At 40.1% G+C, this 144,179-nt stretch overlaps 2 protein-coding genes across 3 annotated transcripts; one reads left to right on the top strand and one right to left on the bottom strand.

The window, feature by feature from the left end:
- The first annotated feature begins 18,962 nt into the window (after nt 1-18,962).
- Nucleotides 18,963-23,084, top strand: LOC109875174 (myosin light chain 1, cardiac muscle). Its single transcript, XM_020467399.2, has 6 exons — nt 18,963-19,142; nt 20,886-20,913; nt 21,742-21,891; nt 22,156-22,329; nt 22,588-22,665; nt 22,776-23,084. The coding sequence occupies exons 1-6, from the start codon at nt 19,041-19,043 to the stop codon at nt 22,802-22,804; spliced, it is 561 nt and encodes a 186-aa protein (XP_020322988.1). The 5' UTR covers nt 18,963-19,040; the 3' UTR covers nt 22,805-23,084.
- A 5,524-nt stretch (nt 23,085-28,608) lies between these two features.
- On the bottom strand, nt 28,609-97,674 carry LOC109875294 (corticotropin-releasing factor receptor 2-like). 2 transcript variants are annotated; one of them, XM_020467599.2, is made up of 13 exons: nt 97,460-97,674; nt 94,140-94,233; nt 89,190-89,309; nt 48,616-48,701; nt 46,492-46,598; nt 46,052-46,169; nt 45,800-45,953; nt 39,204-39,264; nt 36,419-36,491; nt 36,019-36,104; nt 33,257-33,392; nt 32,373-32,414; nt 28,609-31,757 (listed from the first exon to the last, which is right to left on the bottom strand). In XM_020467599.2, exons 1-13 carry the CDS (start codon nt 97,499-97,501, stop codon nt 31,617-31,619), a joined length of 1,260 nt encoding a protein of 419 aa, XP_020323188.1. In that variant the 5' UTR covers nt 97,502-97,674; the 3' UTR covers nt 28,609-31,616. The 2 variants fall into 2 exon arrangements, with proteins under 2 accessions (XP_020323188.1, XP_020323189.1); XM_020467600.2 differs by lacking the exons at nt 94,140-94,233; nt 97,460-97,674 and adding an exon at nt 89,416-89,599.
- Nucleotides 97,675-144,179: the final 46,505 nt, after the last annotated feature.

The following is a 144,179-nucleotide window of genomic DNA, read 5'->3' on the forward strand; positions in this document are numbered from 1 at the left end:
CAAATATGCATGATAAAGTATGCATTATTATCACATACTGATACGAGCAGAAAGAACTCAAGATATTTGAAATAACATATACAGTACATGTGTGCTACAGTAAGAACTTTGTGCATAACAGATAATGATAACAATTCATATGAAAATAATATAAGCATATCAATTAAATAAGGCTACTAATTATGCAAAATAGTGCAGAGTGAAATGGCAATGGACTTCATATTTATGGTTCAATCCTTTACAAGCAACCCCCCCGCCCCACCCCCAACACACACACACACACACACACACACACACACACACACACACACACACACACACACACACACACACACACACACACACACACACACACACACACACACACACACACACACACACACACACACACACACACACACACACACACGCACACACACACACACACACACACACACACACACAGACTCACTCAGACATTCAAACACAGACACAAACAGAAAGGCAGACACACACACACACTCCTGGTGACCATCAGGGGAATGGATTCATTTCATGGGGCAAAAACAAATCAACTTTGAAACAAAAGTATACACTTCACCACCATGGATGGCTATGGAAATAAAACAGATGACACCCGTACCATGTCAGATATGAAGTCCGAAATGTATTTGCCTCCCAATATTACACTTTATTTACATCACAGAAGAATGAAAGACAACAAAATCATGAAAAATGAAAAATATTAATAACGTTCCACTCATGAGGCCACTAGGTCATTTGACTGCAGGAAAGTATTGAATAGGTCAAGAGGAGTTAAAAGCACAACAACTATCTAATGAACTCAACTTGTCACTAGAATTTGATGCTTCAATACCAGATGACCCCAAGAAAAGCATTTTTACATCTACATTCAGTGATTAAAAGCAGCAGATAATCTAGCAAGCCAGACTGTAGTTTTTAATTTGCTGTGCAACACAAAGGGAAGACTGGAGAACAAGGTTCCAGCTAAACACTACACGTATTTCAGCACTCCCCTGAATTGGTCTCCAACAAGTTATTGTTTTCTTTGACAAAAATATAGTTTTTTTGGTTTGTAAGGCCTCTTTGGACAAATTAAAACCCAAAGTCATGAAATGCCAATGTGTGGTTGGGTTTTAGGGATGTGGTTGCGAGTGGAAAGAATTTAGACAAGGGCACACTCCATTGATTGAACTCAATTAGTTGATGGACCTAGCTAGTCTGGATACATTGGGTCAAAAGTTCAACTCTCTGTTGGACTGCAATGTCCAAACACAACCCATTACATTCACATGTATCTTATACCAACTCTCAACCAAAATCATTGAGTTGGCTGTATATTTGACAAATGTATGGTGGCTGGGAAGCACCCTTAAACCTAATCTAGATTATACCAAATGTTTTGCCAGTTTCTTTTTTGCAATATTGTGAGTAAAAGTTACAATAACTTTTTTGTTGGGACACCTTAGTGATGACAGTCATGAGTCAGCGGCCCCGAAAGTGTAAAATACAGACTCAATCTGGGAACACAGTTGGGTAGAATGGGAAGAATTCTATCATTGTAGATAGAATAAGAAATAGCATGGTGCATCTCCTCCTGAGCATCTTGCTTTGCTTAATCAGTTGTATAGATGTCATCTGCTTGGTGAGAGCACAACATTCACTCCTATGTAGGCTATGCCTTGTGATATGCCTGAAGTGAAGGGGAAATTATCAATGATGTGGAAACTCAGAGAGAAAGAGAGAGAGAGTGGGACCCAGGTTAATGCCCCTAGCTGCACAATGTGACACAAGGCACAGTTTATTAGCTTGACAGACAGACTTGTAGCCTTTTCACTTTAACTTCTCATCATCATTGAAGAGTCTATCTATATCTATATATATATATATATATAAATATAAATATATATATATATATATATATATCAAGAATATAGATATGTTTGATACATTTATCACTTTTGTTGTCTTGTGGAAGTGATTTTAAAATGTTGCGTTCCAACATTTTCACTTGATTCTTTAGTTTCTTCAAAATACGACCTCCACTATTGTTTTTTTTACCTTCTAAACATTACCTTCTGATCCAATCCTCAGGCTTGAATTTCACAAACTTAAGCATAATGCTTTTACTACAAAATCAACAACACGTAGATGACGTACATGTTTCCCAAACAATATATACTGAAAGAAAATTTAAACGCAACATGCAACCATTTCTACAATTTTATTGAGTTACAGATCATATAAGGAAATCAGTCAATTGAAAAAATATATATTAGGCTCAACCATGGGTGGGCCTGGCTCCCAAGTGAGTGGGCCTATGCACTCCCAGGCCCACCCATGGCTGCGCCCCTGTCTGGGGAGACATGCCCAGACAATCTGAATGAGTTTTTCCCCACAAAAGGGCTTTATTACATACAGAAATACTCCTCAGTTTCATCAGCTGTCCGGGTGGCTGGTCTCAGACGATCCCGCAGGTGAAGAAGCCAGATGTGGAGGTCCTGGGCTGGCATGGTTACACGTGGTCTGCGGTTGTGAGGCCGGTTGGATGTACAGCCAAATTCTCTAAAACTATGTTTTGAGGCAGCTTATGGTAGAGAAAATAACATTACAGTCTCTGGCAACTGCTCTGGTGGACATTCCTGTAGTCAGCATGTCAATTGCATGCAACTTGAAACATCTGTGGCATTACTCTACACATAAAACTGCACATTTTAAAGTGCCTTTCATTGTCCCCAGCATAAGGTGCACCTGTGTAATGATCATGCTGTTAAATCAGCTTCTTGATATACCACGCCTGTCACCTGTCAGGCAAAGGAGCAATGCTCACTAACAGCAATGTAAACCAATTTGTGCACAACATTTGAGAGAAATAAGCTTTTGGGACATTTCTGGGATCAACACTTTTCATGAAACATGGGACCAACCCTTTACATTTTGCATTTATATATTTGTTCAATATACATTATGTAGAAGTTATAGTGAAAGCTCATAGTCCTCCAGTTTGCTTGCATCCCTCATCCACTCTAACTCTGCGAAAGAAATATGAGGTAATCGATGGTAATAAACACTCCATTACAGTATAATACTTTGGCTTTGGCTTATCTCTCTAATTATGGTTGAATTATTGTTCCAGGACAACAAACAAGGTGAGGAAACACTCTCTCTGAGCGCAACAGAACAATAGTTTACTGCCGCCCTCCCCCATCTCAATCTAATATGACAGCAATTCTTATTGCCTTGACAGCTCAACACTCAGATCTCCCAACGGGAAACTGAGAAACAGGAAATAAGATCCAAGCCGGATAAGGAATCTCACAATCTTCTCCCAAGCTGGAAAAAACTATATGTGTTTCAAACAAACTGATTACTTCACAAAGTGATTCTGGCAGCCTATTCTGTTGATCTTAACGTATCAATAATTGATTTACACCCAACAACCATTTTCCTCACAGGCTTATAGAGGACAACTGTAGCCAATGATCCTTTCACTATAACTACACTTGACTAAATCCAAATACTGTATAAGCAGCAGTATTAATATGGCTAGGGAGAAGCATTAATATGTTAATTTGGGGTAACTAACCCCCCTAAGAACAATATCCAATTGCTGACACAAAAAAAGCAAAGTTTGGTCAAAATTAGGCATGTGGATGATAGAAGCAAACAAGCTATGAAGAGAAATAAGTGGCCTCAGATTACACTTTTTTTTTGTTATTTAATGAAATGTTGGTTTTAGAAAAAGGTTGTTTTTCCAAATTATCTTTGGGTTCCCCTAATGGTTAATGTAAAGCGTTTATAGATCTAACTTAGATTATATATATATATACAACTTTTTGTAAATGGCAAAATATTAGATCAACTTACCTCAGAATCGTTTTTTTTTTATTAACTTAAAAAATGTAGATGAGACAGATAACCTTTTTAGTTGAGCAAGAGTAGTGGTAGCTGTGTAGGTTCCTCAGATGTGGAAGGGGAGGACCATCTTCCTCATTGAATTTCAGCAAAATAGTGAAACAAAAAAAAGTTTGCCTTTTTAGAAAAAACTATACTAAATATATTCACTTCACCAAATAATGTATTTAAACACTGTTTTGCAATGGTGATCTACAGTAACCACAACAGCACTCTCTAGAGTAGCACCATGGCGTAGCCAGAGGACAGCTAGTTTCCGTCCTCCTCTGGGTACCTTGACTTCAATGCAAAACCTAGGAGCCTCATGGTTCTCAGCGCCTTCTATAGACTTACACAGTAATTATGACAACTTCCGGAGGACATCCTCTAACCTATCAGAGCTCTTGCAATATAAATTGACATGTTGTCGACAGAATCAGGTCTGTTCAACGCTGGTCCGAACAATCTGATTCCACGCTCCAAGACTGCTTCCATCACGTGGACTGGGGTATGTTCCGCACTGCATCCAACAACAACATTGATGAATACGCTAATTCGGTGAGGGAGTTCATTAGAAAGTGCATTGACGATGTCGTTCCCATAGCAACGATTAAAACATTCCCAAACTAGAAACTGTGGATTGATGGCAGCATTCGCGTGAAACTGAAAGCACAAACCACTGCTTTTATCCAGGTGACCGGAAACATGACCGAATACAAACAATGTAGCTATTCCCTCCGCAAGGCAATCAAACAAGCTAAGCGTCAGTATAGAGACAAAGTAGAGTCGCAATTCAACGGCTCAGACACAAGAGGTATGTGGCAGGGTTACAGTCAATCACAGATTACAAACAGAAAACCAGCCCCGTCACGGACCAGGATGTTTTGCTCCCAGGCAGACTAAATAACTTTTTTGCCCGCTTTGAGGACAATACAGTGCCACTGACACGGCTCGCAACTAAAACATGCGGACTCTCCTTCACTGCAGCCGATGTGAGTAAAACATTTAAACGTGTTAACCCTTTCAAGGCTGCAGGCCCGGATGGCATCCCCAGCCGCGTCCTCAGAGCATGCGCAGACCAGCTGGCTGGTGTGTTTACGGACATATTCAATCAATTCTTATCCCAGTCTGCTGTTCCCACATGCTTCAAGAGGGCCACCATTGTCCCTGTTCCCAATAAAGCTAAGGTAACTGGGCTAAACGACTAGCACTCACTTCCGTCATCATGAAGTGCTTTGAGAGACTAGTCAAGGACCATATCACCACCCTACCTGACACACTAGACCCACTCCAATTTGCTTACCGCCCAAATAGGTCCACAGATGATGCAATCTCAACCACACTGCACACTGCCCTAACCCATCTGGACAAGAGGAATACCTATGTGAGAATGCTGTTCATCGACTACAGCTCAGTATTTAACACCATAGTACCCTCCAAACTCGTCATCAAGCTCGAGACCCTGGGTCTCGACCCCGCCCTGTGCAACTGGGTACTGGACTTCCTGACGGCCGCCCCAAGGTGGTGAGGGTAGGTTACAACATCTCCATCCTGAAGACTGGGGCCCCACAAGGGTGCGTTCTGAGCCCTCTCCTGTACTCCCTGTTCACCCACGACTGTGTGGCCATGCACGCCTCCAACTCAACCATCAAGTTTGCGGACGACACTACAGTGGTAGGCTTGATTACCAACAACGACGAGACGGCGTACAGGGAGGAGGTGAGGGCCCTCGGAGTGTGGTGTCAGGAAAATAACCTCACACTCAACGTCAACAAAACTAAGGAGATGATTGTGGACTTCAGGAAACAGCAGAGGGATCACCCCCCTATCCACATCGATGGGACAGTAGTGGAGAGGGTAGTAAGTTTTAATTTTAAGTTCCTCGGTGTACACATCACAGACAAACTGAATTGGTCCACCCACACAGACAGCGTTGTGAAGAAGGCGCAGCAGCGCCTCTTCAACCTCAGCAGGCTGAAGAAATTCGGCCTCTCACTAAAAACACTCACAAACTTCTACAGATGCACAATCGAGAGCATCCTGTCGGGCTGTATCACCGCCTGGTACGGCAACTGCTCCGCCCACAACCGTAAGGCTCTCCAGAGGGTAGTGAGGTCTGCACAATGCATCACCGGGGGCAAACTACCTGCCCTCCAGGACACCTACACCACCCGATGTCACAGGAAGGCCATAAAGATCATCAAGGACAACAACCACCCGAGCCACTGCCTGTTCACCCCGCTATCATCCAGAAGGTGAGGTCAGTACAGGTGCATCAAAGCAGGGACCGAGAGACTGAAAAACAGCTTCTATCTCAAGGCCATCAGACTGTTAAACACCCACCACTAACATTGAGTGGCTGCTGCCAACACACTGACTCAACTCCAGCCACCGTAATAATGGGAATGGATGTAAAATATATTACTAGCCACTTTGAACAATGCTACTTAATATAATGTTTACATCCGCTACATTACTCATTTCATATGTATATGTATATACTGTACTCTATATCATCTACTGCATCTTTATGTAATACATGTATCACTAGCCACTTTAAACTATGCCACTTTGTTTACATACCCTACATTACTCATCTCATATGTATATACTGTACTCGATACCATCTACTGCATCTTGCCATCTTTATGTAATACATGTATCACTAGCCACTTTAAACAATGCCACTTTGTTTACATACCCTACATTACTCATCTCATATGTATATACTGTACTCGATACCATCTACTGCATCTTGCCATCTTTATGTAATACATGTATCACTAGCCACTTTAAACAATGCCACTTAATATAGTGTTTAAATACCCTACATTACTCATCTCATATGTATATACTGTACTCGATACCATCTACTGCATCTTGCCTATGCCGTTCTGTACCATCACTCATTCATATATCTTTATGTACATCATCTTTATCCCTTTACACTTGTGTGTATAAGGTAGTAGTTTTGGAATTGTTAGGTTAGATTACTCGTTGGTTATTACTGCATTGTCGGAACTAGAAGCACAAGCATTTCGCTACACTCGTATTAACATCTGCTAACCATGTGTATGTGACAAATACATTTGATTTGATTATGATTAGATTTTTTTGTCACGTCTACTCCTGCTCCACCTATCCGGGGTCAACGTTGCCGGTTTACTAACCACCGGTCCAGGCAACCAACATTACGCACACCTGGCATCAATCATTATGATTATGCGCACCTGTGCATCATCATGAGGCACACCTGGACTCCATTACCTCACTCATTACCTCCCCTTTATCTGGCACTCCCTTAGATTCATTGTAGCAACCTCAGGGAAAATATTGACTATGGTGAAGTAGCCTAAACCTATTGATTTTACATTGAGCTGGGTGAATGGAATATGAATTACAGTCAGCCAATATGCTATAATAGAAATATCGTGCTCCCTTTAATTATATTTTTTTCTGTTAATTTCATTTGGAGGCATAATGCTTATTGCTTACGGAACCAGCAAGCTGTCTACTAGAGAGTGAATATTTAAGTGGTATTCAGTAATGAGACATCAGGTCATTTATCATATCCTGCCCAACAGACATCGAGACAGATGTGTTAAAGCTTAGTCTCTCAGGCAACAGCTACATATGCACACACATGCAGGCGTGCACACACACACAAACACACACACATACTCCCAGTGACTGCCAGGTGAAAGAGGAAGCGCCGAACAACAAGATGGGGGAGTATACATTGTTGGATTACTTCAAGGAGCAAAAATGTATTTAGTTTCATAATGGAGCATTTTCTCAATTCCAACGGTCTACCTGCAACTAGCCATGGGAGGTTAAAAGACACCGGTCTTTTCAACCAAGTAAAGGTTGGGCGAAAATGATACAGCTAAACAGGAGCATTGTACGTCTATCAACAGCTATCACAAACCAATTAAATGAATTAGCTAATGATGATAGTCGTTAGATTTGATATTGGCTAAAGGACATGACGCAGCAGGCAGGAGGAAAAGGATGCAAAAATTGTGGTTTCTTTCCCAAAATAAGGATAGCGATGGCGCAGTGGTTAGGATATATAATAATGTGGGCAAAATAGGTCAAAAAGGACTTTAAAAATCAAAAGAAACTATGAAAAACCAAATGGCCCCAAAGAAATCAAAATCAAACTGAACTCAATCCAGGATATTTCCTGGTCTAGGAAACGGCATAATGTCAGACAAATGTACAGCCTACAAACACGTATACGCTCCCCATCAGAGCACAGAACACTGGTAAAGCCAGGTAGAAATAGGGCCTACCTTGTGCCACTAGCTGGGTAATATAACGCAGCAGGGGTGGAAATACTCCTGAGCGGAGTTCCCACTTCAGTTTTTCACCAAGAGGGGTGCCAATATAACTGGCCAATTATAACATTTAAGCTGAAGCCTATACAAACGTACAGAAGCAGACTTAATCATAGCATCACATAACATTTACAGGCTCTTCTCCATCATACCATTATACATTTTCAATATGAGAGATCTCATTAAACAAATGAATACATTAGAAAATGACAGAACACGTGTGAGAAATGGTGCTACATGAGCAGAGCTCCAAGAAGTGGCGGGAAGCACTCTTCATGCCTCTTCAACACCAGTGACTTTTTCGCAGCATGTTAGGATAACTTACACAGCAGGTTAGGAGAATTAACGTAGCAGGCTAGGAGACTGAGGATAAGATTAGGAAAAGGTTAGGGTTAGCAAAAATCCTCTGCTAACCTGCTACCAAAATCACTTTGTATCGAAGTGGCATGGAAAGAGTGTACCAACAAGAGGCCGGGAACAGAAACAAGACAGACACAAGGTAAGCACCTGAAATACATTTTCATATTGAAGGAAAATAACTTCACTCGAATTACATAGATAACTTGCTAGCAATAAGGGTAGGGTAGCATTTACAAGATACACATTTATTGAAAGGTTGTGGACATGGGGCAAGTCAAAGTTAGCCTAATTCAAGAGTGCACAAGGAGAGCGGGGCTTGCATTTGGGAGCGAGTATATTTGAGCAGCAGCAGGCCTAGTGTTGATTTAAATGTTAAATATTATTATTGTGTAGGTCTAAATCAGTGTTAATATTTTTTGTAAGGGGGACACTTTGAGTTAAGACATTCATTCAGATTGCCGCACAGATCTTTAAATCACATGTATAAAACACATATTAAGGGTTACCTCAGTAGTTGGATGAGCGAAAATTTCCCTTCGGCTCCTTGACTGAATTAATTATAGATTTATTGTCTGTTGTGAGACAATCCAGGTCTGTCTGTTTCTCTGTTTTTGTTTCACAATGTTCATTGTTGAGTCCCTTCTCCTTCCCTCGCACTTTTGGGGCGCCGTCAGTGCACACAGATGCCACATTTGACCAGTCAATATTATTACAAGCAAAAAATGTAACAAGGGCTTTCAAAATATCCTCTCCTCGTGTTTGTCCCTGAAGGGGAAGTAAACATAAAAGTTCCTCCCTGAACGACTCGTTTTGAGGGAAGCGGAGCCAAACACATAATTGGGCAATGTCACTTATTAATACATTTAATAAATGGATCTAAAAAAGGTATCACTATTCACTTTAAATAATGCCACTTTAATAATGTCTACATATCCTACATTACCCATCTCATATGTATATACTGTATTCTATACCATCTATTGCATCTTGCCTATGCCGCACGGCCCTCGCTCATCCATATATTTATATGTACATATTCTTATTCATCCCTTTACATTTGTGTGTATAAGGTAGTCGTTGTGAAGATTACTTGTTAGATATTACTGCACTGTCGGAACTAATGCACAAGCATTTCGCTACACTCGCATTAACATCCGCTAACCATGAGTATGTGACCAGTAAAATTGTATTTTATTTTATTTGATGTGCATAATTGGTTTATTAATAACTTTTCAAGTTCGTAACCGTCCTCAAACAATAGCATGGTATTATTTCAGTGTAATAGCTACTGTAAATTGGACAGTGCAGTTAGAATAACAAGAATTTAAGCTTTCTGCCAATATTAGATATTTTATGTCCTGCGCAATGTTCTTGTTACTTACAACCTCATGCTATTCGCATTAGCCTACGTTAGCTCAACCGTCCCGAGGGGGACCCAGCAATTCTGTAGAGGATAAGTGCTTTCGTCAAGCGCAATACTAAAACATGGTGCCACAGTAATCAGTTGCTTACCGATGTCCTCGGCGATATCTTCTATGCGTCTTGTTATGGTCGAGTCTGAGAGTTGCAGTCCCTTGATTTGCTTCAAAATAGCTTCCTTGTTTGTGAAATCAGCATGCAATATTTCGGCTGAGGCCAAAAAATATTCTTTGACCATCTCTGCGCCTGTAAAGGCCTTCTTGTTTCTTGTGAGTATCCAAGCAATCTCATATGTTGCCTCTGTAGTTTTCTCTGCAACAGTGCTAGATCTGTCCAACATATGTTGTTGTCCTTTGAGCTGTCCTTTGAGTTGCACTATTTTGTTGCTTTGTGGTTGCTTTGTGGTGTATATGTTTTTCAAGTGGCATGGTGTGACTGGAAATATTGCTCTTTATTTGCTTGTTCAAAACAATTGACTGCCTTCTGGCAAATAAGACAAAGTGAGCTAGTCCCATTATGCAGTACAAAAAAATACTTGTCTGTTCATTTCTCTTCTTGAATCGACCATATCCTTCTCTTAGCCACCGGAGCCACATTAGTCACATTAGCTACGCTAGCTAGCTGCATTTCCCTGCCCCAATCTTCCTGATTTTCCTGGTTCCTCGGTGGTTGTTCATTCGTAGTTGTCACGTTGTTCTCTAGCTCTTCCCCCTCATTTTCATTGTCAATAGAGGGGGCGGAACATCCTTTCATTGTGTGGACGGATCACAAGAATCTGGAATATCTCTGCACCGTCAAGGTTCTCAATTTCAGGCAAGCTAGGTGGGCCCTGCTTTTCACACGGTTTAACGTCTCCCTCTCCTACTGCCCGGGATCCAAGAATGTCACGCTTTCACACCTCTATAGACCCGCAGCTACACCCTCAGAACCCGAGACCATCCTTTCCATCTCGTGTTTGACGGCAGCACTCAGCTGGACCATGGCCTTTGTGCGACAACGCTTTTGGTGGCCTACCATGGTCCCTGACACCTCCGCTTTCGTCCCCACCTGCACGATCTGTGCACAGAATATAACTCATCGACAAGCTAAAGCTGGTCTCCTTCAACCACTTCCTGTCCTTCACCGTCCCTGGTCACACATATCCCTGGACTTCATCACTGGTCTTCGCCCGTCTGATGGCAACACCGTTGCCTTACAGTAGTGGACCGGTTATCCAAGGCCACCCATTTCATTCCTCTCCCCGAGCTACTCTCTGCCAAAGAGATGGCTCAGCTCATGTTGCAGCACGTTTTCCGGATCCATGGACTCCCGGTGGACATGGTCTCCGACCAGAGTTCTCAGTTCTTGTCCCGATTCTGGAAAGCGTTCTGCATGCTCATTGGCCAGCCTGTCCTCTGGGTTCCACCCCCAGTCTAATGGCCAGTCGGAGCGAGCCAATCAGGACCTGGAGACAACTCTTCGCTGCCTTGTCTCCGCCAACCCTACCACCTGGAGCCAGCAACTCGTGTGGGTTGAGTACGTCCACAACACCCTCCCCTGCTCTGCCACTGGTCTCTCTTCTTTTGAGCGTTCCCTCGGATATCAGCCCCCACTCTTCCCGGAGCAAGAGGAAGAGGTCGGACCTGGAAGAAAACTCGGTTGGCTCTTCTCAAGACCACCTCCAGGTATCGACAATAGGTGGACCACCACCGGACCCCAGCTCCCCGGTATCGTCTCGGGCAGAGGGTATGGCTGTCCACTCGGGATCTGCCCCTCCGAGTGGAGTCCCGAAAACTTTCCCCCCATTTTTTCGACCCTTTCCCCAACTCCAAGATTCTTAGCCCCTCTGCTGTTCGTCCTCTGTTGTACCCTCCGTATACATCTCACTTTTCATGTGTCTAGGATTAAACCTATGTCTCACAGCCCTTTGTCTCCTGTTTCCATAAGCCTGCCTGCCGTTCTGTACCTTACGAACTCTTCCCTGGATTACTGACCTCTGCCTGCCCTTGAACTGTCGTTTGCCTGCCCCCTGATTCGTAAATAAACATTTGTTATTTCGAACTGTCTGCATCTGGGTCTTATACTGAGGTCTGATATGTGCCCAATAAATGTGCATTAAAGTCGGGTGTCCAATCTTTTGATCAATGGGTAAAATAAAATGCTCATTCTGTAGATACTCCGCTAAATTTAGTTATTGGGAAAAAAATTGTACCATCATCTTTGAAATGCAGGAGAAAGAGCATAATGTAGTTTTCCTGCCCAGGTGCAATTTAGATATTGGCTAAACATGTGAAAGCAACAGCAAACTCTTCAAGAAAATTAGCATTCCACTGGTGGGAGTTTTGAGAGCTCAAGTAAAGAGCCGCGCCTATGGTGTGTCTTCGCCACAGTAATAATTCATTTTAAACAAATTCTAAATGCAAGATTCATGAGAAAATTCGACATTTCAAGCAACTGCTACATACCAAAATACCAGTAGGCCTATGCTACTAATTGATGCCCCATTGCATATGAGCTTGCAATGTAAATGTTCATATTCTTGATCACCAAACAATTTTTGGAGCTGCATATTTATATATTATGACAATCCGCTCTTCCTATATTTTGACATCTGTGCTGCACCTGATCCAATCTGCTAGCTCACCCGACCTGTGTTGATTGACAGTTTGCTGGTCCAATCAGAGTGCTGCATGTGCGTTTCACTAGCCAATCTGTTGCAGTTGTCTTTGCAAGGGAGATGCTGCAGCTACTGCCTCTGGGTGCATGGAGAGTAATCCAGGTAGACTCTCTGCCACAAAATGAGTGACAAAACATTATAAAACCTGGCCAGATCATTTCAAATCATCAGTCTCAAGTCAAGTTCAATTAGAGTCCCGAAGTCAAGTCTCAATCTTTAATTTTTTTATTTCTATCAAGTTGAGTATCAAGTCATGAAATTTGGGACTGGAGTCAGACTCGAATGCAAGTTATGTTACTCGTGTCCACAACTTTGTCTCGCTATTTAGTCAACAGTTAATGTTAGCCATTTGAACTGGCCCATAATAGTTGGATGTTCTTTGAATGAAATTTAAGAAAACAACTATTTTAAAGTTTAAAGTAGATAACAATTTGTTCAAGTGGGTGTGCATGGGTTCGATCGAACAGAGCTCTTGTAAAGTTTTCTTGAGATGCTGTACATTCTACAGGAATTATAGTGATGGGGTCATCAAAAACCATGATTTCATGCTTTCATTCATTCAACAGCTTTCATTCATATAAAATTGTACAGCTTGTTCCTTGTCTGTCACATAGTAAAGTAAGTAAATGGGTTGTTGTTGTTGACTCCATGTCACATATTTAACCTTTTAGCCAAAGGAGGGCACTGTGTCCCAGTCTATGCCTGGTGACAGTTTGACAGTGTGGCACTAGCCTCATAGTAACAGGTTCAAGTTTAGTGAAGGTTTTTCTATTCAGTGCTCCATGTTGTATGATTTGAAATACTCACAAATATCATACAATGTTTAACTAAGTGTTTCCTGTGAGTTTAAAATAGGCAAATGTTTTTATAAAGACTGTGTCTTTTTCATATGTTAAATCTAATCAATGAGTACTGATGTACGCTGAATAGCTGAATAGATAATACCTGAATATTTTACATACATGGACTTCAATGGTCAGAGAAGAACAGAGGAGATCAAAGAGACCATCAGATCTGAGTAGAGTTCCTGTAGAGAACATATTCCTGATAGCAACATACTCCCAAATGTCTGATCGCCATTGGGATGTGAACTGGAGACAATCATCAGCTCAGATGAAATGTGAGACACGTTTTCTGGAAGAAGATGAGGTACAAAACCGAATGGCTGAATGGATTCTGCAGGAACATGTTTTAGAAAGCCCTACGTGACTTACCTTTCAACCCTTACTGTGTTAAAGTAAGAGTAACCAGACAGCGTCTGTTACTGGTTTCCAGATCCAAAATGTGACCATAATCATTTCTTAATAAAAGTACATCAAAAAGTTTTTGTAAAAGTAAATCATTTTTTACTAAAGTTACAGTTGCATGATGAGCACAGTTGCTATTTTCAGATATTACAGCACACTGTTGAAAGACAATGCCTTTTAGGAAACTGTAAAGTGATCTTGTATGAGGTCATTCTGTCTCTCTATTCAGCCAATCGTTAGTGTTAGGCCATTGTGCTGGCCCATAATAGTTTGATGTTCTTTGAGTGACAAGATTGCTTTCAACCCTGCAGGTCTTCAGTAAATACAAATTGTATATCATATACATTCATCCATGCTCTGTTGTAACAGTAAATCAGTATAAATGGTATGTTCCATCATAACGGTCCTATAAGGGAGACCGAGGGCAATTGGTACATTGCAATTGGAACACCTTGAATTACTCCAATCAGAAACAAGTTATGAAACCCCATTGACAAATAAATGTACAACAAAGTTGAACAACTCCGAAAGTAATATATGTTAAGCTTGTTGGGTTCATCTAAAATGTGAAATAACTTTTTGTGTCATCCTCCTTTTTTAGAATGATGTGCTACTTGACTTTATTTGATTCAATTTCAGCATGGACAATACACAGCAGAGTAGGCTGTTTGTATGATCACTAAAAGACCCATTTGGAGGAATACATTTTCCAGAGGTAAATGTCAATCACATAAGAACATTCATTGTCATCAACATAAAGCTAATCCCCGACATGATGCAGCTGTACGTATGACGGTTACAAAAAGTTCACAAGGGATCGAACTTAACTATTGCCATTCAATAGCCACAGTATGATGACACAGTATGAAGCCTACACTTCGATTATAGATGCCACTGATAATGTACTCCAAACTATGCTTGTACAATCATTACTTAAAGTTGACTATCTGATTGCAGACTTGGTTCAACAGTATTCAATAATTAATGTCTACAAGATGCTACAACAAGGTAAATTGTCCTAAAAAGTTTGTGTCAGCGCAATTAACCATTGTGACTCTCAATATACAAAAATGTAAAAATGTAGTTTCATATTAGTAGAATGAGTTGAATCGCAGTTCAATGCAGCCATTTTTTATCTCAATATCAAATAATTTCTAGGAAACTATAAAGTACCTTACTGTGATTGTGTTCAATTAAAATGGTCAAAAAGAAACAAAAACAGCTTCTTAGCAATGTGCAATTTCTCAAGCAAGAAATTTGCTAGGACTGACTGGGAGTGGCCTGAGTGGGGAGGGGAAAACTGAAAACTAGCTATAATTGGCAGAGAGATTTGGAACTCTCTTTTGTATTGGTCAATTAAGTAATTTCCCACTCAAACTTCATCCAACCAAAACAGGCTGAAATTTCAGGCGGTCTTTTCAAACAGCTCTTACACTCTTAAACGTAAAGGGCATTATCATCCTTTACACAAAATTACAGTATTATTCCAACCTCATAGTGTGGAAATATATATAAAACACAGGAAATCACATGTTTGACAGCACTAGACCCTTAAATAGTTATTCAAGAAATGGGGACTTCTGGTGAAGGGAAGCTCTAACAATCCAGTCTCATGCGGGAGTCCTGGCCATTGAACTATTATGCAAAGGGATCCACACTAGTTATCGGGGACCTTGATAGGTGTTTCTCCTTCTAATCATCAGCTCTCTTCCTCCCTGAGAATAGTGCTATCCACGTCCTCCTGAACTTAGACAGAATTATAACCTGCCACGCGGCAGGGCAGAACCATAATTTGAGACATTGCCAGCTGAATTTCCTGGATAATTGTGCTCTATGGCTGTTATTCGACAGTGTACAGCTTATAAATTAATTAATTTTAGTTAGTACCCTTCTCTGTTTGTCCCTTCTGGATTAAGGGATGTTACTTTGTTTCATTGAATCCAAACAGTAAAGTTCAAACTAAGTGTGTCTATACTTACTTAGGACTTTAGTTTGCTAAGCAGCCTCTGCTACAGTACAGCTGCACTGAAGGTCGCTTCGCTTTGTTTGAGGGCCAAATAACAATTGACATTGTAAATCGTCTGGACCCTTTCCAAGGTACGTACCAGAGAGAACAACAGGCAGCACCAAAATAGCAAACTGGACAGATCATGCATGTTTTACGAGCTTCCCCATGGGGTGGTCATTCTGGGATGACTGCAATAGCCCTCTTCAATGTCAATCATCTGATATAATGTTCATGGTGTGGCAGTTAGAGCTATGAAGGGCTTGATCCATTTATACCCTGACTGACACACTGAGTTTCCATCTGTGCCTCTATGTAGGTTGACACTCATTGACTGGCCGGGGTTCTGTTCAAGTGCAAGTGCAAGCCAGCAATGAGTTGGATAGGCATTACAACATAATAATGGCAAGCTGCAGTACTGTCTGTTCGGAGAGTAATTTTACTGACATATTTATGCAATTATCAGTCATTTCATGGCTGGTAGAACATTTCACTTTGATTTGATAACTGATGCAAATGACATTGAGCAGGATGATTTCTGAATACAGGAGCTGATCAATTCAGTAACACTAACAGAGTTCATCAGTAGCCAGTGTATGATGTTTGATGCAATAATTACATTATATTCACAGTATTGTGGGTTATCACAGCCTGTGATAATGAAATCTGCACTGCTGGCCTTAAGCCTACCTTGCCTCTTTCACACAGGGCTCTGTAGAGTTATTACCTGATAAGCTTGTATTTTGCCTTTGATTGGTAGGCTCTCCAGGTAGAGTGAGATGTAGCCTTGAATAACCCCTGTATGGATTAACTTCATTCAGCCCAGATTGACACATTGAGAGTTTGGGACTATAAAGTTTTATCTGCAAAAAGATGATTCTGAGATGCTTGGCTTTAAAGGTCTGAATCCTCATTGGTTTGAATGGTGTCAGCAATTTTGAAATGGTATTCTTTTGAACTTAACAACATGAATTGGGGTATTTAGAGCACTTTATCGTTAGAGAACATTCAACAGAACAAGGCTATGTCAATAACTCAATTTTGACTAAAATGCCGATAGAACATTATAGTCCAAAGCTCTCAATGATCATATAACCCTGTTGTCAGAGTAAAGCTGTTAGCCACCTGTGTGACCATTTAGTTGAGGAAAAGGAAATCTCTTCCCTCATTTAGTATTTATATTCCCTTTAGCAGTATACTCACTCATCATTACAAACAGGAAATCTCTAGGCTCATTCAGTATTTACTTGCCAAATGTTGAAACAATTCAAAGACAATCTGGAAATAGGAAGCAATCGGAAGTTAAAAGTGGCACACTGGGAAGCTCAGGAGATGGCGTTGAACCAATCCAAACTTGGTCACATGCCTGTGTGATATTCTAGGAAACAAAAGTACATAAGGAAGAACAGTTCATTTAGATTATATCGGTCACACCATAAACTTTATTTAACGAATCAAACAAATTGTCAAATTTTCACATGACATGGGCATAGAATAATGTATCAGTCGCAGGGTCTTGAAATACAACCACAAAGCAGCTGCCAGAGTCCTTGTACAGTAGCATACAGACAAGAGGACACAAGCATTGTCAGAAACAAACAATGCAATGTGGACTAGTATAGACATTGGATGGGAGACCACTTTCTTCGGATTAAATAAAGATACCATGACTTGGCAGGTTCTTGATAGTTCATTGATCATATTAGATGCAGTCATTATTTGGAGGAGTGTGTGCTGTGTTTATGCTTTGTTTCTCTGACACTAATCTTATTTCCATATTCTTCTCTCCATTTTTCTATCCATAGTCAGCAGTATGCATCACTAAACACAGCATTTCAATATCCTCTTATAATGAAAGTTTCCTTCCTTGTCTTTTTGTGCAAGGCAAGCTGAGCAGTCAGTGTGAAACGAACCAATAATTCCATCAGATTGATCCTGCATGTTAACTGAAGGGGAAAATACACGGTGCTGTGGATTTCTCTGGGGCAAGCTGTTCAGAAAGATACAATGGCGTCTTGTCATGGATCAAGCAAGCCATTTTTTATTAGCAGGTCCATAAGCTAACATCTGAAAAGTCCAGTCCAAGAGCAATTAATATGCCTTTGGGTCTACTGCCAGCAGAGAGACTATTCAAATCTCTCTCCACACTGTCACTAATGCTCTGCAAATCCCTGCAGATAGGAACATCTGTCCCATAAATAAATAATAATCTCACAGACCCACCATGCTTGCCCACACACATGTCCTCCGGTCCTATCCGTGGCAGATAATACTAATTTATTAGCCATTATGCAATATTCAATCTGAGTGGAGAGTAATTGCAGGGTATTATCAATATTATTATGGCAGGATAATGTGAGTCGCATTCACCGTCTGCTTCTCAGATGATCACATACCCCCCCTCAACACCTTAGCTCAGTAGGCGGCAGGGTAGCCTAGTGGTTAGAGAGTTCAAACCTCAGAGCTGACAAGGTACAAATCTGTCGTTCTGCCCCTGAACAGGCAGATTAACCCACTGTTCCTAGGCCGTCATTGAAAATAAGAATTTGTTCTTAATTAACTGACTTGCCTAGTTAAATAAAGGTAAAATAAAAAAATAAAAATAACTGGTAGAACAAAGAGTTTCGGTTACAACACTATAATTTTCCCTTAAAGGGAAAGTTCAGGGTTTTGGCAATAAATCCCTTTATCTACTTCCCCAGAGTCAGATGAACTTGTGGATACCATTCTTATTTATTTGTGTTAGGTATGAAGGAAGTTAAAGGTAGTTTTGCGAACCATCTACAGGAACAGTTAGCATGCACACCTGAACACATATATGGACTAGATAGAAATAGCTGGATTCAAGGATGAGGACCCAGGCGGGGGATTTCGATCCAAATTAGTAGGCATCTTGATGATGTGCATCCGCAGCCTGTAGTCTGTCTTAAATAGAAGCACAAAGCATGGCCTTTTATAGTACACTCACTATTGTTGGCAGCTCTGCGGGCCAGGGAGGGGGTGAGGATGACACCTGGACAGACAGAATAAAGGGCCCCAGCCCCTACCCAAAGTGTTACCCTCTGCTGTGTTGTTCCTCCTGTGGCTCCTGTGCTTAGTTGTGCATCTCTGTTCTCACAATGGCGCCCAAGAAGAAGGAAGAGCCCAAAGAAGCACCCAAACCCAAGGCCCCAGAGCCTGAGCCCGTCAAGATCCCGGAGTTTAACCCTGCAGAAGTTGTGGTACAGAAAAACTCCTATTTTCACTTTGGTTTGCATGACGATGGGAATAAGGAAAATGTGATGAGCTTTGGATGTGAGTGTTGGATGGTGGTCTAGATGGTAGGGGAAACATTAACATAAAAATGTTTTTCAATTATTCGTTATCTTCAAATGTGTTTAAAATGATTAGGGATTTATTCAAGATTGAAAAAGGCTGTTTATTATATGTTTATTAAATGCAACAATTGATACTGGGCTATCAGACAGGACATCATTTTACTATCATATGGGTGAGGTTCCATTCTTTTCACATTCATAAAATTGATAAGAAAAATGTAATACCCTTAATCTCAACATCAAGCCATCTATCCACTTGAGGGCAAAACTGACCTTTCAAGGAGATGGCACTAAGAGTTCGGTCTTCCATCGATAGTCATCTGTGTTTTCCAAGAACATCAGAGACACCATGTGACATGAACAGTGCAGTGCATTCAAATAGGAATCCTACTGTTGAGCCGTTTCCACATTGATAAGACAAAACACCAGTAGCATGACAGATTGAAGAGCAACAATGATCATTTTATATGATATGCAAACACAGGCCTTGAGCTTTCTTTGTACTATTATTTACCATTGTAAGTCACATTGTTTTGTACATAAGCCAAAGTAGCTTGAACTTGATGGAGGTTTGAGCTGGTATATATTAGCTTACACAAGACAACGTTTGTTTCTTGCTATTTCTGCCTCTTCTATGTGGGTAAACATGTTCCATGGTTGAGGGAGAAGCTGTATTACAATGTAGTGAGGTTAAAGCCACACAATGTGATTTTAATTTATGTCCATGCATAGCAGACCACCCAAATCGAAAGGCTGACTGGCTTTGTGCAAAAAAGAAAGGGGGAAAAAGTGCAAAGATAAATACATATATATCTTACCAAGGCCATTTATTTAAACATGCAAAAATATGTAGCTCCACCGTTGGCTGGGATCTCTAAATATCCACAGATCTGACAGTAATTTATGACTATCTGAAACAAATCCAACACACACAATAGGAAAATCGCCAAGAAGGTTGCGATCCTCTTTACATGAAGGATATCAAATGAATATAAATTGGATTTTAATCCAGCTTTAGGTTAGACCTTTGAAGTTATTCAGACAACCAGAAATGTGGGATAAGCACCATTTCATTCTAGTGTCCTTCTCCTCCTTTTCTCCTCCATTTCACATTCACTTTACAGTCAGGATCATCCAGAGGGACTCAAGTGACTCAACCCTGACCTCCTTCATCAGCTGTGAAATGCTTACCCTTTTAATAGGGCACTTTCTCTCTATGCTGGTGAAGTGTCACTTAATCGTTTGCATGACACTTGTAACCTCCATCTTACACATCATCTTGCGTTAAGACAACAGACCTGGTGTAAAACGTAGACAGGAAAAGCAGTCGGTCAAAGGCATGTGCACAATCAAAACAGTCAGCAGGAGGCATGTGTGTGTCTGAAGGTCAGCCATAAATTGACACTGACCAAGCCCTGGCTTTAAATAACTAGAATAAGTGGAGTGTAACTGGAGCCTGGGGAATGTCTATATTGTTTGGACACCTACAGTGGGGGCGTCATAAAGGCGAGTGGGGTGATACAACTACTATCAAGGCTTTATGTGTTTGACCTCAGTTTTTCAAAGTCATTTTCAATTGTTGCTCACTTCCCTTCACATTCACATCCTGCACCAAATAGTGTTTCATGATTTTGCTTTTCCTTTCAGCTTGAATTCACCCCCGAGCAAATTGAAGGTAAGATTGAGATTATTGTTGTTAGAGTTTGTTTGACTGTATTTTCACAATATATCTAGTCTGGTACAGCGTGCAGTGTGACAGAAGTACATGAAAGTGTAATGTGACAGAAGTACATGAACGTGGCCAGTGGTGTAAAGTACTTAAGTACAAATACTTTAAGTACTACTTAAGTACATTTTTGGGGGTATCTGTACTTTACTATTTATATTTTTGACTACTTTTACTTTTACTTCACTATATTCCTTAAGAAAATATTGTACTTTTTACTCCATACAATTTCCTTGACACCCAAAAGTACTTGTTACATTTTGAATGCTTAGCAGGACAGGAAAAGAGTCCAATTCACGCAGTTATCAACCGAACATCCCTGGTCATCCCTACTGCCTCTGATCTGGCGGACTAACTAAACACATGGTGCCATCTGTTTTGCTTAATATAAGGAATTTGAAATGATTTATACTTTTACTTTTGATACTTAAGTATATTTTAAACCAATACTTTTAAACTTTTACTCAAGTAGAATTTTACTGGGTGACATTTACTTTTACTTGAGTCATTTTCTATTAAGGTATCTTTACTTTTATTGAAGTATGACAGTTGGATACTTTTCCCACCACTGAATGTGACAGAGGTACATGAAAGTGATAAAGTGTGATAAAATGTGTTGAGAGAAAGCAACAGTAAATCATTGTCTTTTGAAAATGTCCATCCTATACTCAAATTGAGATTTGCATGCTGTGAGACCAGCCTGCTTTTAGGGCCCTGACAGACAAGCGTAAAATAATGTAGAAACACCACGCCACTTTTGTGTTGCTCTCTCCACAGATTTCAAGGATGCTTTCCAGCTGTTCGACAGGACACCACTCAATGAGATGAAGATCACGTACGGACAGTGTGGTGATGTGATCAGGGCACTGGGACAGAACCCCACCAACGCAGAAATCATGTACGTCCTTGGAAAGCCCAAGCCTGAAGGTAAGTCCATGCAACATTCAATGATCAGTTTATTTTGGGGAGTTTCTAAAACCAATAAAAATATATATGTTGATCAGTTGGCTTTATCAATAAGCTTTTAAAATGTACCTATTATTAACTTTTTATATTTGAAATCTAATTTGGTTAATCATATATGGAATATGTATTATTTTAATACAAGTTAATGTTCTACATTTCTAGCTCCTGTATTGGTGGTAGTGTGGATGGTTTCAATGACATTTGATTTTGATGTTTCATATACAGAAATGGCGACAAAGATGCTGGACTTCGACAGCTTCCTGCCAATCCACCAACACATTTGCAAAGCCAAGGACCGCGGCACATATGAGGACTTTGTTGAGGGACTGAGGGTGTTCGACAAGCTGGGCGATGGCACAGTCATGGGCGCTGAGCTCAGGCACGTCCTGGCATCACTGGGTGAGTCCATGGCCGTAGACATCTTTAACATAGCATACAATAACACAGTCTAAAATAGTTTGACTTTGCCTGGTCCCATCCTATATGGGAAGTAGCCAACTCTTTATTGTCAGACCATTGACAACAGTAGAAGAGTTGGCTACATGACATACAGGATGGGACACAGCTAATGTCTTCTATAAAGATTTTAGGGCAGACTCAATTTAAATGCTATTTAACTGAAAAAGGGAATTGAACAGTATGTTTGATTGGTTATAGGTGAAAAGATGAAGGAGGATGAGGTTGAGCAGCTCATGACAAACCAGGAGGACGCCAACGGCTGTGTAAACTACGAAGGTAAAAAATTATACCCGCTTCTTGCTCTCTTTGACCAAACATTCCAAAACATACTTTTTAAATCAATCAATATTTCCGTACCTAATTCCCTTGTCTATTTTTCTTCACAGCTTTTGTAAAACACGTCATGGCATCTTAAAAAGGCTGCCACCGCCGAGACACCTGATAGTTGAAGACAGATGATTGTTCATATGTTTATGTAAAGTCCACACCATGTCTCTCATCTCATGTGTTCATCCATATGTGCCCAGTTGGATTGCTATTCCATCACGTGACAGGACCGTTCAACTAACTGTTCATTGTTTTTATCGTTCCCCTTCATGTTGACTCAAATAACAAATGTTATTGTATATCCCCACTGTTCATTTATGGATCAAAACTTGTAATTAAACAGAATGATTCGTTATTATGGTATTATGCAACTTTACCTATTGTAACTGATTTTCCTCTGTCATATTTCTCTTGCCATGTGACATGTCCTGTATTGGGGTCTATGGTCAATGCTCCCTCATGTAGCCTACAAACAAAAGAGTGTGCTATTGGTCTAACTAACATACTTTACCAAACAAAGAAACTGCCAAAAATATAACTTAAATGGAACAGGCAAACTCCATACTGAGGTCCTTCATCTTTATATATCAAAAATGGCAATTCTTCTTACTGCATCAAGGTAAGTTAATGAACAATCTTTAGCATGAGCTGAAGACATATACAAATGATGTTTTTACGGAGAAAGGAGATGGACTCCTTTTATGACATGTATGTTCTGTAAGGTACTATATGTCCTTCACACATGGTCAGTAGCCATTGTAGTATTTCTATCACATACATTCTCAGTCCAGGCACACACTATGTGTAATGAAGGATGTGGTCACGAAGTATCTTTTCTTCCACTGTCTCGTCTGTCTTTACTTTACTTAATAAGACAATTTCACTTGAAAGGAGTAACTCTGCTTAAAGTTATCGCAAATGTCTGAGGTGATTATTGTCAGTGTCCACATACTGTAGAACAAGGTCCCCTTTTTATGTCTCCATTTTTCTCTTCTGTGGTTTATCAAACCACACAACCTATTGTGGTACCTGAATGATGCCACTTGATTTGCCTGATTGCAGACAAAAGAGGGCAGACCTGCAACTGTCCCGAAAAACATGTTGCAGACCTAATCAAACATTGAATACAAAAGCGGAATTTATTATTATTTTTAAACAAAAAAATCATGCCATTTTATAAGAAGAATTTTGTTGCGTTTTTAAAGATCCCACACATTACTGTAGTGGGTAATGTATGCAGTAGGTTCATTGGCTTCTCAACTCCAACCAATAGATGGAGCCAGTGGTCTGAAAACCAGAGACCATTTAGTGGCTGTTTGGTTTGTTTGATTCATTGTTTTCAGCAGGATAATACCCAATAATCACATGGTATTACAAATCTGATTTAAGATGATTCGATACAGATCAGTAGGTATACATCAGTCACCAGTGTTGTCCTTTTTTCTTTTTAAATATTTCCATTTCAGTATATCGGCTTCATCGTGACTGCAACTTATTGACCTTTCATGTGGAACAAATTGTTTGCCAAATTGAATAACTGACTTCTATGAAGAATCGAGTGAACAGTGGTCTCATTGTCCTAATGTGCTGTAGCAGAAAGCAAATCATGTTGTTTTAGCCCCAGACCCTGTGGCTCAACCCCAGGGAGACCCCTACATGCTGCTTGCTGTACTAACTGACACTGAGGGTCAATAAGCCTGAATGACTTGATAAACAAATCTGCTCCCGTCAGTCGTTCTCTGGAGGCACACTGAAACAAATACTGCAATATAGCATGTCTCTCATGTGCATTGTTATTTTACTGTTGTTTTACTATCTTCATTTGTCTCTTAATTTTGTCTCTTAATTTTATTTAAGCACTTTGGAATGCATCCTCTGTAAGAAATGTGCTATGACAAACACCGCTATAGCAGGTATAGTGTACTACTGTACTTTTACAGCTATAACTACAATAGTACTGCTAAAATACTACCATCATCACAACCTCTTCTACTTTTACAATTGCCACTATCAAATCTCCTTCCACTACCACAGAACAATGATCATAAACTACTATAGTTTGAAGGCATGTGTGTTAATGCATGCATGTGGCTGTGCATGTCTACAGCAGTTTAGATGAATGGGGTCTGAGTGGTCACATTTATGTGGATGTTATTTGGAGCAGAAAATCCATGTGCAATCATGACATGCCAATCCCTTTAAATTGATCTATGAAATCGCAGGGAGGTTAACTTAATTTTCATTGGTAATTAGTTGTTTGATATGTACAGTACCAGTCAAAAGTTTGGACACACCTACTCTTTCATGGGTTTTTCTTTATTTTTTTAAATGTTCTACATGGAATGCATTTCAATTAACAGGTGTGCGTGCCTTGTTAAAAGTTCATTTGTGAAATGTCTTCCTTCTTAATGCGTTTGAGCCAATCAGTTGTGTTGTGACAAGGTAGGGGTGGTATACAGAAGATAGCCCTATTTGGTAAAAGACCAAGGCCATATTATGGTAAGAACAGCTCAAATAAGTAAAGACAAATGACCTTAAATGATATAAAGGTCAGTAAATCCAGAAATGATAGTTTCTTCAAGTGCAGTCACAAAAATAATCTATGATGAAACTGGCTTCCATGAGGAACACCACAGGAAAGGAAGACCCAGAGTTACCTCTGCTGTAGAGGACAAGTTCATTAGAGTTACCTCTGCTGCAGAGGACAAGTTCATTAGAGTTACCTCTGCTGTAGAGGACAAGTTCATTAGAGTTACCTCTGCTGCAGAGGACAAGTTCATTAGAGTTACCTCTGCTGCAGAGGACAAGTTCATTAGAGTTACATCTGCTGCAGAGGACAAGTTCATTAGAGTTACCTCTGCTGCAGAGGACAAGTTCATTAGAGTTACCTCTGCTGCAGAGGACAAGTTCATTAGAGTTACCTCTGCTGCAGAGGACAAGTTCATTAGAGTTACCTCTGCTGCAGAGGACAAGTTCATTAGAGTTACCTCTGCTGCAGAGGACAAGTTCATTAGAGTTAACTGGCTCCCATGAGGAACACCACAGGAAAGGAAGACCCAGAGTTACCTCTGCTGCAGAGGACAAGTTCATTAGAGTTACCTCTGCTGCAGAGGACAAGTTCATTAGAGTTAACTGGCTCCCATGAGGAACACCACAGGAAAGGAAGACCCAGAGTTACCTCTGCTGCAGAGGACAAGTTCATTAGAGTTACCTCTGCTGCAGAGGACAAGTTCATTAGAGTTAACTGGCTCCCATGAGGAACACCACAGGAAAGGAAGACCCAGAGTTACCTCTGCTGCAGAGGACAAGTACATTAGAGTTACCTCTGCTGCAGAGGACAAGTTCATTAGAGTTAACTGGCTCCCATGAGGAACACCACAGGAAAGGAAGACCCAGAGTTACCTCTGCTGCAGAGGACAAGTTCATTAGAGTTAACTGGCTCCCATGAGGAACACCACAGAAAAGGAAGACCCAGAGTTACCTCTGCTGCAGAGGACAAGTTCATTAGAGTTAACTGGCTCCCATGAGGAACACCACAGGAAAGGAAGACCCAGAGTTACCTCTGCTGCAGAGGACAAGTTCATTAGAGTTAACTGGCTCCCATGAGGAACACCACAGGAAAGGAAGACCCAGAGTTACCTCTGCTGCAGAGGACAAGTTCATTAGAGTTACCTCTGCTGCAGAGGACAAGTTCATTAGAGTTACCTCTGCTGCAGAGGACAAGTTCATTAGAGTTACCTCTGCTGCAGAGGACAAGTTCATTAGAGTTACCTCTGCTGCAGAGGACAAGTTCATTAGAGTTACCTCTGCTGCAGAGGACAAGTTCATTAGAGTTAACTGCACATCAGAAATTGCAGCCCAAGTAAATGCTTCACAGAGTTCAAGTAACAGACACATCTCAATATCAACTGTTCAGAGACTGTGTGAATCAGGCCTTCATGGTCAAATTGCTGCAAAGAAACCATTACTAAAGGACACCAATAATAAGAAGAGACTTGCTTGGGCCAAGAAACACGAGCAATGGACATTAAACTGGTGGAAATCTGTCCTTTGGTCTGATGAGTATGCCATCAAATCAAATTGTATTAGTCACATGCGCCGAATACAACAGGCGAATACAACATTGTACCTTACAGTAAAATGCTTACTTACAAGCCCCTAACCAACAATGCAGTTAATTTTTTTTTTTTAAGTAACAAGTAATTTAATAGCAGCAGTAAAATAACAATAGCGAGACTATATACAGGGGGGTACCGGTACAGAGTCAATGTGCGGTACCACCAGTTCATATAGGTCATATGTACATGTGGGTAGAGTTATTAAAGTGACTATGCATAGATGATAACAACAGAGAGTAGCAGCGGTGTAAAAGAGGGGAGGGGCAATGCAAATAGTCTGAGTAGCCATTTGATTAGATGTTCAGGAGTCTTATGATTTGGGGGTAGAAGCTGTTTAGAAGCCTCTTGGACCTGGACTTGGCGCTCCGGTACCGCTTGCCATGCGGTAGCCATCCAATCTGGTTTGCGCTCAGTGGGACTATAATTTGTTTTTCAACAGGACAATGACCCAAAACACACCTCCAGGCTTTGTAAGGGCTATTTGACCAAGGATAGTGATGGAGTGCTGCATCAGATGATCTGGCCTCCACTAACACCCAACCTCAACCCAATTGAGATGGTTTGGGATGAGTTGGAACACATATGTGGGAAGTCCTGATGGACTGATGGAAAAGCATTCCTCATGAATCTGGTTGAGGAATGCCAAGAGTGTACAAAGCTGTCATCAAGACAACGGGTGGCTACTTTGAAGAATCTCAAATGTAAATTATATTTTCATTTGTTTAACACTTTTTTGGGTACTACATGATTCCATATGCGTTATTTCATCGTTTTGATGTCTTCACTATTATTCTACAATGTAGAAAATAGTAAAAATAAAGCAAAACCCTTGAATGAGTAGGTGTGTCCAAACTTTTGACTGGTACTGTATATATATTTATACATTTATACATTGTAGCCGGAATTAACATGTTCGTTTTTGATGGAGACACGTAGTTGAGGCCCCTTTGCTCCACTGATTCAAGGAGGTCAAGGACACAGGTCATATTCGTGTAGTGCAGTTTGTGAGAGTTATGTCAGATTATGATGACTAAGTAAAGTATATATTTCATTAAAAAGATAGCTAGCTACTCTACATGCAGTTATGACATTTATCATTAGCTAAATTTACGACTGGTGAAATGCGACTGAAAATAGTCACAGTGCACTTGAGGGAAATATTACAAGTTGATGGAGGAGGACCCAGTAGCATCTGGCCCTATAGCCTTGGGGGCACATCAGATCCACAATCCACCTTTGATGCGCCTGTCAAGCAACAGGAGCAGTTATTTTCAAAACAAGTCTTTATTGGCTTGAATAAGAGATACAGCTAATTGTTGAGTGTTGAGGGGTCTGGGCATAGGCAGCCTATTCTGCTCCACTTCACTCAGTCCAACCACAGTCAGAATAATATAAAATCCAATCCACAATCATATTATATAACCTACCACTTCCTTAGGCCATTGTAAAATAATCCCAATGGGTCTAACATCTGCATGTAAGGCTAGCATGCCACACTGGCGGTAAAACCAGCATCCTTCATCATTCAAATATTTATTCTATTCAGTCATTTTAATGGCAGTCTGCGGTTAGAGATGGCAAGCCTTTATCAAACCTTTATTGGATCCAAAATATCCTAATCCAAATCAGGTATTGGTATAATGAAATAGAATGAATACAATGCACAACATGCAATCCCTTCTCCTCAGTGAATACTGTTTATTGAATAAGTATGAATATGTCTGGAAATTCTGGACAAGATTGCAGGTAGCAGACATTACAAACCAGAGAGAGTTGAATATAATATTTATTTCAAATCTGAAGGTTGATTTTACCACATGTACTTTTATAAATGCATATCGATCATACACCGTACAACATTTACTGTAGAAACACAGTTTTTCTTCTTTCTTCTGTTTTTCTAAAAGGCAACGTTGGTGTTTCAACATACAGCCAAAATGCATTCCTGTACATTAATAAGTTATTAAATCGAGAATACATCAGAGAATGGTGAAGCTGTACAAAATATGAAAAATAAACGATTTGGTCAGAGAAAGTGCACTGACAACAAGTAAACATATTCAGGTAAACGTGTCTGTTATCTTTGGTGAATTTGTCATTTTGAATGAACTATTCATTATATATTCATAAAATAATATAAAAATTGCAACAAAAAAATCTCAATTTCGCTTGGTGAGTTTTAACTTTCATAGGAGTATTGTAATATGTACTGTATGTGCAGAATTGTAATGAATTCAATAGACTAAAAACAATGGAAAGTACAATTTAAGCTGTACAAGAAGAGATTGTGAAATGATGAAGTAAAATGTTATTAAAATATTCATACCTTTCTATGATTGCTTTGGATGGTCCTAGGTATTCATGTAACCTGAATGCTCTGAATGTTCTTAATGAATTACTTTCACTCCAACAGTATAATAGAAAAAAACATATTTACGTCATAACATTTGTACAATTACTAATTACAATATACAACAAACTTTAAAAGAGTTTATGTACATTACAACGAAACATTTTGGTTATACATGTTTTATCGCACTCTTTGAAGATATATTCTTCTTTTTAGACCTTCTCAAACTAGAACCCCTAAATCTGAGTAAAACTTCTCCAAAATAAACATTCAACTTGGAGGCACCTCCCAAACATAAATAACAAAATGATGTTCAACCAACAGTGTTTAGTGGTTTAGGACCAGAAAATAGTAAAATATTGACCGTTATTTACGTATTTATATAGATCTCGGGACTGTTTGCTTGAATACTTTGATTCAAGAGATTTCTTGTGCATATGGACTCAGTCACAATTATGAAAATATACATTTTGTATGAAAATATCACAGAGAACTGCTACATAGACAACTGTTCCAGAAAATTAGACCTAGAGCAATCAAGGGATGTAAACTCTAATGGTCATGACAGGTCAATCATGTTCACAGCAATTATCAAACGATACCTTCCCCTACAAGCAATTTTAGACCATTTGTCAAGTAATTTTAATTAACTTTTGTACAACATAAATGTGGTTAGAGTACAATTTCAATTGCAAGAGAATGTGCAAAGCAATAATTACTTCTGATGTAGTCACAGCCATATCTAAGCCCTTTTCACAACAGCAAACCTCAACAGATGTGATATTGTAATTATTGGAGCGGTCTTCCTTACTACTCCAAAAGTAACAAAAATAATGAGAAAGATTGTTGCCATAATCATTATCTTCATGGCAACTAGTCAGGTAACAAGCATGTATTATTGATACCAAAGAAGTTTGCTTTTGAACCCAAATCAGAGAAATACCTCCACACCAGATTAGTGAGTTTGTCCCCAACATGCCATCTATTTACACAATTTCTACAATTCCAAATCCCAAGTTAATTCCATGGGTGCATGAGTTCTACTGTTCTATTTCCCAGAACTGCTTACTGAAGCTTTAATAACCAGGCTTGCTTAAGTGCCTGGAACTTGTATGACACTGCAATGGGCCTGGAGGGAGAGGTGGATAACACCCATGCAGGTCAGATGGTCGGTCGGTCACTACCGGGGCAGGTCTTGGCATGTTGACCTGAGCAGGGCAAAGCATTAAGGAAGCCAAATGGAACTCTAACTCATCAGGCTCTATCTCTCTCTGGCTCCTGGACACAACAGCTTAGCATTGACAATGACTAAGTGCAGCACATTGGGATTTGAAAGAGAGAAAATAATTCAATAATTGGAATACATTAAAAGGATTTAATGTACTGTTCCTTAAAGATGGATCTTGACTTGGGACAGCTGTGGCATTATGCGGACTGAAATAAGGGTCTGCGACACTAAAATAGTGTTTGTGTTAAGTTTTTGAAATAAGTGTCATATAAATGTATCTGAATCACAGTCCCATCTCCATTATTTGCATTAGATAATGGATATAATCTGAACTCGAACCCAGTGAAAGATAGCTTTGATTTATTTAGAGTAGCCTTTAGAGTAGGGTTTTTTATACAGAAGTGAGAAAAACACATAATTGACGTTATGCTGTTCAAAAGAGTTAGAGAGTGATTGGCAAGGAACAATCTGAAAATAAATTAGCCTTAAAACATTTATACAAATGAAAAGCTCTTAGGGTGACATTTTGACAACTCATAAAAGTAGTGCTGATGACAAACCAAAGAGTATCACTTCCTTATTTAACAGTATAATTACATCTCTCTAATCTCATCTCAAACTTGGTGTGCAACAGACACAGAATGCAATTGCATCCCGTGCCCGCACTGTTAAAGCACAATCCTGCTTAAATTATCTCTGCCCTCTCATAGATATCAAATAATGAAGGGTTATGGATATAAATACCACTAGTACAGTACAGTGCTGGGAGTGATTAGGGTCTCTTTTGACACTAACACTGATTTTGTTTTGCCTCATCAGCATCCAGCACGGGGCCTTGAAAGGTCAACCTTCCTGACCTATTAAAATATAACCTGATGTACTATAGTATGATAACAGCTCTTGATGCAATGGCAGTACAACTTAGACTCTGCAATTACTTCACAATGTTTATTTGGAGAGGCAACCTTGCCCATCTGTTTTGAATGGTCCTGACTTCTGTGTGACGTCCTAGGACGTCATGTTACGGTATTATAATCTGGAAATCCTGATGGTCTCTTTCTCAAAGTGCTCTGTCTCTGTCTTTATGCAGAGGGGAAAATAAATAAAGCAAATGGACAACATTTATGGAGAGATGCCTTAAGACAAGTGTCTTCCCTAGAAAAGGGACGTTTCCAAAGGCGATCTTTGAACTTGGCGATCTAGGTCAAACAGCTGTGGTCTGTTTTATACTGTGGAAGCTGATCCTGGTGGGTGACGTGGGGATGGACATGGCACGTGCCACACGCACTCTCAGGGCATGGTTGTCCTGCCAACGATGCCATCTTTTCCTGGTGGCTGAGCGCACCTGGAAGATTACAATGAAATACTGTATTAGTGGTGGGCAGCCAGTGTTTCTTTGTCCTTCCTACAGTATACTACATCTATCCCCACACAAAGCATCTAGGACACACAATATGTAGGACACAGGAAATCCCTTTAACTTAAATTGACATTTGAATAACCGCCAAGAAAAAATCTTTACAAAACAGTACAGAACAATAAATGTCAGATACATGAGGATTCACGTCAAATAGTTTCCAAGGTAGCCACTGTAGACTTCAAACAATTTGTATTTGTTTTGTGTGTATACCAATAACAGCTTCTTAAAGGAAGTGGAGAACAACAGTAGCAGCAGCAGCAGGAGAGAGTCACATTTTTCCCAATTAGAGAATGCCCCTTTTTATGGCACTTAATGACTTTCAACAATCATGCATCACTAAAGTAAGGGGGAAATAGGTCTAGAAAATAAAGAGCATCTACAGTAATGTATGTTCAAACATAGCCTGCAGGGTAAGGATGGCGTTCCATGATAGAGGTGAAATAAGGGTCTCAGGACTAGAAGTCTACTGCCTCTCAGACCTTTACATAGCGATCTGACACACGGCAATGCCCACACATGAAAAGATCATTGTTGACTCACTTCGCCATTTAGAAAGCAGTAGAATACTGAAACAAAGAACCCCTGGAAAGCAAGACAGGACACTGTTAGAATGTATAGTACAGAATGTATTAACAATCTGTTTTCATTGAGCTATCTTTATAAATGAACTAAAATAAGGATGCACAGTATTGGACAATATCAGCTATTGGTCAGATATTTTATAGTGTTTAATCTGAGTCCAGATAATCTGACTTCCACTCAAGATATGCTAGCAATAGGCATTTGTTTCAGAATTAAAATGTGATTAATGTAAACAAAATGCTGCTTTCTGAGAAGTGGAAGATTACATTTTCTTCCCAAATGAGTTAACTTTACAAAGTGCATAGAAATAACAACAAAGTAATTGAATGATTCACAAACTTGTTTACCTTTCCCATTTCAATTATACAGTATACAGAGCAATAATAGGAATATTAAATCAGGATTGAACAACCTCTCATAACATTTGTATAAGAATAGTCTAAAACTGTTATAAAATGGACCCTTATCCTATCCTATACACATCCCTTCACTCAGCACCATTAACAAAGTACCTTCTCCACACCCCCTCAGCCTTGCATTGTGGAGGGAAGATTTACACTGAAAATACCCACTGTGCACAACTCACGCCCACATACATGTCTCTACAAACATTCTCCTGACAGCTCAGAACACTTAAAGCAGCCAGGGACAGGTTCACAAAGCCTTACAATAGTAGCCTACAAATAGTCCTTCTTCCACAGGCTATAAAACCTATAACACCTTCAATTAACAGTATATTAAAGCTACAAAGATAATGACACAGATTTATAAAGGTTCAGGGTTTTTGTGTTCTTGGGAAAAGAGGGGCACAACTTGGAAAAGAACAGACTCCATGATCTTACCTGAAATGATTGTAGAAATGAATTGAAATAAATAAAAACTATTTGCGAGATGTCGTCCTCTCCGGGATTAACAAAAAATAGCATGTAGGTGATCCCCAGCAGAGGCAGTAACACTAACGTCGCTTTGACCGCTTTTCTGTGAAGGAAATAACAGAAAAACATCAGTTCTCCCATTTACTGTACAGTAGTTACAAAAGTAACTGGGGAAAGTGGTTGCTTGTTTCAATGTACGTCAATACACAAAATGCATTGAAAGACCCAAAAAAATTCCATTCTATCTATTTTTGTAGATTGCTTGCTTTTAATCATTACCACAATCTGTTTACAAAAGACCCCAAATAATGAATGTCAGAGATACACATTCTGAGTAAGTATGATTAGAACCCCATCCCACAAGACTACTGACATTGTTGACAATGTTGCCCAAGGCTTGCCTCCAGCAGGTTGAGGAGGGAATGGAGCTTATTTCTTAGGGTTTTGCGGTAGATATTACAGAACAAAAAGCACTTATCAAAATAAAGCTGAATTAAATTATGCAAGGATTGTTCTACCATTCTAGATGAAAGAACCGCATTGAGAAGAAATACATTTAAAAGTGAAAAGCCGTGGTGTCAACAACTTGATACCAGAACAAAAGTCGGACATTATAAGCCCATTTGAGTATCTGGTTGCAAATGGCGTTCTTCATTTTATCTAAATATGATGGGATTTCAGCTAATCTACCAAAGCAGTGAAGCAGTTGATGGCCCAGGTTACACCTCAAATAGCACATTACATATTGTATCTAAGGATATAAATCCACTGGGAACCCAATGACAGCAATGTCAGCATAGGAGTAAAATAAGCCAAACCCTTTTCTTTAGGACAGAGGTCTGCAGATGTTGCTGGGATTTGAGATTTCCCCCTTTGAGCTCTCAAATAATCCACCATGAAAAAGAGCTTAAATGTGACTTTGAGGACGATGCAAGTTAGTCTATGAATATGACATGCAAGGTTATTAGACACTGTGCAACATCAGCACTTCATTTCTATTGAAAATGTGTGTGTGTGTGTGTGTGTGTGTGTGTGTGTGTGTGTGTGTGTGTGTGTGTGTGTGTGTGTGTGTGTGTGTGTGTGTGTGTGTGTGTGTGTGTGTGTGTGTGGCCATATATTCATAGGAATGTTATGTAATGGTGCGTGCAAGTTAAGTACATATTGAAGGGATTCATCCATAATAAAGCAGATGACTGTTTCATCACTTTGTTGAGTAGAAGGGAGTTTAAATGCTCTGTCAATTTCTCCATAAAATGTGAATGTTGAGCACATTAGGATAAAGCTTATTTTACAGACCACCTATAGAGCAAACAAACAGTGAGTGGACATTCCAATGTTAACTATGAATTAGAGTAGCCATTGGTACACTATATATAGAAAATTATGTGGACACCACTTCACATTTGTGGATTTGGCTATTTCAGCCAAAGCGGCAGCTCTACCCATTAGCTCAGTGCTAATGTTGCCTGTAATCCATGGCTTCTGGTTGGGGTATGTATGTACAGTCACTGTGGGGACGACGTCCTCGATGCACTTATTGATAAATCCAGTGACTTATGTGGTGTATTCCTCAATGCCATAGGAAGAATCCCAGAACATATTCCAGTCTGTGCTAGCAAAACAGTCCTGTAGTTTAGCATCTGCTTCATCTGACCACTTTTTTATAGACCAAGTCACTGGCGCTTCCTGCTTTCATTTTCGCTTGTAAGCAGGAATCAGGAGGATAGAATCATGTTCAGATTTGCCAAATGGAGGGTGAGGGACAGATTTGTATGAGTCTATGTGTGTGGAGTAAAGGTGGTGTAGATTTCTTCCCTCTGGTTGCACATTTAACATGCTGATAGAAATGAGGTAAAACGGATTTAAGTTTCCCTGCATTAAAGTCCCCGGCCACTCTGGATGAACGTTTTCCTGTTTGCTTATGCCGGTATACAGCTCATTGAGTACGGTTTTAGTGCTAGCATTGGTCTGTGGTAGTCTGTAGACAGCTACGAAAATTACAGATGAAAACTCTAGGTAGATAGCGTGGTCTACAGCTTATCATGAGATACTCATGATAAGCTCATCGAGCAAAACCTTGAGAGTTAGATATCGTGAACCAGCTGTTGTTTACATATATGCAGAGGCCCCCGCCCAATGTCTTACCAGAGACTGCTGCTCTATCCTGCCGATAGAGTGTATAACTCGCCAGCTGTATGTTCTTAATATCGCTGTTCAGCCACAGCTCGGTGAAACATAAGATATTACCGTTTTTAATGTCCCGTTAGTAGGATCTCCGTGCTTTCAGTTCGTCCCATTGACATCCCTACTGCCTCTGAACTGGCGGACTCACTAAACATAAACACTTGTAAACTATGTTTGTGTGTTGTTGTGTAGCCCTGGCTATCCGTAAAAAAAAAAATTGTGCAGTCTGGTTTGCTAAATATAAGCAATTTGAAATAATTTATACTTTTGCTTTTGATACTTAAGTATGTTTTTGCAATTACATTTACTTTTAATACTTAAGTATATTTAAAACCAAATAGTTTTAGACTTTTACTCAAGTAGTATTTTACTGGTTGACTCACTTTTACTTGAGTCATTTTCTATTAGGGTATCTTTACTTTTACTTAAGTATGCAGAATCTCATCTAAATCTTTTATCAAAGATATGAAATGGGGGTCAAGTAAAGGTGGCATAATATGGCATGCGATATTCCAAATAACAACCCCACGGGAGAAGTGACTCACCTGTACTGTACGGTTTCTGATGTGGTAGAAGCTCTCAGCTTGGTCATGAGAATTCTTACTATGTTGAAGAGGAAAACGAAGTTTATCTAGCAGAGAATACAGATGGAAAACTTTAATTATGAGTTCATTATGTAGAGCATGATGTTTTAGTAATGAAAAAACAACAACTGAGGAACTGAAATGTGTTGTTGCATTAGAGCAGCTTATTTAAAAAATATATATATTTAATTTAACCTTTATTTAACTAGGCAAGTCAGTTAAGAACAAATTCATATTTACAAGGATGGCCTATCCCGGCCAAACCTGGGCCAATTGTGCGCCGCTCTATGGGACTCCCAATCACAGCCAGATGTGAGGCAGCCTGGATTTGAACCAGGGACTGCAGTGACTTGTTACTTACCAAAAGAACAAGGATGACCGGCCCTTGATAAATGTAGTCAATATACTTTCCAGGTTCTTTCCCAAACCAGCATCTGTTGACAAACATTAAATGAATGGCTTTGCTTTCAAAATGTAGCATATTAACCATTTGTATCAATCTACCCTGAGTGTACAAAACATTAGGAACACCTTCCTAATATTGAGTTGCACCCCCCTTTGTCCTCAGAACAGCCCCAATTCGTTGAGGCATTGCCTTGACAAGGTGTCAAAAGCATTCCACAAGGCTGCTGGCCCATGTTGACTCCAATGCCTCCCACAGTTGTGTCAAATTGGCTGGATGCCTTTTGGGTTGTGGACCATTCTTGATACACACGGGAAACTGTTGACCATGAAAAACCCAGCAGCGTTGAAGTTCTTGATACACTCAAATCGGTGTGCCTGGCACCTACTACAATACCCTGTTCAAAGACACATCTTTTGTCTTGTCCATTCACCCTCTGAATGGCACACATACACAATCCATGTCTCAATTGTCTCAAGGCTTAAATATGCTTATTTGACCTGTCTCCTCCCCTTCATATACACAATCTAGAGCCATAATCATTATGCTTAATTCTGCATATCTAAGCATAACTCTTGAGCTGTATGTATCATCAATTCAAAGACTGGTGCTAAAATCTGGGTAAAAGATTGAAAGGAATGTGAGTCTTATTCAGTACATATAGTAATTGCTTGCTTTTCTAAAGTCTACTAACCTTGCCAGCAGGCAAGCCGGCTATGATAGTTAGACAAGCTAGCTATCTAACTTGATTGATAACCTGAAATGGCTTCTTGGTAGCTAGTTATGAGGTTGGGAGATGGGGAACCTATCTAGGCTAGCTAAAGCCAACTTCATAAAATTGCTAGGTGGCTTGTAGTATTACAGAAACATTATTTTATATACTTATATATTAAAGCATTCTTCCTCTCTCTCACGCACATTTACTTTGTCACATGGAACTCTGACCTATCAGCTCGGCTTTAAATGTGGCTAGGTTACTCGTGGGCATGGTTTTGCACCAAGTTTGGCTTGGATAAAAATGACATGCCCATGTGCCCCCTATGGCCATGACGCCTCTGTTCCAGAGTACCCAAGTCAGAAAATGCTACTATGAATGAAAGTAAATTTGATCTGAATGAATTGGAGAGTGAATGTTGACTCTTAATTTTCCGAGAAGTACCTTTATAATAGCAGCATAGACCTCAAAGTCAAAACTATAAAACAGGACCTCTAACTAATGAACTGACGTCTGACTTTCTTGTATTAAAAAGGACAGAAATAATCATTTCAAATACACTTATCTATCAAATAACTTTAGATAATATGAATTATCCTCTTGTAAATGCTACAGCAAATGCCTCTGTGACACCTACAATACAGTAAATTGCTGAATCACCATGAATCAGTATTAGTAGTTTCCCCACCATACTTAAAGGATTTAAATAAATCTCATTAGGGTTAGGGGGCAGTATTCGGAAGTTTGGATGACTGAGGTGCCCAAAGTAAACTACCTGCTACTCAGGCCCAGAAGCTAGAATATGCACATGGTAGTGTGGGATAGAAAACACTCTAAAGTTTCTAAAACTGTTAAAATTATGTCTGTGAGTATAACAGAACTGATTTGGCAGGTGGAAACCCGAGGACACATTTTTTTCTGTTGACCTGTCAGCCAATTCAAAGGTTAAGCTATTGAAAACAAAGACTTCCGCCTCCCAAATTGCAGTTCCTATGGCTTCCACTAGTGTCAACAGTCTTTATACATGGTTTCAGGCTTGTATTCTGAAAAACCAACGAGGAATAGTTGTTTATCCTCAGGAAGTCCAAAGGCAAAACTAGTTTCATTGCGCGCGTGACTGAGGAAGCAAGCTGCGTTCTTTTCCTTTCCGATTGAAAATAGTTCACTCCATATGAAATATTACCGTTTATTTAGATATTAGACTACCTAATAATGAATTAGAAATTACGTTTGATTTGTTTGGAGGAAATAAAAAGACTATTTGGGATATAAAGAAGGAATTTATCGAACAAAACAACCATCCATTGTGTTCCTGGGACTCTTGTGATTGTGATCAGAGGAAGATCTTCAAAGGTAAGTGACTTATTTTGACGCTATTTGGGATTTTGTGACGCCTGTGATTGTTAGGATAATATGCTGTTGTGGGGCGCTGACCTCAGATAATTGAATGATGTGCTTTCGCCGTAAAGGCTTTTTGAAATCCGATGATGCGTTTAGATTGCCAAGATTCTAAGCTAAAGAATCATGTATGACACTTGTATTATCATGAATATTTAATATTGCGTTTATTTTTATATTTGGCGCTCTGCAATTTCACCGGATGTTGTCGAGGTGGGTCGCTAGCGGAACGCCTGCGCCAGAAAGGCGTGATTACTACACTGTACCACAAAGGATATAAGACATCATTCAAAAAGAGGAACCTTTTGGTCCAATTCTTTAAAAAAAAAATACTTTGTTAATAATTGTTTTGAGTTCCATCTGCCGTGAACTGTTTTTGCTAACAATAGTTTTGGCCATGGTGTGATTTTGAATAGTGTTACCAATACTGTTACCAAAAACCAGAAAGGCATAATTACTACACTGTACCACAAAGGATATAAGACATCATCATTCTGAAACGTGATACGTATAGGTTTCTATGCACTCCATCAAAGGTCATCAAATACAACAAAATGTCTACAACACAAACTACTTACTATAAAATGCTTGAGATTCCACTGTTGTTGTTAATTAGAAATGTGCACTTACTGTTCATTTTCATTGTAAAGCTTCCCAATGGCCCAAGCAACAATTATAGGACATGGAATGCCTGAAAGAAAGATATATTTTTTAAACTTATTGGCAATAAACATCACATCTAAAAGTATTGAAGACTACAACCTCTGAGTGATAGTGTTAATATCATTAGGGAGTAGGGACATGCTCTAAATTAGAATCAGGCTGCTGTGTTTAGCAGCTATTACAGAGATTAAATTAAGGGAATCCATTGAGTCCAGTTGGATCCGTCCAGTTCTACTTTGATCTGGCTTAAGAACTTCTTATCTTCTTGGTCTCTAGTGTTGGACAGATAAAGTTAAAGCTATTCCACTTTTTACATTCAGCGGTTAAAGAAAAAGAAAAAAGATCCCAGAAATGAATCTTAAATTGATCTCAGATCGATTGTCTGGGGCCAAGTTAACCGCCCCTTTCATGTAAGAATGTCATGGCCATCATGCTTTGAGGGATTGTGGATTATTTTGTTTATGTATTAAACTGTGAGTTCCAGACCCGTTCCAGACTCGTTGCTTAGGGGGTCCGGGTTCTTCCCTGGGATAATGTATATGTAGGACTGAGAAGCTCAGTTCTGGTGACTTTTTAAAAGGACATTCTACTCAAAATTCATGATTTAAAAAAAGTATGCTGACACCATCTAAAATATAATTTCCACCTCCAGAAATGGGCCCAATAACATATTGGTAAAATGTATGTACAAATTATTTGTAGACAATGCATGGTCTATATCATCAGATGTGTTATTAGCAATAAGCATTATGTCCTATAGCCCAACTGCTGCAGCATAGGGGCTATAAAATATACATAGGCTGAAGCATGGGGTGTGTCTCTCTGCATTTACCCCATTGGACACAACATCCTGATTGTTATTATTATTAATGCTAATTATTTTCATATAAATATGTATATATAAATCATTCTTAATTATTATTCACACAAACATTTGCATTTTTTCGTTTCTATTACAAAGTATGTCATTGTCCCTTTAAGACGTCATTTCCCCTTTAAGAGCTCTATTGTGCAGCTGTACCTGAACCATGCTTGAAACTCAGTTGTAAAACTGCGCAGACCAGCTGGCTGGTGTGTTTGACATATTCAATCAATCCTTATCCCAGTCTGCTGTTCCCACATGCTTCAAGATGGCCACCATTGTTCCTGTTCCCAAGAAAGCTAAGGTAACTGAGCTAAACGACTACCAGTAGCACTCACTTCCGTCATCATGAAGTGCTTTGAGAGACTAGTCAAGGACCATATCACCTCCACCCTACCTGACACCCTAGACCCACTCCAATTTGCTTACCGCCAAAATAGGTCCACAGACGATGCAATCTCAACCACACTGCACACTGCCCTAACCCATCTGGACAAGAGGAATACCTATGTGAGAATGCTGTTCATCGACTACAGCTCAGCATTTAACACCATAGTACCCTCCAAACTCGTCATCAAACTCGAGACCCTGGGTCTTGACCCCGCCCTGTGCAACTGGGTACTGGACTTCCTGACGGGCCACCCCCAGGTGGTGAGGGTAGGTAACATCTCCACCCCGCTGATCCTCAACACTGGGGCCCCACAAGGGTGCGTTCTGAGCCTTCTCTTGTACTCCCTGTTCACCCACAACTGCGTTGCCATACACGCCTCCAACTCAACCATCAAGTTTGCGGACGACACTACAGTGGTAGGCTTGATTACCAACAACGACGAGACGGCCTACAGGGAGGAGGTGAGGGCCCTCGGAGTGTGGTGTCAGGAAAATAACCTCACACTCAACGTCAACAAAACTAAGGAGATGATTGTGGACTTCAGGAAACAGCAGAGGGAGCACCCCCCTATCCACATCGATGGGACAGTAGTGGAGAGGGTAGTAAGTTTTAAGTTCCTCGGCGTACACATCACAGACAAACTGAATTGGTCCACCCACACAGACAGCATCGTGAAGGAGGCTGAAGAAATTCGGCTTGTCACCAAAAGCACTCACAAACTTCTACAGATGCACAATCGAGAGCATCCTGTCGGGCTGTATCACCGCCTGGTACGGCAACTGCTCCACTCACAACCGTAAGCCTCTCCAGAGGGTAGTGAGGTCTGCACAACGCATCACCGGGGGCAAACTACCTGCCCTCCAGGACACCTACACCACCCGATGTCACAGGAAGGCCATAAAGATCATCAAGAACAACAACCACCCACGCCACTATTATCCAGAAGGCGAGGTCAGTACAGGTGCATCAAAGCAGGGACTGAGAGACTGAAAAACAGCTTCTATCTCAAGGCCAACAGACTGTTAAACACCCACCACTAACATTGAGTGGCTGCTGCCAACACACTGACTCAACTCCAACCACTTTAATAATGGGAATTTATGGAAAATATATCACTAGCCACTTTAAACAATGCTACTTAATATAATGTTTACATAACCTACATTACTCATCTCATACAGTATGTATATGTATATACTGTACTCTATATCATCTACTGCATCTTTATGTAAAACATGTATCACTAGCCACTTTAAACTATGCCACTTTGTTTACATACCCTACATTACTCATCTCATATGTATATACTGTACTCGATACAATCTACTGCATCTTGCATATGTCGTTCTGTACCATCACTCATTCATATATCTTTATGTACATATTCTTTATCCCTTTACACTTGTGTGTATAAGGTAGTAATTTAGGAATTGTTAGGTTAGATTACTCGTTGGTTATTGCTGCATTGTCGGAACTAGAAGCACAAGCATTTCGCTACACTTGCATTAACATCTGCTAACCATGTGTATGTGACAAATACATTTGATTTTATTTGGATTTGATTTACTCTTGCATAGAACACGCAACAAAAAGATGACTAGGTACATAGGTCAACTATTCTACTATGGGGTTGTCTGATTCAGTTTTAATAACAACATTACATGACAAAAATAGTAGCACTGGAAAGTTACCTGAGTGATAAGGTATAGGCTTTGAATTAGGTTGCCAGCAGCTATAGTAGGCTAAACAGCTGTTTGAGTTTAGCACTGAGACGTTACCCATTTTAGACTATTGAATTCCCTTCATCTGAACATTAGTGTCAGCAACAATAATGCATGTCAGTTCAGGCACACAAGTATTTGAGAATATATTTAATATAACAGACATGCTTCTGTCTATGTTAGGCTATGTCATCTTACATTTACCAGACACACTTATGCAGAGCAATTTACAGGAGCAATTAGGGTTAAGTGCCTTGCTCAAGGGCACATCAACAGATGTTTCACCTAGACGTCTCAGGGATTCAAACCAGCGCTACTGGCCCAACGCTCTTAGTCGCTAGGCTACCTGCTGCCCTTCAAATATTGTCCCAAGGGTGTTGGTAGTCATAATTTAAGTAACCTCATTTATATTTCTCTAACTCCACTGAATGCCTCTGTTAATCCAAGCAATGTCATTTTGAATTCCCTAAAGTATGTGTGGAAGATGTGAACAAATTATTTTCTATCAACAATGACAAGCCACCTGGGTCTGACAACTTGAATGGAAAATTACTGAGGATGATAGCGGACTATATTGCCAGTGTTATTTGCCATCTCTTCAATCTAAGCCTACAGTAAAGTGTGTGCCCTCAGGCTTGGAGGGAAGCAAAAGTAATTCCGCTACCCAAGAATAGCAAAGCAACCTTTACTGGCTCAGACAGCCAACCAATCAGCCTGCTACCAACCCTTAGTACACTTTTGGAAAACATTGTGTTTGACCAGATACAATACTATTTCACAGTAAATTAATTAACAACTGACTTTCAGCATTCTTATAAGGAGGTGCACTAAACATGTACATCACTTCCACAAATGACTGATGATTGGTTGAAAGAAATGACAATAAGAAGCTTGTGGGAGCTGTTTTGTTAGACTGCAATGCATCTTTTGACATGATCAATAATAATCTGCTGCTGGAAAAACGTATGTGTTATGACTTTACATCCCCTGTTATATTGTGGATTGAGAGTTACCTGTCTAACAGAACATGGCAGGTGTTCTTTAAGGAAGCCTCCAACAGAATACAGGTAGAGTCAGGTATTCCCCAGGGCAGTTGTCTAGGCCCCTTGCTTTTTCAATCTTTACTAATGACCTGTCACTGGCACTGAATAAAGCCAGTGTGTCTATGTATACACATCAGCTATCACAGTAAGTGATAGCAGTTAGTTTTAGAATGTGTGGCAAGTAATAAGCTAGTGCCATTTTTTAAACTAAAAGCATTGCATTTGGAATAAACCATTCACTAATCCCTATACCCCAACAAAATGTTGTACTGAATAATGTGGAAATTGAGCAAGTTGAGGAGATTTATAACCCATGATTGTAAACTGTCATAGTCAAAACATATTGACGCAATGGTAGCTAAGATGGGGAGAAGTCTGTCCGTAATAAATTCTCCCATTTCACCCATTCCTCCACATACTGCACTGGCTTCCAGTCAAATCTCGCTTCCACTACAAGACCATGGTACATGCCTATGAAGCAGCAAGAGGAACTGCCCCTATCTACCTTCAGACTATGCTACACCCCAACCAGAGTACTACGTTCTGACACCTCTGGCCCTCCCACCCCCTAATTAATCGCTGTTTATTTTGTCATGTGCCTTAATGTGTCTGGACCCCAGGAAGAGTAGCTAATGGGGATCCACAATAAATACAAATACCTGTCATGCCCTGATCTGTTTCACCTGTCTTTGTGATTGTCTCCACCCATCTCCAGGTGTCACCCGTTTTCCCCATTAGTCCATGGGTATTTATTGCAGTATTCCCTGTTTGTCTGTTGCCAGTTTGTCTTGTCTTGTTCTTATCACTCTTTTGCTAGTCCTCCTGGGTTTTGACCCTTGCCTGCCTTGACTCTGAAACCGCCTGCCTGACCATACTGCCTGCGCTGACCTCAAGCCTGCCTGCCACTCTGTACCTCCTGGACTCTGACCTTGTTTATGATCTTTTGCCTGTCCACTGCCATTCTCTTGTCTGCCCCTTGGATTATAATAAATATCAGAGACTTGAACCATCTGCCTCCCGTGTCTGCATCTGGGTCTCGCCCTGTGCCCTTATAATACCTAGACAACTCATAGTTGTTCTAATCTAGAAAAAGAGAAGAAAGTCTATGTTAAATTAACCCACATGCCAGACATACTGATTAGAAATTATGATTCACAAGAGTAAGAACCAAGTCTTGTCACGGTAATGCCTGAAATGAGAGATCATAATTCAATGTTGCAAATATTGTAAGATTCCACTTCAAAGCTGAGACCTGCGCATGAAAACCACTTGATCATCAGTGGAACTGTGGCAGACTGAGTAAATTACTGAAGGGTTTTCTCAAGGACATCCCAATAAAACAAACATAAAACCTGATTACAATCTTAACTTTTAACATATATAGACAAATTATCCACTACTGTGCAAGGTTTTCACTTCTTACAGAATAAATGTGCATAGCAAAGACATAACTGTTCAGATAGACGGCTAGATCAATTGAAACATTTTGTTAAATGTAAATGTATAAAATTAATTCTGATTAACACATCCCACTGCTGAAACCAATGGAATGAAACAACACCTCCACTACACGTAGCTGAATTGAGTGAACAAACTTTAGTTAATTACATTTTGGGGCCAATATGAGATTTCTAATAACTATACTGGATGTATTTACTATACCCTGGCCTTTACCCTAGCCTACAATAAGTACAAAGAGCTATTTGGGATGATTCACTTAAATGTGAGCTATATACATATCCATTCAGATCAATGTTTTTATTCCAGTGCATATAAAGTCCTACACTACTGTACATGTTACATAAAGAAAAATGGCAAGATGGCTCAGCAGTGGGCTCAGCTCAGCCGAATGACTCAAGGCGACTCGTGTCATTTCAGGTGCCTCTCCATGGTGTGAGTCAGCTTCTAACATAAGTGCTAGTCTCTCCTGACTCCAATGTGCTTTCACTAACACTTGGTTGTCATTTATGTGGTGATGACTGGATGCATCTGCTGCCCGTCCCATCAAGTACTTGCTCAATCACAGGCCTGAAATGATGCACAACCAACTCTGATTTACCCACAATCCAATAGCATATGGTCTTTTCTTGAAAATACATGCTTTTGGTTTCATCTCACAAGGTGCTTTGAGAGAAATGGAATGGGGTTTTGTTTTGCTAATCAGCGATATTTAACTACATTGTCTACATACGTACACTCAAGCATTCTGTAGCGTTCACCCTTTGTGACGGAGGTGAATTAATAAAATCACTTGTCTGTTCTATGTAATATGTGGGGATGTATCTCTTACAGCTACAGTAAAATTATATTCCTATTTCTAGAAACAATTTGTTTTAACCAGACTGTCACATTGGCTCATGGAGGTGACAATATGATTTTTGAAAAGAGGGTAAACATAATAACTGCCATTTCATGTTTCATATTTAGACAGTGTTCATTCTGCCTTATGCAGTTTTATGATAGAAGCCAGTCACTTGTCATTGTCATTGTAAATTGGTACTCAAACACTTGCTGATGCTGAACATGATTAATTAGAATGCACTTACACCAGCCAATGAACAAGAAGACCCATTTCTTTAGCTTGTCTGTTGAATAAGTCATCACAATGGCTGTGTGAAGGTAGCATCCTTCAACAAACATCCAGAAAAAATTGGTCACCACAAAATAGTTATATATAGTCGTTATAAGACGACACCAAGGCTGTAGAAAGATAGGAAAACAATCATTGTTAGTTATTAGTGCAATAAAAAGCTTAACAGTCATGTGAATTGTAAATAATCATTTTTAACAACAGTTACCTCATTGCTCTCATGTATATTGTGATCAATCAACTGAAGTAGGAACCACATAACATTCCTCAAAATGAAGGTTGTTATCAAGTTCCAGTGGATTATGTTTCGAAGGCATCTTATGCTCCTAGAGAAGGAAATAAAGAAAACAATGTTTTAGTCTACATACCTAAAGTTACAAAATTCCAGTCAAAAACATAATCCTATAGTAGGCGACAAGTATACATTTAAACACATTTTATTCTTGGGTGCAATTTACTTGATCAAATTGTTTTTATATTAACAAGCATCAAAACACAGTGCATACTTTACATAGACACTTAAAAGACATTAAGTGAGTTAGCCTAATAGGAGGGCAGTCCTGCAGTTCACATACATTTCAGTCATTATTTTGTAAGAGGTCACATGTACTGCAGATACATTTAGAAGGGTACTATTTCTGTACTTGCCTTAAGCATAAGAAGAGAATGAAGGCTATGACAAGGGCTCCCACAGAAATACAGTGGCCGAGGTAGTTGATGATCAGAGCAATCTTATAGTGCATTGGGTATTTCCTCTGTGGGGAGAATATCACAAGATCTACTTCAAAATCTCGATAGACACAAAATGTTAAACTAAATATAAAGGGGTTATATACACATTGACAGAGACATACATTTGCAATGCACAATTCACCTTCAAAAGATATCCGTAATACATACAAATGGAAATGTGAAACCTTCTGATGATAAATTACATACTTTAGCTGACTGGATTAGTAAGAATAAATAAACTGTTATTATATAGTAAATGTGCCATAAATATACCCTAATCAGATAAGTAAGATAATTATGCCACAACAAATTGTGCACTATATGTGAAAATCTTTCCGTATTTGTGACATCAGTAAAGCAGCAAACATAAATATCATCATTTTGAATGTCCTAAAGTATGCATGAAAATAATCCGCTAATCATGTTACACAATCATTCCAAATGTCACGCCCTGGCCTTAGTTATCTTTGTTTTCTTTATTATTTTGGTTAGGTCAGGGTGTGACATGGGGGATTTATGTGTTTTGTCTGGTCAGGGTTTTTTGTATGTTTATGGGGCTGTTTCCTTTCTAGGTAGTTTGTATGTCTATGGTTGCCTAGATTGGTTCTCAAATAGAGGCAGCTGTCTATCGTTGTCTCTGATTGGGAACCATATTTAGGCAGCCGTATTCTGTGGGTACTTTGTGGGTGGTTGTCTTCTGTCTTTGTGTCATTGCACCAGATATTTATTGTTTTGTATTTTGTAGTGTTCTCGTGTCTGGTCTTTATTAAACATGTTGAACTCTAACCACGCTGCAGTTTGGTCCTCCTCTCCTTCAACGGAAGAAAACCAAAGATATCATTTTATATGTTGTTATCTAGGACATATTGTACATCATCGTGTCTAACAGGTTGATCTGATTAAACTATATACACAAAAGTATGTGGACACCCCTTCAAATGAGTGGATTTGGTTATTTCAGCCACACCCGTTGTTGACAGGAATATAAAATTGAGTATACAGCCATGCATTGTCCATATACAAACATTGGCAGTAGAATGTCTTTACTGGAGAGCTCAGTGACATTCAATGTGGCACCGTCATAGAATGGCACCTTTCCAACAAGTCAGTTCATCAAATTTCTGCCCTGCTAGAGCTGCTTCTGTAAGAAACGTCAGCACAAGAACTGTTAGTCAGGAGCTTCATGAAATGGGTTTCCATGGCTAAACAGCCGCACACAAGCCTGAGATCACCATGCTCAATGCCAAGCATCAGCAGGAGTGGCGTGGCCAACATTGGACTCCGGAGCAGTGAAAACGCATTCTCTGGAGTGATGAATCACACATCACCATCTGGCAGTCCGACGGACGAATCTGGGTTTGGCGGATGCCAGGAGAACGCTTCATGCCCTAATGCATAGTACCAACTGTAAAGTTTGGTGTAGGAAGAATAATGGTCTGGGGCTGTTTTTCATGGTTCGGGCTAGGCCCCTTAGTTCCAGTGAAGAGAAATCTTAACACTACAGCATTCAATGACATTCTAGACAATTCTGTGCTTCCAACTTTGTGGCAAACGTTTGGGAAGGTCCTTTCCTGTATCAGCATGACAATTTCCCCGTGCACAAAGCGAGGTCTTTACAGAAATGATTTGTTGAGATCAGTGTGGAAGAACTTGACTGGCCAGCACAGAGCCCTGACCTCAACTCCATGGAACACCTTTGGGATGAATTGGCGAGCCAGGCCTAAGTGCCCTACATCAGTGCTCGACCGCACAATGCTCTTGTGGCTGAATGGAAGCAAGTTCCCGCAGCAATGTTCCAATATCTAGTGGAAAGCCTTCTCAGAAGAGTGGAGGCTGTCAAGGCTGCAAAGGGGGGACCAACTCTATATTAACGCCCATGGTTTTGGAATGAGATGTTCGATGAGCAGGTATTCACATACTTTTGGTTATGTGATGTGTGTGGTTCTGGTTGTTAACGTTGTCTCTAACAGGTTACTTGCAATGAGCATAATAAAGGAGAAGGCATAGGGTTTGATCTGTATAACCAATAGTTAAACCAACCTTCTCCTCCAAAATGGGTTCACAACTGGAGTAGTTGCTCTTCAGAGCCCACGTTCCATTATCCATGCATTCTCTGTAAGCACTCCCTGCAAAAAGAGGAGTGAGAGGATTGTAAATGTATGGTCACATTACTTATGGGCTATAATTCAAGTACAGGTACATTCAATAGAGTAAACAGAAATATACAGATGTAGGATCTTAATTTGAACTATACTGTCACAGCAAAATAATTCTTCAGCAACAGGATTTGAACGTTTAGTCCATAATATTGCTTGATCCGTGGTTAGGATCAAGCAATATTCAGCTGGCTAAAAGTAGTCTACATGAAAAGTGCAATACTGTTAATATAACTGTGTGTTAGTGTGGATTTTCAGTGAATTTATGTAAATCACAAAGCTCATCTGCATTTCCTGTGATGCAGGAAAATTCTCAGTAACAAAAGAGTGTTCAAATTAAGATGTGTACTCATAGCTGGTTGCTCCTATTGGCCAAAAATCAAATGTATGAATTGCCATCAATGTTGAGTTCAATATTACACAATACATATGATTGTGCTATATTTAAGATAAGTAGATAATAGTAAAACAACAATCATTCATTTGTAGTAACAGTTATGAAGTAAGTCGATAATATACTGAACAAATATATAAACGCAACATGTAACAATGTCTAAGATTTTACTGAGTTACAGTTCATAGAAAGAAATCAGTCAATTGAAATAAATGAAGAGGACCAATATGGAAATAAGACCCAAACTTTACTGTGTGTTATCCTCAATTATTATATTCATGTGCATGTATGGATTTTTCAAGTTTTATGTGTGCTTGTCTTTCTATATGGTCAAATGAATAAACAAAAAAAAATGATTAGGCCCTATTCTATGAATTTCACATGACTGGGGATACAGATATGCATCTGTTGGTCACAGATACCTTTTTTTTTTAACTGTAAAAAAATATTTGTCGCGCTGCATGCCTCACACATGTCGTTCTCATAGAGTTGATCAGGCTGTTGATTGTGGCCTGTGGAATGATGTCCCACTCCTATTCAATGGCTGTGCGAAGTGTCTGGATATTGTTGTCATACATGTCGATCCAGAGCATCCCAAACATCCTCAATGGTTGACATGTCTGGTGAGTTTGCAGGCCATGTAAGAACTGAGCCATTTTCAGCTTTCAGGAATTGTGTACAGAATCTTGCGACATGGGGCTGTGCATTATCATGCTGAACCATGAGGTGATGGAGGCGGTTGAATGACACGACAATGTGCCTCAGGATCCCGTCATGGTATCTCTGTGCATTCAAATTGCCATCGATAAAATGCAATTGTGTTCGTCGTCCGTAGCTTATGCCTGCCCATACCATAACCCCACCGCCACCATGGGGCACTCTGTTCACAATGTTGACATCACAAAACATTATGTGTGACCAACAGATGCGTATCTGTATTCCAAGCCATGTGAAATCCTTAGAGCCTAATGAATTTAATTCAACTGACTGATTTCCTTGGATGAACTGTAACTCACTCAGTTAAATCTTTGAAATTCTTGAATGTTGCGTTTATTGATTTGTTCAGTGTAGTTAACTCAATAATAGTTACAAGATCATTCATGTGTAGAATTAAGTCAATGATAGTTAAACAACATTGTAAAACAGGTTGTTTGGATCCTGGATGCTGATTGGTTGATATGCAGGAGTTGTGGGACAACAACTCCTACAAAATACCATGACGTATTAATGTCATAATTCCACTGCCCTACAGCCCAGGCAGGAAATTCATAAACTTCATCAGCTTCGGGAATAAGCATCTACACATTATTTTTCCATGTGTCAGGTCAAATCAAATCAAATTTATTTATATAGCCCTTCGTACATCAGCTGATATCTCCAAGTGCTGTACAAAAACCCAGCCTAAAACCCGAAACAGCAAGCAATGCAGGTGTAGGTCGCCATGCTCCCATGCCTCAGCCAGATCGACAGGTTCCTGTGCCTCAGCAGAGGTGACATTTTGGTCTGCGTCCTGCGGCTGGAGCCGCGCATCAGGGAGGGGGTCCTGTCACGTGTGCTCCCTCTCCGGCCTCTAGGTCACCAGGCTGCTCGTTATGGCGCACACCTGTCACCCTCGTTACGTGCATCAGCGCATAATGACACTCACCTGGACTCCAATACCCCCTAGATTACCTGCCCTATTTATGTCACTCCCTTTGGTTCCTTCCCCAGGCGATATTGTTTCTGTTTCATGTCTGTGCGTTGTTCGTGGTTTTTGTGTTGTATTACGTTTTGTTCAGTCATTAAATGTATTCACTCCCTGAACTTGCTTCCCGACTCCCAGCTCAAACGTTACACCATGCTACTATTTGGTTTGCAATAGTTGGGGGTTGTATAAACATACCTGTCTGCCTCTACGACCTGTGGAACAACGTATAATTTTACAAATGCGAACTCTCTGTATGTAGGCCTATTGGATATTTATTAAATCATTATTCATTGAAGTTATTTTCTCTCCTCATCATTGAATCTCTGCTAGCTAGCTACATGCCAATGATTTGTTTAGCATAGCAATGTTGTCACGATCGTCGTATGGAGTAGACCAAAGCGCAGCGTGCTGTGAATCCATTATTTTATTGAATGACGAAAAAACACGAAGAACACTTAAACAAAAACAACAAAACGAACGTGACGCTATGACAACGAGTGCAGACACAGGCAACTACACATAGACAATAACCCACGAAATACCCAAAGAAGATGGCTGCCTAAACATGGTTCCCAATCAGAGACAACGATAAACAGCTGCCTCTAATTGAGAACCAATCTAGGCAACCATAGACATACATAAACACCTAGATGGTAAACAACCCCATAAACCTACAAAACCCCTAGACAGTACAAAAACACATACATCACCCATGTCACACACAGGGCATGACAAACGTTGAATGAATAGGTCAAAACAACTGGGTCAAAACCATCATCATTGAATCTCTGCTAGATAGCTACATGCCAATGATTTGTTTAGCATAGCATAGTCAAATGAGTAGAATGATTAGAATCGGCTTCACCTCGGGCCTAAGAACAGCCCTTAGTTGGGAGTTATCACACAATAATCCCTGGGTTCAAGGGCCTTATTGCTTAAATAATCCTTAATTTATATAGTTGATAATCATTACATAGCATTACGCCACGTATAGTAGCAAGTCAATAATAGTTACACAATTCTTCATGTGTAAGATTAAGTCAATAATAGTAACAGAAATATTAGTAACACATTCAATCATTCACTTGTAGTAGTCCTAGTAGATAATAAATTGATAATAGTTACAGAATCATTCATGTGTAAGATTAAGTCAATAATAGTAACAGAAATATTAGTAACACATTCAATCATTCACTTGTAGTAGTCCTAGAAGATAATAAATCGATAATAGTTACAGAATCAGTCATGTGTAGGATTAAGTCAATAATAGTTACACAACAATCAGTAACACTTCCAATCTTTAACTTACAGTAGCAGTTATTAAGTCCATAGTAGTGACACAACAGTCTTTCACTTAGCACTCTCCTGTGAGTCGAGACAAGAGTGTTACTTTGCCCCTCGGTTCAAAGTTTACCGGTTTAATCTTTTTTCTGCCACCCTAGACACTTTAGGAATAAAAATGTTAATTTATGAAAGGGGATTTGCAATGCCTTTTTGTCCTCCAGTTAATATATTTGCATATCTTTTAAAACCTCTTATTGTAATCAAGTTTGAACAGATTTAAAAAAATAAAAAAAAAATCCCCATTTTCTTCATTTCAGTATACTTTTTTTAATCTCCTTCTTGAAGACCACTTCAAACTTCTTTTTAATCCTCTTAATTTTGTGCATTATGTTATGTCCATTTCATGAAAGAGAATCAGATCATTTCAAATGAATCAGTCCTTTCCAACGCCTCACACTATTTTCTTTTCAACATTTTGATACTGTATGATTGTCTCTCTTTTGTATAATGAGATATACAAAATCCTGATGTATACAATTAACATTGGGGCATGTTCACTGACCTTTTTTAGCTAAATATTGGCTTGATGATTGATTGGAGGAGCAGGGTGTGCTGAGTTAGTGGATGGGGTGGCAGTGGGGTTGAATAAAGGCGGTCAGATCTGGCCATGCAATCTGGTTTATTACCTTTCAACACATGAGGATTTACTGAGACACAAGACAAAGGACAACACCTGATTATGAATAAAGCTAACATGTGTGCATAACGAGGTATCACGCTATCAGTTAAGCGTGAGTCAAATCTTATTGTTCTGGTATTTCCTAATCAACAGTAAGACCTCGGCTCATAATCAATGTTTTTAATTTGCACTGGATGGATATTTAACCATGAAGAATCTATACAGTTGAATTGGATGCAGCGTACACCATCAGTTAAATCATTTGGAACAAACAGGCAGCATGAGTCCCATGAGACAAGGCAAAACAATCAATGACATTACCCAATCAAATACATTGAGTCTGTTCATTTGACCCTGTTTAACAAAACTAACTGGACATGTGCATTGATCCAATGCCAGAGGCAGTGCTGAACTGGACATGTGCATTGATCCAATGCCAGAGGCAGTGCTGAACTGGACATGTGCATTGATCCAATGCCAGAGGCAGTGCTGAACTGGACATGTGCATTGATCCAATGCCAGAGGCAGTGCTGAACTGGACATGTGCATTGATCCAATGCCAGAGGCAGTGCTGAACTGGACATCAAACGCCTTGTTTCACAGATGAGAGATGTACTAAATACATTTTGAGTGTATTTTTAGGATATTAAAGAGAACTGGATTGTACCTCTGACTCCCTAAAGATTCATCCTCCTCTGTACTCAGACACTCCAGAGTTGACAAAGTAAATCCAAAGTAATTGGGTGGCATTCCGGGAATACTCAGATACTTTCACACCAACAGTGCCTGTCTGCAGGCAAAACCTTGTACGGTAGCTCAAACACCCCCAGTTCTACACTTCTAAGACGAGGAGGATTTTCCCAGATACTTAATTTTTCTCTGTGTTCATATCATCCTTTCTTTGTGAAGAACACTCTTTCAGTCAAGAATTTAGGTCTGGGGAGCAGGTTGAGAGGAGTACAGGTTTCTGACTAACCATCTGTACAAAAAGCATGATGAAGCCACTCTATTCATATATTTGTTTCTCTTTCCATAACTATGGCACTCTAGAGTCAGTTTCAACTCTTACTTTGGACTTGGATAAGGAGAAACTGAGGTTTCTGTGTACAGTATACACTGAGTGTACAAAACATCTTTCCATGACATAGACTGACCAGGTGAATCCAGGTGAAAGCTAAGATTCCTTATTGATGTCACCTGTTAAATCCACTTAAATTAGTGTAGATGAAAGGGAGGAGACAGGTAAAACAAATAAAAAATTAAGCCTTGAAGCAATTGAGACATGGATTGTGTATGTGTGCCATTCAGAGGGTGAATGGGCAAGACAAAATATTTAAGTGCCTTTGAATGGGGTATGGTGCCAGGTACAATGGTTTGAGTGTGTAAAGAACTGCAATGCTGCTGGGTTTTCACTCTCAACAGTTTCCCGTGTGTATCAAGAATGGTCCACCACCTAAAGGACATCCAGCCAATGTGACACAACTGTGGAAAGCATTGGAGTCAACATGGACCTGCATCCCTGTGGAACGCGTTTGACACCTTGTAGTCCATGCCCTGACGAATTGAGGCTATTCTGAGGGCAAAAGGGCTGAAACTCAATATTAGGAAGGTGTTCCTAATGTTTTGTACACTCAGTGTACAGTATGTTGTTTATAGTATTGAAGGAGGTTTCCCAAGGGTTAAAGAGAATCCAGCTGGTTGTACAGGTTGAGCAGGTTGTAGAATTCCATACCCACTTTATCACAATGCTGGTGATAAAAAACGAATCAAAAACACAATCAAATCTAATCAAAAGGTATAATTCCTAGGTTTTTGATATATTAATATACTGTATGTTCTCCTAGATTTAGATGAGTTTCCAGGCTTCTGCATATGAAACAACTCCTACAAAGGGATGTATTACTGACTCTATATTCCATGCATGTCACCCACCTGAGCCAGTTAAGTCAGTCACGCTTTCCAGACATTTCAAATTAAATTGTATGACCTGAGGCATGTCAAAGTACAGTAGATATACCTCCCTGCTTAAGAGAGTTAGGCATGTCTTTTTAAGACAGAACAAATCAAGGCATATCAGTTACTGTGATGGTGTTTTCTACACAGACATCAGATACGGGGTAAGGCTAGGGTGTAGTTTGCCTCTTTTTTAAATGTAAAGAAGTCAAGAGGGTCAAACAGTATTCTCAGATTAAGGAAAAACAGCAGTGCTTCAAAACACAATGACACAATATGTCAATGGCTTCTTTGATGTTCCTTTTCGAGCCTTAGAGTGACAGCCTATCCATTTTAACATTGCAAGGATGACATTTTTTAATATAAAACAAAAAAACACAACATCAAGGGAAAGGCTTTTAAATTCACTTACCAGGGAAAAATGAAAAAAATATTTAGATTTTCATGCCTACAAAAAATATTTACTCATATTTATTTTGCTGCTCTAAATCCCTCAAAATCACCTCTGGACCTCAAAGTCAGTTCCACTGTGTTTTTTCATTGTTCCCCTCTAATTAGGGTCTGATTTAGACCTGGGACACCAGGTGGGTGCAATTTATTATCAGGTAGATCAGAAAACCAGCAGACTCTGGACCTCGTCAGAGTAAGAGCTGAATACCCCTGCTATAATGGGTAAATTGATTATTTTCGAGAGGGAATGTTTACTAATATCATACATTTTGTCCATTGTTAAAGTGTTTCCAAATAGATACTGTACACTTGAATATATTGAAAAGAGGAAGAGGAAATGACGTCGAAGGGTGTTTAGACAGCTCGGCTGAATGCAATTTATATGATTTTAAAATGGTATGTAAAAACAACAGCTAGTGTGTTGATAGTGTGTTGTCTTCAATCCCTGTCTGGCAGGCCACCATCTTATCCCTGAGAAATCTGACCCTGTATGGCAAATCTCTGTTTCAGATCAGCTGATTCAAATAATCAACTCATCATCACGCTTTGATTATTTGAATCAGCTGTGTAGTGCTAGGGCCAAAACCAAAACGTACACCCAGGGGAGGCCCCAGGACCGAGTTTGTGAAACCCTGCTCTAATGCAGTAGTATCTCTGACATTGACTCATGACTTCTAAAAGAGGAACAGCCTAAGGACAAAATTAGACCTAGGGCTGGATATGAACGCTTTTTCCCATGTCGTATTTTTCTCAACATTATATGTTCTTGTAGATTCATTACAGTAGACATCTACTGAAATACAGTAGACACTGATTTCAGCATACTGTATGTAAAGAAAATCACCCCCAAAAAACTAAACAATTCTGGCTAACCATTCTACTACAACACCCCAGGCTCATAAACAGACAAGGAGAGTATCTTTCAGGCCACAATATAATATGATTGGCCTTTTTTATCTAAGATCACTGAGCAACACACAAACAGCATTTGTCTCTTTGGAAAAGTCCCCAGAATGAGAGCATTTGGTGACCAAATTGAATTGACTACTTTAACCTCTGACCCAGACTCAATGTGATGACATGATGAATGAGATTCTTAAAGGGGTAGCTGTCAAATTCTGGAGAAATATAGCACTTTTATTTGGATAGATAGTTGCATATAATTTGCAAATGGATCAGTGTATTCTAAACAGAGTAGTGGAATAGAATGAGTTATTTATTTCAAAGGCTAGTCATGTTGCCATTAAATTACAGCACCATATCTACCACAAAAGTTCCCTCAAACAGCTTCCTGAGAAGATGCACACACTGCCGTTCTATACTGTTGTATTAGTCCCTTTCCACCACCATATCTGGCAGGCTGCTCCTCCTCAGACCATCGATTGGTCGGAGATCAGATATGGACGGAGCTGAACAAGTGAAAGCACTCCATCAGAGGCTGGCACTGATCAAGTGAAAGCACTCCCTGATCCACAACCCTAGCCCACTACAGCAATAGCCACAAGTCACCTTGCCACTGACCCAATCAGTTATACGTTAGGGGTGAAACCCAAACCCTTTGCCTGCAGCCTTTCTAACCTTCATACTACCATGAGCCTAATGCTGTCATGCCTTTACTACTGCTTTACAAGTGGTATGGATATCAACCTCAAATAGGCTACTGGCTAGCCCTACCCCCTTAACAGCAACCTTTCTAACCACTATACTACCATGAGCTCAACGTGCTCATGCTTTTACTATTGCTATACATAGAGTACAATGAGCAGTTTCTGGCCCTGAGAAAGTGGTATGGAAATAAACCTCATATACTGGCCAGTCAAAATGCTAAATCCTAATATTAAGGCACCTCAAAATCTTTGTAAATGAGACAGAACATTTAATAACACTGACTCATCCCTAACCTTGCTAATATCTGAAGCATGCATTACAGTACAGACAGTCACATTCACTGTGCCTCCCCTATAGGTTAAGGTTAAGGTTTTGCGGCCGGAGTCCGCACCTTTGGGGGGGGGGGGGGGGGGGTACTGTCACGTTCTGACCTTTTATTTCCTTTGTTTTGTCATTATTTAGTATGGTCAGGGCGTGAGTTGGGGTGGGCAGTCTGTTTGTTTTTCTATAATTTGGGTATTTCTATGTTTCGGCCTAGTATGGTTCTCAATCAGAGGCAGGTGTCATTAGTTGTCTCTGATTGAGAATCATACTTAGGTAGCCTGGGTTTCACTGTGTTTGTGGGTGATTGTTCCTGTCTCAGTTTGCACCAGATAGGACTGTTTTGAGTTTTCACGTTTCTTGTTTTTGTGTTCAGTTGTTCATGTGTACATTTACGTATTAAAAGAACCATGGACACTTACCACGCCGCATATTGGTCCTCTGATCCTTTTTGCCTCTCCTCTTCGGAGAAGAGGAAATCCCTTACAATATGTAATCAAAAATATAATCTACATAATCCCCAAAAGTTATTATTTATCAATAACTAGTAATGCTGCATACTCAAAGGCTAAAATGTTACCTTTCTGGTAAAAATAGTTAGAAATTGTTGATGTAGTCACTTAGAAATTGTTGAGATGTAGGCACAAGTACAAAGATGAAATATTTTATGATGTAGGCTATATGTGTTCTAAATATAGCATAATCAAATTATAAAATGACAAACTATAAGATTTCACCTTATAACTGTAAAATATGTTGGGCGTTAAGAGAAAATGTGCATATTTTCTTAAGGTTTCTCTTGATCAAAACGTCTGCCCACATCATTGTGGACAAATCACAGAGCTCTAGCTTGGCTTTCTGAACTCGTTACGAACTCGCCTTTCATCTCATATTACAGTTTTCCCCAACTGTTTACAAACTAAAACTGGCCCATGAGGCACAATGACCCAGACCTGTAACTCATTTAGCAGAACCATACACCGAATCTGCAATACTACTGGCACGTTTTGCTTTACACTCAGATTGAAATTCTATAACAAACATTTGGCAAAACACAATACACAATTCTCTACCTCTGGCACAACTAAAATATTTTGTGTGCAAATGAAAACCAACCCTGTTCAACAAGCTAAACTCAATTACCAACTGATCACTTTCACTCTTCACATGGGCAAACACTAATTGCGCAAATGTTCACTTTGCAATAAAAAAGGCCACAGGTGAGTACTCCTGTGTTTGGAGAACAATGGAAGCAAACTTGGCAGAGAGAGAGGTAGAGGTGGGGGTCGGGGTGGAGGTGGTGGAAGAACAGGGAGAGTAATTTCTGATGAAATTTGGGCGACGGTGGTGGACCTTGTAGTCAACCATGGTTTGACCTTGAGAGAGGCTGGGCAGAGAGTGCAGCCCAATCTGAACCTCTTCACCATAGCATTCATCATACGGACATTCCTAAATGAGAATAGGTCCTATGTCTGCAGTACATACTGTACCTATCTACTACTTTTACTACTTGACAGTAGTACAACATAAAGCAAAGTAAAGACTGTAGATTCCAATACATACTGTAAGGGGAAACAAAGTAAATGTTTAATGTATTACTGTTATGTATGAAATTGGGAGCTATACTACTTTGTAACATGTTTATCTTGTATACTGTACTACTGTAGTGTTAAATGAACTGTAAGCTATTTTGTTTTTGTAGAACTGAAAGACGACCACCACGTGGTGGTAGAACGCGGCTATTTATAGACAAATAGGAGGCTGCCATTGTGCAATGGATGTTGAAAATAATGGCATAAGATTGCGGGAAATCCAACAACAGATTTTTTAAAACCCTGCCATCTTCCATAACATCAGAGTGAGCTTATCAACCATAGACAGCATCCTTAAGAAACACCTTTTCCAGATGAAGCAAATCTACAGAGTCCTATTTCAAAAGAATTCCCAAAGAGTGAAGGATAAATATGAATATGTGCAAGTAAGTAATGTACTAGTATTACACTCTTGAAACATTAGAGACTCATTGATGTTGCCAGTGAACTTTACTATACAGCAATTACAGTATTTACTGTCATTTCAGAGAATCATGGAGTTGGATGCAAGTCCCATCCCCCAGCAACTTATATTTATAGATTAGGCTGGATTCAATTTAGCAAAAAGGAGAAGAGGAAGGAAGATAGGTAAACGCGCCATCATTGAGGTACCTGGCCAGCGGGGGTGAAATGTCAGCATATGCGCCGCTATGAGCCACAATGGGGTCCTCCACTGCCATGCCACCCTTGGACCATACAACACTGCCCATCTCCTTCATTTCCTGAACACTTTACATAACAATATTTTTCAGCCAGAGCAGAGAGGGCCAGGTGATCCTGTGCAGCAAATGTATGTTCTAATTTGGGACAATGTGCGTTTCCATCGGGCCGCTCAGGTCCGCAACTGGTTCCATGACAATCCCAGATTTACAATTCTCTATCACCCACCATATTTCCCAATTCTCAACCCCACTGAGGAGTTGTTTTCAGCATGGCCGTGGAAGGTGTATGATCGTAAACCCCATGAACGTATGGCCCTTCTCCAGGCAATGGAGGAGGCATGTGGTGACATTCTAGCAGAGTCCTGTCAGGGGTGGATGCGTCATGACAGAAGATATTTCCCCCACTGTCTGGCCAAGGAGAATATCGCCTGTGGTGTTGATGAAAATCTGTGGCCGGACCAATACAACAGACATGACTTATTCTGTTTTCACAATGGAGTATTTGTTTCTTGACTTATGATTTAGATTTTACTGTTTTTTGAGAGTTTCCTTATCTGTTCCATACTATTTATTTAACATATAGTACAGTAGTACAAATAGGCAAATTTTTCTTCCTTTGCATATGGAAAATATAGTACATATTTTCCATATACACATACAGTACGTATGTGTGCTTACAGTGTGCTGTTTGACATGTATTGAGTCATGTTGAAATTTGTGTCATGTTGAATTTGTGTTCCTTTCTTGTTTGAGTACACACAAACAATAAATCAAATCAAATGAAATTGTATTAGTCGCATGCGCAGAATACAACAGGTGTACATTTGAAGTCAGAAGTAAACATATACTTAGTTTGGAGTCATTAAAACTCATTTTTCAACCACTACACAAATTTCTTGTTAACAAACTATAGTTTTGGCAAGTCGGTTAGAACATCTACTTTGTGCATGACACAAGTAATTCTCCCAACAATTGTTTACTGACCGATTATTTCACTTATAATTCACTGTATCACAATTCCAGTAGGTCAGAAGTTTACATACACTAAGTTGACTGTGCCTTTAAACAGCTTGGAATATTCCAGAAAAGGATATCATGGCTTTAGAAGCTTCTGATGGGCAAATTGACATCATTTGAGTGATTTGGAGGTGTACCTGTGGATGTATTTCAAGGCCTACCTTCAAACTCAGTGCCTCTTTGCTTGACATCATGGGTTAATGAAAAAGAAATCAGCCAAGACCACAGAAAGAAAATGGTAGACCTGGTTCATCCTTGGGAGCAATTTCCAAACACCTGAAAGTACCAAGTTCATCTGTACAAACAATAGTACGCAAGTATAAACACCATGGAACCACGCAGCCATCATACCACTCAGGAAGGAGACGCGTTCTGTCTCCTAGAGATGAACGTACTTTGGTGCGAAAAGTACAAATCAATCCTAGAACAACAGCAAAGGACCTTGTGAAGATGCTGGAGGAAACAGGTACAAAAGTATCTATATCCACAGTAAAATTTGTCATATATCGTCGAAACCTGAAAGGCCGCTCAGCAAGGAAGAAGCCACTGCCTCAAAACCGCCATAAAAAAGCCAGACTACGGTTTGCAACTGCACACAGGAACAAATATCGTACTTTTTGGAGATATATTTTTGTTTCATCAGACCAGAGGACATAACGTTTTGGCCATAATGACCACATTATGTTTGGAGGAAAAGGAACACCATCCCAACCGTGAAGTACGGGGTTGGCAGCATCATGTTGTGGGGGTGATTCGCTGCAGGAGGGACTGGTGCACTTCACAAAATAGATGGCTTCATGAGGGAGGAAAATTATGTGGATATATTGAAGCAACTTCTCAAGACATCAGTCAGGAAGTTAAAGCTTGGTCGCAAATGGGTCTTCCAAATGGACAATGACCTCAAGCATACTTCCAAAGTTGTGGCAAAATGGCTTAAGGCCATCACAAAGCCATGACCTCAATCCTATAGAAAATTTGTGCACGCAAGGAGGCCTACAAACCTGACTCAGTTACACCAGCTCTGTCAGGAGGAATGGGCCAAAATTCACCCAACTTATTGTGGGAAGCTTGTGGAAGGCTACCCGAAATGTTTGACCCAAGTTAAAAAATGTAAAGGCAACACTACCAAATACTAATTGAGTGTATGTTAACTTCTGACCCACTGGGAATGTGATGAAAGAAATAACAGCTGAAATAAATCATTCTCTCTACTATTATTCTGACATTTCACATTCTTAAAATAAAGTGGTGATCCTAACTGACCTAAAAGCCTTTTAATTTTTACTAGGATTAAACGTCAGGAATTGTGAAAAACTGAGTTTACATGTATTTTGCTAAGATGTACGTAAACTTCCAACTTCAACTGTATATCTTACAGTGAAATGCTTACTTATGAGCCCCAAACCAACTTCAACTGTATATCTTACAGTGAAATGCTTACTTATGAGCCCCAAACCAACTTCAACTGTATATCTTACAGTGAAATGCTTACTTATGAGCCCCAAACCAACTTCAACTGTAGATCTTACAGTGAAATGCTTACTTATGAGCCCCAAACCAACTTCAACTGTAGATCTTACAGTGAAATGCTTACTTATGAGCCCCAAACCAACTTCAACTGTATATCTTACAGTGAAATGCTTACTTATGAGCCCCAAACCAACTTCAACTGTATATCTTACAGTGAAATGCTTACTTATGAGCCCCAAACCAACTTCAACTGTATATCTTACAGTGAAATGCTTACTTATGAGCCCCAAACCAACTTCAACTGTATATCTTACAGTGAAATGCTTACTTATGAGCCCCAAACCAACTTCAACTGTATATCTTACAGTGAAAGGCTTACTTATGAGCCCCAAACCAACTTCAACTGTATATCTTACAGTGAAATGCTTACTTATGAGCCCCAAACCAACTTCAACTGTATATCTTACAGTGAAATGCTTACTTATGAGCCCCAAACCAACTTCAACTGTATATCTTACAGTGAAATGCTTACTTATGAGCCCCAAACCAACTTCAACTGTATATCTTACAGTGAAATGCTTACTTATGAGCCCCAAACCAACTTCAACTGTATATCTTACAGTGAAATGCTTACTTATGAGCCCCAAACCAACTTCAACTGTATATCTTACAGTGAAATGCTTACTTATGAGCCCCAAACCAACTTCAACTGTATATCTTACAGTGAAATGCTTACTTATGAGCCCCAAACCAACTTCAACTGTATATCTTACAGTGAAATGCTTACTTATGAGCCCCAAACCAACTTCAACTGTATATCTTACAGTGAAATGCTTACTTATGAGCCCCAAACCAACTTCAACTGTATATCTTACAGTGAAATGCTTACTTATGAGCCCCAAACCAACTTCAACTGTATATCTTACAGTGAAATGCTTTACTTATGAGCCCCAAACCAACTTCAACTGTATATCTTACAGTGAAATGCTTTACTTATGAGCCCCAAACCAACTTCAACTGTATATCTTACAGTGAAATGCTTTACTTATGAGCCCCAAACCAACTTCAACTGTATATCTTACAGTGAAATGCTTACTTATGAGCCCCAAACCAACTTCAACTGTATATCTTACAGTGAAATGCTTTACTTATGAGCCCCAAACCAACTTCAACTGTATATCTTACAGTGAAATGCTTACTTATGAGCCCCAAACCAACTTCAACTGTATATCTTACAGTGAAATGCTTTACTTATGAGCCCCAAACCAACTTCAACTGTATATCTTACAGTGAAATGCTTTACTTATGAGCCCCAAACCAACTTCAACTGTATATCTTACAGTGAAATGCTTACTTATGAGCCCCAAACCAACTTCAACTGTAGATCTTACAGTGAAATGCTTACTTATGAGCCCCAAACCAACTTCAACTGTATATCTTACAGTGAAATGCTTTACTTATGAGCCCCAAACCAACTTCAACTGTATATCTTACAGTGAAATGCTTTACTTATGAGCCCCAAACCAACTTCAACTGTATATCTTACAGTGAAATGCTTTACTTATGAGCCCCAAACCAACTTCAACTGTATATCTTACAGTGAAATGCTTACTTATGAGCCCCAAACCAACTTCAACTGTATATCTTACAGTGAAATGCTTTACTTATGAGCCCCAAACCAACTTCAACTGTATATCTTACAGTGAAATGCTTTACTTATGAGCCCCAAACCAACTTCAACTGTATATCTTACAGTGAAATGCTTTACTTATGAGCCCCAAACCAACTTCAACTGTATATCTTACAGTGAAATGCTTACTTATGAGCCCCAAACCAACTTCAACTGTATATCTTACAGTGAAATGCTTACTTATGAGCCCCAAACCAACTTCAACTGTAGATCTTACAGTGAAATGCTTACTTATGAGCCCCAAACCAACTTCAACTGTATATCTTACAGTGAAATGCTTTACTTATGAGCCCCAAACCAACTTCAACTGTATATCTTACAGTGAAATGCTTTACTTATGAGCCCCAAACCAACTTCAACTGTATATCTTACAGTGAAATGCTTTACTTATGAGCCCCAAACCAACAATGCAGTTAAAAATATATATATGAATAAGAATAACAAATAAAAGTAACAAGTAATTAAAGAGCAGCAGTAAAATAACAATAGCAAGACTATATACAGAGGGGTACCGGTACAGAGTCAATGAACATATTGTGATAAATTAGAGAGGTTGATTTGAGGTGCTAAGTACAGTCTACCTCCTGTAGAGAGGCGGCTGGGGGACAATCCAACAATCACTCAGGCTAGGCTGGCTGGGTGGCTGACCCCCTGTAGATTTATGTGAGGGAAATAACATGGAATAAAACAAATGAAACCAATATAAATGCACATTGCACATCCCTTCAATATATCAGTCATCTCTGATGGTTTGTAACTTTGTGGATGGGACGACGGTCATGTTTTGAAAGCAGAAAAACCTCTCCCAGATGGAAATGTGAATTGCAATTGAACTTGAGGCTAAGGTAAGATCTCTGAGTCAACACTGTCATTTTGACAGATTATATTGCAGAGGACAAGGAACTCATCTGTAAGCATTAGGGCTGTGCATCTTTCCCTCTCAAGACGATTCGATCCATATCTAGATTCATTGGCTCCAATACGATACAGGAACAATACGTTTTAGTTTGAAGCGATTCGGTTTGATTAGAGAAACAAACCGATGCGATTTGGTTCAATGCACTAACATTTACGGCATAAAAATATTAATTTTCCATTCTAAACCTGCTGCTGATGTATCTCACGAGCTGGGCCTCTGAGCTGGATCTGTCTGTGTTGACCTGTGTGTGTATCTAAATTATGTAAATGATATATAGTGTATGTAGGCACCTGAGCTGAGCCTTAAGATAAACATCTCCCACCCCATTATCTGTTAGGTGGGGCATTGTTGGCTTTTAAAAAAAACTTGTAGATCAATGACTGTCAACACAATGACATGTTTAGTTCCACACTGAAGCAGAGGTTGCAGTTTTTCGGAAGGTAGAAATACATTTATTTGAGCTAAATAAATGTGTGACCCGGCGATTCGTAGCATTTAAATTGCTTTTCCTGAACGTTGCATGCTTCATTTGGATTGGTTTGGGATCACGTGGACCGATGAACTCATATTTTAAACATTTGAACCAGAGACTGATGCATGTTGGTGAATCATTACATGTCTAGTAAGAAAACATTTATTCATTACTATGGGTTGAAGATTATCACAAATAAATAGCCTAAATCCCTAGTCATTTAGATTCCAGGAACAGTTGGTTGGATGAATATGGCATTTGGAGACATTGTTTCTCTCTGTTGTCAGGTTCAATTTACATGAACAGTGGCATTTAAGCCAGCGGGGTACCGTTTCTGAAAAGTAAGAAGTGCATACGAGTACCCCTCTTTTTTGACCTACTTTTCTTTTGTGAACAGTGTAAGGCTCCTGGGGGTGTCATAAACATGCTAATCCCTCCATGTGGAAGTCGACAAGAAGGAATTTGGGAGTTTACAAACTGGTGTGGAGTGAGATTATTGTTCTGCTGACAAAATACCAAATCTCTCTTTGGTTAAACAAAAGAGGACAACGACTGAAGATTTCACTATGGGGATGAAAATGAACTTTCTACAGCAAATTCACTCACACTCTACAGGTGGGCACAATAAAATACATTAATACAATTTTTGTACTTCTCAGACCATCAATAACTGACAGATCAGTCAGGATAGCTAAACAGTTAACAGAGCAAACAGTCACGTTATGTGTAGTGTAGCACACAAGAGTACTCCTTCCATTACTGAGGTTAACATGCCTAAGTCATGAACAGTCATGTGAAAAAGCAAGCATACCACCTGGAATATTATTATTATTTTTTTTTTTACATATTTGTACAGATGGATATGAAATCTTCCCTTCAACACTACTGACAGATCAAGGTAACCTAATTTAACAAATGACACTGAAAGATTATACTTTGAAATCAACAGAAATGCAATTTCATAATGCAGAAAGAAAGTACACCCCTACTGTAGCTTCAATAGCTGATGTTGCCCCCTTTTGTTGAAATAACTTCATGTAGCAGTTTTTTGTAACTGTCTATCCATCTCTTACATCGACTGGGAGGGATTTTCCCCCACTCTTCTTTACAGTACTGCTTCAACTGCGCCATGTGTGAGGGCTTTCTTGCATGCACGGCCCGCTTCAAGTCCCCCCACAGCACAGAACTGACATCTGGGCTTTGACTCGGCCATTCCATAACCCTGCGTTTCTTCCTTTTGAGCCTGTCTGTTGTAGCTTTGCTTGTGTGTTTTGGATCATTGTGTGTTTTGGATCATTGTTCTGTTGTAGGATACCTGTTCATTTCGCTTTTTAAATTTTTATTTTTCTCCACAATTTTGTGGTATCCAATTGGTAGTTACAGTCTTGTCTCATCGCTGCAACTCCCGTACGGACTCGGGAGAGGCGAAGGTCGAGAGCCATGCGTCCTCCGAAACCAAGCCGCACTGCTTCTTGACACAATGCCCTCTTAACCCGGAAGCCAGCCACACCAATGTGTCGGAGGAAACACTGTACACCTGGCGACTGGGTCAGCGTGCATGCGCCTGGCCTGTCACAGGAGTCGCTAGAGCGCAATGAGACAAGGACATCCCTGCCAGCCAACCCCTAACCCGGACGACGCTGGGCCAATTGTGCGCTGCCCCATGGGTCTCCAGGTCGAGGCCAGCTACAACAGAGCCTGGACTCAAACCAGGATCTCTAGTCGCACAGCTAGCAACTGCAATGCAGTGCCTTAGACCACCGTGCCACTCTGGAGGCCTCAGCTTCAGTTTTTAGACAGATGGTCTAATATTCTTCTCAAGAATTCTCTGGTACAATATGGAATTCATGGTTGACTCAATGATGGCAAGTTGGCCCAGAACCGAGGTAGCAAAGCAGCCCCAAACCACAATGCCACTGCCTCTATGCTTTACAGTTGGTGTGAGGTTCTTCTGTTCAAAGGCAGTGTTTTATTTTTGCCAAACATGGAGTCTAGCATTGCAGCCAAACAACTCCACCTTTGATTCATCTGTCCAGAGCACGTTGTTCTTGACCCAGGAGTTGTCCAGCAAACATCAGTCATGTCTTCATTTTTATTTTTTGAGAGCCCTCCCAAGTTACTCTCTAATACTTTTCTAATAATTTGAACTTGTTTTGGTGCACCTGATTCTAATTTTAGCCATTTTAGGTGATGGTAAAGGTAAGGGTGTACTAACTGTTTCTTCATAAGGAAATTGCATTTTTGTTCATTTTAATTGCATAACATTTTCAAAGTAAAAAAAAATGTTGGGGTGTTTTTTTTAAATTGGGCTATCATTATCAATGAATGTGGTTGGAATTTAGCTCAAATATCCATGTGTCCAAATATATCAAAAAATTATAAGAAAATAAAAAAATACCCTTTTATAATAATCCCTTTTATAAGTGGACTAATTGTCGGAGCAGAGAACACATCATTTTGTTAGACTCAAAATAGGTCAAAATTCTACAAAGATCCAGCAAAAGACCATATGCATGTCAGGTAAAATAACAGCACAATGTTTATCTCCCACAACAAATTAGCTAGCAACAGCAAGTTAGCTAAATGTCCATGAATGTTTCGTGTGTGTTTCGACCTGTCCCCAAATGAATATAGTTGGTTCATATTTGGTTTTGATATTTGAACCTGCCTGTCATGGTATTTTGTGAACCCACACCCTCAAATGTCCAATATGTTTATCTTTGAATTTATTTGACAGAAGAAGACAAATCTGATATAGTAATGGTGCTTTCAAGACAACTGGGAACTCTGAAAAATCATGGCGTCAGTGATCTTCAGGTAGAAAAGTCGGAGCTCTAGAAAGATGCCCTAGTTTCTGAATTGGAATTCTGAGTTGGATGACCGTTCACACCAATTTTCTTTCCACTTTTCTTGAATGCACTGAAATCGGAAGTCAGAGATTTCCCAGTTCCCAGTTATTTTGAAATCGGCATAAGGGACAAACTGTATACCCTCACAAAATACGTATTGGCCTGACTTGGTGATGAAATAAGATGCAATCACATATCCCTAAAATGAGAGATAAAGAAAAATAAACCTGTCTTGTGTCCATTGACCCTACAAATTGGTCTCTGGAGAATGTCTTGTCATCAAAACACACAGACGTGCGCATTCAGTATGAACGCTCCACTTCAAATTCCCCAAGGCACTATTCTCAGTGTAACATGAAAGCACTGTTTGAAAATCTTCAGAATGTCCAAGTGATGACCCCAAAAAAACAGAGATCATGTGCATTCAACTAAATTTCCAGTACCCAGACTCACAACAAAAAGCCTTTCTTTGGTGTGAAGATTTTCAAACAATGAAATACTTTTTGCTCCAAGCCTATACCCAAGGCAGAAATATGTATTTATGTTTGAGGAAGAGCAGGCGTTGATTCATTATATTAATGGCGTTTCAATTACCAAACTCTCTTCAACTCGTTTAGAGATAGTTCCTAAAGGACAGACAATAAAGTCAAAGGCACTGTAAAATGTCCAGTGACATCAACACATTTATACCCCAAAAAAATATTAGGCCGCGTTTATATGGTCCCCTATCAAACAGCCAAATGTTTACCACATTCTTCATCTTTGACCCTGGTTGTTGTGATGATTGTCATGGTAACCTGAGTGACAGCAAGCTTGTGACAACAAATTGAGTTGCAAAATGCTGTGCTTAAATTGTTCAACATGGTACTAACTTCTGGCTGCTTTCCTTATGTATGGAACCAGGGACTCATTTATCCCTACCCACAAAATTGGAGGCAAATCAGACCCCAATAATTATAGGGGAATTTCGAGGTGTGAGACAAGGCTGCAGTTTGAGTCCAAACCTTTTCAACAGGAAAGGTTTGGACTCACACTATTCTGCACAGAGGTAAAATACCTGCTATATGCTGATGGTTTGGTTATTCTATCACCAACCAAATAAGGTCTTCAACAGAACCTTAACATTCTAGAGCAATATTGCCATAATTGGGCCCTGGCAGTACTTTATAAAAAAAAACAAAAATAATGATTTTCCAGAAAACCCCCAGATGTCAGAAACACAAATCTAAACAAACCTGAACAAAAAAAACATAATTGAAGACACTAAAAATGACTCATACCTTGGTCTGCATCAGGTAACTTTAATATGGTAGTGAATGCACTCAAAGAAGCTTGCAGAGCATTGTGTGCAATAACAATGAAATTATTCTAAATCAATATCCCAATTAGAATTTGGACCAAAATATTTGACAGAGTAATACTAGCTCTTTACGAAGTTAGGTTTGGGGGCTACTCAATAAACTGAGCCGAGAATCGAGCCCTCTCAGTCAGCTGGTGTTGGACCTAACCAACTAAGCTGCACCAGCACTGCTTCAAAATAAATAATTAAAATAAACAAAATCATGAACCAATCAAAGGAATCATATTTACAACATTGGAAAAATGAAATAAAATCCCAAAGCCGACTAAATTGCTGTCTGGCCCTAAACAGAGAATATGGATTGGCTGATTATCTCTACTCTGTCAGAGATACGAAGCAGATCCTTACCAAGAACAGGCTGAGTGACCACTAATTGGCAACAGAAATTGGTAGACATAAAAAGACATGGCTACCCAAAGAGGAGCGTGTATGTGGTCACTGCACAACATGGGAGGTAGAAACAGAGATGCACTTTCTCCTTTACTGTGATACATATTTCTCACAAAAGATTCATTATTCACAGAAATTACTACATTTATTCCAAATGTTAACTTATTAAACCCAGAGGACAAACAAAAAATACTCATGGGCGAAGGAGTAATGGCTCCTCTTGCAGCCAAATATGTATTTGCCTGCCATAGCCTGAGGGACACTGAATAATAACATCTGCATAGTAAATTATTATGATGTTAACGTTATAATAATTAAGAATGAAGTGTGAATAAATGTATCGTATAGTTTGTGTGTGGCAGGCTTACAATGATGGAGAAAAAAAAACATTTGAGAGTGCGCTGACCCTGGTGCTAGAGGGAGTACCGGACTATGAAAAGTTTGGGGACCACTGGTCTAGAGAAATAGAAATGTCTGATTCTGTGATGTTTGTGCTGTGATATCCATGAGAAAGAGGTACAAATTTGGCTAAATTACTAATTTCTGGGAAGGTGTTAGAAAGCCCATGTCATGTAATTGTCCATTTGAAACTCAACCTCCAGCAGACAACACCACAATAGACATACTCTATATATAGAAGTATGTGGACACCCCTTCAAATTAGTGGATTCGGCGATTTTAGACATATCCATTGCTAACAGGTGTATAAAATTGAGCACACCTCCATGCAATCTCCATAGACAAACATTGGCAGTAGAATGGCCTTACTGAAGTGACTTTCAACTGTCATAGGATGCCACCTTTCTAACAAGTCAGTTCATCATGCTAGTGCTGCCCTAGTAAGTGGTCGCAATTGTAAATGAGAACTTGTTCTCAACTTGCCTACCTGGTTAAATAAAGGTGAAATAAAAATAAAAGTGCTGCTATTGTAAAGTGGGAAGGTCTAGGAGCAACAACAACAGCTCAGCCGAGAAGTGGTAGGCCACACAAGCTCACAGCATACAAAGACATTCTAGACGATTCTGTGCATCTAACATTATGGCAACAGTTTGGGGAAGGCCCTTTCCTGTTTCAGCATGGCAATGCTACTGTGCACAAAGCAAGGTCCATACAGAAATGGTTTTTCGAGATTGGTGTGGAAGAACTTGACTGGCCAGCACAGAGCCCTGACATCAACCCCATCAAACACCTTTGGGATTAACTGGAACATCAACTGCGAGCTAGGCCTAATCACCCAACATCTGTGCCTGACCTCACTAATGCTCTTGTGGCTGAATGAAAGCAAGTCCCCGCAGCAATGTTCCAACATCTAGTGGAAAGCCTTCCCAGAAAAGTATAGGGGACCAACTCCATATTAATGCCCTTGATTTTGGAATGAGATGTTCGATGAGCAGGTGTCCACATACCTTTGGTCATGTAGTGTACTTTCAACCATACTGTCGATTTTGGAACTCCAATTTAATTATTCCAAAAACAACTTATTTTCACAAATGGCCCTTAAAAAAAGGCCTGTTTTGTGCGACGGCCACTAAAAGGGACAAACCGTGAGAACCTGGAGAAGGGTGTTGGGGAAAACGCTTTTCTTAATTCACAGCTGTGTCTTTGAAGCTTCCCCTTCATGCTCCCAAAGCATATTAAAAAAGATTAGTACACTTGGACAAGGATTCAAACGTCATCATCTGCTTTGTCTAAAGCTTCCACCTCGGGGAAGCAAACAAGGGTTGGCTACAGCTGAGATTATGTCCGTATCTGGGTCAGACTTTTTAGAAGGTTCACCAGGCCTCAAGCTACCATTCAAAACTTGAGATGTTCCAAGTTAACAACAGTTACAACAGAAATAAACCGTTTCTACCATAACTTTCGAAATTCAATTATCTTCAAATAATATTCTCACTTTTGCACCTATAGCTGCTAAGATTCTGTGCCATCTATTCACCAGAGCATTCACTTGAGAAATACCTGCTTGCCCCCCCCCCCCCCCGATTCTCTTTGTAAATAATTTACTTATTATTTGTGTAGTCTCTTTGTCGAATTCTTTCATTTATACTCCGAGAGCAATTTGAATCAGTGGTGGATTACTTTATTATGAACAAGATGTTAATGAACGGAGTAAATCATGTCCTCAAAGTATCACCAGGATCCATTGAAGCCTCAGAGTCAGAGAGCAGCAGTCTCAGAGAAGCCTCCACACTTTCACATACATCTAAGACAGTAGTCAAAGACATGGAAAGCTGGAAGGCACAGAAGGTCAAAATTCAATAATGTGAAACACAATTGTTTGAAAACATTACCTGACAGGTAATATTTAATTTAATTAATAAGATTGAAATGCCCTTTGAGAACAATGCAGCAAAGGAGGCCAAATCCTCATACTAAACTTAGTTTAATTGTCCTGTACTGTATGGTTGAACTTATCAAGATAAACCCTGTCAGACTTCTTAAACTAGCAGATCGATTTGGAGAATGGAGATGGCATATGTCCCTTTAAACAATAATTATGTTGGCATTACTTTACTCACCAGTAGATTTAGAAACTAAAAATAAGTGACACCAGCTGTTATGAGGACAGTAGGGTAGTCTCTTTCTACCATGTGTACTGAAAACACGAAGGGCCCTGTGCAAAAACTGCCCCTATAGCCTATCAGAGGGCAAGGTGGAGCTATTAGCTTATTGCTCAAACCTATCAAATCCTCTCAGATATCCGAAACTGTCGAGGGTCTCTAGGGGTTAGGGATTCTTTTTCTGAACAGGGCCTACATATGTTACTGAATTCTACCCAAACTAAACAATAGTTGATTTTGTTGCAACCTCTAATTCAAGGGAACAGGCAGACAACAGATTTTTTTAAACACCAATAGCTGCCATGATCAACATGATCCCCACATCATCCTAAAACAATGTAGAAAATAGTAAAAATTAAGTCCAAACTTTTGACTGGTACTGTGTAATATGACTGTTCATTCCTCCAGAAGTAATAATATTATTTGGGAGATCTTCATGTTTGCTGAGTACTGAAGGAGGATGTAAATCTGATGAGCCTCTGGAGGCCTGATTCTATATGGAGAATAGTCAGCACTCGCCATGTCAGTGTCCAGTGTTGAAGTGGAGGCTGACTGGCAGCGTACAGGGAGAATGTGGCATTGTTTAAAAATCAGTGTTTACTTTTAAAGTGCAGTGAAACTGTGGTAGTGTTCAGTACTCAGTGTTCAGCATGGGGAGACTGGTGCTGATTAGACAGCCAATCCCTTAAGGTCGATTGTGTGTCCAATGAAGCCAGTGAAGTGTTCACAAAACATCCTGACCAGGATTTATTCACTGACAAGTGGAGGGAGAGAGAGAGAGAGAGAGAGACAGAGAGACAGAGAGAGACAGAGAGAGAGAGAGAGATATGTGTATCTGTATGTGTAATGTTTACTGTTAATTTTGGTTGTTTTTCACTTTATATATTCACTTTGTATGTTGTCTACCTCACTTGCTTTGGCAATGTTAACACATGTTTCCCATGCCAATAAAGCCCTTGAATTGAATTGAATTGAATTGAGAGAGAGACAGAGAGAGAGAGAGAGAGAGAGAGAGAGAGAGAGAGAGAGAGAGAGAGAGAGAGAGAGAGAGAGAGAGAGAGAGAGAGAGAGAGAGAGAGAGAGAGAGGGAGAGAGGGAGAGAGGGAGAGAGGGAGAGAGGGAGCGAGAGAGAGAGAGAGAGAGAGAGAGAGAGAGAGAGAGAGAGGGAGAGAGAGAGAGGGAGGGGGAGAGAGAGAGAGAGAGAGAGAGAGAGAGAGAGAGAGAGAGAGAGAGAGAGAGAGAGAGAGAGAGAGAGAGAGAGAGAGAGAGAGAGAGAGAGAGAGGAGTAATGTTCATTTAAGTGCTGTCCCATTAAGTGTCAAATTAAAGTAACTAATTTGCCCAAGTGGCAAAAGATTACTCAGCCACCCAAGTGATAAATGCCTTTTTGGTAAGAGGTATAATGGTTCAATGTCACAGCATTGGGTTTACATGAATTCACATTCATTCAAATGTAATGCATGGTAGACTATATACAGTGCATTCGGAAAGTATTCAGACCCCTTGACTTTTTCCACATCTTGATACGTTACAGCCTTATGCTCATCAATCTACACACAACACCCCATAATGACAAAGTGAAAACAGGTTTGCAGAAATTTTGTACATTGATTAAAAATAAAAATCGGATTCATTATTTAAATATTCAGACCCTTTACTATGAGATTCGAAATTGAGCTCAGGTGCAAACTGTTTTTAATGTAATTCAACTAAGCAAGTCATTTAATTAAGAACAAAGTCTTATTTACAATGACGACCTACCAAAAGGCAAAAGTCCTCCTGTGGGTATGGGAGCTGGGATAAAAAAAAATATATATATGACAAAACACACATCACGACAAGAGAGACACCACAATGCTACATTAAGAGAGACTTTAGACAACAACATAGCAAGGCAGCAACACATGACAACACAGCATGGTAGCAACACAACATGACAACAACATGGTAGCAACACAACATGGCTGTGGCATAACATGGTAGCAGCAAAAATCATGGTACAAACATTATTGGGCACAGACAACAGCACAAAGGGCAAGACGGTAGATACAACTATACATCACGAGAAGCAGCCACAACTGTCAGTAAGAGTGTCCATCTTTAAATGAAGAGATGGAGAAAAACCTGTCCAGGTGGAGTGTTTTTTGCAGCTCGGTCCAGTCGCTAGCTGCAGTGAACTGAAAAGAGGAGCAACCCAGGGATATGTGTGCTTTGGGGACCTTTAACAGAATGTGACTGGCAGAAAAGGTGTTGTATGTGGAGGATGAGGGCTGCAGTAGGTATCTCAGATAGAGGGGAGTGAGGACTAAGAGGGTTTTATAAATAAGCATCAACCAGTTGGTCTTCAGACGGGTATACAGAGATGACCAGTTTACAGAGGAGTATAGAGTGTGGTGATGTGTCCTATAAGGAGCATTGTTGAGCAAAGTACAGTGAATGGAGCAAAGTACGGAGCGAAGTACAGAGAGATCCTTGGTGAAAATCTGCTACAGAATTCTTCGATCTCAGATAAGGGCGAAGGTTAACTTTCTAACAGGACAACAACACTAAGCACACAGCCAAGACAATGCAGGAGAGGCTTTGGGATACGTCTCTGAATGTCCTTGAGTGGCCCTGCCAGAGCCCGGACTTGAACCCGATCGAACATCTCTGGAGAGACATGTAAACAGTTTTTTTTTTTTGTCATTGTGGGGTATTGATGGGGGGGGGGGGTCAATTTTATACATTTTAGAATAAGACTGTAACATAACAAAATGTGAAAAAAGTCAAGGGGTGTGAATACTTTCCGAATGCACTTTCTGAATTCCTATCAGTTTCATGAGGACACAAGTGTCCATCACATTGGTGATCTACCAAATGCTACAAATTATTATCATAATTGACTTGAATATTTGGCATACCAGGATATTATTAAAAATGAAAAACACATAATTACAGCAGAGTATCGGAATATTATTTTAGCTGATTTTTATATCTATATGTTGACAGCGTGTATCGACTCTAAAGGTTTCCACACTGTCTACGCAAACAGAGCCGACAGAGGTCCGTTTGTGTCGCTCTCTATGTAGTTCTACGTACATTTATTTGTGAGGGCGATTATTTTTTACCGAATGCAAATGGACCTCCGTCGGCTCCATTTGCATAGACTATGTAGAGCCCTTCAGACCCAAAAACGTTTTTTTTTTTATAGGTAGCGCGCAAGTTATCTGTTCCTGCGCCAAAACTCTGTTCTCCTTTTTCTTTTCAAATGGCAAGGAAACATGTTTTCAGAACATTTATTTTCATGACTGAGCAAAATTGTTTGGACCATCAAAACAGAATGAAATTTCAGTATCAAATCCCAATCGTCACCTACGGTTTGTGATAATATCGTATTGTGTGGTCCTACTGCAGTCAACTCTTTCCAACACATTACGTGAAAAAGCTTGACAGTCTATTATTGTAATATCACCAACTGTTTAGTATGTTAAAGACCAGCTTGCTTTCCGCTGCTCCAGCTTGCTTTCCGTTGGATCGTCAAGCCACGGCTAATCCCTGTGGTGGGACTCTGTTTTCTATCTCTCTGATTTAGTGGAAGTGACAAGTGCTATCCCCACAATACTGCAAAAAATGTGTTGTTCTCTCTAGACCTGCGGGGCAGGCAGGTGTCAGTGCTTTGTTCCAGCTGACTCTTAATTGCCAGCGGTTGAAGCAATCAGTAGCACTTGATTGGTGTGATATTGGATTTGCTCTTTAAGAAGCTATAAAACTATAAACACTATAAGCCAGACTCGTTGCTTTACTGGACACAGGGTCATGCAGAATGATGGGTTGACAGTGGAAAGGAAAAATGATTCAGTCTGACTAATCAGAGTTACACACTCCAATTTTGATTTAACTGAATTGGACGAGCACTTGAGGCAACAGAGAAGTGGCTTGAAATTAGATGAGGCTCCTGAGGGACGTCACACAATTGTGACACCAAAGTGTTAATATACAGTATTTGTCTCTCTAGAGGTCTTGGGAAGATCCAGTGACCTAGAGGCTGGCCAGTTATTGAATGACAATGATGGACCTCCTTCCAAACAGCCTGGTAAAGCATGTTTTAAATAAACCATTGAATTAGATGAACACTCATACAAAAAAGGCACACAGAGGAGGTTTAAAAATGTATAAACCTCTTAAAGAGCCACTCCGTTGACATTAACATTTAGACATTTTGAAAGGAAAGGAAATAATCAATTTACTGTGCGGCACCCTATCTGAGAGGGTCCGTTGACGTTTGAAACCTCTGATTTCTGTTCAATTGTTTCCAAAACCAACTAATGTAACCATGGCATGTGGCCCACTAAACTGTCGGCCAACTAGGTGAAACTTGAGAGACTTGACAGTCACAGTGGTATCTTTAGAACCGCAAAGTCAAAATACTGAGACTATTATGAGTCCAGGCATACAGTATCTTCAACCCTCCCAGTAACAATTCAGTCACCTGAATTTGAAGCCTTATTCTAATATGCAGGCCTACAACTGCATGTCCAATATTGTTCATTGTACTGTAATCCCAAGGAGACAATCATTCAGTGAATAGAAATCATTCTGACTATCATACGTAGATCGTAGGATCTTAATTTGAGCCAGTTTGCTACAGCAGGAAAATTATCCTGTAGCAACAGGAAAAGTTCATTATTAAGTGGATTATAATTAATGGACATTTTTGTAGAGGTTGATTAGATTTTTTGTAAGGGAAAATCAAGTCAGTGGAAATTACAATCTTCGGAAGCATTTTTAAACCTCAAAAACACTACACGTTTTAAATATCCTACATTGTAAGAAAGTTCTCCTGCAACAGGGTGATCAAATTAAGATCCTACATCTGTAGGCAAGATTTGTGTCTAAAGAGTCACCTGTCACAGAATATGTTGCTTTTACGTAAAATACAATTTTACATAATCTTGACCTAAGGTTGTACAGCTTTAGAAGTGTCTTAATAAGGTGAATTCACATAAATGTGTGGAAGTTGTTCTTGATCTGCATGACAAATTCTCCTGAAATTACAGAAATACTAAGCATAAATTAGCAGTCACAAAGTTATGTTAAAGTGAAAATTTACAGATCCAAAGTCTATAGGTAAGGCATATCAAAATAACTATATTGTACGTCCTTATCATGGATTATAGATAGCGGTATTTATGTTCAATGTTGTGTCATATTAGGTGTACTGTTGTAAGCAGTGATGTAATAGTAAAAAAAAAGATTGGTGGGTAAATGCTGACCACCGTTCGTGTTGTGTAAAGTAACACCGTCACGACTTCCGCCCTCTCCTTTCGGACGGTGTTCGGCAGTCGATGTCACCGACCTTCTAGCCATCACTGATCCATTTTTCATTTTCCATTGGTTTTGTCTTGTCTTCCTTCACACCTGGTTCCAATCCCATCAATTACATGTTGTTTATTTAACCCTCTGTTTCCCCTCATGTTCTTGTCGGAGATTGTTTGATTGTATGTTTTGTGCAAGTCATGTGTCGGTGTGCGACAGGTTTTGTACCCATTTTTATTATTTTTGTATATATTTTTTTTAGTTTTATGAGCACTTATTAAACTACTCTGTTTATACCAAGTTCGTTCTCCTGTGCTTGACTTCCCTGCCACCAACACGCACCCATTACAAACGCTCTCTATATTAATTTTTAATACATTTTTCTGCAAAAGGTGGATTTGCATTTGCCCTCCACTACACTTCTGGTGTAAGTCTCTAGGGTGTATTCCAGAGAAGTAAGTGGTTGTGGATACTGGAAAGAGGTATGACCCCTGTATGAAAAATTGTATGACACCATGTGGTCAGGATAACCACATTATGGCAGCTCAGTTGGCTCAGGGCCCATATGACCCCGTGCTGTAACATCCTGCTGGGTTCACTGAGTATAACGGCCTGTCTAGCACGCTTAACATGAATCTGTGAAATACATTGATCTACACATGCTGATTTCGTTCCCCATCGTCTCTGAGCTTGACTGTCTGTATTGCTAGGACTCTCAAGATACACTAAATGACCAAAAGTATGTGGACACCTGCTCTCTGAACATCTCATTCCAAAATGTATAGTCACTTTAACCCTACCTTCCCCTAATTACCTTGACTAACCTGTACCCCCACACATTGACTCGGTACCCTTTATATAGCCTCGCTATTGGTATTCTATTGTGTTAGATTTAATTTTTTTACTTTAGTTTATTTAGTAAATATTTTCTTAACTCTGTTTCTTGAACTGCATTGTTGGTTAAGGGCTTGCAAATAAGCATGTCACGGTAAATGCCTGTTGTATTCAGAATATGTGACAAATGCAATTTGATTTGAATTTGATTTTAAATCATGGGCATTAATATGGAGTTGTTCCCCCTTTGCTGCCATAACAGCCTCCACTCTTCCGGGAAGGCTTTCCACTAGATGATGGAACATTACTGTGGGGACTTGCTTCCATTCAGCCACAAGAGCATTGAGGAGGTCGGGAACTGATGTTGGGCGATTAGGCCTGGCTCGCAGTCGGTGTTCCAATTAATCTCAAAGGTGTTCGATGGGGTTGAGGTCAGGGCTCTGTGCAGGCCAGTCAAGTTCTTCCTTTCTGTATGGACCTCGCTTTGTACATGGGGGCATTGTCATACTGAAACAGGAAAGGGCCTTCCCCAAACTGTTGCCACAAAGTTGGAAGCACAGAACCGTCTAGAATGTCATTGTATGCTGTAGGATTAAGATTTCTCGTCACTGAAACTAAGGGGCCTAGCCCGAACCATGAAAAACAGCCCCAGACCATTATTCCTCCTCCAACAAATGTTATAGTTGGTACTATGCATATGGGCAGGTAGCGTTTTCCTAGCATCTGCCAAACACAGATTCCTCCTTCGGACTACCAGAGGATGAAGCGTGATTCATCACTCCAGAGAACGTGTTCCACTGCTCCAGAGTCCATTGGCGGTGAGATTTACACCACTTACACCACCGCATAGTGATCTCACACCTCAATCACACCGACAGCGTCATTGCATTTTGGTACACCAGGAATTCATTCATTTCCAATGGAACACTGCATTTGCCTTGGAGCATTGCATTGCAGAGGCAGAGGCAGTTGCAGTGCGATTTGTGTGATGCATACTTTGGATTTATCGAATGTATGCCCAAACTGTATGTGTAAATGGCTTGATAGAAATGATAGCAGTTGAATGTTGAAATTTTGTTGCACACATATCCAGATTATGCTCCGTAACGTTTTGCGCAATGACGCTGTCGCTGTGGTCAATGCGTTAGGTTTGTGTGCGGCTGCTCGGGCCATGGAAACCCATTTAATGAAGCTCCCGATTAACAGTTATTGTGCTGAAGTTGCTTCCAGAGGCAGTTTGGAACTCAGTAGTGAGTGTTGCAAACAAGGACAGAGTTTTACGTGCTACAGCACTCAACACTGAGCTCTTCAGTAAGGCCATTCTACTGCCAATGTTTGTCTATGGAGATTGCATCGCTGTGTGCTCTATTATACACCTGTCAGCAACCAGAATCCACTCATTTGAAGAGGTGTCCACATACTTTTGTATATATAGTGTCTATAAAAGACTGTAATATTACACGCCTGCTGCAAAGATTCGTTGAGCATACTGAATTTCTTGTCTTTGAGTTTCTTGTCTTTAAAGGTGCACTATGCCGAATTCGCTCTGCCGTTTCCTGGTTGCTAAATTTCTTATAGTTCACCTAATATCAGTTTAGTGTAGAGAATCATTGTACCATCTTAAAACGCTGTGAAATATTTTTTCCATAGCCAAAGATGTTGTATTGTTTGAAGCGGGTATACAAAACTGCAAGTAAAAGACGCAAAAATGAAATTTAACCCATTTAATCCCAAATTTTTCCCAGACAAGAAAATTACTAACCCTTTGAAATAATCAATAATTATTTGGGGGAATTTTCCATGGAAATGTAGGTGAAAAGGTGTGTTTTATGGTCGATCACAATTGGTGGGATAATGTGATGTATACTGAATTAACATATTTCTCCTACACAGTCATCAAAATTCTTATCCCAGCCCAGTTATTAACACATTTAAAACTCTGTCACTGGCAGTCTCCAGCATTGTCACTAGAATGCCCCATCACATTCTAGTGTGACTATTTTACAGATCAAAAACCCTTATACAACACCGATATGAATACTGAGAGCAAAGACAAAAAACAACAACCATCAACGAATTTCAACATTGTTACTTTATTGTAACATGCATTGTTGCTTCAGTGCAACATGCATTGTTGCTTCAGTGCAACATGTATTGAAACATAAATATTGTAACTTTATTGGAACATTGTCATTATGACATTTCAGTGCAACATTCACTAACAACTGTATAGCAGTCGTGTGATTAATTCACATTGAACATAAAGGTAACATTTAGGATAGAGGTAGCCTGTAGAGTATGCATTCAAGTAGAGGCCTACACGGAACAAAAAAAAATTATATATATATATATATACACACATCATACATACATACAGTACATGCATACATACACATATATATATTTATATATATATATATATATATATATATGCGTATATATATATATGCTACATATATATTAGTTTGTTCATCACTTTGTTCATCACTCTTTTGAACTGTGATCAGTCAGACCTACTGTCATACAGGGTCTTGAATCAATTGACTTCTTTTCCAAAAACATTTCAGTAATTTTGATTGTCTTTTTCACTTTTTCGTTGACTTTTCTTCCTAGAGTCCGTTGTACTGCTTCTCCTCACCCTTTATTGACTTTTCTATTTTTCTTTTATTGGCTTTTTCAGTCCTTTTTCATTCACTCTTATCTCCTTTTCTGCTGTCCATGGTATATCTTGAATCACTCAATGTGCAGTGGCGCTTTGCATTTCTCACATGCATAGGTAGTGCGTTTGTCACAATGACAACATCTCTGGAACCGGTGCATTGTGTTGATTGGCCAGTGAGAAGCTTTGTCATATCTTGCCTGATCTTCAACAGTAGCAGCCATTAGAGATCTCCTTCTGTGGCTCAGTGGTTTCGTGACAAACCTTTGCATATTTGGGCTGTTGACTATGTGTTTTGGAATCACGTAGGTGCCAGGCCTCTTCGATTGTTTGAACACTTGATCTGACCACCTGCAGCTTTACCCTTGGCTCTTCTGGCTGGCCCCTATGGCGGGTAGAGGCCCTTGGCTCTTCATTATCAACAATGGAGGGGGTGGTAAGGGGTAGGTCATCATCACTGATAACTTTGTTCCTGTCATGATCTGTTTGCATAGGTTTGGTTCAGCATATGCATTCAACAGTCTGGCTGGCTAATGGCCTGTCTCCCCCTCATAGACCATATCTGACCTATTGCTATCACAATCACTGAGGACAGCATCTTTCTCATTTTGAGGGATAACTGCAATGTTGCATGCCTTGTCTGGGCAGTCACCTAGATCCAACATATCCAGAACTTGACTCAAAGTGAAACTAAAAGAAAGAACAGAGTAGAAAGTTAGGTAGAACAATAACTATGTATGTGTATACCTAGATGCAATGTGTTATTCCGCAGTTCACTATTGTTGCCGTCAACAAGTTTACTCATTCTGTGACCCCACTGAACAAAGTTGAGTAATTGCAAATGCATATATCAATACTAGACAACTTAAATATGATATGTACCAAAAATATTTGTCCTATCTTTATGTTAACATACTTTACTAACCTTTTGTTTAGGAGCTTTGATGCGGCCATCCTCTTCTCATGGTGCAACCAGGAAGTAAACAGCTCTGGTAATGTGACAATTTACACTAAATATGTGACACATGACACATGTGACACTGCACCTTTATTATTTCAATATTTGCTGGAAACGCATTGATACATCATTCAGTAAAACAAATTGAGCCTTATAACTGAAAGTTTTGTACGGTCACTATTGTGACTGATGGGATTAAATAGGTTAAGACTGGGAAGCTAGGAAATAGTGCACACATTGAACAGATCTACCACTTCTTACACTTGCTTTCAATGAGATTGACAGATCTATAACTTCAATTTCTATATGAATTTGGTTGGGTCGCCCAAAAAGTTACATATAGCAGCTTTAAAGGCTGTGATGCTGGTGTAAAGGATGTCACGTTGCTTGCGTAGCCAGTACCACTTCCTCCTGATTCAATTGACACAGAGGCACAACCCCAGGACCTCTGTCTTGCAAGCACGCGTGACCACCCTCCTGAAGCGTTTTATCAGTCGACACCATGCGAAAAGTGGGGACGCTTCAGGCTGAAGAGTACATTTCATACACCCCTATGTCCTTCACTGGCTGTTTTTTTTCTTCATTTAAAACAAATAATCCTAACACACCACATCTCTCCCTGCCCAGAAGCTTTTAACAGCCTAACAAATGTTAAGACATGAACTCTCTCAATATTACCAGAGATTTCATGTAAAATTTGACTAGTATTTTACATTTTGCAGAGTTTGCTGCTTTTTCGAACATAACATTTTTAAATATGCCCTGAAGAACTGTGGAAGAAACACTTCTTATCCAGACCACTGGGATTCCACACATATATTCCTCATAACTAAACATAACTCATAATATCTCAGTGACGAGCAAAAGATCTATTGATTATAATTACTGAAATGTTCAGGTCATTACATGGTGTAAATGAGTGAATTACATTATACTGCCTGTTTTTCAAAGCATTGAAAATAGGAACTTTTTAAAATATTTATGGCAAAGTTGGTAGCACAATTATTCCAAACCAGTTACAGCAGATTCATGTGTTGTCCTACCTAACTGCTACTTTTTAAACCATTCATGTTAAACCAAGCTTTCAGCAAACGCAATGTCCCTATTATGCTTATCTAAAGTACCTTATATGTGAACGCTATGGGAGTGAATAATGTGCTGCCTTGGATGTTGGCGTATTGAAACTCAGTTGGCACTGAGCAGATATAATGCAAATGATGCAAGCAACTCTGCACAAACTTACAACAATAACAAACAGTTTATTCCACGGACTTGAGACGTTTCTGACCATCGATTTGTCATTTTAGCTGATCTCTTGTTTCCTTGTTGTTCATTTAGCTGCTTTAGCAATTGTTTCATTGCTAAACAGTGTCTTGTCCCGTTAACTTGGGCTAACATTATAGTGCTGGCTTTGACATCCAGCTTTTTAGGGTCCAATATACAGTACATGAGAGTGCATGGGAAGTCTGTGTTCATAGTTTACCCAGAGAAGGATTGGGATGATTAGATTGTTTGGAAAAACCTATGATTGAACACAGTGTTCTAAAACAAGTGTTTATATACAGTTAATAAGCACTTTATAATTGAACACAAACAGGGGTTGAACGTTCACACAACCTTGTTTCAACCCATTACACGGTTACGAAGTGGTAGTGTGATCATAACAACATACAGAAACTCAAGTCCTTCTGTTCACTTGACTTAGAATTCCTCACAATCAAATGTCGACCGAATTATCTGCCAAGAGAATTCTCTTAGATTATAATCAGTCGTGCATATCCCCCCCCCCCAAGCAGACACATCGACGGCCCTGAAAGAACTTAATTTGACTCTATGTAAACTGGAAACTACATATCCTGAGGCTGCATTCATTGTAGCTGGGGATTTTAACAAGGCTAATCTGAAAACAAGACTCCCTAAATTCTATCAGCATATCGATTGTGCTACCAGGGCTGGTAAAACCCTGGATCATTGTTATTCTAACTTCCGCGATGCATATAAGGCCCTCCCCCGCCCTCCTTTCGGAAAATCTGACCACGACTCCATTTTGTTGCTTCCAGCCTATAGACAGAAACTTAAACAGGAAGCCCCCGCGCACAGGTCTGTTCAACGCTGGTCCGACCAATCTGATTCCACGCTTCAAGATTGCTTCGATCACGTGGATTGGGATTTGTTCCGCATTGCGTCAAACAACAACATTGACGAATATGCTGATTCGGTGAGCGAGTTCATTAGAAAGTGCATTGGCGATGTCGTACCCACAGCAACTATTGAAACATTCCCAAACAAGAACCCAGTCTGTTGTTCCCACATGCATCAAGAGGGCCACCATTGTTCTTGTTCCCAAGAAAGCTAAGGTAACTGAGCTAAACGACTTCCGCCCCGTAGCACTCACTTCCGTCATCATGAAGTGCTTTGAGAGACTAGTCAATGACCATATCACCTCCACCCTACCTGACACCCTAGACCCACTCCAATTTACTTACCGCCCCAATAGGTCCACAGACAAAGCAATCGCAACCACACTGCACACTGCCCTAACCCATCTGGACAAGACGAATAACTATGTGAGAATGCTGTTCATCGACTACAGCTCAGCATTTAACACCATAGTACCCTCCAAACTCGACCCTGGGTCTCGACCCCGCCCTGTGCAACTGGGTACTGGACGGGCCGCCCTGTGCAACTGGGTACTGGACGGGCCGCCCCCAGGTGATGAGGGTAGGTAACATCTCCACTCTGCTGATCCTCAACACTGGGGCCCCACAAGGGTGCATTCTGAGCCCTCTCCTGTACTCCCTGTTCCCCCACGAATGTGTGGCTATGCACACCTCAAACTCAATCATCAAGTTTGCAGATGACACTACAGTGGTAGGCTTACCAACAATGACGAGACGGCCTACAGTGAGTAGATGAGGGCCCTCGGCGTGTGGTGTCAGGAAAATAACCTCACACTCAACGTCAACAAAACAAAGGAGATGATCGTGGACTTGAGGGAGCAACGCCCTATCCACATCGGCGGGACAGTAGTGGAGAGGGTAGTAAGTTTTAAGTTCCTCGGCATACACATCATGGACAAACTGAATTGGTCCACCAACACAGACAGCGTGGTGAAGAAGGGGGAGCAGCACCTCTTCAACCTCAGGTGGCTGAAGAAATTCGGATTGTCACCAAAAACACTCACAAACCTTTACAGATTCACAATCGAGAGCATCCTGTCGGGCTGTATCACCGCCTGGTATGGCAACTGCTCCTTCCACAACCGTAAGGCTCCCCAGAGGGTAGTGAGGTCTGCACAATGCATCACCGGGGGCAAACTACCTGCCCTCCAGGACACCTACACCACCCGATGTCACAGGAAGGCCATAAAGATCATCAAGGACAACAACCACCCGAGCCACTGTGTCACGTTCTGACCATAGTTCTTTTGTGTTTTCCTTGTTTTAATGTTGGTCAGGATGTGAGCTGGGTGGGCATTCTATGTTGTGTGTCTAGTTTGTCCGTTTCTATGTATGGCCTGATATGGTTCTCAATCAGAGGCAAGTGTTAGTCATTGTCTCTGATTGGGAACCATATTTAGGTAGCTTGTTTTGTGTTGGGGTTTGTGGGTGGTTGTTTCCTGTCTTTGTGTTCTCTGCAGCAGATAGGACTGTTTCGGGTTTTGCCACGTTTGTTATTTTGTATTTGTGTAGTGTTCACGTTATCGGCTTTTATTAAACATGTTGAACACGAACTACGCTGCATTTTGGTCCTCCTCTCCTTCGACGGAAGAAAGCCGTTACAGAACCACCCACCACAACAGGACCAAGCAGCGTGGTAACGGGCAGGAGCAGGAGAGGAAGCGATGTCAGGATTATTGGACATGGGAGCAGAATCTGGACTATACTACTTGGGAATAGATAGACCGGTGGGCGGTCGACCCAGGGAGATTGCCGGAGCCCGCCTGGGATTCGCTGGAGCAGTGCGAGGAGGGTTACAGGAGAATGGAGTTGGCGAAACGAGCACGGCGGCGCGGTAGGAAGCCCGAGAGGCAGCCCCAAAAATGTATTGGGGGGGGCACACAGGGAGTATGGCGAAACCAGGTAGGAGACCTGCGCCAACTTCCTGTGCTTACCGGAGAGCGAGAGAGACCGGGCAGGCACCGTGTTATGCTGTGGAGCGCACTGTGTCTCCAGTGCGGGTGCATAGCCCGGTGCGATACATTCCAGCTCCTCGTACCGGCCGGGCTAGTGTGGGCATCGAGCCAGGTAAGGTTGGGCAGGCTCGGTGCTCAAGAGCTCCATTGCACCTGCACAGTCCGGTCTATCCAGTGCCACCTACACGCACCAGCCCTCCGGTGGCAGCCCCCCGCACCAGGCTTCCTGTCCAGAGCCCAGTACTCCCTATTTCTCCTCCCCGCACTCGCCCTGAGGTGCGTGTCCTCAGCCCAGTACCACCAGTGCCGGTACCATGTACCAGGTCTACAGTGCGCCTCGCCTGTCCAGAGCTGCTAGAGTCTCCCGCCTGTCCAGAGCTGCTAGAGTCTCCCGCCTGTCCAGAGCTGTTTGAGTCTCCCGTCTGTCCAGAGCTGCTAGAGTCTCCCGCCTGTCAAGAGCTGCTAGAGTCTCCCGCCTGTCCAGAGCTGCTAGATTCTCCCGTCTGTCCAGAGCTGCTAGAGTCTCCCGTCTGTCATGAGCCGCCAGAGCCGCCAATCTGCAAGGATCCGCCAGAGCCGCCAGTCTGCAAGGAGCCGCCAGAGCCGCCAGTCTGCAAGGAGCAGCCAAAGCCGCCAGTCAGCCAGGATCTTCCAGAGCCGCCATTCAGCCAGGATCTGCCAGAGCCGCCATTCAGCCAGGATCTGCCAGCGCCGCCATTCAGCCAGGATCTGCCAGAGCCGCCATTCAGCCAGGATCTGCCAGAGCCGCCATTCAGCCAGGATCTGTCAGAGTCGCCAGTCAGCCAGGAGCTGCCAGAGCCGTCAGTCAGCCAGAAGCTGCCAGAGCCGTCAACCAGCCTGAGCTACCTCTCAGTCCTAAGCTACCCCTCAGGCCTAAGCTACCCCTCAGTCCTGAGCTACCCCTCGGTCATGAGCTACCCCTCTGTCATGAGCTACCTCTCAGTCATGAGCTTCCTCAGTCAGGAGGCACCCCTCAATCCAGAGGCGCTCCTCAGTCCAGTGGGGCCCTTTGTTAGGGTTCCTAGGCCAAGGTCGGCGGTGAGGGTCGCCACTCAAGGGACGCTAAGGAGGTGGACAAAGACAATGGTGGAATGGGGTCCATGTCCAGCACCAGAGCCGACCACCGCGGACAGATGCCCAACCAGACCCTCCCCTATAGGTTTAGGTTGTGTGGTCGGAGTCCGCACCTTGGGGCGGGGGGGGGGGGGGGGGGGGGGGGTGGAGTACTGTCACGTTCTGACCATAGTTCTTTTGTGTATTCCTTGTTTTAGTGTTGGTCAGGACGTGAACTGGGTGGGCATTCTATGTTGTGTGTCTAGTTTGTCCGTTTCTATGTATGGCCTGATATGGTTCTCAATCAGAGGCAGGTGTTAGTCATTGTCTCTGATTGGGAACCATATTTAGGTAGCTTGTTTTGTGTTGGGGTTTGTGGGTGGTTGTTTCCTGTCTTTGTGTTCTCTGCAGCAGATAGGACTGTTTCGGGTTTTGCCACGTTTGTTATTTTGTATTTGTGTAGGGTTCACATTATCGACTTTTATTAAACATGTTGAACACGAACTACGCTGCAATTTGGTCCTCCTCTCCTTCGATGGAAGAAAGCCGTTACACACTGCCTGTTCACCCCGCTATCATCCAGAAGGCGAGGTCAGTACAGGTGCATCGAAGCAGTGACCGAGAGACTGAAAAACAGCTTCTATCTCAAGGCCATCAGACTGTTAAACAGCCACCACTAACATTGAGTGGCTGCTGCCATACATGTACAAAATGTATCACTAGCCACTTTAAACAATGCCACTTAATATAATGTTTACATACCCTACATTACTCATCTCATATGTATATACTGTACTCGATACCATCTACTGCATCTTGCCTATGCCGTTCGGTACCATCACTCATTCATATATCTTTATGTACATATTCTTCATCCCCTTACACTTGTGTGTATAAGGTAGCTGTTGTGAAATTGTTAGGTTAGATTACTCGTTGGTTATTACTGCATTGTCGGAACTAGAAGCACAAGCATTTCGCTACACTCGCATTAACATCTGCTAACCATGTGTATGTGACAAATAACATTTGATTTGATTTAGTGTGGACATAGGGCTTCTGTTAAATCACATTTGAATGTGAGAGGCAAACTCATTGCCTGTGTATATCCTGAAATGATCAAATCAGTCAACCTATCCCGCTATCATAGCCAACATATTGAATTTCCATATCAGTGCCAATTACTAACAAAAAGCTAAACATTTCACTTTGGATCAGTTTAATACCCTGTATTTTTCTTTATGCTAAATGGCCGACTGGATTCAAACCTCTGTCTCCTGTGTGAACTTGCTGGGCTAAAGCTTAGGCATTAGATTGCTGAGCTAGCACAAGATCTAATGGACAATTAATTGTATGTTAAAATTTCTCAAAAGAGTTGGCTGGTCAACCATCATCTGTGATCTATTGTTTTCATATTGACACCTGTTAGTATTTATTAATCAGAGGTTGTTATTGTATAATCTCATCAACTACTTTCCTGGATGCTGACAATGATGCATTGGGTGACACAGGTGTTTCTCTATATTATCAATCAGCAGAGTGTTGCTGCTCACCAATGTGGTCTAATTCATCTGGAGAGGTATGGTGATGAAGAGTGAGTGAGTCCACCAACAGCACAGGGAAGGACACAAGGCCAAAACAGACAGGAGAGATAGTGTGTCTTATTGTGACATTGATGATCATGTGTCATAACAGAATGGTTCTTACATAACTGGACAAATTGTTTACAAACAGTGTTCAATATTCAAAAAATTTTTTTTCGCTCAAATAAAAATGTTTTGTATCGTCACACATCTTGGTAGAAGAAACACATTTCAGCTAATATTTGAGAGCAAGTGGCTGCAAACACTGCATTAATTAATAATTTATTCGAGTTTAAAAATGGCACTTGAGTCTTTGGCTCCATTCCAGCAACCCACCCGCAAACTGAATATGATATTATTACTGTATCCAATATTAGAAGATTGGCTCCGATTGCACAGTTTACAGTTTCCCCTTCATTTATGATCAGAACATTACGGCTAAATAAGTACTGGCACCCAATTACGCATGGACAGGGACAATCCCCACTATGTAGCCAATGTTAACAGTGTAAAGATACACGGTTCATTTTTTAAATTTTTATATTGAAATGGTTTAATATCTTACTTGTGGTGTTGTACTTCACCCCGTTGATGTACTCTGGACAGGGTCTCTCCATCATCCGTCCGGTGTTGCTCCTTGGCCAACATGTTCCAATCTCATCAGTTGTGGCATTGCAATACAAACCTTTAAATAAACACAAAGGCGTTTAAATAATGATAATGAATTGCCCAAGACGTCAAGGGTAAGCATTAACCATTGATGACAGTGTCAAAATCCCCTCAACTCGTACCGTCAAAATCCATCAAAGAGAACGATGCGTTTTCGTAGAAAGTGTCTTGAAAGGCATCCATCAAACTACAGTTTGGGTCCCCAAACTCCCCAAAGATGATTTGGTAAATCGTAGCATCCATGGTTCAATTGATACGTTAAATCAAAGAGCTAGGCTTGAAGTCCGAAAGGCTCCTAACACGTTGCCTACTACGTGCATGTGTTTCATCCAAAATAGAATGCCAAGAAATAGTGCGCCCGTTTCAAACCCGTGGAAAGCTGCTCGTCCAATTGACGCACTCGGAATTCTGACTCCACGTAGGCTACTCGAGAGTTTCCTTCTCTCTCCTCCTCTCCCTGTACAATCAGATCGATGCAGTGAGCTTCAGCCTACTAGCATAAATTCATAATCTTTCTGTGGAATTATGCACAAATGTTAAAAGTTAGTTAAATTCATACAGAAAGACGATGTCTTTTACACACTACCCATCTGTTATGTCTCATGACAGCCGGTGTCAGTGAGCTATTGAGACAAATGCGTCCAATCTGGTAGCAGTGGCGGATTCAATGTTCTGATGGAAGCACTGTTGGAAACGATATTTTATAGTTTTTTTCATAAACCTTTTAGTAAAAAGATTAAAGGTATTTTCTATAGGTAAATATGAGAGGGGGGGGGGGGGAGAAGGAAGGAGCAGGAGGGAGGTTAAAGGGGGCATTGAAACAGGTTATGGATACATCCCAGACATGATGTGGGTGACATAAATGTTACCTTAAATAGTTTTCAGTGGCATGTAGCCTAGAGAATATATAAATATCTATTTTCTATTTATATGTTTAAATCCAAAACACACATCAATTCAAGAAAATGGTTTTAAACTAACTACAGTCTGTTTTCCTCTCATAATCCCTTTCTGACTAATCTCTTATTTTATTTAAAAATAAGATAATTTTTGTGAGTCAGATTACTATCAGATTAGGTTTTCCATACCTCTGAGTTATGCCAAGCACCGTTGTGAGATTCAGAATTCCCTAATATAATTTGCATTATCCATCTAAAGTTCTGACTGCAGGGGAAAGTGTTTATTTCAATGTGTTTTTAAGTCGACCTATCTATTTTGTGTGGGTGAAAAAATCTGTTCGGTTGATAAAGGAATGAACATTAAACGGTTGTGAAATTGCATGAAAAATGTGTCAAACAAACTTTTGAAGATGTCACTTTTGATGAAGCTTATGATAAATGTCCTGTAGGAACACTTTCTCCAATGCTTTCTGTATTACATATGTATCACCATTATGTCATCACAGACTGATGATCTATCTGTTTATTTGTTCAATTAGACTCATGACCTTTATCTAAATGAGAGAGTTCTCAGTTTTGCACTGGACTCACACATACAATTACTGTTCCATCTCATTTACTGTAATATGCAGTCTAGACACGTATTAGGAGATCTGAAACATACACGTCCATCCGTCCCCCAACCCAGCTCTGTGAGTGTCAACTTCAGCACAGAGTAGCCTAGTGGAGGAAGTTTTAATTGCCCATGTCTATTAATAGCACCACCTAAATGTTAATGTATTCCCCCAGAGCAGGCTACCAGCTATGGAATTAGACTAGATATCATTATCACCATCATGATGATGATGATCATTATTAATTTACTTGTTATGCTCCATATTCCATTAGGCTAATGGGGGAAGCAGATAAGTAAACAAGTCTGTAAATAACATTGATTGTCGTCCCTGCACATCCAATTTGTGGGCCTTAGGCACAGTATTCACATATTGGCTGTCATACTATATCGCCTGTGGTTCTGCTGTGAAATGTTCAGACTGGTTGAAAGTAAGTCTTTAATCTAACTGCACTGTCCAATTTACAGTAGCATGCAGTAGCAATTTACAATAGCAAGAATACCATGCTATTGTTTGAGGAGAGTGCACAGTTATGAACTTGAAAATGTATTAATAACTGATTTAAACAAAACTGCCAAGTGATCATTAATTAGAGTTTTTCAGGGTTATTCCCTGAATGCAGAACCGTAAATTAAGAAGGCTTTATGAATATTGACTGATATGGCTTTATAAAAATAAAGTGGCTGTGGTATAAGACAATTATATTTCAGTTTGAATAAAACTAATAGCAATGCATTTGATTGCTTTTCGAAGAGCATGTTGAAGGAACAATTATTTGTTTTTAATATCTTTCGCCTAAAAAGGATTTTAAACAAATAGCCTGTGGTGGTCTGTATAATTTGGGACAATAGGCTAGACCTGCAGTCATCAACTCTGTGCATCTTAGTGTAGTCTGTGCATGTCCAATAAAATATGCATTCTCTCTGCTGAGGAAAGGTAAAGGTAAACCCTTCTGGGTTTTCTGCTTCAAAAGTCTTGAAGTGAAGATGAGAGACATTACATCAGGGTTGCAAAGTTGGATCAAAATACTTGCAAATATAGGAGACCGATGGATCCCAGAGCCGCCTTGAGACCGTAAGGTTGTGAATCAGTCCTGCACAGCTTTCACCTCTCATCATATATTTCAGATGAAGAATGCATTGGCCCATAATGTCTGGTAAATTAAGGAACCTCTACGGGATCGGTGCCCCCCCCCCCCCCCATGGGACAGTTGAGCTAACGTGCACTAATGTGATTAGCATGAGGTTGTAAGTAACAATAACATTTCCCAGAACGTAGACATATCTGATATGGGCAGTAAGCTTACATTCTTGTTAGTAAACCAATTAGGCTCATTTGGGCAGACTTGATACAAAACTTTGAACAGAAATGCAATGATTCATTGGATCAGTCAGTGAACAAAATCTAAATTGCGCCTAAACTGGAATAATACATTGTAGCCTTTCTCTTGCATTTCAAACATGATGGAAAAACAAAACAAAAAAACACCAGATCTAGTGTGTTATATCCTCCTACATTAATTTCACATTTCCACAAACTACAAAGTGTTTACTTTCAAATGGTATCAAGAATATGCATATCCTTGCTACAGGATTTTAGATTTGGGTATGTCAATTTGGGCAAAAAAAAACATTTTTTAAAGGGTCCGATCCTTAACAGATGAGAGAAGACCTAGATTTCAATCTACTGGCGCCATGGACCATCTAAACCAGGTGAATTTGATATGTTGAGTTTCTGGTAACTTTATATAGTTTATCATCATAACAGGTCTTCCTGGTAACTCTTTATATGTCATCATAACAGTGAGAAGTGAGGACCATTTGAGGATAACAAAAGAAACCAGCAATTTAATAATATATTCTTCCTTCTGGAGTCAACTTGTCTGACCTAATTTTAAACACTGACTGTCATACTTTATCTGCAAGCCCAGTTCCTGACGTTCTTTGTGCTGGTTCAAAGAGACACATTTGATTCAGTTGTCTGATTGACAAAGACTGAGTCTTCTAGGCCCGGCGGACAGAGAGAGAATCTGCAGATTCTCACTCAGTAAGGTGTTGCCCAGAGCAAGGGCACAATGGGCTGGAAAAACAGATTGCGGAATCATGCAGGTAGGAAACACAGCATGAATTAGGAAGAAGCAGCTGAAAGAGTTATTGCCATTGTTCTGTATTTGTTGCAGCGGTGGCAGAATTAGTGGGGTGGGGGGATACAGACCAATACAAAAGTCTCTATTGTAATAGATACATGATTGTAGAATCTCTCTGACAAAGTGCTGTTTTTTCACGATGCATCTAACTTCTGTTTTAGACTTGATCTAAAATAAGCAGGGAGAGGGAGCTTTTAGTTTGACATGCTAGTGAGAATACAGGAGCAGAAGATGCCTTTTTCAAATAATCCTGTCAACAGGAATGATGATTAATGCTCTCTGTGTGTAACAGTGTTACTTCCGTCCCTCTCCTCGCCCCAACCTGGGCTTGAACCAGGGATGCTCTTAACACATCAACAACTGCCTCCCACAAAGCATTGTTACCTATCGCTCCACAAAAGCATCAGCTCTTGCAGTGCAAGGCAAACAATTACTTCAAGGTCTCAGAGCGAGTGACATGACAGATAGCGCACAACACTAGCTAGCCATTTCACACCGGTTACATGTGGAGGAGAGAAATAAGAATTTTCTCTCATAACACACGGGTAATTCATTATTTTGTCATCTCCAAATCTTGCTGAAATGTTTATCCACATCCAACAGGCTAAATACATTGGAAAATAATTTGACATGTTGTGCTAGGAGGCCAGACTATTCCCGTATTCCTTCATTTACGATATTCCGGTGAAAAAAATGTTTATGACACAATAGAGCTGTTGGTATTTACATGTTTCCATGTCCCAAAAATAGTTGGCTACAGCAACACTGACTCATTCCTCACATATTATGAAGCTAGGTTAATTTCACGCTCGCAAACGAACAACCAAGTCTGTGTAAAACCCCAGACATCCAACACTCTTGGAATAAGTGCTGCTCAAGCATATTAATTGGTATGACTGAGAACACTGAAGGTGGATGTGATTATTAATACTAGTTAATTATGCCAATAAACATCCTCTAGTGAAATGATCTGCCTTGGCTTAAGCAGTGCTTGTCATTCAATCAGCCCGTTGTGCACACCAATGAGTGTTACCTCAGTCTCGTTGCGTGACAAAGCTACTTTGGGGTATATGCTCTGACAGAGCATCACTCTAATTCTTCAGTCAATAAATAAAGTAAAGTCATTAACAGGCTGTAAAGAACAAACACTCATTGTGTTCCCCACTTTCATTAATATGTTACATTACCTGTGACATTGTAGAGTGCGGAGAGAGCCTCACAGTATTTCTGTAGCAGGGCAAGCAGGGAGAGCTGGGAGAGCTGCTCACACAATGTACTGGGCTGGAAAGGAAGGAGAAGAAGAAAAATGAAGTGCATGTGAGCAATTTGATGAATGAATGTAAATATTAATTTACTCTGTAAGTGTTCTATGATTAGGGATGCAAATAGGCTTTTTTAATCATCTGAATAATTTTGACAAACGGTTCAAATCTGGCAACAAATGCATTGCATTAAGGATAAAAAAAACGTCATATTAGTCATGGTGGTATTACCTAACTATGGTGAATAACCAAACAGACAGTAGGTAGATCTGAAGGTTAATTTAGCTGTGGTTATAATCAGAGGCAGTCGACAGTGTGTCCCTCCTGTCCTCAGGTAATGCAATGACTCCTGCTAATGTAATGTACCCACCTGACTAAGTTCATTTGGCAGGCAGGAGGACTCTACAGAAGCATGTGTGCAGCTTATCAGAGTGACCCTCCCCTCCCAGACAGACTGGCTGGCCTGACCCCATGACTTGCTCCTCTGGGTGATGTGAAGGCATGGCAGAGCACAATAACAAGGTAGCAACGTGAGCTCCCACATGGCTGAGTTTGGGTGTGGGCCAAAATATAAGCCTCATCTTTATCCATACCTCTTCTCTACCGTTCCCTACTCTCCTCCCCTATACTGTCCTCTCCTCTCTCCTCCTCTCCCCTCTTCTCTCCTCCCCTGCTCTCTAACCACCTCTACCTCCACTGGTGGTCAGATATGACAGTGTGGCAAATGTGGCAACAAGAGGATACAGATGTTTGTGTTTGGGCCAAAGCAACATCCGCTTCTCCTCTATCCCTCCCTTTTTGACGGGCACTGACTGGTGGTCAGATTAGATAGTGGGCAAGGTAAGCCCTCATTTTATAGCTGGGGGGCCAGCTGTGTTTTGTAAAATTAATGTCCTTTTTTGGAGGGAGCGAGGCTGGAGCACAAAGGAAGCTGAGGGTAGAAGGGCAGCTGCAGCATTAAGGTCTCCTCTGGGGTTGGACTGAGATCTCTGGGGGGTTCTGGGGGTTGTGGTGGACGAAGTCATTCTAAGGACGCTGTCTAAAGGGTCTATTACAGGGCAGGTCAGGGCTGTTTCACATGTGGCGTAGTCATACTAACTTACAATCTTTCACCCTGCAAGAGAGTTTGTCACATTAATGATGTACCGCTGCAGCAACAAAGATATTTAAAAAAAAAATCAACATATTAATGCTCCCTAATATAGGGTTGCAGAATTCTGGGAACATTTAATAAATTCCCTGGTTTACCCGAAATCCCGGTTGGAGGATTCCGGGAATCAGCAGGGAATAAGCAGGAAATCCATAAACCTCCAAACAGGATTTCTGGAAAACCAGGGAATTTATTGAAAGTCACGGAATTTTGCAACCTCACTCACAACTGTAGCTCTGGACTTGAGGAATTGCATAACAGCACAGCAGGCCTAATTAGAATGCTCAGCTGACTGCTGCTGCTGTCACAGTGCTCCCTCCCCTCTAGTCTATACATACAGCACCTTCAGAAAGTATTCATCACACCCATGACATTTTCTGCATTTTGCTGTGTTTCAGTCTGAATTTAAAATGTTTTAAATTGAGATTTTGTTTCACCGGTTTACACACAAAACCCCATAATGTCAAAGTGGAATTATGTTTTAGGAAATGTGTAAAAATGTATTAAAAATGAAAAGCTGAAATGTCTTGAGTCAATAAGTATTCAACCCTTTTATTTTTGCAAGCCGAAAAAAGTTCAGGAGTAGAAATATACTTAGTAAGTCACATAATAAGTTGCATGGACTCACTCTGTGTGCAATAATATTGTTTAACATGATTTTTGAATGACTACCTAATTTCTGTACCCCACACATACAATTATCGGTATGGTCCCTCATTCGAGCAGGGAATTTCAAACACAGATTCAACCACAAAGACCAGGGAGGTTTGCTAACACATCACCGAGTACCACCCTTCATATTTTCAGGCATGGTGGTGCCTCATCATGTTAGAGGTATGTTTGTCATTGGCAGGGACTAAATAGACAGAATAAAGCTAACCACAGGCAAAATCCAAGAGGAAAACCTTGTTCAGTCTGCTTTCCAACAGACACTGGGAGACAAATTCACCTTTCTGCAGGACATTAACCTAAAAAAATATATACATTTCAGTTGCTTACCAAGATGACATTGAATGCTTCTGAGTGACTTAAATCGACTTGAAAATCCATGGTAAGACTTGAAAATGGCTGTCTAGCAAATATTGTACGATCCAGGTGTGCAAAGCTCCTAGAAGACTTACCCAGAAAGACTCACAGCTGTAATCGCTGTCAAAGGGGATTCTAACATGTATTGACTCAGGGGTGTGAATACTTATGTAACAAATTGGAATCTGCAGTAACAGTTTTACAATGGCTTCATAATGGTAGCCTAATTTTGAAATGGTTACTGGGATCTGGAACAAACTGTTAAAGACTAGTTAGCCATGTACAGTTTTCACTTCACTGCTATAGCCCTCAAAATAATTTGATGAACAAGGTATCCATTGACCTGTACTGTATAACTGCATCAAGAAAATGTTCCCTTTAAAAAAAAAGATACTAGTCTACCTGTAAAACTATGTAGGAAATGTCCGCGGTTCGTTCAATGCATTTTAGAAAACATTCCCACACAGTTCCTAAGGGATCACATTTGCTTTTCCATTACGTGTGTTTGTGTGTGTGTATCTGCACATGTCCGCGTCTAGGTCACTCATGGTGAGGTCTCAATATGTTACTAGTCAAGAATTTTTTTTAACCATTCATAATTGGTAAGCATTAAACTCCCACACATGTAGGCCTATAACATACTGTATATTCAATTCCGATCTGATCCAAATATCAAGTACAGATTTTATTAGCATTATCTGGACTGCATGCTGTCTCACAAATGTATACTCAAACAGAATTGCATGCCTTGAGTGTAGAATAGATCAACTAAGGACATCGAAAATAAAGTCACATTCTGAAGTAGAGCTCACTGAAGTGGCAGTGAATTGACTCAAAGCAATCCATGTAGCCTCTCAACATGTGCCTGGTTAGTTTTCAAGTACTGTATGTGTATAGCAATTTATAATCTCAAGGTAAGAGGATTAGAATACATTAAAGAAGATTGACATAGTTTCAAGGCATTTCTGCCTTCAGTCAAGGTAAAAACGGCATTGCAGTTGAAGTGTACATATAAAAAAAAACATAATATTTCTAAACTGTCAGGAAAGGAAAAGTATTAAATACTCACATACAACAGTAACAGAAGTAACAAAATATTTGCAGCGTTCATGTTGATGCTGAAATCATGTTAGGAGAGACAGATCCAAAAAAAGACAGCTCTTTCACGGTCTGTGTCACATCCCATATCTCAAACTGTCATCAAGACGGAATCACATACTCATGAATGAAAGAAAACATTCTGCTCAATTTTACATAGACAGAGACGGACCAATAAAGCATTAGAAAAGAGATGACAATCATCCATGCACTAACACGGGTGAGGTCAACTCTTAAAAGACTGCAATATAAAACTTCTCCTCATTAACTGTGAATGACTGAATGTCCTCATGCCGCCATGTATTCTCTGCCAGGAATCAGAATCTGATCTAACTGGTTTCTAAAAAACAAAAATAAACATTGCCATGTCAGATTTGGAGCAGAGCAGAGCTAGCAGAAAGCAATAGCAGAGAGAGTAAATCATTGTGGGGAAAAGCAACTTGACTGTAATGAGACCATCAGATCAGATATTTCTCTCCCATTTCTCCAAGCTTTCACCTCCCACTCAGTGATCAGCTGGTCTTGGGACCTTCTGCCATAGATTACATTCTAAAGTTCAGGCCTCTATTCTTTGTAACTTCCAGTGTGTGTGTGTGTGTGTGTGTGTGTGTGTGTGTGTGTGTGTGTGTGTGTGTGTGTGTGTGTGTGTGTGTGTGTGTGTGTGTGTGTGTGTGTGTGTGTGTGTGTGTGTGTGTGTGTGTGTGTGTGTGTCAAATCGAATTGTATTTGTCACATGCTTCATAAACAACAGGTGTAGACTAACAGTGAAAGGTTTGCCCTTCCCAACAGTGCAGAGAAAAAAATAAAAATAATAATAAAAATAATAATAAAAATAATAGAAAAATAAATAATAAGAGAAATAATAGAAAAGTAATAACACATGGTGATAATTCTGTCAACGAGCTACAAAAAATTCTCAAATGTCAAACTGGAAGAAAAATAACATTTGTAAAAAAAAAAGTTTTGAAAAAGTAAAAAAGCAAGGTAAAACACTAATATATTTTGATTAGATAAGTACTCATCCCCCTGAGTCAATACATGTTAGAATAACCTTTGGCAATGATTACAGCTATGAGTCTTTCTGGGTAAGTCTCTAAGAGTTTTGCACAACTGGATTCACATTTTTGTAATTATTCAAGCTCTGTCAAGTTGATTGTTGATCATTGCTAGACAGACATTTTCAAGTCTTACCATAGATTTTCAAGCAAATTTAAGTCTAAACTGTAACTAGGCAATCAGGAACATTTAATGTCGTCTATGCAACTCCAGTGTGTATTTGGCCTTGTGTTTTAGGTTGTTGTCCTGCTGAAAGGTGAATTTGTGTCTGTTGGAAAGCAGACTGAAGCAGGTTTTTATGATTTTGCCTGTGCTTAGCTCTGTATTGTTTGAAAAGCATACCCATAACATGATGTAGCCACCACCATGCGTGAACATATGAAGAGTGGTACTCAGTGATGTGTTGTGTTGGATTTGCCCCAAAAATTACACTTTGTAATCAGGACATAATTTTTATTTTATATGTATCCTTTATTTAACTAGGCAAGTCAGTTAAGAACAAATTCTTATTTACAATGATGGCCTACCCCGGCCAAACCTAGACAGTGCTGGGCCAGTTGTGCGCCACCCTATGGGACTCCCAATCACAGCCAGATGTGATGCAGCCTGGATTCAAACCAGGGACTGTAGTGATGCTTCTTGCACTGAGATGTAGTGCCTTAGACCGCTGCGCCACTCGGGAGCCCAACATAAAGTACATTTCTTTGCCACATTTGTTGCAGTTTTGCTTAAGTGTCTTATTTCCAACAGGAAGCATATTTTTGAAATGCTTATTCTATACAAGCTTCCTTCTATTCAGTCTATCATTTAGGTTAATATTGTGGAGTTAGTACAATGTTTTAGATCCATCTGTCACGTTCGTCATAAGGAGTAGACCAAGATGCAGCGTGGTATGTTTCCATCCTTTATTTTGGAAATGAAAACTTAAAGACCAAAACTAACCATGACGCGAATAATAATGCTCACTGGCAACTATATCTAGACAAGATCCCACAAAGCACAATGGGAAAATGGCTACCTAAATATTATCCCCAATCAGAGACAACGATAAACAGCTGCCTCTGATTGGGAACCATATCAGGCCACCATGGAAATACAATTCCCCTAGATAACCCACCCTAAATCACACCCTGACCCAACCAACATAGAGAATAAACAGCTCTCTATGGTCAGGGCGTGACACCATCTTCAGTTTTCTCCTATTACAGCCATTAAACTCCGTAACTGTTTTAAAGTCACCATTGGCCTCATGGTGAAATCCCTGATTGATTTCCTATATCTTTGTAGTGACTGGGTGCATTGATACCAGTGGAGGCTCCTCAGAGGAGAAAGGGGAGGACCATCACTCCCCAGTGAATTTCATCAAATGTTTAATTGTAAAACATTTAAAAAGTGATACTTTTTAGATAAAACCACACTAAATATAATCACGTCACCAAATAACTGATTAAAACACACTATTTTGCAAAGAAGGTCTACAGTAGCCTCAACACTACTCTGTAGGGTAGCACCATGGTGTAGCCGAAGGACAGCTAGCTGTCCTCCTCTGGGTACATTGACTTCAATACAAAACCTAGGAGGCTCATTGTTCTCACCCCTTCCATAGACTTACACATTAAGTATGACAACTTCTGGAGGATGTCCTCCAGCCTTTCAGAGCTCTTGTAGCATGAACTGACATGTTGTCCACCCAATCAAAGGATCAGAGAATTAATCTAGTACTGAAAGCAAAAGCTACAGCTAGCTAGCACTGCAGTGTATACAATGTGGTGAGTAGTTGACTCAAAGAGAGAGAAAGACAATAGTTGAACAGTTTGAAGGAGAAGCAAGAGATAAATAGAGAGACAGAGAGTGCCATTTTTTTCAGTTTGACTTACTTAGCTAGCAAATGCAGCTAGCTAGCTTAGCCTACTGAAACACCCCGCTCAAACAGAGGGATGCTATGTTAGCTAGCTGGCTATGACTTTTCAACACAACACTGGAAGTCTTCCAAGTCAAGGCACAGTTTTGGTATTACTTATTTATTGAGGGGCTTGCTGGTGTAACTGCTTACTGATTGTAAACTAATGTTACTGCATGATTTTAGCAGGTTCACTAACATGTTAATTCTATTAGCTATGCTGACTATGACATTACTTTAGCTAATATGGTGACAACGATGTAGGCTGTGTGTAGCGGTTTGGCTGTATGTGACCAGTTGGCTGTATGTGACCAGGTGAAAAAACCTTTCCAAGCCTAACCTCTACCTACAGTTGTCTATTGCTATTGTTAGGCCTAATCAAATGCTATTATTCAAGTTTATTATGTTACTATTATGTTTCTCAAGTCATTTTTGCCATTTCAATTTTTTTTGTAAATACTCTGCATGGATCCAGTCTTCTTCCACCATATTTGTACCTCATCGAAGAATCAACTGTCTCAACTGTTACGTTTCCTAACCTAAAAAACTAGGCAAACAATTGTTAGCTCCTTTGGGCAAATACGGCACAGTGCATGATGATCATGCATGAAGAGCTGTGATGGGGTGTAATTATCAGCACCTGAGGGGATAGCGAGTTAATGGCTGTGACATATTAACTGCAACGATTATGAGATATTTGAGATAACTGATCAATGACCGTGCTCATACTTGGTACTGAAATCATAAGACTTTTTTTGTGCTCACTTCATTTTCACTGAGCTCTTTTGTCTGAAGGTTTAGAAGAGACGAGACTAATGTCTGAGCCGTCTGTTGACACAAAGAAACCACAGTTAAGGAAATATGGGGGAAAACGTCATGCTTCTCCATTTTAGTGGTTTCTTCTTCCCCTCCGGATATAAACCGAGGCAAATTTTTGGTCATACCTTGAGAGCGCTCATGACAGTTCAACACTTCTTTATCACCCAGGTCAAATGACTGTAAAATGAGCTACTGTATACTCATACTACTGTGTATATTAAGTTAGTTGAAAGGTGCTTATCCGAAGTCACAATAATAGCAGAATAGCTCTTCTATCTTATCTTCACAATATATTCTAATTACACAATGATCAGGGAGCTGCTGGGTCATACTATTGCATCAATTCCTAAATTGTTTCTATTTATTACAGACAAAGGATCTGTGGATGTGATTCTGCTGCATCTGTGGTTGTGAGTTGTGAAGTAATATGTCTAATTAGTTTCTGTTCTATTCATCCTGAGTAATGTTTTCATGTTTTGTCACTAAGCCAGAGTTATCAAACTCTTTGAAGTAAACAAAGATCTCTCTCTCTCTCTCTCTCTCTCACTGAGGCTGATGTTGATGATCGTGCAGCAGTAGTGTGAACTATGGAGTTGTTGGGGATCTAAAGGTAATGCTAACTCTCCCTGGCATCTCTCCTCTGTTTACATCTGGCTCTGACAGACCAAGCTACTGCTGCAGCTTACATTGAGCTGGCTAGGCACTGACCTGACCGTATCACGCTCTCTCAAGCAAAGAAAAATAAGGCTGATGATCTCATCTCCCTTTTCATCCCCCCTTTTTCATCACATTATGGTTTGTTAGAGTGATCTGTCCCGTGTGACATTCAGATGTCACTAGACTGAAGGCCTGTGCTTTGCTTCAGAGGATGGATGGCATATATAACATGCCTCAGTTTAACCTTCTGTGAAATGCAATCATATACAGTAGTGATTCTTATGCATTCTCATGAAATGATGCTGTCATGACTTCGGTCCCTCTCCTTGTTCGGGCGGCGTTCGGCGGTCGACGTCACTGGCCTTCTAGCCATTGCCGATCCACTTTTCGTTTTCCATTTGTTTTGTCTTTGTCTTACACACCTGGTTTCAATTCCCCAATTACTTGTTCATTATTTAACCCTCTGTTCCCCCCATGTCTGTTTGTGAGTAATTGTTTGTATGTAGTACGGTCCGTTAATGTGGGTTATCTTTTTGTATTACATTTGTATATGTTGAGTAAAGTATGTTTATTTACTCATATCTGCTGTCCTGTGCCTGACTCCTCTACACCAGCTACACACAGATCAGACTACAGATGCACTAAGTGCATGTCAAATAAAATAGTATGTTGTTGGTCATGTCGAGTACACATATTTTGCAGTTGTTCTCGCATGTGCAGCAAAATACTTATGTTTCTAGCTCAGACAGTGCAGTAATACCTAACAATACAAAACAATACACACAAATCCCCAAAATAGTTAGTTAGTTATATTATGTTGTGTATGGGCACTATAGACAGTATACGAATAGAAAAGATGTGTACAGCAGTAGTTATATAGGATGAGCCATGACTAGAATACAGTATATACCGCGCCTTCAGAAAGTATTCATACCCTTTAACTTATTCCACATTTTGTTGTGTTACTTGCAAGGGTGTGCAACTCCAGTCCTTGAGGGACTGATTGGTGTCACGCGTTTTCTCCATCCCTAGCAAATACAGCTGATTAGTCAAATTGCATTCTAAACTGAAGATCATGATTAGGTCATTATTGGAGTCAGGTTTGTAAGCTGGGGCTGGGGCCAAACTGTGACACCAATCAGTCCCTCGAGGACTGATATTGTCCACCCCTATTTACGGCATGAATTCAAAATGGATTAAGTATTTTTTTAATCTTAACCATCCACACAAGAATATTCCATAATGAGAAAGTGGAAACAGGGTTTCAGAAATGTTTTCAAATGATTGAAAATAAATATCTAATTTACATACACTACCGTTCAAACGTTTGGGGTCACTTAGAAATGTCCTTGTTTTTGAAAGAAAAGCTAATTTTTTGGTCCTTTAATATAACATGTATCAGAAATACAGTGTAGACATTGTTAATTATGTAAATTACTTTTGTAGCTGGAAATGGCAGATTTTTTATGGAATATCTACATAGGCGTACAGAGGCCCATTATCGTCAACCCTCACTTCTGTGATCCAATGGCACGTAGTGTTAGCTAATCCAAGTTTATCATTTTAAAAGGCTAATTGATCATTAGAAAACCCTTTTGCAATTATTTAGCACAGCTGAAAACTGTTGTGGTGATTAAAGAAGGAATAAAAGAAGCAGGACACCTGTATCTTTCTAGTGACTGGGTGTATTGATACATCATCCAACGTGTCATTAATAACTTCACAATGATCAGGGGGATATTCAATGTGTGCTTTTTCATTTTTACCCATCTACCAATAGGTGCCCTTCTTTGCGAGGCATTGTAGCCTGGCGGGTAGGATTGTTGGGCCTCGAATCCCTGAGATGACAAGCTAATAGTCTGTCGCTCTGCCCCTGAGCAAGGCAGTTAACCCACTGTTCCCTGGGCGTTGACGGTGTGGATGTTGATTAAGAAAGCCCTCCGCACCTTTGATTCACAGGGGTTTGGTTAAATACGGAAGACACATTTCAGTTGAATGCATTCAATTGTACAACTGACTAGGTATCCACCTTTCTCTTTCCCTAAAACCTCCCTGGTGTTTGTGGTTGAATCTGTGTTTGAAATTCACTGCTCGACTGAGGGACCTTACTGATAATTGTATGTGTGGGGTACAGAGATGAGGTAAAATCATGTTAAACACTATTATTGCTTATAATTATGTGACATTCAAGACATTTCAACTTTTAATTTTTATTAATTTATAAAAAGGTCAAAAAACACCATTTTCATTATTAAAGTGACCAGTGTTCAATAGCTATGTACATTTGGTAGTCTCAGGTGTAGGGTAGAGTACTGGTGGTAGCCAGCTAGTAACAGTGACCACGTTCAAGGCCGGGTGCTGCAGGCTACCTCTTAGAATGTGGGTAGTTAATTTATTTAGAAGTGATCTATTAGGCTGTTTGTTGTTGTCAACATGCTTCATGACAGCTCCAGGAACAAGACTTTATGTGAAGTCAGCTTTACAACAACCACAAAATCAATGTAAGATTCCAAATGTGTCGCTCAGTTGAAGCATGTCACACATTAGTCACATAATTTCCTTCGGATGTAAACAGAAATACTGTTAAGGACCAGTGTGCTAGCTGGACCATGAAACAGAAGATTATGTTGGAACATGAAGTTGGCAGGTTATTCATCAAGTCTTTCGAGTAGGACAGGCATCAGCTGCTGCTCTCAGTCTTCCTATCTGGGTAAGTCCATTCCACAACGTCTAACATATTCATCCAGACCACAACAGCCCTCTAACTCAGCTGCTCCCAAGACATCTGACACCCGGAGTTCATGGTCAAAGGAGCTAGTTAGCGTGAGGCAACTTCAGGGCTAGCCAAGGAGGTATTTTACTTCTAGTTTTCCTTATCAAGTCACAAAAAGAGTTCCACCTCTGGGACTGAGGTTAACCTCTGAGTACGGTGGCTCTGTCCAGGTTGAACAACCTTGTCCTAACTCTCCTCGGGAAGACAGTTACTGTATATCATGTTAGAGTTTAACTCTGATTGACCAGAACTATAGCGGTACTTGCGTTTTGAAATCCTGCCAACCACAGCCCATTTGAGCCTATTTTGGAGGCAGTGGGGTCATGTACCAAGAAACTTTTTAAATGGGGCAGTGATGGCCAAATTCCGTATCTTTGCAATATTCATGTGTATCTTCTATAACGTTTCAGTGAGCATGCAACCTCTGTTTGGCAGACAAATCAGAGGTTTAAGAGAGTTCACCCCTGGTATTTGGGCAACAAACACATGCCCACTGTTGTGGTATTGATACTGTTTAGTCATGCACAAGATACTGAAGGATGAAGAAGGATAGGCATTGTGCCATTCTATTTATGTTGGAACACAGTGTACACAAGACCTGCCGTTCATACACCATTTACTACAGAAGAAGGAAAACGAAAGGTGTTGTAATTAAAAATGGTATGTATAAGAAACACCTATCTGCATATGCATGACAACAGTTTAATCAGAAGGTAGACAAACAAAATGACCTACAAGCATTCAATAAACTTTCTTGAATAATTGGAAAACTGAACACCAAATGACAACATTAGCAAGACACTCCGATAGACGTGTATGATTGGTTCTTGGAGCTACTTAGGAGATTCTGGTGAATTCACAAGTGAGATGTCTCACTCATAATATCAGAGGACCTGGGTTATGCAAGTAATCTTAAGTTATTTCGCTTCTTAATGATCATACAGTACCACACAATTTGATATACAGCAGATGATTGAAATTTGCCAGAGTAGCTGCATGCCCACGTTCCCCTTAAACGGCATGTCTTCCTCCTGCTTAGCCAATAATTAAATAGCTACTTAGACTCCCTGATTATGTAATGCTAATGTTTGCAATAGCCTCATTTCATTTTCCAAATTTTTTATGATCTTTTTTATATTATTATCATTATTGTTATTTATTTTATTATGAACCCATCCACCCCCCTCTTTGAAGGACAAATATTGTTTTGTTTTAGATTTTTGGGGTGTTTGTATAATTTGATTTTAACAACATGCCTACCACTTTGAAAATGACAATTTTTTTTTTTTGTGAAACAAACAAGATATAAGACAAAAAAACGTAAAACTTAAACGTGCATAACTATTCAACCCCCAAAGTCAATACTTTGTAGAGCCACCTTTTGTAGCAATTAAAGCTGCAAGTCTCTTGGGGTATGTCTCTGTAAGCTTGGCACATCTAGCCAATGGGATTTTTGCCCATTCTTCAAGGCAAAACTGTTCAAGTTGGATGGGTTCCGCTGGTGTACAGAAATCTTTAAGTCATACCATAGATTCTCAATTGTATTGAGGTCTGGGCTTTGACTAGGCCATTCCAAGACATTTACATGTTTCCCATAAAAAAAACTCTTGTTGCTTTAGCGGTATGCTTAGGGTCATTGTCCTGCTTGAAGGTGAACCTCCATCCCAGTCTCAAATCTCTGGAAGACTAAAACAGGTTTCCCTCAAGAATTTCCCTGTATTTGGCGCCAGTCCCTGCCGATGAAAAACATCCCCACAGCATGATGCTACTATGCTTCACGGTGGGTATAGTGTTCTCGGGGTGATGATAGATGTTGAGCTTGCGCCAGACATAGCATTTTCCTTGATGGCCAAAACGCTCAATTTTAGTCTCATCTGACCAGACTACCTTCTTTCATATGTTTGGGGAGTTTCCCACATGCCTTTTGGCAATCACCAAAAGTGTTTGCTTATTTTCTTATTTAAGCAATGGCTTTTTTCCCTGGCCACTTTTCCGTAAAGCCCAGCTCTGTGGAGTGTACGGCTTGAAGTGGTCCTATGGACAGATACTCCAATCTCCGCTGTGGAGCTTTGCAGCTCCTTCAGGATTATCTTTGGTCTCTGTGTTGCCTCTCTGATTAATGCCGTCCTTGCCTGGTCCATGAGTTTTGGTGGGCGGCCCTCTCTTGGCAGGTTTGTTGTGATGCCATATTCTTTCCATTTTTGATTAATAATGGATTTAATGGTGCTCCGTGGGAAGTTCAAAGTTTCAGATATTTTTTTATAACCCACCCTGATCTGTACTTTTCCACAACTTTGTCCCTGACCTGTTTGGAGAGCTCCTTGGTCTTCATGGTGCCGCTTGCTTGGTGGTGCCCCTTGCTTAGTGGTGTTGCAGACTCTGGGGCCTTCAGAACAGGTGTATATATACTGAGATCATGTGACAGATCATGTGACACTTAAATTGCACACAGGGGGATTTTATTTAACTAATTATGTGACTTCTGAAGGTAATTGGTTGCACCAGATCTTGTTAGGGGCTTCATAGCAAAGGGGGTGAATACGTATACTCGCACCACTTTTCCGTAAAAAAAAAAATCTTGAATATGTTTTTTTTTTCATTTCACTTCATCAATTTGGACTATTTTGTGTATGTCCATTACATGAAATCCAAATAAAAATCCATTTAAATTACAGGTTGTAATGCAACAAAATAGGAAAAATGTTTACAGGTAACTTATTAGATAGTCATGTTTGTAGTCATGTTGGGTGTGTTGGAACTGGTGTATTTCTGAATCAAACGCGTCAAATAAATTGACATTTTGGGGATATAAAGAAGGAATGTATCGAACAAAACGACCATTCATTGTGTCACTGAGACATTTGGGATTGCAAAAAGAAGATCCTCAAAGGTAAGGCATTTATTGTATCGTTATTTCTGACTTTTGTGTCGCACTTGCCTGGTTGAAAAATGATTTTCATGTGTTTGTATGTGGGGCGCTGTCCTCAGGTAATCGCATGGTGTGCTTTCGCCATAAAGCCTTTTTGAAATCTGACACAGCGGCTGGATTAACAAGAAGTTAAGCTTTATTTTGATGTATTGCACTTATATTTTCATGAATGTTGAATATAGATTTTTCTGTAGTTTGAATTTGGCGCTCTGCAATTTCACCGGATGTTGTCAAATCTATCCTGCTAATGGGATTGGCACTTTAAGGGATCCGTAAAGAGGATTTATAATGGTGAAATATTATTATATATATTTTTATTTAATTGCGTATTCTCTCAACTAACCGGTGCCCCCTGATTCTGTACTGGTACCCTGTATATAGTCTCGCTATTGTTATTTTACTGCTGCTCTTTAATTACTTATTACTTTTATTTCTTATTCTTAACCATATTTTATTGAATTTTTTTAACTGCATTTTTGGTTAGCGGCTCATAAGTTAGCATTTCACTGTAATGTCCTGTTGTATTCGGCGCATGTGACTAATAACATTTGTTTTGATTTAATCTGTATGAAGGCAAAAAGGCAATTTTTTTAACAAAGGATGAGCCTTTCTTAGTATTCTACTGGAGAACCATTTGTATGAGTGAAGCTTTTAGTGAGCGATTTAAAGCTTTAATATTTAATCATTTTAGCCCCCTCAAACTCATATTCATTATCCAAATAGCACGTTTAATTTAGTCTGACTTAGCATTCCAAATAAAATTAAATATGTTTTGCTCATATGATTTAAAAAACAAGTCATCTGGTGTAGGCAGTGTCATTATTAAGTAAGTAAACTGTGATAGGACCAAAGAGTTAACCAATGTGATTTTTCATTATTATTATTATTATTAGGAAATAAATCCATACAGTTCACATCATTCAGTGGAAATTGAGGAGACTGAAAAGAAAACATATGCTTAAAATATTTTGCATCCTCTTTCAAAATGTAATTTGGTGAATCATGGATGACTCCATCATTTGTAATGAATTTCTGTAAATTATTTCTGGTAGCATTTCTATGTTGAAAAGGAAGAAAATGTTTGTGCATTTTTCACCGTTTTCCATCCAATTCACTTTCTTTTTGTAATGCATTACACTTGATCATTCTTGAATAAGTACCTCCATTTTTTTCCGCTAACCTATTTTGTGCCTCTACAGTATAGTTTTCTCTATTTTCTTTATTAGTCTATACTCTTTTGACATAAACTGCTTTAGTTTTAATGATGAATATTGCATTGAATGGCCTGGAAAAGTACATTTAACACTTTTGGATGAAAAGCGTGCCCAGAGTAAACTGCCTCCTACTCAGTCCCAGATGCTAATATATGCATATTATTATTAGTATTGGATAGAAAACACTCGGAAGTTTCTAAAACTGTTTGACTGATGTCTGTGAGTATAACAGAACTCATATGGCAGGCAAAAACCTGAGAAGAAAACCAACCAGGAAGTGGGAAATCTGAGGTTTGTAGTTTTTTAACTCAGCCCCTATCGAATACACAGTGGGATATGGGTCATTTTGCACTTCCTAAGACTTCCACTAGATGTCAACCGTCTTTAGAACGTTGTTTAACTTGTTATTTTTATATTTTTTATTTTTTTATTTTTTATTTTTTATTTTATTTCACCTTTATTTAACCAGGTAGGCTAGTTGAGAACAAGTTCTCATTTGCAACTGTGACCTGGCCAAGATAAAGCATAGCAGTGTGAGCATACAACAAAGAGTTACACATGGAGTAAACAATTAACAAGTCAATAACACAGTAGAAAACAAAGGGGGGGGTCTATATACAATGTGTGCAAAAGGCATGAGGAGGTAGGCAAATAATTACAATTTTGCAGATTAACACTGTAGTGATAAAAGATCAGATGGTCATGTACAGGTAGAGATATTGGTGTGCAGAAGAGCAGAAAAGTAAATAAATAAAAACAGTATGGGGATGAGGTAGGTGAAAAGGGTGGGCTATTTACCAATAGACTATGTACAGCTGCAGCGATCGGTTAGCTGCTCAGATAGCTGATGTTTGAAGTTGGTGAGGGAGATAAAAGTCTCCAACTTCAGCGATTTTTGCAATTCGTTCCAGTCACAGGCAGCAGAGTACTGGAACGAAAGGCGGCCAAATGAGGTGTTGGCTTTAGGGATGATCAGTGAGATACACCTGCTGGAGCGCGTGCTACGGATGGGTGTTGCCATCGTGACCAGTGAGCTGAGATAAGGCGGAGCTTTACCTAGCATAGACTTGTAGATGACCTGGAGCCAGTGGGTCTGGCGACGAATATGTAGCGAGGGCCAGCCGACTAGAGCATACAAGTCACAGTGGTGGGTGGTATAAGGTGCTTTAGTGACAAAACGGATGGCACTGTGATAGACTGCATCCAGTTTGCTGAGTAGAGTGTTGGAAGCCATTTTGTAGATGACATCGCCGAAGTCGAGGATCGGTAGGATAGTCAGTTTTACTAGGGTAAGCTTGGCGGCTTGAGTGAAGGAGGCTTTGTTGCGGAATAGAAAGCCGACTCTTGATTTGATTTTCGATTGGAGATGTTTGATATGAGTCTGGAAGGAGAGTTTGCAGTCTATCCAGACACCTAGGTACTTATAGACGTCCACATATTCTAGGTCGGAACCATCCAGGGTGGTGATGCTAGTCGGGCATGCAGGTGCAGGCAGCAACCGGTTGAAAAGCATGCATTTGGTTTTACTAGCGTTTAAGAGCAGTTGGAGGCCACGGAAGGAGTGTTGTATGGCATTGAAGCTTGTTTGGAGGTTAGATAGCACAGTGTCCAAAGACGGGCCGAAAGTATATAGAATGGTGTCGTCTGCGTAGAGGTGGATCAGGGAATCGCCCGCAGCAAGAGCAACATCATTGATATACACAGAGAAAAGAGTCGGCCCGAGAATTGAACCCTGTGGCACCCCCATAGAGACTGCCAGAGGACCGGACAGCATGCCCTCCGATTTGACACACTGAACTCTGTCTGCAAAGTAATTGGTGAACCAGGCAAGGCAGTCATCCGAAAAACCGAGGCTACTGAGTCTGCCGATAAGAATATGGTGATTGACAGAGTCGAAAGCCTTGGCAAGGTCGATGAAGACGGCTGCACAGTACTGTCTTTTATCGATGGCGGTTATGATGTCGTTTAGTACCTTGAGTTATGGCTGCGATCTCCCTATCGGGATAAGTGTCATCTGAATAGCATAGCGCTACATTCAATAAATATTACTACAAATATTTATATTCATGAAATCACAAGTGCAAAATAGGAAAACACAGCTTAGCCACCTGTCGTGTCAGATTTTGAAATTATGCTTTACAACGAAAGCAATCCAAGCGTTTGTGTAAGTTTATCGATCGAACGACAAAACATTAAGTACACTTAGCATTAGGAAGCTTGGTCACAAAAATCAGAAAAGCAATCAAATTAATCGTTTACCTTTGATAATCTTTGGATGTTTTCACTCACGAGACTCCCAGTTACACAACAAATGTTCCTTTTGTTCCATAAAGATTATTTTTATATCCAAAATACCCCCGTTTGTTTGTCACGTTATGTTCAGAAATCCACAGGAAAGAGCGGTAATGACAACGCAGACGAAAATTCCAAATAGTTTCCATAATGTCCACAGAAACATGTCAAACGTTTTTTATAATCAATCCTCAGGTTGTTTTTAAAATATATAATCGATAATATATCAACTGCAAATGTCTTTCAGAGTAGGACAGGGAGAAGCAATACCTATCCAAACTCTGTTGCGCGAGCCAAACTCATGTGACCACTTGACGCGATGTTATCGTTCTGGCTCATTTTTCAAAATAAAAGCCTGAAACTATGTCTGAAGACTGTTGACACTGGTTCATATCCCTTTAAATCCAGCAAAGGGAAGCTATGGAACATGGAGTTTTCCATATAGAAGCCACTTCCTGTTTTGATTTTCCTCAGGGTTTCACCTGCAATATCAGTTCTGTTATACTCACAGACTATTTTTTGAAATTTTTTGAAACTTTAGAGTGTTTTCTATTCAATACTAATAATAATATGCATATATTAGCAACTGAGACTGAGGAGCTGGCTGTTTACAATAGGCACACTTTTTCATCCAAGCTACTCAATACTGCCCCTGCAGCCATATGAAGTTAAGGCTTCTACTGTGAAGGGGGGCTGAATGAGAGGGGATTGAGTCAGAGGTCTGGCAGCAGCCTCGATCTCAGTCATGCGCATTCACATGAGAGGTAGCTCTCGTTCCATTGTTTTTCTACAGACAATGGAATTCTCTGGTTGGAACATTATTGAACATTTATCACATCCTAAAGATTGATTCTATAATTAGTTTGACAAGTTTCTACGACCTGTAATATAACTTTTTGAACTTTTCGTCCGACGTTCGCCTGGACCTGAACGCGCGTTTGGATTTGTTAACCAAACGCCCTAACAAAAGAAGCTATTTGGACATAAATTATGAACTTTATCAAACAAATCAAACATTTATTGTGGAACTGGGATTCATGTGAGTGCATTCTGATGAAGATCATCAAAAGTAAGTGAATATTTATAATGCTATTTCTGACTAATGTTGACTGCGCAACATGGCGGATATTTATATTAGCTGGTTTCGGCTCTGAGCTCCCTACTCTGATTATTGCATGGTATGTTTTTTCCGTAAAGTAAAAAAATATATATCTGACACAGCGGTTGCATTAAACTTTCTAGCACAGGGGTTCCACTACCAGAACCCCTCGAGAACATTCCTCTGAAAAGGCAGTGCAAAATTCTAAAATATTTTTTTGAAATATGTAACTATCACACCTTAACAAGTCCAATACAGCAAATGGAAGATAAACATCTTGTTAATCTACCCATGGTGTCCGATTTCAATAATGCTTTACAGCTAAAGCACAACATATGATTGTGTTAGTTCATAGGACATCATGTTACACAATACATGTATGTTTTGTTTCGATAATGTGCATATTTATATCCAAAAATCGCAGTTTACATTGGCGCCTTACATGCAGTAATGTTTTGATTCCAAAACATCCAGTGATTTTGCAGAAATACTCATAATAAACATCATAATAAAAGTGTTTTTCACAGAATTAAAGATAGACGTCTTAATGCAACCGCTGTGTCAGATTTCAAAAAAACTTTACGGAAAAAGCATAATCTGAGAACGGCGTTCAGGACCCAAACAGCCAGAGGAATATCCGCCATTTTGGAATCAACAAAGTTAGAAACAACACCATAAATATTCATTTACATTTGATGATCTTCATCAGAAGGCACTCCCAGGAATCCCAGTTTGACAATAAATGACTGATTTGTTCCATAAAGTTCCATAATTTATATCCAAATAGCCACTTGTTGTTAGTGTGTTCAGCCCAGTAATCCATCTTCATGAGGCGCAGGCACTTCATCCAGACAAAAACTCAAAAAAGTTCAAACGATGTCAAACGATGTATGGAATCAATCTTTAGGATGTTTTTAACATCAATAATTTTCCAACCGGAGAATTCCGTTTCTTCAGAAAAGCACTGTAACGAGAGGTAACTCTGTCGGGAGCGTGCGTCATGAGACCAAGGCTCTCTGCCAGACCACTGACTCAAAGAGGTCTCATGAGCCCCTCCTTTATAGTAGAATCCTCATTCAAGTTTCTAAAGACGGTTGACATCTAGTGGAAGCCGTAGGAAGTGCAACTTCATCCATATCTCAATGTGTATTTGGTAGGCAAAGCTTTGAAAATCTACAAACTTCAGATGTCCCACTTCCTGGTTGGATTTTTCTCAGGTTTTCGCCTGCCATATGAGTTCTGTTATGCTCACAGACCTCATTCAAACAGTTTTAGAAACTTAGGAGTGTTTTCTATCCAAAACTAATAATAATATGCATATATTAGCATCTGGGACAGAGTATGAGGCAGTTCACTCTAGGCACGCTATTCATCCAAAGTTAAAATGCTGCCCCCTATCCCAAAAAGGTTAAGGAGAAGCGTATCTAAAGTCCCATGCATAACACTTGAGTTTTCATCAACATTTATAATGAGTATTTCTGTGAATTGATGTGGCTCTCTGCAAAATCACAGCATGTTTTGGAACTACTGGACATAACACGCCAATGTAAAATGAGATTTTTGGCTATAAATATGCACCTTATCGAACAAAACATACAGGTATTGTGTAACATGAAGTCTTATGAGTGTCATCTGAAGAAGATCATCAAAGGTTAGTGATACATTTTATCTCTATTTGTGCATTTTGTGACTCCTCTCTTTGGCTGGAAAAATGGCTGGGTGTTTCTGTGACTTGGTGGTGACCTAACATAATCGTTTGTGGAGCTTTCGCTGTAAAGCTTTTTTGAAATCAGACACTGGCTGGATTAACGAGAATTGTATCTTTAAAATGGTGCCTAATACTTGTATGTTTGAGAAATTTGATTTATGAGATTTCTGTTGTTTTGTATTTGGCGCCCTGCAATTTCATTGGCTATTGGCGAGCGGAACCCCAGTCCTAGACAGGTAAAAAGTGTCCCATACAATAAGGGGATCTGCTATATCTACTGTATGTTGTGCAAAATAAAGTCAATAATTAATTATTTTGTCTTAGTTAACAACACATTTTCATCCAATAGGCTTTGATAAAATTTCTAACATCCTCGTCCATGTGGAAATTGTGTAAGAGTTATATGGAGGCCAATTAGATGGTGGTCCGATCACATTCAGTCTCCTATGCAGGTCGCCTAATGGTTAGAGCGTTGGGCCAGTAACTGAAAGGTTGCTGGGTTGAATCCCTGAGCTGACAAGGTTTAAATCTGCTGTTCTGCCCCTGAGCAAGGCAGTTAACCCACTGTTCCCTGGGCGCTGAAAATGTGGATGTTGATTATGGACCTCTCTGATTCAAAGGGGTTGGGTTAAATGTGTAAGATGCATTCAGTTGTACAACTGACTCGGTATCCCCTTTCCTTTCCCTTATTAATTGTTTTTTACACTTTTGATGCCAGCAAGAATGAGACTGGGAAGTAATCAAGACGGCTAGCTTGATAAAGCCTCCTCCACGTATATCTCACTAGGTCATAGTTCTATTGTATCCATGATCTTTGTGATCTCCTTAAGTGCTTGAGGGGGATTTCTTTTACGATCCATTGCGGTACTTAAAAACGTATTATAATCTCCCACCATAATAATAGATTCATTCGTTGCTTGTGAGCGCAATAGATTATTATATATATTTTCGAAGAAGAGTGGATCATCATTATTTAGCCAGATCTGTTTTTGATCCAATAGCATATTTAATATAATCCATCTTCCTTGCGTATCTGTTTGCACAATCGGATAAAAATGTGTATTAATAAAATAAATCACCCCTTTTGAGTTTCTTTGCCCATAACAAAAATACAATTCTCCCGCCCTATCCTTTCTCCACCCAACCTCATCTATATTTGTAGAATGAGTTTCCTGTAAACAATATATATTATATTCATTCTCTTTTAGCCAGGTAAAAATGGATCTTCTTTTTTATGTTCGGCTAAGCCATTACAATTATAACTGGCTATTCTTATTTCCCCACATACCATAATAATACCCACATTTCAATTATACTTACCACAACCAATGTTTGTCAACTTACCATTAAAAAGCACCATAATGATTAAGTGTCCATATAGCTGTACCATAATATTTGCACTGTTAAGCATACTGTAGCTGCAAATTTGTAACCCTCCATTTGTTCTAATATTCCACCCCTTAAAACCTCCCCCCACTAAGACCATCAGACCATCTCCCTGACTCATGACGCACCTTTGGCAAGGTGCCTAAGAAAAAACCCTTGGCCGCCAATTGATGTAGGTCAGAGGGAAATATGAGCAGTCCCATGATAACATAAATGTCTATAAGGGTGCTTTTTAAGAGGACTAACCAAATGACATGGAAAACAGTCCGATTTTTAAAAATAGTAACAATAATAGATCATATTAATAGAAATAATAACAGCACAATCTTATAAAATAATATTTAGAAAGTCCTAGCAAGGCTATAAGCATCTCAACCCAACCTGCTCAATTCATTGGATTCAATTGTTCAAACATTTCTGAAAAAATGAAAAGATAACAACCTATATATATCGCAAGACCAGTTGTTTATGTCCATTGCTGTCAGAAGGTGAGTGTAGCTGGTGAATTAAGTCAGGCGCAGGAGAGCAAAATGAGTGAGCAATGTACTTTACTCAAAAAATAAAGGCACAAGGTAAAGAAATACACTTGACCAATAACCAATGGTAAATATTACGCCCGGGTGAACACAGCCATCATAACCAAACTGAACATAGAAATAATCATGCACAACAAACATGGGGGATACAGAGGGTTGAATACATGAACATGTAATTGGATAATGAAAACCAGATGTGTAGAAAATAAAGAAAAAACCCATGGAAAATGAAAGCTGGATCAGCGATGGCCGCCGAACGCCACACGAACAAGGAGAGGGACCGACCTCGGCGGAAGTCATGACAATTGCATGCAAGACACATTTAATGTAGTCCTCATTATAGCCTGTTTTATTCCGACCAAGAAGGGATAAAGGAAAAAGTAACAGATTCTTACGGCCGCTAATGACTGCAAGTAAAAATGTGTCTTACCCATAAAGGAATACCCAAGTTTAACATACAACTTACTCTGACACAGCCATGGCACGATAGCCAAGAATACATGCAGTACTGTCAACCGCCGACTGTTACAAACACATACAAAGAAGTTTGTTGTACAACATATCGATCATGTCTGTTGTACATGTCGAAGTTTGTAGACTACACCAAGCAAAGACGTCCAATCATCGCTGCGGAAAGGAAGGAGGGGGAAGCAGCAGCAGAGTGAGCAGCAGCTATGTACAAAATCTACAGAGAATCTTGCACATGTGCAGGCCCTCTCAGGCCTTTAATTGTCAGGAAGAAAGGGAAAGTCAGATCCATAGCCACTCTGAAAATTATGTTGAGAAAAAACAGCATTGCATATGCATGACAACAGTTTAATCAGAAGGTAGACAAGCAAAGTAACCTACAAGTGGGAAAGCAACTTTCTTGGATAATTGGAAAACTGAAAGACACATGAATACATAAGGGAGACACAGAGCTACAATTATGTGAATCGTCCAAATGAACCAGAAGTTTGTGCTTGTGCACTAGGCTATACATTGTATGATGTGTGTCAGTGTCTCTTTCAGCAGTGATTCTATATGTGGTGGTAGCTGTGTACATTAATGCATTATGATTGACTTGTACAGTATATAGTGATTGACTGCAGTGACTGTCACACTCTATAACGGGGTGTCTCTGGTGGAAAAACATCTACTTGACATGGCTGAGTGAACTAATGCAGCCGAATGCGCTTATGACGGCCATCTATGAGAAAGACCTGATGATGCACTCATTTAATTGCTTTTTTTGTGCAGTGATGGATGATGTACAGAAATGTCTGACTTGCTGTTAGGAATCCTTAAATGGACATCCTTCCTTTCCTTCCTCTTGTGGATGGGATGATAATAGTTTTTTGTTGATTATCACTAAATTACATTTCAGTCCACGTACCTGTAAGCTCAGCAGCCAGTTAATATTAATATATAAATTAATATTGCCTTTATCAGTAATACAGTACACCAAATCAATGGATAATGAATTCTGTATGCAACAAGTGGTCTATCTTTATCAGTGAACTCTCCTTTGTCATGTGTAATGAAGGTGATGCATTGGCCATTGGGCTGAGTGACGCAATTAAATGTCACCTTTCTTCCCCTGCATGCCCACACATCATTATTCATGAGGTGTCTTGTCTCCCTCTGCTACAAAGAAAAACCCTGACACTTTCTTCATCAGATGGAAAACATCTGATTTGCTCTGAGAACACTTCTGTAAGTCACAGTGGAAGGCGGCTGAACCCATTTGGCCATTTTTCTTAAGCAAATATGGATGGACGAAATTGGACACTTTGTAGGAACATGATTGTTTTATTACCTTTGTCTGGTCATGTGCACTCAGGTGCTGTATTGGTGAAAAACACAGTGGAACAGAGGATCTTTTGATTGAAAATAACAACAACAACAACAAATTGCTTTCAGTTCAGCAAAATACTTTCCCACTATCTCCAAGACCCTGATGAATTGTATTTGCAATTTCCTTCAATTGAATGTTTTTGTCCTTGCATCACGATTGGATTCTCACTGTAATCCATTTCCTCTGTAGGTATTTTTTTTAAATATACAGATGGAACATTCTGAGCTAGTATAGCCATTGAGGGGTTTCTTTGGAATTATTTGAGTGGTGCAAACACTTAAATTGAATGGAAGTACTGCTACTTGTTTATCGCATGCATATACTCAACTGTACTGTACATTTGCTGTGTGAGTGAGTTCACCATGCTGTGTGGCGTAGTGTGACTCTAGTGAATCATATCCCAACTCAGATTTAAAATACTATTTCAGGAATCCTAAAAAAAGTTATTTTTCAGATACAAATGATTGACAATTGAACAAATGACAATTGAACAAATGCCTTGTCTTAGAAGCTTCATGGTTTTGCAGTTTTCCTGTCAGTTTGTGATTATGAACTTAAAAGTCGTTTTCACTTGAAAACACCTTGGGTGGTATTTTGTGCACCTGCAAGTCAATCAATCAATCAATTGTATTCATAAAGCCCTTTTTATATCAGCCAATGTCACAAAGTGCTGTACAGAAACCCAGCCTAAAAATATTTCTCATAAGAAACTAGCTCCCTGGTACACAGAAAATACCCGAGCTCTGAAGCAAGCTTCCAGAAAATTGGAACAGAAATGGCGCCACACCAAACTGGAAGTCTTCTGACTAGCTTGGAAAGACAGTACCGTGCAGTACCGAAGAGCCCTTACTGCTGCTCGATCATCCTATTTTTCTAACTTAATTGAGGAAAATAAGAACAATCCGAAATTCCTTTTTGATACTGTCGCAAAGCTAACTAAAAAGCAGCATTCCCCAAGAGAGGATGGCTTTCACTTTAGCAGTGATAAATTCATGAACTTCTTTGAGGAAAAGATCATGATTATTAGAAAGCAAATTACGGACTCCTCTTTAAATCTGCGTATTCCTTCAAAGCTCAGTTGTCCTGAGTCTGAACAACTCTGCCAGGACCTAGGATCAAGAGAGACGCTCAAGTGTTTTAGTGCTATATCTCTTGACACAATGATGAAAATAATCATGGCCTCTAAACCTTCAAGCTGCATACTGGACCCTATTCCAACTAAACTACTGAAAGAGCTGCTTCCTGTGTTTGGCTCTCCTATGTTGAACATAATAAACGTCTCTCTATCCACTGGATGTGTACCAAACTCACTAAAAGTGGCAGTGATAAAGCCTCTCTTGAAAAAGCCAAACCTTGACCCAGAAAATATAAAAAAACTATCGGCCTATATCGAGTCTTCCATTCCTCTCAAATATTTTTGAAAAGGCTGTTGCGCAGCAACTCACTGCCTTCCTGAATACAAACAATGTATACGAAATGCTTAGGTCTGGTTTTAGACCCCATCATAGCACTGAGACTGCACTTGTGAAGGTGGTAAATGACCTTTTAATGGCATCAGACCGAGGCTCTGCACCTGTCCTCGTGCTCCTAGACCTTAGTGCTGCTTTTAATACCATCGATCACCACATTCTTTTGGAGAGATTGGAAACCCAAATTGGTCTACACGGACAAGTTCTGGCCTGGTTTAGATCTTATCTGTCGGAAAGATATCAGTTTGTCTCTGTGAATGGTTTGTCCTCTGACAAATCAACTGTAAATTTCGGTGTTCCTCAAGGTTCCGTTTTAGGACCACTATTGTTTTCACTATATATTTTACCTCTTGGGGATGTCATTTGAAAACATAATGTTAACTTTCACTGCTATGCGGATGACACACAGCTGTACATTTCAATGAAACATGGTGAAGCCCCAAAATTGCCTCGCTTAGAAGCATGTGTTTCAAACATAAGAAAGTGGATGGCTGCAAACTTTCTACTTTTAAACTCGGACAAAACAGAGATGCTTGTTCTAGGTCCCAAGAAACAAAGAGATCTTCTGTTGAATCTGACAATTAATCTTAATGGTTGTACAGTCGTCTCAAATAAAACTGTGAAGGACCTCAGCGTTACTCTGGACCCTGATCTCTCTTTTGAAGAACATATCAAGACCATTTCAAGGACAGCTTTTTTCCATCTACGTAACATTGCAAAAATCAGAAACTTTCTGTCCAAAAATTATGCAGAAAAATTCATCCATTCTTTTGTCACTTCTAGGTTAGACTACTGCAATGCTCTACTTTCCGGCTACCCGGATAAAGCACTAAATAAACTTCAGTTAGTGCTAAATACGGCTGCTAGAATCCTGACTAGAACCAAAAAATTTGATCATATTACTCCAGTGCTAGCCTCCCTACACTGGCTTCCTGTCAAAGCAAGGGCTGATTTCAAAGTTTTACTGCTAACCTACAAAGCATTACATGGGCTTGCTCCTACATATCTTTCTGATTTGGTCCTGCCGTAAATACCTACGCTACGGTCACAAGACGCAGGCCTCCTAATTGTCCCTAGAATTTCTAAACAAACAGCTGGAGGCAGGGCTTTCTCCTATAGAGCTCCATTTTTATGGAACGGTCTGCCTACCCATGTCAGAGACGCAAACTCGGTCTCAACCTTTAAGTCTTTACTGAAGACTCATCTCTTCAGTGGGTTTTATGATTGAGTGTAGTCTGGCCCAGGAGTGGGAAGGTGAACGGAAAGGCTCTGGAGCAACGAATCACCCTTGCTGTCTCTGCCTGGCCGGTTCCCCTCTTTCCACTGGGATTCTCTGCCTCTAACCCTATTACAGGGGCTGAGTCACTGGCTTACTGGGGCTCTCTCATACTGTCCCTGGGAGGGGTGCGTCACCTGAGTGGGTTGAGTCACTGATGTGATCATCCTGTCTGGGTTGGCGCCCCCACCTTGGGTTGTGCCGTGGCGGATATCTTTGTGGGCTATACTCAGCCTTGTCTCAGGATGGTAAGTTGGTGGTTGAAGATATCCCTCTAGTGGTGTGGGGGCTGTGCTTAGGCAAAGTGGGTGGGGTTATATCCTTCCTGTTTGGCCATGTCCGGGGGTATCCTCAGATGGGGCCACAGTGTCTCCTGACCCCTCCTGTCTCAGCCTCCAGGATTTATGCTGCAGTAGTTTATGTGTCGGGGGGCTAGGGTCAGTTTGTTATATCTGGAGTACTTCTCCTGTCCTATTCGGTGTCCTGTGTGAATTTAAGTGTGCTCTCTCTAATTCTCTCTTTCTCTCTTTCTTTCTCTCTCTCGGAGGACCTGAGCCCTAGGACCATGCCTCAGGACTACCTGACATGATGACTCCTTGCTGTCCCCAGTCCACCTGGCGGTGCTGCTGCTCCAGTTTCAACTGTTCTGCCTTATTATTATTGGACCATGCTGGTCATTTATGAACATTTGAACATCTTGGCCATGTTCTGTTATAATCTCCACCCGGCACAGCCAGAAGAGGACTGGCCACCCCACATAGCCTGGTTCCTCTCTAGGTTTCTTCCTAGGTTTTGGCCTTTCTAGGGAGTTTTTCCTAGCCACCGTGTAGAAACACCTGCATTGCTTGCTGTTTGGGGTTTTAGGCTGGGTTTCTGTACAGCACTTTGAGATATCAGCTGATGTACGAAGGGCTATATAAATACATTTGATTTGATTTTGATTTGATTTGGTTAGAGGCAGAGAGAGCGGAACTGGTTAGGCAGAGACAGTAAGGGCGGTTCGTCGCTCCAGTGCCTTTCCGTTCACCTTCACACCCCTGGGCCTGACTATACTCAATCATAGGACCTACTGAATAGATGAGTCTTCAGCAAAGACTTATTAAAGGTCGAGACAGAGTCTCCGTCTCTCCATAAAAATGGAGCTCAATAGGAGAAAGCCCTGCCTCCAGCTGTTTGCTTAGAAATTCTAGGGACAGTAAGGAGGCCTGCGTCTTGTGACCGTAAGCGTACGTGTAGGTATGTATGGCAGGACCATAATCGGAAAGATAGGTAGGAGCAAGCCCATGTAATGCTTTGTTGGTTATCAATAAAACCTTGAAATCAGCCCTAGCCTTAACAGGAAGCCGGTGTAGGGAGGCTAGCACTGGAGTAATTTGATACCATTTTTTGGTTCTAGTTCTAGACTCTAGCAGCCGTGTTTAGCACTAGCATAAGTTTGTTTATTGCTTTATCCGGGTAGCCAGAAAGTAGAGCATTGCAGTAATCTAATATAGAAGTGACAAAAGCATGGATACTTTTTCTGCTTGTTGGTCCCCCTTTGCAGCTACAACAGCCTCCACTCTTCTGGGAAGGCTTTCCACTAGAACATTGCTGGGGGGACTTGCTTCCATTCAGCCACAAGAGCATTAGTGAGGTTGAGCACTGATGTTGAGTGATTAGGCCTGGCTTGCAGTCGGCGTTCCAATTCATCCCAAAGGTGTTCGATGGGGTTGAGGTCAGGGCTCTGTGCAGGCCAGTCAAGTTTTTCCACACAGATCTCTACTAACCATTTTTGTACACAGGGGCATTGTTATTCTAAAACAGGAAAGGATCTTCCCCAAACTGTTGCCACAAATTTGGAAGCACAGAATTTTCTAGAATATAATTGTATCCAAGACTCGCCTGCTACTGTATTTGTGTGTGCTGTCTGTATGGGTGGCATCAGAACTGAACTAGATAAAATCTCAGAAAATTGCCTCCAATCCAAAACCTCTATATAAAATTGAAGGGTTGACTGACTGTCACGGTCTTCCTCCTCTTCATCCGAAGAGGAGAGGCGAGAAGGATCAGAGGACCAATATGCGGCGTGATATGTGTTCATAGTGAATTTTAATTAAAGAAAGAACTGAACACTATACAAAAGAGTAACAAAAAACAATAAACCAAATACGACCGTGAAGCTACAAATGAGACCTGTGCTGACACAAGCCACTAACATAGACAATCACCCACAAACAAACAGTGCAACCCAGGCTACCTAAGTATGATTCTCAATCAGAGACAACCAATGACACCTGCCTCTGATTGAGAACCATACTAGGCCGAAACATAGAAATCCCAAATCATAGAAAATCAAACATAGACTGCCCACCCAACTCACGCCCTGAACAGTTCTTAAATCAAACCACATTCCACCTTTACCATCAAGGGAGAAAGAAAATTACAGTGGTTCTTTTCTTTTCTACATTTCCACTCTGACCATTCCCGTATTTAAACTCTATGAGGATGAGATATAGGTCAAAGGCCAAACACTGATGCTTGAGAGAGCCTGAGGCCTCTGTAAAGAGTACAAAGCTAACCTTTAAGTATTCTTCTCTTTCATTCTGTTGTTGTGGTATGTACATGAAGAGTTGTGTAATACTGCAAACATGGTCTCATTAGAATATTTCAATATTAGTTATACAGTATGTCCCTATTGATATTATATATGGTATGTCACTCCTGGTTTATCATTGCTCTGCGTAAGCAAAAAGCTGCAACTCCAGGTTGCAGTTTTGAAGCCTCAGTAGGCTGGTTTTGTTTGGTTGTTAATACATTTTATTACATCTATGGATGCACAGCACTTTTATTCTGCTTATGTGCTTTGCTGTTGTGTTGCAAGCAAATTCATTCTGCTATTGAGGTGTTGTAAACAAATTCATTGTTGCTCAGTAATCCTCAAAGTCGATTAGTTGAACTGGCACTCCCCTCTGAGAGTGATTTTCCTACTTCAACTGCCTGATTCTTGACAGTCAGTTCCCCTGGCGCTGGAAAAAGCCAATGACAGGACTCAGAAGTCATTATCCTCTGCATTACTTATACTGTCCTTGGCCAAACCCAAAGTGCAGCTGAGGGAGGAACACCAAATGGCTTTCGCAAAATAACTAAATTGAGACAATTTAGAAAGAAACGGTACAATCTGGCAAAGAGGACAAGAGAGAATTAGAATTACAAATTGTCAGTCTAAACAGGGTTTGGGAGAGGAGTGGGTTGATGATGGAGTAAGGGGGGGTTGAATGTCATGGCGAGACAGAGGAATATCCAGATTAATGTCACCACCTTGGAGGCATCTGTTGCCTAGGCTACAGGGAGGGGAATAATACTGGATATTAGGAGAAGTGGTGGCCGGACTGGAGAGAGGGAGAAAGAGAGAGGGAGAAAGAGAGGGGAAAAAAAGAGAGAGCGAGAGCTCTGACTGGTGAACCAACCACATTGGGAGGGGGGGGGGGGTAAACTGTTGTCTAAACTGTTACTCTATAGATCTTAGTATACTTCATGTAATAATAAGTCTGGTGCTTATATTTGTCCTGTTTCACACATGTGCAAGTATGTATTATATGCATGTGTGAAATGGAAATGTGCTTTTTGCATATCCAAACTCCCCTTGAGACACCGTTGGAGAGTGTCACAGCCAGCCATTATCAACAGCATTCCTGGAGCAATTAAGGTTAAGTGCCTTTTGCACAAGGCACTTCAGCAGATTTGTCACCTTGTGGGCGCAGGGATTCTAGCTAGTGACCTTTGTTACTGAACAAACGCTCAAAACGTTAGGTTTCCTGCTGTGGTTGTCCTCAATGATGCATGAATGTATCTGTGTTTGAGGGGCTATTTACTGTGTTTGAGGGGCTATTTACGCATTCAGAAAGTATTCAGACCCCTTGACATTTCCTACATTTTATGTTATAGCCTTATTATAAAACGGATACAAATATATTTTCTCATGATCAATCAAGACACAATACCCCATAATGACAAAAAAAACAACAGTTTAGACATTTTTGCAAATTAAGAAATAATATAAATAACTTATATACATAAGTATTCAGACCCTTTCCTATGAGACTTTAAGTTGAGCTCAGGTGCATCCTGTTTCCATTGATCATCCTTGAGATGTTTCTGGATGCCTGGAGTCCACCTGTGGTAAATTCAATTGATAGGTGTAACAGAATTCCTCTTCTTCAGAGGAGTAGCAAGGATCAGACCAATGTGCAGCGTGGTAAGTGTCCATAATGATATACACTGCTCAAAAAAATAAAGGAAACACTAAAATAACACATCCTAGATCTGAATGAATGAAATATTCTTATTAAATACTTTTTTCTTTACATAGTTGAATGTGCTGACAACAAAATCACACAAAAATGATCAATGGAAATCAAATTTATCAACCCATGGAGGTCTGGATTTGGAGTCACACTCAAAATTAAAGTGGAAAGCCACACTACAGGCTGATCCAACTTTGATGTAATGTCCTTAAAACAAGTCCAAATGAGGCTCAGTAGTGTGTATGACCTCCCTACAATGCCTGTGCATGCTCCTGATGGGGTGGCGGATGGTCTCCTGAGGGATCTCCTCCCAGACCTGGACTAAAGCATCTGCCAACTCCTGGACAGTCTGTGGTGCAATGTGGAGTTGGTGGATCGAGCGAGACATGATGTCCCAGATGTACTCAATTGGATTCAGGTCTGGGGAACGGGCGGGCCAGTCCATAGCATCAATGCCTTCCTCTTGTAGGAACTGCTGACACACTCCAGCCACATGAGGTCTAGCATTGTCTTGCATTAGGAGGAACCCAGGGCCAACCGCACCAGCATATGGTCTCACGAGGGGTTTGAGGATCTCATCTCGGTACCTAATGGCAGTCAGGCTACCTCTGGCGAGCACATGGAGGGCTGTGCGGCCCCCTAAAGAAATGCCACCCCACACCATGACTGACCTACCGCCAAACCGGTCATGCTGGAGGATGTTGCAGGCAGCAGAACGTTCTCCACGTTATCTCCAGACTGTCACGTCTGCCACATGTGCTCAGTGTGAACCTGCTTTCATCTGTGAAGAGCACAGTGTTGAGCTGTAAGCCCAACGACCTGTGGATGTCGGGCCCTCATACCACCCTCGTGGAGTCTGTTTCTGACCGTTTGAGCAGACACATGCACATTTGTGGCCTGCTGGAGGTCATTTTGCAGGGCTCTGGCAGTGCTCCTCCTGCTCCTCCTTGCACAAAGGTGGAGGTAGCGGTCCTGCTGCTGGGTTGTTGCCCTCCTACAGCCTCCTCCACATCTCCTGATGTACTGGCCTGTCTCCTGGTAGCGCCTCCATGCTCTGGACACTATGCTGACAGACACAGCAAACCTTCTTGCCACAGCTCCCATTGATGTGCCATCCTGGATGAGATGCACTACCTGAGCCACTTGTGTGGGTTGTAGACTCCGTCTCATGCTACCACAAGAGTGAAAGTACCGCCAGCATTCAAAAGTGACCAAAACATCAGCCAGGAAGCATAGAAACTGAGAAGTGGTCTGTGGTCCCCACCTGCAGAACCACTCCTTTATTGGGGGTGTCTTGCTAATTGCCAATTTCCACCTGTTGTCTATTCCATTTGCAGCATGTGAAATGTATTGTCAATCAGTGTTGCTTCCTAAGTGGACAGTTTGATTTCACAGAAGTGTGATTAACTTGGAGTTACATTGTGTTGTTTAAGTGTTCCCTTTATTATTTTGAGCAGTGTATTTAATCAAATCAACAGAACACTGAATAAAATAACAAAAGTACCAACAAACAACCGAAACAGTCCCGTATGGTGAAAACCCCAACACAGGATGCAACCACCCACAAAACACAATAAAAAACAGGCTACCTAAATATGGCTCCCAATCAGAGACAACGACTGACACCTGCCTCTGATTGAAAACCATACTATGCCAAACACATAGGAATATAACAACAGAACAAAACCTAGAAAAACAACATAGAATGCCCAGCCCAACTCTCGCCCTGACCAACTAAAATAAAGACATAAAAAAGGAACTAAGGTCAGAATGTGACAATAGGACATAATTTTGAAAGGCACACACCTGTTTATATAAGGTCCCACAGTTGATAGTGCATGTCAGAGCAAAAACCAAGCCATGAGGTCGAAGGAATTGTCCATGGAGACAGGATTGTGTCGTGGCACAGATCTGGGAAATGGTACCAAAAAATTATGCAGCATTGAAGGTCCCCAAGGACACAGTGGCCTTCATCATTCTTAAATGGAAGAAGCTTGGAACCATCAACACTCTTCATAGAGCTGGCCCCCAGACAAACAGCAAAAATCTGTAACAGAATGACTGCAATGGAATTGGCAACAATGGGAACAACGTACGTAGGGTAAGGACAGAAAAAAGCTTGGTCATACAGTATGTTAGAGTAGCAGAGACAGGATCAGGATGCACCAGATGGACGCATACTGCAGACTTATGTTTTAGTACATTCATCTTTAAAGAAGAGATGACGAATTTAATATCCCGAGGGGTGTTGTTTTTATGCAAAAATAATTTAATTTAATTTAAAAAAGACTGTTGGGCAAACTGGAACTGCAGGTGCAAATGGAGGTGATTTCTGTTTGCTGCTCCCCCAGGCCTTTTTCCCTCTCTCCAACTTGAGGACAACTGTGGAAACACTACTATAATAATTATTGCTTATACCATGCCATTGAGCATGATGAAGTTATTAACTACACTTTGGATGGTGTATCAATACACCCAGTCACTACAAAGATACAGGCATCCTTCCTATCTCAGTTTCCAATGGTGACTTTCAAACAGTTACAGAGTTGAATGGCTATGAAAGGAGAAAACTGAGGATGAAAAAATTAAGCGTTATGTTTGGGTCAGATCCAACACAACACATGATTGAATACCACTCTTCATATTTCAAGCATTGTGGTGACTGCATCATGTTATGGGTATGCTTGCCATCAGCAAGGAACAGGGAGTTTTTTTAGGATAAAAAGAAATGGAATAGAGCTAAGCACAGGCAAAATCATAGAGGAAAACCTGGTTCAGTCTCCTTTCCAACAGACACAGGGAGACAAAGTCACTTTTCAGCAGGACAATAACCTAAAACACAAGGACAAATATGCACTGGAGTTGCTTACCAAGATGACATTAAATGTTCTTGAGTGGTGTAGTTACAGTTTTAACTTAAATCTGCTTGAAATCCATGGCAAGACATGAAAATAGCTGTCTAGCAATAATCAATAACCAACTTGATAGACATTGAAGAATTTTTTAACAAATAATGTGCAAATATTGTACAATCCAGGTGTGCAAAGCTCTTAGCAACTTACCCAGAAAGACTCACAGCTGTAATTGCTGCCAAAGGTGATTCTAACATGTACTGACTCAGGGGTGTAAATACCTATGTAAAATAGATATTTCTGTATTTCATTTTCAGTAAATTAGCAAACACTTATAAAAACATGTTTTCACTTTTTCATTCACATTGTCATTCACATTGTGTGTAGATGGCTTAGAGAAAAACAAATATTTTGAATTCGGGCTGTAACACAACAAAATGTGGAATAAGTGAAGGGGTATGAATACTTTTCTGAAGACACTGTATCTCAGAGCTATACAGGTGTGTGGGACATCGCCAACTCTTAAGTGTCACTTTCCCAAATCCAAATCAACCGTTTTACACTACCTTCTCGGCACTGATGATCTGAAAGGATAGGACCAGCACAAACAAAATGGGAAAGCGTTCCATCCAGCTTATCATATTGCCTGTAGGGGGCAGGTCCTCACTTGGGGTTGGGCATTAGTCACCATGATTCCAAGGTTCTACCCATCCAGTGCCTGCCTGCCCAAAGGCACTAGAGGGGAAGCACTGAGTAACTGTTCAGGCCTGTGACCCAGGCCGAGACTGTTGAAAGTCATAGAGTTAATGTAGGAGAAGAGCCAGAGCAAAGTACAAGGTCACTGGAGATGAAGAGGACACGGGGGTGGGTGAAGATGAGAGTGACAGGTCATTGATGCTCTAAGGCAGGAATAGAGAAAAGCCATAAATGACAGAGCAAATACGGACAAGAGAGGGAGCGAAGGCCATGCAGGCTCTAACACAAGGATGAAGGGAACTAATATTGACAGAGAGGAGGAATGGTTATTATATGGGAATAAACTGTGTTAACATGGTGCAGTGGTTAAACTCTTTCTGACCTTGCCACCTGTAATCTCAATATTTCACCATAACCCTGGAACAGATTTGAAAGCATCTACAAATTGGACCTTTGTTATTTTCCTAGAAATAGTGTAATCTGTCTCTGGTTTTAACATGACCTAATGACAATGTGTCTGGACATGAAAAAAATATCATCATGCATATTATATTTGAAAGGGAAATATTAGAAAATGCTTTCCAATTTGATTTGGTTTTCATACTCATAATACAACGTATACAGCCACTTGGAATAGGGTAGTTTCACAGCTAATTCCTCTTACTCCATGCTCCCGGAAACTGCTGGTTGGATTTAAAATGCATCCATCATGAAACAGCAAAAAATAAGCCATCCCAAAAACATTACAGTATATAGAAGCTGAAATATATTACAAAACCATGTATCATTTGAATATCAAAAACGTTTTCTTTTTTTTTTACAATCAAATAAATGTATTTTTGAAAGCCCTTATTATATCACCAACTGCTGTATTTTGTCATCGTGACAGCAACAATATATTGACACAGTGGTGACATTGTTTCACAATTTTTGGGGACAGTAGTTCACTAATGTCCCCATAAATTACTATTTGTTGACATTCCTTTACTATGACAAAAGCTATTCTGATTCTGTAAAAGTTTATCAATTACAATGTCAGATATGTTTTATTCTATAATGGGAAGTGTCTGAGTAACTGGGTCCACCAAGGGAGAAGCAAGAGGAATGTTCATCTGTGGGGTTGATTTGGGAAAAAGCTCTGTGCTGTATCCTGAGAATAAGGAAGCAGAGCGACAGGAATCTAAAGGGTAAATCTCACTGTGACACCACATATACAAGTAGAAATACAGTCTGCATCCAAACTCAGACAGCATTGTCAACATTCATTCACTTTACTGTATCTCAGGGAGATTGCTGATATACTGTATCTTGAATAACCATATTTTACACCCCCCCCCCAAAACTCTCAAATGTGATCTGAAAATAAATAGAATAGCAGATGCTGTAGCTAGTAGCATGAATCCAATTATATGACAATAAATGTTGAAAAACGTCATTACAAGATCATCAGAAAAATGTGATGATTTGGTCATCATTACCAATTCATGCACACTTAGATGGGATGTCATTCACTCAGCACTTAATTTCCTAGTAGTCTTTTTTTTGTAAAACGTTGGATATCCATGTGTGCTTTTGTTGCATTAGCAACTGTGTGTGGAGAATTTTAAGTGCTCAAACCTGTATGAACTCATTGGACGCACTTAATAGTATTCCCCCTGCGGTGCCATGTGTCAGCAGCAGATCATAGAAGCAACAGTGCATAGTAAAGAGGGATGGAGAGAGTGGTCTGATGGAGGTAGGAAGGAGAGGATGCCTCCAATCCTGATGAAGCCAGTGTAGTCTTACATCTGGAGTGGAGGAAATGTAAATACTATATAACAGCAAATTACAGTGTCAATACACATGTATAAAATAATATTGAATTATGTCAGCAGTTAATGTTCAGAGTTCCATCCTTTGAACATTTCGATTAAGAAGATCTAGATGTCTGTAAATAATGCAGTGCATTACTAAATCAATAGTATCGCAGATCCTTTGTCATCAACTGATTATTTTATCATCGATGCCCTTGAAATCTCAAGACAATATCTGGTATGCATAGCGATGGCTCCAGATAGGCAATTAAATTAAAAGCTTATCCTCAAATATGCTAAATCCATAATTGAGGCATCCAGCAATGGCTAGAGACTCACTAAACAGCTTTCCTGCCCCCAGGGGATCATGTGTCAATTGGGTTATTTTTGTAAGTTGAATAGAAAACGAAAGGTTAGACATTTGGACGAAACTTTCATCAAACTGTCTTAGATGATCGAGAGAAAAAAACGCTGAAAAACATAAGTAGGTCTTTTGCACACAAAAGGGTTGGATTTCCCTTCTAACAACATGTAGGCATAATGTGCTTCTAATCCTCAGTAGTTTGCTCATTACAAAATGTCATATGTCATTTTTGCACATAGCATGTTTCTCAGATATAAATGAAGCATTTGAATTCTGGGCCATGTTGCTGTACACATATTTTTTCCTTGTGCCTCTTACTTTCTTTTATGCTTTATTTTCTAGTGATCTTCCTTCTCTCCTCTATCTCTGGAGACTAGATAATGACATGCTAATGATTTATTTTCTAGTGATCTTCCTTCTCTCCCCTTATCTCTGGAGACTAGATAATGACATGCTAATGATTTATTTTCTAGTGATCTTCCTTCTCTCCTCTATCTCTGGAGACTAGATAATGACATGCTAATGATTTATTTTCTAGTGATCTTCCTTGTCTCCTCTATCTCTGGAGACTAGATAATGACATGCTAATGATTGATTTTCTAGTGATCTTCCTTCTCTCCTCTATCTCTGGAGACTAGATAATGACATGCTAATGATTTATTTTCTAGTGATCTTCCTTCTCTCCTCTATCTCTGGAGACTAGATAATGACATGCTAATGATTTATTTTCTAGTGATCTTCCTTCTCTCCTCTATCTCTGGAGACTAGATAATGACATGCTAATGATTTATTTTCTAGTGATCTTCCTTCTCTCCTCTATCTCTGGAGACTAGATAATGACATGCTAATGATTTATTTTCTAGTGATCTTCCTTCTCTCCTCTATCTCTGGAGACTAGATAATGACATGCTAATGATTTATTTTCTAGTGATCTTCCTTCTCTCCTCTATCTCTGGAGACTAGATAATGACATGCTAATTATTTATTTTCTAGTGATCTTCCTTCTCTTCTCTATCTCTGGAGACTAGATAATGACATGCTAATGATTTATTTTCTAGTGATCTTCCTTCTCTCCTCTATCTCTGGAGACTAGATAATGACATGCTAATGATTTATTTTCTAGTGATCTTCCTTCTCTCCTCTATCTCTGGAGACTAGATAATGACATGCTAATGATTTATTTTCTAGTGATCTTCCTTCTCTCCTCTATCTCTGGAGACTAGATAATGACATGCTAAGGATTTATTTTCTAGTGATCTTCCTTCTCTCCTCTATCTCTGGAGACTAGATAATGACATGCTAATGATTTATTTTCTAGTGATCTTCCTTCTCTCCTCTATCTCTGGAGACTAGATAATGACATGCTAATGATTTATTTTCTAGTGATTTTCCTTCTCTCCTCTATCTCTGGAGACTAGATAATGACATGCTAATGATTTATTTTCTAGTGATCTTCCTTCTCTCCTCTATCTCTGGAGACTAGATAATGACATGCTAATGATTTATTTTCTAGTGATCTTCCTTCTCTCCTCTATCTCTGGAGACTAGATAATGACATGCTAATGATTTATTTTCTAGTGATCTTCCTTCTCTCCTCTATCTCTGGAGACTAGATAATGACATGCTAATGATTTATTTTCTAGTGATCTTCCTTCTCTCCTCTATCTCTGGAGACTAGATAATGACATGCTAATGATTTATTTTCTAGTGACCTTCCTTCTCTCCTCTATCTCTGGAGACTAGATAATGACATGCTAATGATTTATTTTCTAGTGTTCTTCCTTCTCTCCTCTATCTCTGGAGACTAGATAATGACATGCTAATGATTTATTTTCTAGTGATCTTCCTTCTCTCCTCTATCTCTGGAGACTAGATAATGACATGCTAATGATTTATTTTCTAGTGATCTTCCTTCTCTCCTCTATCTCTGGAGACTAGATAATGACATGCTAATGATTTATTTTCTAGTGATCTTCCTTCTCTCCTCTATCTCTGGAGACTAGATAATGACATGCTAATGATTTATTTTCTAGTGATCTTCCTTCTCTCCTCTATCTCTGGAGACTAGATAATGACATGCTAATTATTTATTTTCTAGTGATCTTCCTTGTCTCCTCTATCTCTGGAGACTAGATAATGACATGCTAATGATTTATTTTCTAGTGATCTTCCTTCTCTCCTCTATCTCTGGAGACTAGATAATGACATGCTAATGATTTATTTTCTAGTGATCTTCCTTCTCTCCTCTATCTCTGGAGACTAGATAATGACATGCTAATGATTTATTTTCTAGTGATCTTCCTTCTCTCCTCTATCTCTGGAGACTAGATAATGACATGCTAAGGATTTATTTTCTAGTGATCTTCCTTCTCTCCTCTATCTCTGGAGACTAGATAATGACATGCTAATGATTTATTTTCTAGTGATCTTCCTTCTCTCCTCTATCTCTGGAGACTAGATAATGACATGCTAATGATTTATTTTCTAGTGATTTTCCTTCTCTCCTCTATCTCTGGAGACTAGATAATGACATGCTAATGATTTATTTTCTAGTGATCTTCCTTCTCTCCTCTATCTCTGGAGACTAGATAATGACATGCTAATGATTTATTTTCTAGTGATCTTCCTTCTCTCCTCTATCTCTGGAGACTAGATAATGACATGCTAATGATTTATTTTCTAGTGATCTTCCTTCTCTCCTCTATCTCTGGAGACTAGATAATGACATGCTAATGATTTATTTTCTAGTGACCTTCCTTCTCTCCTCTATCTCTGGAGACTAGATAATGACATGCTAATGATTTATTTTCTAGTGACCTTCCTTCTCTCCTCTATCTCTGGAGACTAGATAATGACATGCTAATGATTTATTTTCTAGTGTTCTTCCTTCTCTCCTCTATCTCTGGAGACTAGATAATGACATGCTAATGATTTATTTTCTAGTGATCTTCCTTCTCTCCTCTATCTCTGGAGACTAGATAATGACATGCTAATGATTTATTTTCTAGTGATCTTCCTTCTCTCCTCTATCTCTGGAGACTAGATAATGACATGCTAATGATTTATTTTCTAGTGATCTTCCTTCTCTCCTCTATCTCTGGAGACTAGATAATGACATGCTAATGATTTATTTTCTAGTGATCTTCCTTCTCTCCTCTATCTCTGGAGACTAGATAATGACATGCTAATTATTTATTTTCTAGTGATCTTCCTTCTCTTCTCTATCTCTGGAGACTAGATAATGACATGCTAATGATTTATTTTCTAGTGATCTTCCTTCTCTCCTCTATCTCTGGAGACTAGATAATGACATGCTAATGATTTATTTTCTAGTGATCTTCCTTCTCTCCTCTATCTCTGGAGACTAGATAATGACATGCTAATGATTTATTTTCTAGTGATCTTCCTTCTCTCCTCTATCTCTGGAGACTAGATAATGACATGCTAAGGATTTATTTTCTAGTGATCTTCCTTCTCTCCTCTATCTCTGGAGACTAGATAATGACATGCTAATGATTTATTTTCTAGTGATCTTCCTTCTCTCCTCTATCTCTGGAGACTAGATAATGACATGCTAATGATTTATTTTCTAGTGATTTTCCTTCTCTCCTCTATCTCTGGAGACTAGATAATGACATGCTAATGATTTATTTTCTAGTGATCTTCCTTCTCTCCTCTATCTCTGGAGACTAGATAATGACATGCTAATGATTTATTTTCTAGTGATCTTCCTTCTCTCCTCTATCTCTGGAGACTAGATAATGACATGCTAATGATTTATTTTCTAGTGATCTTCCTTCTCTCCTCTATCTCTGGAGACTAGATAATGACATGCTAATGATTTATTTTCTAGTGATCTTCCTTCTCTCCTCTATCTCTGGAGACTAGATAATGACATGCTAATGATTTATTTTCTAGTGACCTTCCTTCTCTCCTCTATCTCTGGAGACTAGATAATGACATGCTAATGATTTATTTTCTAGTGTTCTTCCTTCTCTCCTCTATCTCTGGAGACTAGATAATGACATGCTAATGATTTATTTTCTAGTGATCTTCCTTCTCTCCTCTATCTCTGGAGACTAGATAATGACATGCTAATGATTTATTTTCTAGTGATCTTCCTTCTCTCCTCTATCTCTGGAGACTAGATAATGACATGCTAATGATTTATTTTCTAGTGATCTTCCTTCTCTCCTCTATCTCTGGAGACTAGATAATGACATGCTAATGATTTATTTTCTAGTGATCTTCCTTCTCTCCTCTATCTCTGGAGACTAGATAATGACATGCTAATGATTTATTTTCTAGTGATCTTCCTTGTCTCCTCTATCTCTGGAGACTAGATAATGACATGCTAATGATTTATTTTCTAGTGATCTTCCTTCTCTCCTCTATCTCTGGAGACTAGATAATGACATGCTAATGATTTATTTTCTAGTGATCTTCCTTCTCTCCTCTATCTCTGGAGACTAGATAATGACATGCTAATGATTTATTTTCTAGTGATCTTCCTTCTCTCCTCTATCTCTGGAGACTAGATAATGACATGCTAAGGATTTATTTTCTAGTGATCTTCCTTCTCTCCTCTATCTCTGGAGACTAGATAATGACATGCTAATGATTTATTTTCTAGTGATCTTCCTTCTCTCCTCTATCTCTGGAGACTAGATAATGACATGCTAATGATTTATTTTCTAGTGATTTTCCTTCTCTCCTCTATCTCTGGAGACTAGATAATGACATGCTAATGATTTATTTTCTAGTGATCTTCCTTCTCTCCTCTATCTCTGGAGACTAGATAATGACATGCTAATGATTTATTTTCTAGTGATCTTCCTTCTCTCCTCTATCTCTGGAGACTAGATAATGACATGCTAATGATTTATTTTCTAGTGATCTTCCTTCTCTCCTCTATCTCTGGAGACTAGATAATGACATGCTAATGATTTATTTTCTAGTGACCTTCCTTCTCTCCTCTATCTCTGGAGACTAGATAATGACATGCTAATGATTTATTTTCTAGTGACCTTCCTTCTCTCCTCTATCTCTGGAGACTAGATAATGACATGCTAATGATTTATTTTCTAGTGTTCTTCCTTCTCTCCTCTATCTCTGGAGACTAGATAATGACATGCTAATGATTTATTTTCTAGTGATCTTCCTTCTCTCCTCTATCTCTGGAGACTAGATAATGACATGCTAATGATTTATTTTCTAGTGATCTTCCTTCTCTCCTCTATCTCTGGAGACTAGATAATGACATGCTAATGATTTATTTTCTAGTGATCTTCCTTCTCTCCTCTATCTCTGGAGACTAGATAATGACATGCTAATGATTTATTTTCTAGTGATCTTCCTTCTCTCCTCTATCTCTGGAGACTAGATAATGACATGCTAATGATTTATTTTCTAGTGATCTTCCTTCTCTCCTCTATCTCTGGAGACTAGATAATGACATGCTAATGATTTATTTTCTAGTGATCTTCCTTCTCTCCTCTATCTCTGGAGACTAGATAATGACATGCTAATGATTTATTTTCTAGTGATCTTCCTTCTCTCCTCTATCTCTGGAGACTAGATAATGACATGCTAATGATTTATTTTCTAGTGATCTTCCTTCTCTCCTCTATCTCTGGAGACTAGATAATGACATGCTAATTATTTATTTTTCGATAATCTTAACGAAACTCTCACCCTTACCAAATTGTTTGGTAACACCAGACCCGCCTAGCCTAGGTGGCTGTGAAGGAACTGCATTAAGTCACATCCAAGGTAGAGGATGCATTTGTCATACTTGTCTCTTTTATACGAGCTGAGTTTAACCATATCAACGTGATTTTAAAATGTTTAATTAACATGCTATTCAAAATCTTAGCAACTACAACTATAGTTTACTCTCAGTGATTGTTCATATCAATGTTCAATCCTTTATACATACCTAAGTGAGATGCCAATACCTGCAAACCAGGTGCGCTAATGGATATTGGAAATCTGTATCTGTGTGGGCACTGGGCACTGGACAGATTATGAATATATTAATTTATGTATTCATATTTTGCTGTGTAGTGGTGTGATATGAATAAAATAGTGTCTACAATGAAAATATGTAATTACTTTTATAATTTGTAAGTATCGTCTGAATTTGTAATTCCTGCGTCTATGGAAACGAGCACTAGCTGTTGATTTATCAAGGGTCACAGATTGGTTGGTCGAGAGCCATTTGCGCCTCTTTGTATTTGTCCAGTGTTATTAGCATCTCTGGTAGGAAGATGTTTGGCCTTAAGTGTCTGTTTTACGATCCAATTATCTCTCCTGCCAAATGGGCCACCGTAGGCCATCAACCAACCGTGACCTGCTATCATCACTCTCTAATCTCCTTTCCTCTCAACCATGTTAGGTCCAATATATCATTTAAACTACATGTATCCCTAGACCTATCCATCATTGAAACTATCCCAAACATAGATGCAGTAAAGGGGTAAATGGAGTACAGACTGTTCCATTGACCCAACTGGTGCACATTCAACCAATCTGACCTAACAAAGTAGATATTAGTCAAATGTGTCATTATTTACGTATTGTAACAGGACCTCAATGTGGTTACTTAGGTCCAATTTGGATATATTTGGCTGTTTTCACTGCATAACAATTAAAAGTTGTCCCTTTTCATGTTTAGAAGAAGTGACTACTAAATGTTAACTCCTGTTTTTATAAGATGGTTAGCATAGCTAGCATACAGAAATCGGTGGTGGTAGTCAAAGTTGATTTAACCATAATGCAATTGCTTGGTTAAGATGACAATGGTTAAGATGACATGTGTAGGGGTTGACATCCATACAGTACAAGCATTATACTCAGATTTTTACCTCAACATAGTGTGAAAAACACATACAAACAATAGCCTAAATGTAGGCTAATTTTGCTGAGGGGCAATGAGGAAATTCGGGATATTTTCCTACTGCCCTTTCCCCCACATGTTTCCATGGCAATTTCATTGTTTTGGTCCAGTTCAATTGACCTCTACCGCATCTACAGTGCCTTTGTAAAGAATTCAGACCCCTTGAATTTTTTCCTCATCAATTTGGCTCACAATACCCCATAATGACAGAACAAAAACGTTTTTTAGAAATGTTTGCTAATCTATTTTTAAAAATCTAAAATTGAAATATCATATTTACATACAGTAAGTATTAAGACCCTTTACTCCGTACTTTGTTGAAGCACCTTTGGCAGCGATTCCCGCCTCAAGTCTTCTTGGGTATGGCGCTACAAGCTTGGTCAAAAGGTCTGAATACTTTCTGAAGGCACTGATTTAACCACATTTTACGTTATTATGCATTCCATTATTAGAATTCTTGAATTATTCACTATCACTATTAATTGTCTTTTGTCTGTTATGTAGGCCTAATATATTGTGGTTTGCTGTACAGTGACTCTAACTCTCTTCAAAGGCAGATGCACTGCCTGCAGTTCACCATGCACTCCTCTGAAGCAACCCACCCTCCACCCTCCCCATGTCCAATGTGGTCTCAGGCCAATTCGTATTATTCTGTATGTAAATTTGTGCCACTCCATTTAGTATGTTAAGTTACATTACGTTTGGTGACAATATGAATGGAATAGCATGCTAATTAGAATTTCAAATGTATCATACTACTTGGAGGACGTATAGTATTGCACGTCTTTATCTGATACCAGGTTGCTTGTTGCACAGTCAGAACAAAGACAATTACAGGGAGAATTTTCACTGGTGGTTAGGGGAATTCACGACAAAGGTTAGGAAAACTAAAACAACAAAAGATTAGGTGAATTTACGTAGCAGGTTAGTCGAACTGGGTTAAGTTTAGAATAAGGATTAGGGGAAGGGTTAGCTAAAATGCTCCAATTGTCCCTCCAATTGTCCCTTATGCAACTCAAACATGCAACCTTTGCATTGCTAGACTGTAGCGGATTATGCCCGACTAACCTCCCTACTCTCGTTTCTGTCTCAAGTAACTAGACCATTAGTAGGTAAAGCATATTTCGTATGGGTCTGAGGCCAGGCTGTCATGTCAGTCAGATAATGAATTTTTTACCTTCCACTCTGAAACATCTCTTTCTTTGATGAGAACGATCAGTGGCATAGCTAGAGGGAGACACAGAGACAGCTTCAGCCGACTCCAACACTGAGATAATTAGCTTAGTAGTGTAGTTTTGCAGTCCCACTTCCAAAGGGGAACAAGACAGTGTAAGTGGGTTGAATTATTCACAAGCAGAGTGTACTCTGTTGTCATAGCACTCCTCTTTCTGCAAAATGTATGAATAAGGTATTTTTTATAATCGTCACGAAAGAGCTCCTGTGGTGTGAAGTCACAGAAGTTAAATTCATAGCCAATAGGCCTAGATTTTTATCACAGTGGGACATTTCCAGCCTACTACACATTTTTTAAGAAGATGTTTTGTATATCCAGATTCATCATGTATTCATTACAGGAATTTGAATACTGTTGTTGCTATTTTGTGAGGAAGGGTAGAAATCAGCACTAGTCTGCTTCAAAAAGCCAATGGTTGTTATTTGTGTGCCTCCAGATTAATGCCATGTTGTGCTCATTGGTGTTCCCTGTATGGATTGGTGGATGCTGGTGATGCGTAGGAGCTGCTTTTTCATTATAGAATGGTAGAGTTTGTCCTGCCCAAACAACGTTTCCCGATCAATGACATTAAAAATATACTAACAATTACGAATAATAATAAATACAACTAACCAGGCCAAGGACTAGATGACAATACCTGACATTTAACAGGGGAACTCTTCTAACCACTAGTGTATGGTGCTCTATTTCCATTATCTCTATAAAAACTGTGTGATTATACCATAGACAATGACTTGTTTGATGATCTATAAAGCTGCACGAAAATCAATTTAACTTGCATCGTGGTCATTTTTAGTTGTGGAACCCACAGAGGAAAGCTAAAATTCTCAAACTGTTTATCCTCATAAAATTCACGAGGGAGGGAGAATCTTAATGGCCTTAAGATAATTACTAGGCCTGTTTCAGTGATTGTCTGAGATGTCAAGATATTTTCTTCATCCCACCTCATTTCAGGTGTTGCTATCAGAGTCATTTAATGAATAATATTACCCTGAGTTGTTGTTGTGATTTGCTTTAAGGCCAGTCAGCATATAGAAAGAGTAACATATCATTAACCATTCCACAAATGTGTACATCCAGTGGCATCATTGTGGGGCAGCAGGTTGCCTAGTGGTTAGAGTGTTGGGCTAGTAACCGAAAGGTTGCTGGATCAAATCCCCGTGCTGACAAAGTAAAAATCTGTTGTTCTGGACCTCAACAAGGCACTGTTCCCTGGTGGGCCGTTGTAAAAGAGAATTTGTTCTTTATAGACATGCCTAGATAAATAAAGGTTAAAAAAAATATGCAACAGAGATATCACAAACATGTTCAGTGGGTACACTGTAGCAAAAATTGCAACAGAAAATGTAATTGGACAAGTAAAAAAAAAAAAATCCTCCTACTTAACAAGTCCCATCACCACCATAATGCACTTGTTCTAGCAACGGCCATCAAAATTGATAAAAGGTTTTAAAAACAATTCTAATAATGGACAATACATTCAAACTTTTGTATAATCCATCAGATGTACCCTACATGCACGCAAAATATTTTACTGGCATGGACAAATAGTTCAATGATTTTGGTGGGAATTCAGGTATTTAATTTATTGTAAAATGTCACTTATTATTTTCATAGAACAGACTCATATATACATGTTCTTATTGTACCAGGTATTTTTAAAATATATTAAAATAAATACAATTATATGGTACCATTTGCATAAATACACCAGGTGCATTTGCATATATTAATAAATTAATGTAAAGATGAGGAACAAGGCTGCAACCACCAACCACTTGCTCTGTCTACCCTACATGCTCTGTCTACCCTACATGCTCTGTCTACCTTACATGCTCTGTCTACCTTACATGCTCTGTATACCTTACATGCTCTGTCTACCTTACATGCTCTGTCTACCCTACATGCTCTGTCTACCCTACATGCTCTGTTTACCCTACATGCTCTGTCTACCCTACATGCTCTGTATACTGTACATGCTCTGTCTACCCTACATGCTCTGTATACCCTACATGCTCTGGCTACCCTACATGCTCTGTCTACCCTACATGCTCTGTCTACCCTACATGCTCTGTATACCCTACATGCTCTGTCTACCCTACATGCTCTGTATACCCTACATGCTCTGTCTACCCTACATGCTCTGTCTACCTTACATGCTCTGTCTACCCTACATGCTCTGTATACCCTACATGCTCTGTCTACCCTACATGCTCTGTATACCCTACATGCTCTGTCTACCCTACATGCTCTGTATACCTTACATGCTCTGTCTACCTTACATGCTCTGTCTACCCTACATGCTCTGTCTACCCTACATGTTCTGTCTACCCTACATGCTCTGTCTACCCTACATGCTCTGTATACCCTACATGCTCTGTATACCTTACATGCTCTGTCTACCTTACATGCTCTGTCTACCCTACATGCTCTGTCTACCCTACATGTTCTGTCTACCCTACATGCTCTGTCTACCCTACATGCTCTGTATACCCTACATGCTCTGTCTACCCTACATGCTCTGTCTACCCTACATGCTCTGTCTACCCTACATGCTCTGTATACCCTACATGCTCTGTCTACCCTACATGCTCTGTATACCTTGCATGCTCTGTCTACCCTACATGCTCTGTATACCTTACATGCTCTGTCTACCCTACATGCTCTGTATACCCTACATGCTCTGTCTACCCTACATGCTCTGTATACCGTACATGCTCTGTATACCCTACATGCTCTGTCTACCCTACATGCTCTGTATACCCTACATGCTCTGTCTACCCTACATGCTCTGTCTACCTTACATGCTCTGTCTACCCTACATGCTCTGTATACCCTACATGCTCTGTCTACCCTACATGCTCTGTATACCCTACATGCTCTGTCTACCCTACATGCTCTGTATACCTTACATGCTCTGTCTACCTTACATGCTCTGTCTACCCTACATGCTCTGTCTACCCTACATGCTCTGTCTACCCTACATGCTCTGTCTACCCTACATGCTCTGTATACCCTACATGCTCTGTATACCTTACATGCTCTGTCTACCTTACATGCTCTGTCTACCCTACATGCTCTGTCTACCCTACATGTTCTGTCTACCCTACATGCTCTGTCTACCCTACATGCTCTGTATACCCTACATGCTCTGTCTACCCTACATGCTCTGTCTACCCTACATGCTCTGTCTACCCTACATGCTCTGTATACCCTACATGCTCTGTCTACCCTACATGCTCTGTATACCTTGCATGCTCTGTCTACCCTACATGCTCTGTATACCTTACATGCTCTGTCTACCCTACATGCTCTGTATACCCTACATGCTCTGTATACCCTACATGCTCTGTATACCCTACATGCTCTGTCTACCCTACATGCTCTGTATACCGTACATGGTCTGTCTACCCTACATGCTCTGTATACCCTACACTGGGCCAAGCTTCCTGCTTGGCCCCAGTGATGTACTGGGCCGTACGGACTTCCCTCTATAGTGCCTTGCGGTCGGAGGCCAAGCAGTTGCCATACCAGGCAGTAATGCAACCAGTCAGGATGCTCTCGATGGTGCAGCTGTCAAACTTTTTGAGGATCTGAGGACCCATGGCAAATCTTTTCCGTTTCCTGAGGGGGAATAGGCTTTGTCGTGCCCTCTTCACGGCTGTCTTGGTGAGTTTGGACCATAGTAGTTTGTTGGTGATGTGGACACCAAGGAACTTGAAGCTCTCAACCTGCTCCACTACAGCCTGCTCCCGTCAATGAGAATGAGTGCATGCTCAGTCCTCCTTTTCCTGTAGTGCACAATAATCTCCATTGTCTTGATCACGTTGAGGGAGAGGTTGTTATCCTTTTATTTATTTATTTTTTATTTTACCTTTATTTAACCAGGTAGGCAAGTTGAGAACAAGTTCTCATTTACAATTGCGACCTGGCCAAGATAAAGCAAAGCAGTTCGACAGATAAAACGACACAGAGTTACACATGGAATAAAAACAAACATACAGTCAATAATGCAGTATAAACAAGTCTATATACAATGTGAGCAAATGAGGTGAGAAGGGAGGTAAAGGCAAAAAAGGCCATGATGGCAAAGTAAATACAATATAGCAAGTAAAATACTGGAATGGTAGTTTTGCAATGGAAGAATGTGCAAAGTAGAAATAAAAAAATAATGGGGTGCAAAGGAGCAAAATAAATAAAAAAATAAAAATTAAATACAGTTGGGAAAGAGGTAGTTGTTTGGGCTAAATTATAGGTGGGCTATGTACAGGTGCAGTAATCTGTGAGCTGCTCTGACAGTTGGTGCTTAAAGCTAGTGAGGGAGATAAGTGTTTCCAGTTTCAGAGATTTTTGTAGTTCGTTCCAGTCATTGGCAGCAGAGAACTGGAAGGAGAGGCGGCCAAAGAAAGAATTGGTTTTGGGGGTGACTAGAGAGATATACCTGCTGGAGCGTGTGCTACAGGTGGGAGATGCTATGGTGACCAGCGAGCTGAGATAAGGGGGGACTTTACCTAGCAGGGTCTTGTAGATGACATGGAGCCAGTGGGTTTGGCGACGAGTATGAAGCGAGGGCCAGCCAACGAGAGCGTACAGGTCGCAATGGTGGGTAGTATATGGGGCTTTGGTGATAAAACGGATTGCACTGTGATAGACTGCATCCAATTTGTTGAGTAGGGTATTGGAGGCTATTTTGTAAATGACATCGCCAAAGTCGAGGATTGGTAGGATGGTCAGTTTTACAAGGGTATGTTTGGCAGCATGAGTGAAGGATGCTTTGTTGCGAAATAGGAAGCCAATTCTAGATTTAACTTTGGATTGGAGATGTTTGATATGGGTCTGGAAGGAGAGTTTACAGTCTAACCAGACACCTAAGTATTTGTAGTTGTCCACGTATTCTAAGTCAGAGCCGTCCAGAGTAGTGATGTTGGACAGGCGGGTAGGTGCAGGTAGCGATCGGTTGAAGAGCATGCATTTAGTTTTACTTGTATTTAAGAGCAATTGGAGGCCACGGAAGGAGAGTTGTATGGCATTGAAGCTTGCCTGGAGGGTTGTTAACACAGTGTCCAAAGAAGGGCCGGAAGTATACAGAATGGTGTCGTCTGCGTAGAGGTGGATCAGGGACTCACCAGCAGCAAGAGCGACCTCATTGATGTATACAGAGAAGAGAGTCGGTCCAAGAATTGAACCCTGTGGCACCCCCATAGAGACTGCCAGAGGTCCGGACAGCAGACCCTCCGATTTGACACACTGAACTCTATCAGAGAAGTAGTTGGTGAACCAGGCGAGGCAATCATTTGAGAAACCAAGGCTGTCGAGTCTGCCGATGAGGATATGGTGATTGACAGAGTCGAAAGCCTTGGCCAGATCAATGAATACGGCTGCACAGTAATGTTTCTTATCGATGGCGGTTAAGATATCGTTTAGGACCTTGAGCGTGGCTGAGGTGCACCCATGACCAGCTCTGAAACCAGATTGCATAGCAGAGAAGGTATGGTGAGATTCGAAATGGTCGGTAATCTGTTTGTTGACTTGGCTTTCGAAGACCTTAGAAAGGCACGGTAGGATAGATATAGGTCTGTAGCAGTTTGGGTCAAGAGTGTCCCCCCCTTTGAAGAGGGGG

Source organism: Oncorhynchus kisutch, linkage group LG30 (assembly GCF_002021735.2).
Source record: "Oncorhynchus kisutch isolate 150728-3 linkage group LG30, Okis_V2, whole genome shotgun sequence".
In the NCBI taxonomy this organism is placed as follows: Eukaryota; Metazoa; Chordata; class Actinopteri; order Salmoniformes; family Salmonidae; genus Oncorhynchus; species Oncorhynchus kisutch.

What these genes read in the sequence shown, in the direction of transcription:
- LOC109875174 (XM_020467399.2), top strand. Translation starts at nt 19,041, where the DNA reads ATGGCGCCCAAGAAGAAGGAAGAGCCCAAAGAAGCACCCAAACCCAAG. An exon ending in TTAACCCTGCAGAAGTTGTG is followed by an intron (nt 19,143 to 20,885) that starts GTACAGAAAAAC and finishes TTTTCCTTTCAG; the next exon opens with CTTGAATTCACCCCCGAGCA. An exon ending in CACCCCCGAGCAAATTGAAG is followed by an intron (nt 20,914 to 21,741) that starts GTAAGATTGAGA and finishes CTCTCTCCACAG; the next exon opens with ATTTCAAGGATGCTTTCCAG.
- LOC109875294 (XM_020467599.2), bottom strand. Translation starts at nt 97,501, where the DNA reads ATGAACGCTGCAAATATTTTGTTACTTCTGTTACTGTTGTAT. An exon ending in GGTGAAGTACAACACCACAA is followed by an intron (nt 48,702 to 89,189) that starts GTAAGATATTAA and finishes CTCTTTTTGCAG; the next exon opens with GGAGTGCTTACAGAGAATGC. An exon ending in ATATACATGAGAGCAATGAG is followed by an intron (nt 45,954 to 46,051) that starts GTAACTGTTGTT and finishes ATCTTTCTACAG; the next exon opens with CCTTGGTGTCGTCTTATAAC.